Genomic DNA, 144179 nt, shown 5'->3' on the forward strand with positions numbered 1-144179 from the left:
TTTCTCAGGCATGGATCAAATTCAATATTTTACATTTACCATGATAACAGAACTAACAGAGAATAAAGGAAAGGAAAGAGGAAACAATGGCTTCAGGATGTTTAAGAGCTAAAAGTAGAAGCTGTAGATGACATGTCCGTGTTCTGGCTCCAGGGACTTTTCTGGCCCATGATGTCACCTTCTCGTTAAGTGGCTGGATCATCCCACTAGAAGTCTTCATTTTATACATATAAATTCATTGCTTTAGTGAGTTTAATTTAAAACACTTGCATCAGTACTTTCCAAATTTTAAAGTCCTACAAAAATGTTAGTTCCTGTTCCTAATTTGACTTTCTTCTTATTAGATTGATTTATTGGTACTTACTCTCACTCTTAGGTTTTCAACTGCAAAGCATTTTTTTCTGCCTCAGGGCCCAGGCACACACATTGAAGAGCCCTACAGAAATTCTAATATTCACTGGAGGAGCCATAAGGCATGGTGAAGCAACCACTGCCTCCCAGCCACACAGTGGCGCCTTGGCCCCTGAGGTCACATTTCATGAATTCTGAATACAATATTCTTGAGTAACAGGCTAGGCCAGCTCGCACCCATTGCAGTGGTGGTTTGAGGCTTTGGCTTCATTCCCCACCAATGGGCCACAACTCTTGAACAAGAAATAAGCACCTGCCATCAGGTTTTGTCTTGTCTGATGGGCCAGGACACCTGGCTTCTATATTCTTGCTCCTGGGATGAATGGGCTTACTCAGAAATCAGCAAAGACTAACATAATTATTACAACTTGGTTTCAGCTTCATTGTACACAAGTGTGTTACATCTCCAAGACACAAGACAGTTCATACAGTCATAGAGTGGTTTCTATTTGTATTAAATTCAGTACAGCAAACTGTTGTTTAGTCTCTATTCTGTCAAAGGCACTGGTCTGGAATCTACAGGGATAAAAGAAATGCTGACATGTATCTAACATGAAAAACATTTCCTGACTTTAAGGAGCTTGCACTCTATGGAAAATTTTCAGAGCACAGTGATGACTATGACTCTTATATATGTTTCAAAATAAAAAGATCATCAAAAAATAAAAAAACAGGACTGGTCCACCTTAAGATTCTTCAGAGCTTGAAAATTACATGTTGCTTTCTGTATGGTTGACCTCCAAGGCAATCAAAATAGGACATAAAATGCTATCTATGGCTGCTGAGATTTAAATCATTTTTCCAAACTGGGTTTGCCAAGACAAATGGAGGTGTTCTCTGCAGTGAAGAGGGGGTGAATGAGAGGAAGCACTTAACAGTCCCAAGTAATTGCATTTATTTCGGTCTCTGCTTATGAGAGCAAAGCAGTCAAAAGGCAGAAACAGTGATGCTCACCTCATCGTGTCAGGGGATGTTACATTCTTTCTATAAACAATACAGTGCAAAGGTTCAGGGAGAGTGAGAAGTCTGACCTGAAGCAATTTTTCCACCACTTATCATTTTGACAATTACAAGAAATCAAGAGAAGGGATGTTCTTGTCTTATTATTTCTAACCTTAAGGTTCGGGGGAGTTAGCCTTTCTCGAGATTAGGATGCACTAAATACATCCGGAGGAAAGGGTGCAGTACCTTTTCTGAGAACACTGTCCAGATAGGAACTCTCTCCCTTTATTCAAGATATCAGAGGAAGGAGCAGGCGAGGCCAGGAGAGTTCAGCCATCTCGGTTCAGAGTAGCTGCCTCAAGAGGGCTTGATATCGCTTCCACCTGCAACAGGGAAAGAGCCATCCTGGTGACGGAGCTTGGTCTGACCGCAGACCCTCCAATGCAGTCAAGTCCCCACCAGTGGCCCTGGGATCCCAGACAGTTGTAAATAGCCCCTTAGAACTGCCTTCAGTGACTTGTTACTACCAAGTTCAACACGCACTTCCCAGAAGATCCCTAACATGAGGACAAAAAGTACTCCGGAAGCATGTCTTTGGCTGAACTCTAAACATCAGAGAAATAGTTGAAATAGCTCAGAAGAGATAAACATGCTGATCTTGAAGTTTTAACCTATCTCCCGTGCTGTGATTTCTCGAGGCGGTTGCGTGACAATCAGATTTCTCCCGTTTAGAAATCAGTGAGCTCTGGCTGCTTATTTCGGGGTGGCAGACCTTGTGACTGGTATGTGGGCACCTTGATGAGATGCTGCAGCCCGAGCATTTGACGCTGAACAGACAAGCGGCACCCGGTGCATGGGGCCCCACAGTTCGTGTGGCCACTCAAAGTCAGAGGCTGCTGCCCCCACCCCACCCCAGCAGCTCCACCACCCGTCACAGGGCACCACAGTGCCAGAGTCCTCCAGAAAAGGGGTTTCCATCCTCTTCCACCCTTCACTCTCTCTGAGCTGGAAACATTAAGATAAAGCACTTCCATGAGTGTGTGCTATGTACAAAACAGGCTTCTGTAAGGAGGGTGGCTTATACAAGAAATACTGGTACTGCAATAAGAAATAAAGTACTTCGAGATTTTCATATAAACTCAAACTGCATTTAAGAACCAGTTTTCACCCAGCTGGTGTGGCTCCGTGGATTGAGCATCGCCCCATGGACTGAGAGGTCCTGGTTGGATTCCAAGTCAGGGCACATGCCCGGGTTGTGGGCTCGATAACCAGTAGGGGGCGTACAGGAGGCAGCCAATTGATGTTCTCTCCAATTGATGTTTCTATCTCTCTCTCTAAAAAACGAATAAAACATGTTTATAAATAAAATTTTAAAAAAAGAATCTGTTTTCCCTATATCTTTTCCTCGGTGGAGACAGGGGCCAGCTGCTTGCTCTCTGTGGGAGGAAACTCCAGAATTTGCAATTATTGTTCATTGACCTCATAATACCTCTACCTCGCTGATGCCAGTGTACACATATCTGTTCTTCCAGTCCCACTTAGAGGCACTGCTGGCTGTAAGATCCTCGACAAGTCCGTTAACCTCTCTGTGCCTCGGTTGTCCCTCGGGCTGGGGACAGTTACAGAGGGCGATCTCAAGATCCTTGGTAACTCTGCCTTGTTAGGATTCAGTGACTCCAGCAGTCCGTAATGGTCCAATGAGTCGTTTTCAATGCTTTGTTGGAAATTGTTGAGTCACTCTGGGATAGCAATTTTAAGATGAGGTTGGAGTCTAATCATATCTCCTTCAATAAGATTGGCTGAGGAATGTGGATAAGGAATGCAATGCAGTGTGGGTGGGAAAGCGTAATCAGAGCGCAGTGATGGTGTGCCCTCGCCAGCAGACAAGATTAGGCAAATTCCTGACGCCTGATGAATGATCAGCTGGCTTCAGAAATATGACTCTTCCCTGAAGGGCTGCCGATCATCTGTTTGGCAGAAGCCTCAGAGTAGTGACGCCGGTGGTTTGCACAGGCCCGGGTGAGTCAGCACTGACTGGGTACTAACGGGCATGGTAACAGACTGACGAGGTGAACGCTCGGGACTGTTAGGCTGATGAACACCGGGACACCTTCCAGAAGGCTTACTATAGACACCATGAACAAACTGTCCTCCTAACATGTCCTCCTCTACAAAGCCTGAAGGAAGGGCTCCGGGACATCCGGGGGGTGGATCCACCCACCATGGATGGGCTCACAGGCAGCTGCAGGCACCTCCAAGAAAAGGACTCCAGAAATTCCCAAGAGATAAGCAGCTCCAAAGCAGAGAAGGACCACATCTTCAGAGCTTTCTTTTAAAAGTCAGGGCTCAGGTCTAGGGGACTATCCAGTCTGATGAGGAGAACTGTCCTGCACCGGCTCTCGTCCTCCCTGTGCAGGCAGGAGGCACAGTGGGAGAGGGTCCCCTGGGTTGTCTCCGAGGACCTCCTGCTGAGCACAGTGGCAGCACTCAGGGCACAGGAGGACATCCTCCTTTGACCCCACCTGGGGCAGGTTTCCCAGGTTCTCTCCAGCCAGGCTGGGTATCCCCGACACCAGGTGATCTCAGATCTCTTAAGGCAACCGGGGTCAGAGCACTCAAGACCTGGAATGCCCTTGGGTAACCGAGCACATCCGTTCCAATTCCCACATGTGTGAAAAACTTCACTGGAAGAGTTTTTAAATACAAATATTATCATTTATAAAAGGCTGTTCACAACATGTTAAAAAAAATAAACTCAAAGCATGATTCAGATGAGTCTTTTCATTATGCTTAACACCCCTCCCCCATCCCTAGTTCTACTCCCAGAAGTAAAAATTTTTATATAGTTCTGGTTGTAGGTCTGCAACATCAAAGAACTAACCCATACGTGTGGCCTGTGTATCTGGCCTTATCAACTTCAGATAATAGTTTCCCACCATGAAAGGCATGTGATTTAGTACGTTTCCCCACTTCTCAGTGATCCGCATTTTACCTTTTCAATCTTATGAGTTACATTAACATTTTAAGATCTCTAATCTTAAGGTCTCTGACGGTTACAAGCATAACTTTAATATGCATAAATTCTTATATTTTGGTTCATCAGCTTCTAACGCTATCGACCTGCTTCCTATTCTGCAAGATGAGGAAAGTAGTTCGTGGCCTGTAACCTCCGCCCCCACTCTGGCCTCTTCCCAGCTTGTCAGCTGACTCGTAACCTTCGAACTCTGTTCTGAAATTTTAAGTTCGTTTTCTGTACTTTGACTATAGCATGACTTTAAAAATTGAAAACCAATAAGACACATTCATAATATTAAGATTATAGAACTAGTAATTGCAGAATCAAGACCCATAAAGATGGAAATGTGATTTTATGTTACCAAAAATATGCATCCAAAAAATGATTGAAAATGGATTCCCTTTACTTACTCCTTCTATTTTTCTAAACCATATCACATTTCAGTTTGCCCTATCTTATCCTGACTTCTGAATAGTTTTTGCTTCCTTTACTGTAATGGGTAGAATAGACATACACGTTCCTCTTCCCATATCTAAGATCTTTCCGATTAAACACATTTTTTAAATCAACGTTTAATGACCACCGCCTGTCTTCCGTGTTCTAATTTGGGCCAGTTGTTTTCTAGGCCTGCTTCACAGCTGACAACTTGAAATTTCTTTTCATCTTATTCCCGAGGCAGTTGTTATGCTTGTTGGATTACTTTTCCTTCATTACATCTCCAAGTCATACCACGAGGAGTAAATAGGAGAAACTGTCTGAGTCATTAGATACCTTACTTTGCATTAATTCTTGGGTAGCAGGTTGCTGGCTATAAAATTTAGGTTCAAGATAATTTTTTTTTTAAATCTTTATTGTTGAATGTATAATGTATTACAGATGTTCCACATTTTTCCCCCATTGACCCCCTCCTCCCCACGCCCGCCCCCCTCCCGCCTTTTCCCACACTATTGTCTGTGTCCATTGGTTATGCTTATAAGTTCTTTGGTTTATTTCTTCCCACTCCACCCAACCCCTTTCCCTTTGAGGTTTGTCAGTCTAGCAATGAATTTGTACTTCTTAATCCCTTCACCTTTTTCACCCATTCTCCCATCCCCCTCCCATCTGGCAACCAACAAAATGTTCTCTGTATCTATGAGAATGTTTCTGATCTACCTGTTCACTTTGTTTGTAGATTCCATTGTTGATAGATATGTATTCATTGTCATTTTGTTTGTTCATATATTTTATCTTTTTCTTCAAAAAGACCCTTCATTTCATATAATAACGGTTTGGTAGTGATGAACTCCTTTAACTTTTTCTTGTCTGGGAAACTTTATATGGCCATCGATTCTAAATGACACCTTTGCAGGATAGAGTAATCTTGGTTGTAGGTTCTTGCTTTTCATCACTCTAAATGTTTCTTGCCACTCCCTTCTGGCCTGCAAAGTTTCTTTTGAGAAGTCAGCTGGCAGCCTAATGGGAACTCCCTTGTAGGTAACTAGCTGCCTTTCTCTTGCTGCTTTTAAGATTCTCTCTTTGTCTTGAACCTTTTGCATTTTGATGATGATGCGTCTTGGAGTGGGCCTCTTGGTGTTCATCTTGTTTGGGACTCTCTGTGCTTCCTGGACTTGTATGTCTGTTTCCTTCACCAAGTTAGAAAAGTTTTCTGCCATTATTGTTTCAAACAGGTTTTCGATTTCTTGTTCTCTCTCTTCTCCTTCTGGTACCCCCAAGATGCAAATGTTGGCACGCTTGAAGTTGTCCCAGAGGCTCCTTACACTATCCTCATTTTTTTGGATTCTTTTTTCTTTTTGCTGTTCTGATTGGGCGTTTTTTGCTTCCTTATATTCCAAATCGATGGTTTGCTTCTTGGATTTACGTACTCTAGTATTGAAGCTGTGTAAATTATTCTTTATTTCAGTTAATGCCTCCTTCAATTCTGACTGGTCCTTTTTTATGCTCTTGAGGCCCTCACTAAGTTCACTGAGGTTCTCACTGAGTTCATTGAGTATCCTTATAAGCAGTATTTTGAACTCAGCATCTGTTAGGTTGCTTATCTCCATTTCGCTTAGTTCTTTTCTTGGGGTTTTGTTCTGTTCTTTCATTTGGGACCTGTTTCTTTGTCTCCTCATTTTGGCTGCCTCCCTGTGTTTGTTTCAGTGTATTACTTAACGAGTGGTATGGGGCTAGCTGAGACCAGATGCTGCTCATTTGAAAGAATTTAGGAAAACCTGAAGCAGGATCCAAGACAGGCCAATCCTATGGTTAAGCAACTGGCAACAGCTTGGGTGGGCCTGAAAGTTGGGTGGGCCTGAAAGTTGGGTGGGGCGGGGCGGGGCCTCAGGGAGTCAGCAGGGCGGGGCTACCAGTGTGAGCCAGGTTGCTGGAGTCCCAGGTATGGGGACTGTCTGCCGCCCCCGGGAAGGGCTCACCAAAGGAACAAAGGCCTCTGACAGCACGTTTGTCCCGGAGAAAGCCCCCTCTCCAGCCCTTGCTCCAGTGCCAAACAGCTCAGTTCTTCCCTGTGTGTCTCTGGCGCCCCTCGAGCTGCCTCCCCTCCGAGCTTAGAGGGAGAGAGTCCGATAAGTGCGTGCGCGGGCCCTTTAAGGAGCTGCCTGGGGCTCCAGCCGCTTCAGCTTCCCTGAGCCTCAGTTCCCGCTGGTTTTCCAGCCAGAAGTTATGGGGATTCTCTTCCTGGCACTGGAACCCTGAGCGGGGCACCTGGTGTGGGACGGGGACCCCTCAGTCCTCAGGAAGGACCTTCCCAGCCGAGGTGTCCTCCTGATTTTTATCCGCCACACGTGGGTGTGGGACCAGCCCGTCCCCTCCGCCCCTCCTACCAGTCTGGATGTAGCTGCTTTTTTAAATTCCGTAGTTGTAGGTCTTCCATTCAGCTTGATGTCAGGAGGTTTTTGAATGATGGTTGTTCTGTAGTTTAGTTGTAACTTTGATGTGGTTGTGGGAGGACACGATACCGCGTTTACCTACGCCGCCATCTTGACCGGAAGTCCGATAATTTTCCCTGAGAATTTTAAAGTCCTGCTCCAATATCTTCTAGCATCAATATTATTAATGGAAAGTGTAGTGACAATCTTATGCTTTTTTGTTTTTTTGTTTCTTGTTTTCTGCAGGTATCCTGTTCATTCTCTCTACAAGCTTTACACTAGGAATTTTTTCATGTTAATGAACTAGTCCTTGGCACATGGTCAATATTTTCCATCTGAAAATCTTTTTTTTTTTCAGTTCATAAAAATTATCTTTTCTTATTTATTTGATTATTGATCCTTGTTCTATTAGCTACACATTAATAACTTTCTAGATCTATCCTCCATCTCAGCTTCCTCCTTACAGTTTTCCTTTCTGTCATCCTCTATGTTCTGAGTTATTTTCTCAACTTTATCTGCTATATTGCTAATGCAGTTTTCAGCCATATCAATGATTCAAGTCTATTGATTTTAAAAATGTATTCGGGGAACCATGTTCAATATTTCAAGGGCTCTTCCACATCCCTTCCTGTTCCCTTTCATACCAGCCTGTTCTTCGTACGGACGCTGTCCGGTCTCTGGGGAGCACTTCCGTGTTGAGTGCCGGCCTTCTTCCTTCCTTCTGCTTCTCCCACCTTAGCTGCTCTTTCACACATTTCTGTATTTCTCTTTTACCAAATATTTGATGATCCTTGATGGGCCACTCATTTTTTAACAAAATAAAACACATTATATAAGTATTTCCTACTTATGCAATAGTATAGTCAACACCCAAATGCCCGTCATCTAGCTTAGAAACAAGACTTTACAAATATAACTGAAGCTCTTGTGACCATCCCCCCTGATAGTCTCCATTTCAGTTCTGGGCACAGCATGGCAGGGGCCCCGCGGCCCCGCAGCTGCGGAAGGTCTGCTCCAAAGGGACTCTGTCCTGGGGCAGGCACAGATCCTACGATGGCACCTTCAGCTGAGGTGGGGCTTGAGACAGCAGGGGATGGCCTGGGACAAGCAAGGTCTTCGAAGCATACTCACCCACTTGGATGGGCTAGAAAGGAGGAGGAGAGACCCAACTGGGTGCTCAGATGTAACAGCACTGGTTTTAATGGCTGAGAACTGGGATTGTGTTGGCATGAGGAGAACAGCATTTGGTCAAACACGCGTTGGTCGGACTGCCTAGTGAGCCCAGGGGGAGCTTCTGGGGACAAGGAGACACAGAAGCAAGAATGGCATGTAGAACATCCGCCAGCGGGAACCAGCCCTTCACAGTGTAGGATCCAGAGAAGTAAGAGCTGGGCTGGCTCCAAGTCCTCGACAGAAAGTGTCTGGGCAGGAAACAAGTGTGGTGGGAGAGGGGCACCCAGGCACAGGGAGCAAAGAGGTTCCCGTTGCCAGAATGTGGAATCGAGATGTGGTTTAGGTCTGAGAAGTAAGGCTGAGCTTGGCCGGACCAATCACAAGGATGAGGATGAAGATTCTGAGACTGGAGCTGCTGAAACGCCTCCTGCTCATACTCAGAATTGGTCTTGGACTTAATTACTGAAGGTCAAGAGGTCTCCACTGGGGAAGAGAGGAGGTGAGGGAAGGAGAGGGAAAGGAAGGCAGAAGCTAGGAACCAAGGGTGATCCGACACCGTCACTGGACTTCATGGAGGCTTCTATTTTTCAGCATTTGTGGGGTAACCAACATATCCAAAACCTTAAGCAAAATTATAAAGATGAATCTGTCCTCCCTACCCAGGTGCCCTATATACCATGCAACAAATACCCAGAGCTTTGGGAAGACACAGCTCCATTCCTGAAACTCCTTTTGAGCTCCTTCTACATGCCAGGCTCTGTGCTGTGAAATGAGACTTCAGAAGGGATGAACGCCTGCTTGGCCATCGGTGACTCCTGTCCTGTCAGGGAGTCAGACAGGCAAACAGACCGTTTGAGACAGTGTGGACAGGGCTGTGCTGGAGGCGGCCCTGGGTAGCTTGGCTGAGTGGAGTGGAGCAGGAGGGACGAGGAAGGGCGAAGCAGGAGGAGACACTCAACGCGATGTGTCCATGAACATAGTACTTGGCTGCTTCTGGAGCACAATTCAAGGCAAGTGTGAAGTGGTCAGAGGGCATGGCTCTGGAGTCAGAGCCTTGGGTCCAGACCTCCCGCTGCCCCACACCTTTTGTGTGATCTTGAACACACGATTTAATCTCTATAAACCTCAGTTTCTCCTCTGATCACCAGGGGGTCAGAAAAAAAAGCACTTGAAATACCTTTGTTACTTAATATAAGTCCTTACTCCTGAGAGGATGGGAATAAGGAGGAATAAAGGACAATTCAAAATGAAGACACATGCCATACTGATTACTAAAATTGCTTAACATTTATTGCTTCCTTTAGGATTAGTAAATTGTAAGTCTCATTAGATATACCAGTTCTTATAAACACTAAGAACTGGAATTAATTATACTCCAGAGTAGGAACGAATCAAATTCTGCTGGTTCTAAGTTTCCTCTAAAAGTAATAGTTCGTGTTATTTTTCTTTGTGTTTATACAGGTATAGTGCAGATATGTCTAGTGAGAGCTACCATATATTCCTTCTCTGACAAATTGCATGTTGTGTTTATCATTGACATTCACGGTCCCTGTGCATAATGAAGTACAATCAATTAACAATTAGCCATGCTGTTAGCTGATGGGCAGGGAGACCATCTTGACAATATCCCCAAAGGTAAGAGAAGTCATGGTGATTTGTTACTCTTTGGCTTTGTAGATTTTTTTTTTAACTATTCACTTGCAAATAAAAAATATCTGATTATCTGTGAATTTCCAAGAATCCGATCAAATGGTTCTTAAAAATCCTATGAAAACACAACACAGGAGGAGTCTGACAATTGTGCCTTTTTGTGTCTGCCTATTCAGAAGCATTCTCTCCCTGGCTTTCAATAGATAGCATCTCTTCACCAAGCGGGTACAAATATTAACTACCGAGGATAAGCTAGCAATAACCTGCCGAGTCAAGACCTGGATGGAATTTTCATTCATCACATTGGACCACTGATTGTCGGTAGCCAGGCATTGACCATAACAGTTTCTCCACTGTCCACGGTCAGTGCTTAATGGTGATGGTTTTGATTTCAGTGAAGAATTCGTAAGAGTCTTTGGCTCCTTCTCTACCTATTCCAGAACTCTTCATCCCCCCGAAGGGAAGGTTCAGCTCCCTGATGAGCCAGCAGTTGGTCCAGACCAAGCCTGACTGCAACTTCTTAGCCACCCGGTGGACACGCCCCACATTGCTTGACCACACGGTCGCTGCCAGCCCATATTTAACACTGTTGGCTCTTTTAATCACTTCCTCTTCGCTATCAAAGGGGACAACACACGTCACCGGACCAAATATCTCTTCCTTCATGCAGCAGGATTCGTCCTTAATGTCTGTTATCACGGTGGGAGGCATAAAATAGCCTCCCTGATTCCTGGAGGGAAGACTCAACTTATCCACACCCTCACCGCACAGAATTTGGGCCCCTTCAGCACGAGCTTTCTTGATGTAACTTCTGACCTGGGTGGGTAAAAACCATAATTAGCAACATCTTACTATTTGTCTTCACACAAAGCAACAACAAACCCAATATTTTGAAATCATCTAGGAAAGAGGTATGAGGTCATTGCCGAGAAATCGAAGGTTAATTATCTTATCACTCAGCTGCTAAGCCAGAGAGGCAAGTGCTCATCACTTGGATATGCAGCCCTCAGTATGGAAGAGGAACAAGTAATTTACTTAATGTCTAAGTGCCAGTCACTCAGATAAGTGTTTTTCATATATTCTTACCATATTTTCTCAAAAGTCTCTTAGCTATGTATTATTATCCCCTACTTGCTGATGATATAATTGAGCCTCAGAAAGGGTAAGCATTTCATAAAACTAATAAACAGGAAAACTAGAATTCACACTCAAGCATATTCAGTCATTAAATACACAAAAGAATATTTTCTCACTCTTGGAGAGGTGATGCCCACTGCAGAAAGTGTGAGGTTGAATGGTGACAAGATGTAATTAAAGGCCAGGGTGCCCTTCAAATATCTGAGCTTCCGGAACAAATAATTTCTCATTTCTGGTCTCATTACTGATTATATTCAGAAATATATCTAGGTAATATAGTATAGCTAACTATAATGGGAAATAAATTATGTAATAAGCTCACCCAGTGACTCTGAGATAATGGCAGGTATTTATTAATAATGGTTGTAGAAATGACTCATTATAATAATGACATATACATTTATATACGGAAATGTTGTTTAAGTCACAATGCTACATGAATCTACCTCTAAGGGGTGTTATAAGCATAGAAGAAATAAAAAAATAATCCCCAAAACTAACAGTATAGAACGAGAGTCAAGTAGTGCACCAAAGCAGGGTCAATTTGGAAGTGCCTTTGGATTCCTACTTATCATTTATCATCTGAGGATTGTGCCCCAGTATTAAATTAGTACTCCACTGTAGAACTATATTCAATATAGAGATATATATTTGCCATGTAAAACTAAAAAAGGTAATGTTATTTTATTATTTTTGGCTTCAATTCGTAAAACACTTAATAAGCCATGAAGTCAAAGCCTTTTTCAAAGCAGACATCTGGTCCAGCTCTACACCCCCTCTGCTGCAGCTCTTCCCCCACAGGCACGACGATCTCCAAGGTTTCCCAGAAAGCCCTGGGGCCCGTTGGGGGGTAGAGACTCAGATAGGTTTGGACTTCTCTTCCCCTACGCGCTCACTCCTCCTGAAACAACCCACCCACATTAATTCAGAGACGCCAAAGGTGGCCTCCAGGGTGAACAGAGGAAGCCCAGGCAAGGGCCCAGAGACCCCTGGGCGGTGCCGGGACGGCATCACGTCCCAGCCGTGCAGGAGCGCTCCGGCTTCCTGTTATGGTGTCTAAGGGGAATTACATGACTGTCTCTTAGACACTCTCCAGATCATCAAATACAAAGAGAAGTGTCAGTTTCAAATTGTGAATTTAACAAAATATTTAATGCATAAGGTGACTGACTCACACTAAACTGAATTTATTTTCTAAAGTATCACTGGATGATAGAATGATATCTACACTAGCAGTTCAGGAACTAAGATTTTCAGTAAAATCTGAAAAGAAAAAAAAAAAAACCTTGTGACCAGTAATATGCTATAAAATGCAGTGAACTATTATTATAAAACTTATTTGGAGCAGACAATAGTGTTAAGTTGCTTTGCATATAAGATCAGAGCACAGAGAAGCATGGGTTTCGGATCCCAACCGTGTTCAAATTACTCCCTAGTTAAGAGATTTTAAATGCTCTGTGCCTCAGTTTCATCATCTGAAAAATAAGATGAACACTGCCACCTATTCATAGGATTAAATAAAATAAGATACGTGAAATATTCAGCACAATGCCTGAGACATGACAAGTCTTTTGAACACCAGTGGCTGTCGCTGCTGTTGATGAAGGTGATCTGACCCTTACCAGCTGAGAGACTCCGGAGGTCCCCCACTCTGGGTGTCAATTTGCGTAGCTGACAAAGGAGAGAGGACACTGGAGGGTGGATCTGATTGTCTGGTCCTGCGGGGGATGCACTGTGAACCTGTGGGCTTCCTCCAGCCTCCTTGTCAACACTCAACAAGTCCACCTCACCCCTTACATGTGTCTATGGGGAGGCCGGCATGGAGCCAGATTTCCCAGGCAGCCAAGTGGGGAAGGATACAGGAGGGTAAAAAGAAAAACAATAAGCAACTCCCTGAAATAGGCAAGGGAGACTTTCATCCTGAGGACAGAATCACCTGCCATTCACCCTGCAGCCCCTGCAGTCACTAGGAACCTGGGAGGTGACGTGTCCACTTTGGAGTGTGCTGCATCTCTGTGAGTTTCTGGGCCTTTGCGATTACAAACCAAGTTCACGCATTCCACTTGGATTCTTCTGTCCCCGCATCACCATCCACTGTGCCAATCACGCAGAAGCGGGGTGGACACAAAGACCCGGACTCTGAAGAGCTACTTTGACTTGGAGAAGACAGACATGCTGCAGAAGAGGAGAAGGACGCAAAGACGGCTGACAGAGCATCCGTGACACACAGCCCCCAAGCTGTCTGGGACAGGCAGGGAGAGACATCCACTGCCTCCTTGACCCCAGATGGTTTGGCAACTGAACTGAAGAGTCCCAATCTGAAAGGCCAAGAGGAGGGGATGGGGGGACACCGGGCTCTCCCTACATGTCTTAGCCTGGACTCCGACGAGAACCAGCTCACTTGGTGAAAATGGGGAGGGCCTGAGGCAGAAGGTGAGGGGCCTTGGGTGGGCTACCCGGAACCTTCAGGTGGCACACGCCTCTGTCTGTGCACAGGTGCTAAGGGGACACACACCCCACAGGAGGCCTCAGCTCCCACCTGCCCTTGCTACATTCTCAGTCTGCAGCAGGCAAGGTCTCAGGACCCACCGGGACACCCCACGCATGCCTGGGACCAATGTCATTGGACCCCAACCGCCAGCCTAATGAAAGAAGGCAATTTGGATCTTCTCTGTGGAGTCACTCAAAGACATAAAGTTTAAGGTATGTATTTTACTCTAGTAAAATTTTTGGAAATTTTATACTAAAATATTTTGATAGAGCAGCTTGCTAAATCTCTGTGTTTATTTTAGGGGTGATCAAAACTACTGGAAATCACCAAAAACAGAATGAAACAAAAGTTTGATCATTGGGAGGAATATGTTTTTTTCAACTAAAATGTGTTATAATTGAAATTTTTTGGTACCTTTTTTATAAGTTGGTTCCTGAGAAAGAAGAACAGTGTGGGGGAGGGAGTAAGCGGACTGACGGAAAATGTTTCACTTGCCTATTTGAGTAATGCTGTAAAAATCTCTAATGAATTTAGCAAATAAGCTGATCATATTTTTTGAAGTTCTTAGTTGACATTTAAAAAGTTGGATTTGTGTAATATTGATGTGTTGAACACCAATATTTATCCAAAGATTTTTAAGAAACTAGGACTCAGTTGTAAAGCTGCCTGTGACAAAGACTGAAATAACCATTGAAAGGATGCAGAGCTAACGCAGCGTCGCAAGCAAACCTCAAAGGCCTGTACGTATCTTTGTGGACTTTCTATTGATTTAATGATCAGTGATACCAGATGCCTGTGTTGAAGAGTTCAGGGACAGTGGAACCCTCAAGTTTGGGGGTTGTCCTGTAACTAGAACACAGGAAGTAGTATTACCTCAGTCATTTGTCCAACAAATACTATGTGCCTATTATGTTCCAGACACATTTTGGGGGATCTAAGGATCAAGCAGTAAATAAAACTGACCATGGAGCTCGTATTCCAGTCAAAGCAAGATAGTCAGGAAAGGAATAAAGAACATATTGCATGTCAGGTGTAGCAGAGGCAGGAGAACCTACAGCAGTGAAGAGGAGGCGATTCCTGGGGGAGGGACTTCACAGAGGGAGAGCGGGCAGGCGCTCCTTCAGGCGTGGCATTGGATCGAAGGAGAGAGCCAAGCAAATCTGTGAAGAAAGAACATTCCAGGGGGTGTGGGCAGCAAGAGCAAAGGGCAAGACGAAGGAGTGGCCCGATGTGTTCGAGGAAGAACAGAAAGGCCAGTGTGCAGCGGCGGAACGGAGGAGGGGAAGGGTGACAGGTGTCGGGAGACAGTCTCCTGGGTTGTGCTGAAGACGCAGGCTCGACTGTGAGCAAGACGAGGTATGACCATACACAACGTGACTCATCACAGCCGATGCATCAAATAACTGGGACACCAAAGCAAGGTTTAAAAAGGAACTGGGCTCATCTGGAAATATCAGTATGGACCCAGGATCCTCTTAGAAGGACAGCGTGTGAGCTCAGCACAACCAGGTTTTAAGGTGCCTCCTCTTTTTTTCTTTTATTGTAGAAAGTATTACAGATGTCTCCCTCTCTTTTTCCCATTGACACCCTCCTTCCTGCTCCCAAACCCGCCTGCCTTCCCAGCCTAGTGTCCATGTCGATTGGTTGTGTCTATGTTGCATATATGTTCTTTGGTTTATCTTAAGGTGCCTCCTCTTTAATGTCATCGTCATCCTGGGCCATCTGATGGGCACCCACAGGGTCAGATGCTGGCCTTGGTTACTCTTCTCCACTGAAAGGAGCCAGGGCTCAGTAGAAAGAGGTCCTGTGGCCCATGTGGAGAAGAGCAACTCAGGTGGCCAAGGCCACTTGTCAGAGAGCAGAGATGCCCGCACGGGGCCTCGGCGGAGCACAGAAGGGCCGCAGGGCCACTGTGGGCAAGTAGGTCATGCTGAGCAGCAAAAATATCCCGTTAAAGCACACAGAAAAACCAAATGCTTTCATTTGCTTCACTGACATATCTCCCTTCATTGGGCAAATTATGGCCTGCGATAGAAAAACATAGTTTCTCTGCTGACTGGTGGAGAACTCTGGACCTCAGGGGAGTGGGGAATGGCCAAGGGGACTTCAGACTGCACCATACCCCTGAGCCCACCGCCAGGGGCTCTGTGGGTTAAGGTTTGCTCCACAGGAGGCCTTCAGAACATGCTAACGTTGTCTCCACCGGTTCTGCGCGGTGTGGGTGGGCAGGCACGGAGGCCTGGTGTCCAGGACAGCCAGACAAGAGACGACAAAGATGCCTCTTGCCCCTGGTGATTGCTCCTTCCCCCAGGATTCCTCCTTCGTCCACAAGTCTAGGTCCCTCGGGCACTCTGGAGACTGCGCCTGGGCACCTGCAATCGTGCAGGCGAATTCGCCTGGAGGGAACACAGCCACGCTGGCTGGCCTCCCTGTGAGCAAGTGACCAGAGCTTCAGTGAGCCCTTGGAGCTGCCTTAACAGTCATTTCAAAGTCCACTCTCTCTCCTGAACTCCTGCAAGACTACTTCACACCTTGCTCCTCCTCACCTGCACCCTATTCACTGAGAAAACAGACACAATAAGAAGAGACCATCAGCTGCATGGCCTTCCCTCCTATGAGCGCCTGGGCTTCACGACATTGTGAAGGTCAAAGTTAAAATGTGGTGAGTCTGCCAGCCCCAGGCAGTGCCCGCGAGGCCTGCAAACGTGCGCGAAGGCTCTGCCCCCTGGTGCCTGGCCGAGGGAGGCGCATTTCCCTTGGTGGCTCTCAGTGACTGCAGCTGAACACGAGCTCCTTCCAGTACCAAAATCTATGACCTATTGTAAGAGGAGTCACTTCGGATAATAAATTAAAATGAACTTAGAGATCTAAATTCCGTAAGCCACCCAGAGGCCATCAGTGGCTTCTCCCACGTAGGCCACCACTCGTCACTCCACGAAGCAAAGGCCACATGCTCTGGGCGGCGTGTCCCGCACTTAGAGAAGCCATCGGCTGAGAGCCAGGGGCCGCACCCTTTCCCGGGAACAGTGCCTCAGGGGGATTCTTGCCAGCCTCACCCACATCATTTGGCCCTTGTGCTTTGAAAACCGCCTTCCTCCCTCTCCCAGCAGCATCTCCACGCTGACTTCTCAAATGCATCCGTCTCACACAGACGCTGTTTTAAATCGGGACTACATGTGTTTGCTCCTGTCCAACATTTTCAGACTCTGTATACAGAGACGATTTCCCACAGGTTATAACTGTTCAACAATGAGGTCGTGTTGAGCAAGATTTCGGGCGTGGGTGAGAGCCATGCTTTGCACTGAGCTTCTCTCCAACGAGAACGCGTCCCGTGGCCCACTGGCAGAGGCTACTCACTTTCTCCAGATGAGCTTTGCTTATCAGAGCTCCCATGCTGGCCGACGGGTCGGAGGGAAGGCCCACTTTCCACAGCCTGGCAGCTTCTACAAACCTCTTTAGAAATTCACTGTAGATGCTCTTCTGGACGAAGATCCTGCTGGTACAGAGGCAGATTTCCCCCTGCCAGGAATGACACACGGGGAAAGTGACAAGGCTGGAGGACACGCGCCGTCGCGGATAGGTCACGCCGCACTCTGAGCACCTGCACATGTATTTCTGAGCCTCTCTCCAGGAATTTCTCTGAGAGCCTAATTACAATTATAATGATCATGAAAACAATTATTGTAAAGAATGTTTTTCACTCTACTCTCACAAAAACCCTATTGGAAGGCATAATTACTGTCATTTCCATAATTTACTGGTAAAGAAATAAAAGGTTCACAAGATTATGCAAATTACTCAAGTTAGGTTAAATAAAGATACATCTGATTCCACTCATCTTTCCTTCTATGGTAATTCTAGCCCTTTGGCTTAAGTTTTTGTTTTCTGCTAAGTTTTTGTTTGTTTGTTTTAGAGGGAGAGGAAGGGAGAGAGAGAAAGAGAAATATCGATGTGAGAGAGAAGCATCGCTCAGCTGGGTCCTGCTGCCCCCACTGGGGATCGAGCCCATAACCTGGGCGTGTGCCCTGACCAGAATCAAACGGGGACCTGTCAGTCCATGGGACAGTATTCAATCCACTGAGCCACACCAGCCTGGCTGATACAGTTTTTTAAGTACACCCTTTGGAGAAAATCATTCAGCATTTATGCATACCTGCTCCACCCCAGGCACTGTCCTGGGCGCTGAAGCTAATACGCTTCGGGAAGCAGGCTCAGTCGCCCTCTCCGTGTAGCCTGCAGTCTAGGATCTCTGATCCCGTGTTCTCCACCCTTTGGGGTGCTACGGCCTTAAAGACTCTGATGAGAACTATGGACCTCAGGAAAACATCTGTCGCACCGTTTCAGGAGGTGCAAAGTTGCCCTGACGCTCACCAGGACTCTAAGCAAGAAAGCAGCTCTGGACTGGTTCCAGTATTTATCTCTAAGTGTGAGGATGCATTTGGGGTGCTCTGGGGAGCAGAATAAGGTTTACTGGAGGCAGGACATCTAGGCAGCAAGAAGAGCCTGGGGCCAACGCTGTGAAAACGAGATGGAGAAGCTCAGAGTAGCAAAAACCCATCATTTCACCCACGGCTGCCCCCTGACAAAAGCTGTGGCATTCAAGAAAAGGAGCTTGCTGAACAGAAGCTGCGACTCCTCAAGGCCACGAATCAATGTTGGGATTGAACAGATGGTCAATGGAATGACACAAAGGAACGATTCTCCTTTCACTGAACTAGCCCTGGATCGACCTGCTCACTCCTGGCTCTGCACTGAAAAGAAACAGATTCTGCTTGATGGGCCAAAAGAGTTCAAACCAACAAACATGTAAACCAAAAACCCAGGGGACTTACCTGGTTGGCAAAACTAGACCTGACGGTGGTTGGAATACACTCCTCCAGGTTGGCATCCTCAAAGACGATGGCAGGATTCTTGCCCCCCAGCTCCAGGGAGAGCTTCTTGCAGTGGGGAGCACTCAACTGCGTGATCCGCTCGGCTGTGGGCTGGCTCCCAGTGAAGGAGATGACCGGCACCTCCGGGTGGGACACCAGGGCCTCACCTACCCTGGGCCCTGTTCCGAACACAATATTTACCACCCCTGGTGGGACTCCTGGATGGGAAACAGTATCAGTTGCAGTAATTCTTCTCCGTAGGTTGAGGATTTAGGTTGCACAGAGATTCTCCTTGAAAGTCCAGTAGGTGGGAGTGAACTCGCATGGCTATCTCCAGTTTAATAGCACAGCAAAAAGCACACATCACCTCTGCCTAGCATACGCCCTAGGTGGAATTTCATGGGGTGCTTTGCCCCAGAAAACGCAACACTCTACATAATTCATTCCACGACCTGACTAGGCCCGGGGGCTGGGGATGCAGGGATGCTCAGGCAGGTCAAGCCCTGTGCGGGAGGAGAGCCTGCTTCCAGCTGCCACCCCGGAGTCACCATTCAGTGGGAAATGTCAAGTGGAGGAAGCCTGTGGGCATGGACGAAGGGGAGTTCTCGGAAAAGAAACAAGGAAACTAAAACCAAAAATGTCAGTGGAATCTGTTTTGCCACCGAGTAGAGTTCTACCCAAAATAACTTCTCAGATGTCAGTGACCCTAGCAGGGCTGAAGCCTACAAAACATGCAGCCCCAACGCCAATCCTCCCTCAAACCCTAACACCTGGTCACCTGCTTTGTCCAGGAGTTTGCACATCATCCAGGCGGTCACTGAAGTCAGCTCGCTGGGCTTGGCTATCACAGTGTTGCCAGCGGCGATGGCCGGGGCGATCTTCCAGGTCAGCAGGTAGAGCGGCAAGTTCCAGGGACTGATCAGACCAGCTGACAGAGACAGAAGCATCGGGGACAATGGCAGGCCCCTCAGGCAGACCGGCCGCGGGGTTTACTCCACCGAACTCCTTCCTGCTGCATGAGACCTAAGCTCCTTACATTCTAAGCTTTGCTTATTAGCAGCCAACTTCAGGGAGATCATTCTAAAATGTATTACAAACAACTGTATCTTCTAAAACTATAAATCGATACAGTTCACTCTTTTCTTGATGACTTAATAAGTATATTTATGAACAGCAATAGTATAAGTTATGGGGCTAAACTGTTCCATAATGTGATAAGTTTTGAGATTTATGGACTGATGTTTACACGTGTCTAAACCTCTCCCTCTTCATCATTAAACTGTCTAGCTACTTTTTTTTAAAGTTTCTTGGACTGAGGCATAAAATCTCAAGCTTTTTAGAATTATTAATAAAATAAGAGCAAATCGTTTCTGAGACTGCGAAATCCATTTTAGCTCACCAGAAGATTTTTGCATAAAAAATTTTCTCTAGGTTCTCACCTGTATCCTAACCAGATTGGTTTTCTGTATGAGTAACAGAACCAATAACTAGAACGTGTCTCCATGTAATAGTAAAAACTGCCCAGCCTCCCAACCATGAATCACATAAAAATAAAATCTACCTTATAAACAAGTAAATAGAGTCACCTTATTTATAATCTTCCTTTAAGTCTGTGCAATAAAAGAATATGGATATAGTTTATATTACTACATTTCCCATTGAAAAATCTTTTCTTTAGGGGATAACAATATTTTTGCAGCATAATATATCAGCATACTTTGGAGGATGTTTGAATTTTTCATAATGCTTTAAACATACCATTTACGAAGGGCTCAAATAATCGAAGTGGTAAAATGTTCCATTTTCTTCCCCTTTAACTTACATTCTTTAATCCTGTCAAATATGTAACTACTAAAATATGAACAGTTGGGGTTTTTTGGAGAGGAAGCAGTGCCATCTAGTGGATACTATGAGTCATTGCAGATATTTATGAGTCCTTAAAAGGCAGAAAGCAAAGTGAATGTGGTAAGTAGTTCAGTCAAGGCTTATTTACCACACACCTGGCACTGTTCAAAATTTCTACACTTATCAATTTATTTTTCATATAAAATATACATACAAAATTAAACTATTCTCCCAGTTTTTCAGACAAGAATACTGCAGCACACAAAGTTTGTGTAACTTGCCCCACACACATCCAGAAGCCATGCTCTCAACTACACTTTCTGGAAATAGACTTTTTTTTATCACAGTGGGCTGGGGGAGATCCTGGTTTGTGAAATTTTACTCTCATCATCATTCTTTTCCCTGTGATTTCCCAAGGAATAAGTAGGACTTTCACACAAAGAAAATAAATCAGAAATCAACATTTAAGGCCAATTGTATTTCGATCAAAGTAGAAGAAATCAGCTCTTTCCTTTGCCTTAGTCTATGCCTTTAGATCAATTCTGCAGAACTGACTGAGCTTCTCTCTGCAGTCATGGCCCAGGCTTTCACAGAACAGCACCTACCGATGCCCATGGGGGCCCGCACGGTGTAGTGCAGACAGCCCAGGTGGTCCATCTGGGTGCACTCTGACGTGTGGTGCAGGATGGAGGAGGCAAAGAAACGAAAGTTCTCTACAGACCGGGGGATGTCCAGGGTTCTTGCCAGTGTTATGGTTTTCCCTGTAGGAAGTCAACAACAGAAACACAGTCAGGATGTTTCACCACGGATAGTGGAGACAGCATCACACACATACCCCAACCCACACTGAAGTCGTCTCCATTCCTTCCAGCCTGGGATAGACAGTCACTGAATAGACAGTGTTGATGATAAAACCATGAAATAATCGGATAGGAGGTTATACGATGAGGTGGGGGAGTAAATTGAGTCAAATGATCTTTGCTTTGTGGACTGAACAATTCAGAGCTATCATCATGAATTTGCCAGATGCTACCACTTCACCCACACCAGCTCTTTCATTTCAAAATAGCAAGCTTTGTACATGCTATAAGGGGGGGGGGGGGCGCGTGGGTGTAAAGATAGCTGTATTTGCACATCACAAAAAACCACTTTGAGAAAGATGTGATACATACTAAATGCCTGCCCCCCCCCCCGCCACCCCAACACATAGTGGAGTCAGTGAGATGGACACGTGACAGAACAGTGGATGGAAACCTCTGGCTCAGCGTGTATCACGTGCCCTACATACATCCTGGCTCCTGTTGAACAAAAACAGAAACCTAAGCTTACCTAGATTGCTACTTAGTTACCTTTAGTGATGCAGAACACTGCAGTGCCAAGAGCTCCAATAGGAAACATTTTTTTTTTTTTTTGGAACATTTTTTTCTTAAGGGCTCGGAGTCAGGCTGCTTCCTACTCCAGACGGTTGACCGCACGCCTGTGACTTCAACAACCCTGGCTTTTCCTAACAGATACTATTGCAAGGATTTACAGACATTTACTCCATTGCCCTGGCTTCTGGGAAGGAGGTACAAAATGGGGAATTTGTGTCAGAAGTAGAATACTGATTATCTCAGATAGCTTTCTAAGTAACTTCGTTGTGCAACTGTTCTTCAAATTATATTTGCTTTGCAATTCTCCACTTCGAATTGGTGGGAGATCGAATGATTAACCCTAGTTCTTCCTCTCCCCAGTGCTACGCCCGCTGACATTCACATTTGCAGTTCCTTCCACAGAACAGAGTGTATTTATTCCCCTGCCCTTTGAACTTGGGTTCAGCGGTGACTCGCTTTGGCCATGAGAATAATGCAAGCCTCGGCCTTCGGAGGCCTTGGGGGGTTCTGTTCAGTGCCGTCCATTACAGCTAAGAGGCAAGTGATCATCTGACAAACTGGAAGGAGGGGATGAATGGCCTGCATCTGAGTAATGGATCGTCCTTTCCATGAAACATTTAGGAAGAGAGCTGCACTCCACCCCCGGCTCGGCCAGGGAGAGGGACAAGGCCTGGCAGAGACAGCTCTGCGGACGCCGGCTCTCACCTTGGTCCTTGGATTCGGCCTGAGCCAGCTCCTCCAGGGACTGTTCCAGCAAGTCCGCCAGCCGTCGCAGCACGAGCGAGCGTTCCTTTGGGCTGCGGGACGACCAGCCCGGGAAGGCGGCTCTGGCGGCCTCCACCGCAGCCTCGACCTTGGAGGAGCAGATGGGAGAGCGTGGCCGAAAGACTGTTATTGTCCCGAGGGGTTGCATGAATCCAGAATCCACACACACCAATTTTTTTTCTGCCTAATTTCAAACATCCAACACTTCCCAATGCTGACTTACCCACAACGTGGTGTTGCTGTGAGCAGCAAAGCAGGAGCACCACAAAAACAAAACAAAACAAAACAATAACAACAAAGAAAAACGCTCCATTTTGACCCATGTATCCAGAATGTGGCAACCGGATAATTAGAAAAAAGCTATTTGAATTTTAACAGATGGACATTTTCAATCGTTTCAAAACATAGACTTTTTAAAATATCGTATGAGAGAGGAAACTCAGTTGAGATGCACAGAACCTCTAAACTCCTTTTTTAGAGCATGTGAGTTTCCAGGGATTCGCAGTGTTGTACCTGCTGAGTGAAAGCTACCGGCAGTGACCTTGCTGAGCACCTACCGCAAAACTGTCCTGTTCTGCTTCCCTCCCACCCCTGCAAATAACAAAATGTTCCACATTCCTAGTGAGGCATTTTGGAAGACTTCTTCGGCTATCTGGTTGAGCTGACCATACATGTACCACGTCAGGCCCAGGAAAAGGTGCCATATCTCTACAATGCTCCAGGCACAGAAAATAAAAAATAATTGTGACTGAAGACTCAGATATTCTCAATTTCCCATATTAGAATCTCTAAACTCTTAGTCCAGCTCTGACATATCTGACAAAGTCTAAAATTTTGCTCAGAATCATTGTCATCCCATTTGGACTGATTAGTCATGTTGGTCATTTATTGATTAATTTTTATATATAAGGAAATCTGCTAAATGCTTTACACAAATGATTTCATAAAAGTCTGTAACATGAATATCGCTTTGCCCATCTACAGATGAAAACACTGAAGCACAGAGAGCTCAAGTAACTTGCCAAAGATCACGCAGCCAATAATCAGCAGAAGCAGGATTCAAACACAGATCTTCGTGACTGCTAAGACCACAAACTGGCCTGCTATGGCATAACCACGGTCCTTGCTCCCTGCTCCCTGCCTGTTCATCCCCAGCGGAAGAGGCCCCTGTTGGAAAGAAGTGTGTCTGTGGTTGAACAGAGGGCTTGGGCACCCGGTTATGGCGCTAAATCCAAAAGGAATGAGAGTGTGGGGAGGTACGCGAAAGGCCAGGTCATGCAGGCAGAATAAATTTTCAGATCATCTGCTGCCTTTCTCCTCTCCTAGGCAGTGTCTAAGCAATGCCTGTTCTGGAGACAGCAAAGCCACAGGCTAGGTTCCTCCCTCCCCTCTCTCACATGCATGACAACCACAGCCTCTTCCACCACTGGGCCTCAGGCTCGCCCGACATCCTTTCCCTCGGCTCCCACCTCCCGGCAGCCACAGCTTGGTTCCCCTGTCGCCTGACCTGACCATTCAGCTGGAGGAGCTGACACCAGCCCTCTTACCCAAAATCTGACCTCCACTTCTCTCCTGTTTGCCCTACTTGCCAAAGTCAATTTCACATGAGCTGAAGTAAGGTATACAATGATTCTCATCTGAATTAGAAATGTCTGGAAAGATGATGGTTTCACCTCAAAAACCGAGTCTGTAACATGGATCTGCAGACAGGACGAAGGAAGACGCGTGGGCCTCAGTGACGTCCACCACGAGATGCAGCCTCGGGGACCCCCTGTCTCCAGCCCACGGGGGAGGGTTTGTTCCTACAGTAGTCAGTGTAAAAATCTAATCTTTTTGCAGTTGTCAGTGTAAAAATCTAATCTTCCTGCAGTTGTCAATGTAAAAATCTAATCTTTTGATAAGCAGAAAACTCAATTCTGGTCATATTTTCTAAATTGGTTTATGCCATGCATCTTATGTCCATTTAGTACAGCATACATATTAATCTGCTAGGTATTCTGTACTAAATGGACAATATTAGCAAAAGATAACACTTAGAAAGCTTTTACCATATGCCAGACACTAAGGGTGCTGCATAAGTCAGTCTGTTTAATCCTCAGAACACCACTATGAAGTAGATGTGATTATCCCCAGTTCATAGATAAGGAGACTGAGGCACAAGGAGGTTCAGCAGGAGGTCAGGACCATAGATACTAAGTGGTGCAGCTGGTCTTTTAAGCCAGGGTGTCTGACTCCAGTCTGTGCTGCTGGCTGTAATACTATAATGCAAATGCTACCGCGCGCGTGCGTGTGTGAATGTGTGAATGTGTGAGTGTGTGTGTGTGTGAATGTGTGAGTGTGTGTGTGTGAATGTGTGAGTGTGTGTGTGTGAATGTGTGTGAATGTGAGTGTGAATGTGTGTGTGTGAGAGTGTGTGTGTGTGTGTGTGTGTGAGACCACTGATCTAAGCCTAAGCATCAGGGATGAGAGTGTTAGCATACTCTCCGCTGTAAAACACGGACAATCACAGTCTAATTTGTAGGTTATGATTCATATTTGGGACAATTTCTATTAGAGGAGATGAGTGGATGCAAAGTATTTAGCAAAAGCAAAATGAATGGGAACCACCGTGAGCAACGTCAGTGCTCTTTCTGCGAGTGACTGGGGGAAATTGGGCGTGTAGTTTGTATGGTGACCACATATTTCAAGCCAGAAAAAAGGGGGGGGGGTGGCTTATGGGATCAAATAGAATATTTGCAAGGTAGATTGCTAGGAAATCCAAAATACTTAATCTTCTACTAGCTGGTCTAGCCATAACTGAGAAATGCATGAGCACTAGCTGCAAAAATATTTCAACTGAATTTGTCACATTTTTCGTTTTTAACTTCGCTTTGGAAAATACTCTGAGATAAGGAGGATTGGAAAACACAAAGATGGATTTCCCACATCAATCCAAGGTCATTAGAAGCAAACAAAAGTGTGGGTGATGTTTAACCAACATTAGCCAATATTTGCAAACTTTAATCCACAAGGAAGATTCTTTTTAATGCAAGACAGATTTAAAATATTATTAACAATAGAAAAATAATAGTCCTCTCAAAAAACTTGCATATAATATGTATATATTAAGGCTACACTTATTTTTTAAAATAATCTAGTTCTTTGTACCTTAAAAAAATAAATTTATGGGGGATATATGGTGATGGAAAAAATAAAATAAAGAAAAATAAAAATAAAAAATTAGTTAATTAAAATTCATTAGATATTAGATGACTATACATATATTGGCCACATTTATCATCCTAGATATGTTTACATTCTCAGTACAGTAACTGGCAATTGATAAAATATATTTTAAATATTTTATAAAATTCTTCCAATAAAATTAATTCTACATCACTAAAATTTTTTAATATGTGTGATATTAAGTATTTGAATAAGAAAAAGGATGCTGTTAAATTTAACTCTAAAAATATATGGAAATTTGATTTTTAATTTCACCATTGAAGTGGTCAGTTTTATTTTACTAGGTATTTTGAAGAATTGAGGAATAATTAGAGGAAAATCTAAAATAAATGCTGGGTGTTGGTTTTTTTTAATCCTCACCGAGAATATTTTTACATTTATCTTCAGACAGAGTGGGAGGGAGGGGGGGAGAGAGAGAGAGAGAGAGAGACATCTATGTGAGAGAGACACATCCATTGGTTGCCACCCACCCGGTCAAGGAGGGGGGGCAGGGCAGAACCACAACCAAAGCACATGCCCTTGGCGGAAATCAAACCCTGGACTCCCTGGTCTGCAGGCCAATGTTCTACCCGCTGAGCCAAACCAGCCAGGGCAATGCCTGGGTTTTTAAACTTTGTCTTAGTAAAGTTAGAAATCCATGTATATAATGGCAAGTTGAGGCAACACTCTATAGAGAAGAGGGAGCATGTAAAACTGATAATTCTTGCTAATAATACTTTTTACTAAACACCTGTTCAGGAGTGCCTGAGAATTGTGTCCATGTCTTAGGTTGTCTAGATTAGTGATTTGCTTCTACATATAATTAACCTGAGATTTGTTCCATGTATCACAAGTGTCCAGTTACAAAGTAAACCTTTCTAGAACTAAAATCTGCCTTCTGCTAATGTTTAACAAGTCTGCACCTTTCCCCAACCTCCCCCCTCCCCTCACTTCTACTAAATTAGTTACACGCAATCCACCGACATATTAGGACCATTTCTGTCTTTTGCTTCCAGAAAATGAAGTTGCACATAATTCATCGACATACTCAGCCCATATCCGCCTTCTCCAAGTGAGCACTCACCTCTTCTTCCCCACTGTTGGGCACCCTGCAGTACACCTCCCCTGTAGAGGGATCGTAGGAATCTATATACGAGTTACAAGGGAAGAATTTTCCATCTATGAAGTTTTCCAGCATCAAAAGTGTCTTTGTTCCAGCCATAGTAAGAAAACTCCTGCCTTTGCCCTGGAGGCTTGTTCGGTTAGGTTATCCCCACCACTTTTCCCTACTGGAGTTAGCCGCCTCCTCCTCTCCAGCCCGAGTCTTAATTTGCCAATCAGCGAGAGGGGAGGGAGCTGGCACTCAGAGATTCCAGCCTCCAGGCGGAGCGAGGAGAGCTCCCAAGTACTTCAGACCTCCAGCGCATCCTGAGAAACGGGTAACTGTGTCAATTAGTCACCAGCTTATGTGTCCACGGGCCTTTAAAATTCCCAAAAGGCTTCTGTGTGTGTCAGTACTGGGCTCACCCCAAAACGATACATTGCTCAGATGCTGATTGTCAGGCCCTTCTCTATAAAGTAATTGTTAATACCGCCCCAATTTTGTAGAAGAAATCAGCCTTAGAGGCTAATTTGTCCAAGATTGAAGTTAGTAAAAGTAAGCCTTTGTCTCTAAACCGTGTGCTGTTTCCACAATGCATCTTTGCCCTCACTCCACACAGGCGACTGAGAGCTGGTGGTCAGCAGAGGGGCTGGGAGGGGGGAGGGATGGAGCAAAAAAGAAAATCAAAGGAGAGAGAACTCATGGACTTGAACACAGTGTGGTGATTGGGTGGGGGTGGAGGTGGAAGAGGGCATACAGGGGATAAATGGTGATGGAAAAAACAAAGACATAAAAAAGAATACCTATCAAAAAAGAAAAAGGGCTGGCTTCTCTACCTGAGATGCCTGCTCTCTCAACTCCCTCTCCTGAAATGAGGGCTGCAAAGGCAGTGCCCAGCTCCCTGGGTGTGCTACGGAGGTGAAGCTGCAAACAAAAACAGTATGAGATACAACGAGCGAGAAAGTCCTATCTGTGGTGTATGTATCAATCTGTGGTGTATGTGTCAATTTCTACATGTGGTGTATGTATCAATCTGTGGTGTATGTTTCAATTTCTACAAATCCGTAAGAGAAATAAACAACCCAACAGAAAAAATAAGCTCTGGAACCCCCCAAGAAGACAGTTGTTCTGTATCTTTTCTAGGTTTTTTAGGTAAATGTTTAATGACTTTATTTAATATATGTTGATAATAATATTTAATGCTCTACTCTGATTCTACTTATGTATAATGCACATATATTTGTATAGTTTATACATTACATATTTATACATTGCATTATATATTAGTGCATATATATTATATATTTGTGCCACTAATTCTATTTTAGTTGTACCTAATCTGTTTAATCTAAACACAGTATCAGTTTTTAGTTTCATTTATTATATTTTTCATTTTTAAGAGTTACATTTGTTTGATTTTAAACATGTCTGTCATTATTTACATGCTATTCTTGCTTATTCACATTTCCACCTTTTATTGAAATATTAAAGATTTAAATATTTCACCCAGCTATTTTATGTTCTGGAACCAATAATTCCAGTATCCGTAGTACAGGATGGGGCGCTTAGCCTGTTGAAGACATTCTAAACTGAAAGGCGACTCCGTATCTATGGTCTGATCCACATAAGTCTCCAAGAATAGCATTTACCTCACTATCAAATTCTTGAAGGAAACCTGACTTATAACTGTATTCTCTTTGCCTATATGTTCATTCTTTCTACTTTATTATGTTACTCAAGTCCTCCGTAACCTTTGTTTCCATGATCTATAAGGCAGGGCTGTTGAGAATTCTTTAATAATTATATTTATATCCTTCAATTTTTTTATTTCTAGTAAATTTTCATTATGCATTTTAATACTATTTGGTACTTAAGTTTCATTTTTGTGCTCATGGGTGTACCTCTTATCAATATGAAATGGTTCTGTTGATCACTGGTAAGGCTTTTTGTTTGCTTGCTTGCTTGCAATTCTGAGTCCAGTATTAATGGTTAGTCCTGATTTCTGGAGAGGTTGCGTAGTATAGTGAACATGCCTGCCAGTCAGACTCCAATACAAATTCAAATGGCTCTGTAATTGATTTATTGGTTTTTATTAAACTTCATTTTTCTTATCTACAGACTGAGGTTAATAATGCCTGCCTCATATAATTATAATAATGTCATATTAAATGAACTATTGTATGAAAATTACCTGGCACAAGGTAGACACCCAACCCATGGTCATTTTTACTTCCTTGATACTCCTCTTTTTTCTTGCAATCTCTGGTTTTATTATAGGCATATATTTGGAAATAACATACCATTAGCTTTGCAGTTTGAGTCTGTTTAAGAGAAAAATCTAAACGTAATGCTTTTTCTTCCCCTACCTCATGTCCCCATGTTTGAGGTATAATTTGACTTATTTTTTATACTATTAATTTACTTCTACACATTTCAGTGGTTTCAACATGAGAAAAAGGAGCTTCTGAGAACTGAAAGCTGCCTGGCCCTCGAAGCTAGGCCACGGTGTTCTGCAGAACTGAACAGCTCCCAGGCCTCCTATGTCACACAGTCACTGTGACCCTGATGAAGGGAGAATGACCAAGTCATTGTGCAAACCACAGAAATGACTGGGCAACCTCCTCTGTGGCTAATAGTGCACCTGCTGCTGCTTTACCTTGTTCCATTGCTACCTCCTAGATGAAAACTGATACCCAGTTGCAGAATTCCTCCCACCTCCTGACAGCACCCAATCCAGAAGAAACCCTCACTCACTTGAGCCCTCCTCAAAATTAATTACGCATGCTCAAAATCTTTAACGACCCCCCTCCCAACAGCTTCTTTCTAAGAAGCACCAAGGTGTGTGGTCTCTTGCTGCAGTAAGCCTGGATAAAACAATTTTGACTACAATTGTGTCTTGGTGGTCTTTGACTAACGACATCAGCAAATGAGGGGCATCAACATAGGCTTGCTACAGAATTTTCTACCATGATCTCCCCAATCTTAAAGCTTTCAACTACCTCCTTATGATGAGCATTTTAAATCCTACCTCCCTACACCTTTCACCCCTGTCCCAGGACATCTGAGACAGTCTTATCTCAACTATAAACAACGTTGTAGCTGAGGAATGAATGTGTGGGTTATAACACCTCCAACTTCAAGTTCTCTGTGCTGAGCTCCTACATCTTTTGGAATTTAGTGCTGCAGAAAAGACGGGCTAATTTCTTGTTTACCTTGGCGACATTTGGGGGAGTTTGCTTTGTTCTCAGGCTTTGTTTCTATCTTAAAATTTTAAATGTTTTAACAGATAAAGTGGCTGTAATCCCTTTGGGATGTTTTCCATAAAATATGGCGCTCTCTCTTCCTGTGCACTCCTTGGGTCTCAGTTCATTTTCATCTATCTGTATTCTAGGGGTGGCCCCCAAGGACCACTTCATCATCAATTCCCCTTTCTGTAATTATTAACTATTTTCACAGCCTTCAATGAATATTTGAACTTTGCCATTATGATTTAGGTTCCCATGTAGTCACTTCTAACCTCTATTGATTCTTAATTCTGCAACTGTCTCATATACTTAGACTCTATACAGCAATTACTTAAAGAAAACTTTTGTTTCCTGCAGTACACCAGAAAGGTGTTTGCCTCCAAGTGCTGAGAAAACTCCTCTTCATGTACTGCAGACGTTTCCACAGGCCTGCTACTGTATTCTTAAATCATCTTTAAATAAAGAGAAATATTTCCAGCCCAGTGTTGGAAAGTAAGACTGTATCAATTACTCTCAACCACCTCACAGTCCACTTGAGTGCTAGCAGAACCCCTGGAGACAGTGGACTGCAGGTTCCCCTTCTGAAATACAAGCACCCTTGATTGCCCAGGCTCAAGAGGCTCACACCAGTTCAGGAAAGACTCCAATCTGGGGCTGTGGTTCAGAGACAAGAGGACAGATGCAGTTCTAATGTTAGCTTATAACAAGTTTTCTTTTTTCCTTCACTATAAAAATAGCCCCTTCCCACACAGCATTGTAATGAAGATAAAAATGTGTAATTTTCAGATAATACAGATGAAATTAAAACATCCATAATGCTACCACCAGCATTAACGCTTTCATTTACTTAACAATCAGATGCACTAGAGGATTAATTTCTGAACAGGCAGGAGAGAGGTGGTGATTACAGGTTGAGTTACTTGGACTCAAAAGAACCTTTTCTGTTTTTTTATTTTTACTTTATTATTATTTTTTGGTATTGATTTTAGATAGAAAGGAAGGGAGAGGGAGAGAGAGATAGAAACACTGATGAGAGAACATGGACTGGCTGCCCCATGCATGCCGCCCACTGGGGATTTGGCCCACAACCTGGGCATGTGCCCTGACCGGGAATTGAACCGGCAACCTCTGGGTACATGGGTTGATGCTCAACCGCTGAGCCACATAAAATTTTACTTCAGGATTAATGGCTCCCCCTCCTCACCCAGGGTCTTCGGCATTGTCTTTAGGACACATTCCCCGTTTTGCAGTTTATGGGACTGGGAACCGCCCTGGCCGGGCTGTCAGCCCTACGAAGGCCTGAACCCACAGCTACTCCTGTGCACGGAATACGGCGGGTTCACGCTTAGGGGGAAAGGGATGTTGTTCTATTCATGTATTTCTGTGGTTATTTTTTAATTGAATTTATTAGGGTGACATTGGCTATTTTAAGGGAAATTGGAGGATGATGACCCAGTAGTTTTTACTGGGCCTTCTTTTTATTTTTTTAGCTCTATAATCTTGAATAATTCCTATATATCAGGGTCTGTTAGTTTGTATTTTACATGATTAAAAAAAGCTACTAATATTTCCACTGAAAAATCTTGACTATATTACAATGAAAAGATCTTAACTAATGATCACAACTATGTAAAAAAATAAATATGCTCTGGAGAGACAGAAAAGAAATACATCAAAATGTTAGCAGCAGTAATATTTAGACAATGAAACTATGGGTGAATTTTATGTTTCACTCTACTTTTCTATATTTTCAAATATTACATGTTACAGTGGTTAATATTATTAGGGAGCAGCGTATTTATGGGAGAAAAAGACTTTAGAAAAGTTTTCTAAAACACTTCTCACATGATAAATACTGTGATAAATAATAAATGTGTGGGGAAAACACACTCGTTGACCTACAATGTTTTCAGGCCACGTTATCCTATAGCAATTGATCAGCAGAGCCTGAGTCAGAGCACAGACAAAGCCACTGGTGTGAAGAAATGGTGAGACCACAAATAGGAAGAAGTCAAGACAAGAACTTGAAATCAAATGACACAAAATGTGGGTACTAATTAGTATGGACGGAAGTCGCGGGGGGAGGAAATCAGACCAAAACCAAGAGTGGGCATTACTGCGCCTCGTCACTGGGCCCCACTGCCCACCCTGTCCTCCCAGGGTGGGTCCTCTCCATCACCACCTTCGACAGCTGTGGACACAATGTGCGTAAGACTGCACTTCATCGCAATTTAAGGACAAAGAAATACTCATTCATTTCTATTACTGCTACTAATATTTGTTTTATGCTAAATTCCTATTTAAAATCTTTAATTCTATCATGGTCTTACTGCAGAGTAGACATTTCTTGTTTTTGCCGCCGTCCCCAACCCTTTTCCCCTTCCTGATAGCACCCTGAATTCCCAGCTCCCCCCAGAGTTCTCAGCTGTGTATTTTGAGTGATATTCATTTCACTTCCAGCCCAAGGCTGCCCCAAGGAAATAAATTAAACTCAGTTATAGTCAATGATAACGTTTCCAGGGCTTCTGGAAGAAATGCTCTCGGTCTGTCCTTGCCCTGGAGGAGGGTCTGAGTACCTAAGTGTAGACTCTCAGGGGTCTATATGGAGTCTGAAAGCAACACGGACACGAGAGAAGGCCGAGTACAGAGAAGTCCCTGCTGACACTGTGACTGCTCCACTGAGGCCGACTCAAAGCCAGGGCTACTGCTACTTTAAATTAATTTTCTGTCAGATGCATCTGTTAAATTCCTCATGAATATAATATATAAATAAAACACATTCTTACCTTAGCAAGTTCCTACAGTGCTACCTACACAAATACTTCTTAGTAAAGGAATGTGCTATATGGGTGTGTTTACTTTGTGGTCCCTCACCAAGCAGCACATTTATGCTCTGTGCACTTTATCACGGATGAGTCGATTAAGAAAACATGCTGCTGTATGTATATGGTAAGCCTGATCGCACCATCACCCAGTCTTAGAAGTTCGTCATCCGGCCCATCAGATCAGACTTCCAGGCTCAGCTGAGGGCAAAATCTACTCTAAAGCCACCAGTGCCCAGGGGGTAGCCCAGCAATATACTTTGGAGTTTGTTGTTGACACTTGAAGGAAAGCATGGCCCTTACTCACAGGGGACTTACAGTCTATTAGGTATGCAAGGCAAAGATAAAATTATCACGTATGTAGTTCTAAAACAGAATGGGAAAAATAAAGTTAAGTTATGGTTAAAAGTGGTTAAGACTAAATTTAATCTGCTATTAGGAAAGAAAAGCAAGAATTTGTGTGAAACAGTTGGGAAACTTAGGTGGAAAAGATCCCACAAGCACTGGCCAGTGCAGCTCCGGTTGCTGTGTCATCCCATGCACCAAAGGGTCCCCAGTTCGATTCCCAGTCAGGGCACATACCCAGGCTCCAGACTCAATCCAGGTAGTGGGTGGTATAGGAGGTGGCCAAGTGATGTTTCTCTCTCCCTTTCCCTCCTTCTCTCTCTAAAATCAATAAAAACATATTTTAATAAAAGAAAAAAAAAAAGATTCCATAAAACTGCAAAGTCATATTTAGTGATAGTGGTAGAGAACCGCATATACATTTAAGAAACAAAACACACTTTGCTGTTATGCTCAAACTAAGACATTTTATTAGTTAGCTTTATATCTTAAATAGCTTGGGTAACAAAGGAAGAGTTTCCATTAATTCCAACCTAATCTTTCAAAAGTTTACTTGTTGGAGGAAGAACATTCTTATGATCAACACAAAATACCTTTATTATTATAACCTTCAGCAAATCTTTTCTTAGAGTTAATAAAAAAAATTATGCTGGTCAAATATTAACTATCTCAACCACCCAATTTATTTTTCCTTAAAATTTATGCAGGAGAGTTGAAAACCAAGAGAACACTGTAAACATTCTGTGGTTTGGCTGGAAGTAGAGTTCATTTCATGATGATTCAATTCTTTTAGTACATATTTCAGAAAGTTTCCATAAATCTCAGCAAAGTAAATCCATTTCCTAACATTTCAAAGGTAAAGGCTGGTTTTTAAAAACCAGCTTTGCAACTGAAATTGTTCCAGGAGTGGGATCAATGCTTCTTTGCAGCTGATTACAGCTTTAATTTTCTCTCTTATTTAAAAAAATATCAACTGCACACTGTTCCTCTAACTGAAAAACTGGATTCTTTACAGAGCTCAGTTATTTCCTTGCATTTGGAAACATCGGAGAAATTCTGACCCATCATTCTTTTATCTGTAAAGGAGAAAAACACACTTGTTAAAATTTAATCAATCACATTAAAAGAACAAACAACAAAGGCAGATGGCAGAGAAATCATTTTATCAAGACGAATGAATCTTTCTTTTGCCTGCCCTTTGCCCTTCCCTAGGCATACCCTTGCGGACACTGACTGTCATCTCTCCATTTCTCCACGAGACTGGATCCTGTTTGAAAATGCTGGGGCAGAAAGTACTCGAGGGAGAAAAGTGCTCGAGCTGCCAGGAGTCAGTGGAGCGGTGGCACAGACGGCCGGCTTGGCTCCAGAGCCTTTTACACGGCACCCGGACAACTGGATTTTGATACAACCTAAAGCCGTGTTCCATGCATAATGACGTGAGTTTTATGCAGAATATAATTATATAAATGAATTAAATCCCCCTTAAAAATATAATATTCATAAGATTTATATTGATCAGGATAGTGTGGAAGAAAAAAATTACTGAAATTTTCTGGTTCATTTCTGGCTATTTTCTCCAAAACTCAACTGCACCTCACATTACATAATAGGGTAGTTTGAGAAACATTACTAATATGTTAACTGACTTTTGAACAAATCATTTCAAATGCCCTGAAAGCCAGTTATTTAAAGAAAAAATTTTAATGTGGGATCTTCTATTAAATAAAATTATTACCACCAGCCCTGGCTGGTTTGGCGCAGCAGTTACAGCATCGACCCGTGGACCAATGAGTCACGGGTTCGATTCCAGTCAAGGGCATGTACCTCAGTTGCGCTTCATCCCTACTGCTGGTCGGGTCGTGCGGGAGGCAACCAGTCAGTGTGTCTCTCTCACGTCGATGTTTCTCTCTCTCTCCCTCTTTCCCAGTCTATCTGATAATAAGTAGAAAAATATCCTCACATGAGGAATAAAAACAAATCACAAAACAAAAAAATTACTACTCCCAATGCATTTGACTTTTAAAGTCTGTATTCTCATAATTTGAATTGCATACTTAGAGACTTTTCAGTGATTTCCTTTCATTTTGAACGATGTTACTGGTGGAGAACATAGTGTAGAAGTCTCACTGTGGGAAGTTCTTTTTTTTTTTTTCCAATATTTTGTTCAGATAGAGTGAGAGGGAGAGAGAGAGAGAGAGACATCGACGTGAAAGCGACACATCGAGTGGTTGCCACCCACACGACCCAACCAGGGCCGGGGACAAACTGCAACTGAGGTACGTGCCCTTAGCGGGAACCGAACCAGGGTCTCTCTGGACCACAGGCCGATGCTCTAACTGCTGAGCCAAACCAGCCAGGGCTCACTATGGGAAGTTCTAAGATCAAATATTTTCTTCTCATCTTTCTTTTAATTTTTTAAATATGAATCTTAAAATTTATTGTTCTAACACCATAACTGTGTCCTCCTTAAGCTATAAAATCTCAGTAATCATTCTTAAAAAGTAGAAAGAGTTATCATAACCACGGATCCACAGCCAGTCACTTTAAAATACCTCAGTGACTACACCAGCGGCTACCGTGGAACCGCTGTAACGTAGCATGAATCGCCCCAGCTCCTTAAAGTCTTTGTACAGCTCAAGAGCGACTGGTCTTTGCGTTTGTAGCTCCACCAACGCATTCTGGCCTTTAGTCAACAATCTATCAAGGAAAAAAAAAGAGGAACAAATGAATATCCAATAGAGGTGAATAAATGTAATAAACAATTTGAAAAATACATATCTCATACTCAATCAACAAATCAACTTAGTCTTTCAAAAATTTAAAAGGAAAAACAAATTTTCTTAAAATGAAAATATGTCTTTTGAATTTTTCAGGGTTAGTTGGAAAAAAAAACCCAAAAGAATAGAAATTCTAGATTTAAGATTTAAGGACTGTGTGTGTGTGTGTGTGTGTGAGTGTGTGTGTGTACGCACGCATGCGTGTGCATATATACACATATACACACACAGAGAGAGATATGAACTAATATTTCTTTATATACACACACACATACACACACACAGATAGACAGATATGAACTAATATATACATATACACAGATAGATGGATACGAACTAATATTTATATATATACCAAACTTTCAAATGTAATGTGAAGGACGCTATGACTTAAAGTATGCTCAAGGCCCCTCCACCAAAGCCTGTCATTCCCTCAATGAAATCGAGAGATTCAACTATCTAATCAAGAAACTGAGGCGCTTGCTTTAAAAGAGGAATGCAATGCCCTGTGTCTCCCTAGCAAAATTCTGATTAATAAATTGTGTGTTAGGAAGTTATCTTTAAAGAGTATAATCTCCTAGTGCAACATAGAAATAGTGGCTCCTTACCAGAGGTTCAGGAAAAAATCACATAAGATTCCCCCCAGTGTGATGTTTGTAGGAAATGAAGGGGGATAAAGCATGGGCGTGATTATAAACAGGTTCACAAGATAAGTGAGCAAACAAAAATCCCTTTACATGGGCACAACACCCAAACTTACTACAAGTAGTAGAACCCAAAAGCGGACATTTTGACATTGTTCTCTAATTTGATTTTGATGTGCTCTAGAAGGACAGAGGACAGCAATCATAATTCACAGTCTGAGACATCAGTTCAGGGACAGACTGACAGAATAAGCCAAATAATTTTCTAAAAAAGTATTACAAAATTTCCAAATACTGGTTTTGGACAATTTCAGCCCAAAGTCTCACTCCTTGGGAAAGAAAAGATCCAATATATTTATTTATTTATTAATTTTTTTTTTTATCCTCACTCGAGGACATTTTTCCATTTTTTTTTTGTTCAGGTAGAGTGGGAGGGAGAGAGAGAGAGAGAAACATCGATGTGAAAGGAACACATCGAGTGGCTGCCACCCTCACGACCAACCAGGGCCGGGGACAAACTGCAACCGAGGTACGTGCCCTTAGTGGGAACCGAACCCGGGTCTCTCAGGACCGCAGGCCGACGCTCTAACCGCTGAGCCAAACCGGCCAGGGCCCAATATATTTATGATTTGCACTTAATTTCTAGAAAGGTCATTTCCATTCCATACAAAGTAATCAAGTCTACAAAGTGCCTATAATGGAATTAAAGGAAAAAGCCAAATAGTGTTGGTGCAAAATAGGAGAAAAGGACTAAGGTGCAAGTAAGATAACAGGGAAAACTACCATGAGAATATATCAAGACCTAATACCACCGAGCTAGGCCTTTGAAGGGGAAATTCAGGATTAGATCTGATGAGCCAACTTCAAATGGAGAATTCTCCGAATCACTTGTCTGGGTCAAACAACCTGGCTCCTGTCAAAAACATGGTTTATGTGAACCAACTGACTATGCTAGAATCCTGGCTCTGCTATGTGCTAGCTCTGCGACCTTGAACACATTATACAATCTCTCTAAGCCTCAGTTTCCCCATCTGAAAAAGGGAAAGATAAAAGTACCTCTGTCATACAGTTCCTGAGCATATAAACCATGAGAAAGCATTCATAGAGCCTAGAACACAGTAGTCCTCAAGAAATGTTAGCCTTTAGTTATACCTCATTTCTCTGAACATTGTGGCTAACGCTCATGCTAGAAGCTAAAGGCTGAGGTTAAAGTAAAGAACTCTCTTTAAGAGATAAGTCCCCCTTGCTGCACAGCTGATGGAGAAACAGGCATGGGTTAAGAGCAGCGTGAAGATTTTCTCTTCTACTTGCAGCCAACCCATTAACCCACTAACCACCTTTGGCCTCTTGCACAGGTGCAAATGAGGAGGAACACCCAAAGATGGATAAAAGGGTATTTTGGGTGGGATTCCCCATAGAACTGAAGGGAGGAAAACCCCAAAGTTGAAGTAGCCAAGCTGTGGTTCGCCTTTAGTTGAATTAGGGCTAGAAACTCAAGTTTCTCAGGAAGTACATCCTTTGAAAAATCCCAGCCTTGTCCGAGCCAAAGGGCAATGGCCCACACCTAGGTCTAGATATTAATGGCAAGCACAGGGGACCAACGTGATGGCGAGGAGCGCAGCTACGGTTCTAGGTGGACATGGAGCAGAAGGAAAACACTTTGCAGGTGGAAAGAACTAGGAGCTACAGCGTGTGTTCTCCCTGGGTGTAGGTCCCAGCAGAGGGAATGCCTCTCAGTAAGGAGATGACAAGAAAGTTAAGAACACCCAGCTGGCATTTGGAACCAGTGGCTCGGTATGATTCAAATACATCTTTTAAAATGTAGGACTGATTTTTAAAATGCTTTTATCTTTACGTCGCTTGATACATACATACAAATTTATATTTCCATTTTTATTTACAAAAATTCAGACCCCACCACCACCGCCATACAGAACAGAAATTATATGTAGCATTCACAGCTGTGTAGGAGCTTAAATGTTTACTTTTGTGTCTGTTTTAATCTAGCCTTTTAAAAACAAGATTTCTGAAACAAGTAAAAATAGACTTCATTTATCACCCCCAAAAATATTACACAAATAGTCCTGGCCGGTTTGCTCAGCGGTTAGAGCATCGGCCTATGGTCCAGAGAGACCCGGGTTTAGTTCCCACTATGGGCATGTACCTCGGTTGTAGTTTGTCCCTGGCCCTGGTTAGTCGTGTGGGTGGCAACCACTCTATGTGTCCCTTTCACGTCGATGTTTCTCTCTCTCTCTCTCTTCCTCTCGCTCCCTCCCACTCTATCTGTACAAAAAATGGAAAAATGTCCTCAAGTGAGGATAAAAAAAAAAAAAAAAAAAAAAATTACACAAATAAATGACAATGTAAGAAATTTGCTTAAATTGCTTGTTTATTATTTATGCATTAAAACACTTACTTAGGTTTCTTCTTGGTGACCTCGCCTGTGCTTTTGTTTAAGATGCTAATCAATCTTTTAATCACAGCAGGCTCACTCACAGTCTGATAGTGTAACAGCACCTAAAACAAAACATTGTAACACTAAAAATCTGCTTACACAGCATCTCTAGCCTACTATTTGCTCACATTTAATTATAGTAAACGCAGCACTATAGCCGGGAGTCCTTCAGGATCCCCAGTTGCCCCCAAGTCTCAGCACTCTAGTCAGGTTGTTCCTAAACTTACTAGGGGGTAAAGGTCATGGGAGGCAGTTCAAATATCTCCTCCACCACTTACTGTGTAAACCTGACTGAATTACATAACCTTCCTTTTAGGGTGGGGGTGAAAATCAAATAGGATCAGAAATAGAGCCTGGTACAGAAGATGTTCAACAAATGTGAATTGTTTCATCATAAAAATGAGGAAAGGGGAATCATGTGACATTCGACAGGAATTAATGTATTCATTGCTGGATAATGAGAATAAAACATTACAAGGGAGTTTAGACCGGCTTTGAAGTGATAGACCTGAGTTCAAATCCTAACTCCACACTGTCCAGCTGTGCATTTTGGGGCAAGTCCTTTAACAATCCTTTACCCCCAACATCCCCAGGATCCTCATCATGAAAATGAGGAAAACGAGGAGTTAATTTAAAGTGATGCCTAGCCACTTTAAAATAGTAAGCATTCAGTTGATGGCCTTATATATTAGCTATTATTGTTCATGTTTTATATTTAAGAACATTTTATATCAAAAAAGCTAAGCAACTTAATGTTGTTGTGGCGTTATGTGTCTGAGACAAATTTTTGCTGAGGTCAACTGGAGTCAGACCGACTGCTCTCCGTTCAAACAATAAGGACTGAATGCCCACTATGTCTACAGTCTGGGTGAGTGGAAAGATCAAATACCCAGGAAGTGGCAAAGCTATCAAACGATTAATTGGTTTGTAAATACCATTTTATGCTGTTTTCTGAAGAAACACTCACTTCTACTCCAAAGTTTCCTGGCTAAACCAGTTTGCACATTCAGAAAATAGAATTAGGTACAGGGGACTTGTGGCTGTGCATTCTTGGACTTAGAACTTTCTAAAAACAGAGTCACTCAATCAGCACTTTGCTTTTTAGTTCTGTCTGCTTCTCTCTTACCACGGTTATGAAAGCAGCCCAGGACCATCACCTATCATCCGAATTAAAACAGGCTCCCTGGTCTCTCTGCCTCCACGACTGCCCTTGTGTAACCCATGCTTCATATGTCTACCAGGCTGATATTCTAAATACAAATTTAACGGTATATCCTTGCTATTTAAAACCATGGAAACCTGAATTCCACTATAAGGCAGAAGGCCCATCTCAATCTGACCCTGCTAACCTCTCCAACCTCGTCTTTCTCCATCCTCTCTTCCATTCTATGCTCAGACTTATAGGGCTTTCATTCCCTACATGCATCAAGCCCTTTCTAACATCTAGGCTTTCCAGGTACGATGCCCTGTGGGAACACACCTCCCACCCCTGAGCCTTGATTAGCTAACTCCTGCTCCTCCTGGTACCAACAGTGCATCCCTTCCTGCAGGACGCCTCCACCCTAGGCTGAGCTCCACAGCCCTCTGCCCTCTGCCCTATCCTCCCACTACGTCCATCACACCTCACTTGGCTGTAACTGCTAGTTTGAATGTCTGTCATGCCATGCAAATATGAACTCTGTGAGAAAAGAAGTATGAATACCAGTGCCAGACATTTAACTGGCACTCAGTAAATGTGAAATGAACGTAAGAATGAAGGAATAAAGAGCACCTAAAACACATGGAGAAAATCAGTAACATCGGTTTTGGTGGGTTTTTTTTAAAGGCACATCTGAACCTTCATTACTCTACAAAGGAAAATTTGTTTTCTTTTTCAATGATATTTGACCATTAAAAACTGGAAAGAGTCCAGAAAAAATTAACAACCAACTCTTAAGAAGAAAAACAAACCAACAACAACTTCCATGATGCATGGTAAATACAGTGGTTAGAGCCATGTTTGTACATTCAATAGCCGGGTAACAAACAGCACCCATGTAACATAATGTAGGTCTACATAACTGATAAGCATCTCTTTTGCAACAATCAGATAGACAAGCAGAATTCTCCTTTGCTGGTCAGATGTGATTAATTGGTACTGGTCTCTATGGTTTGCCAAATTTGAAAAAACAGAGGCACGTGAACTTCTTAAGCTCCTTCTAACCTTGGTGAGCCATGTGTGAGTTCGGGTAAATTAGCATGAAGAATGGGTTGTGGCACAGGGGGGTAGGTTTTGTCTATCTCCACAGTGTCTTACAGATAGCAGCCCAAAAAAATCCTTGTTGAACACATGAGTGAAAAAATCTACATGTAAATACATGGGAAGTAATTACATACTATCTTAACATTTTAATTCCTATTATATATAACCTAAGTCACCTGTAACTCAAAGTGATCCATAGCATAATGTAAAAGGAAATAAAAAAGTACTGAATTTCAAAGTGAAAAGTGCTGAGTATGAGTTATGGCTTAATCACATATTATACAGATAGTTACAACCTCTCAAGAGTCATCAATTCCTCATCTGTAAATGTGTACGATACTAATACAAGTCCACAAGCCTACAATCTCAAAATCCCAAAACACTGAAAACCTAAGTTTGTCCTAATTCTGTTATAAATGCATTTAAGTAGTAAAATGGGATTTGTATTGAAGTGATGCAATTTATTGACCTTATTTATTTTATTTAGCATTAATATTAATAAGTTGGGGTACAAAAATGTTCAATTAGAGGGTGTTGACCATTCTCTTTTAGGATGTAACACGCATGCATCATATCGCCTTTCTAAAATCTGAACATTTTTTCGCTCTGTAGGGCGCTACCCTGAGGACTTCCAGACAAGGGCTGGGACTCTACTTCATGTGGGTTGTAAGAATCAAACTGTTGCCCTGGCCAGTTTGGCTCAGCAGTTGGAGCGTCAGCCTGCGGACCAGAGAGTTCCAGGTTCAGTTCCCACTAGGCCCTAGCGACTAAGGGCACATACCAAAAAAAAAAAAAAAAAGAATCAAACTGTGTAATAAACTATAATGGGCTACGTAATCTATGTAATCTGTTAGGTAGCAAAATAAGTCAATGGGAAGAGGTAATTTCTGAAAGAAAAATTGAAGAGTTATTTCCCAAAGAAGGCGCTATGAGCTCAAGGCACCATCAAAAGATGAATGAATAAACAAAATGTGGCATTTACATACAATGGAATATTGCTCAGCCTTAAAAATGATTGAATTTCTGATACATGCTACAATATGGACAAACCCTGAAAACATTATGTGAGGTAAAATAAGCCAGAAACAAAAGGGCAAATAGTATTTGATTCTACATATACGAGGTACCTAGAATACTCAAATTCAGATGTAGAATGTGGAACAGTGGTTAGCAGGGGATGGGAGCGGGGATGGGGAGTTAATGGTTAAGGGTACAAAGTTTCAGTGTGAGATAAGGAAAAAGTTCTGGAAATGGACGGTGTTGATGAATGCATAACAATGTGAATGTACTTTATGCCACTAACCTACACACTTAAAAATGGTTAAAACAGTTAGTTTTATGTTATAAATATTATGGCACAATAAAAAAAGTCAAACATGAATTTAATTAAATTCTTCTATTTTTTTCTTCTTAAATATATATAGAGTTTACCATATAAATCAAGGGAAACAAATATACAGGATAGGGCAAAAGTAGGTTTACAGTTGTTCTTTCGAAAAATACAATAATTAATAAATAAACAAGAATAAAATCTGCTTCGTGTACTCACAACTGTAAACCCACTGATGCCACACCCTGTATTTATGTAGCATTAAAAAATTAATTAGCTCCCTAAACAGAAAAATTTTAATTACTTAGGAAGCCTTTGCTTGGTTGAAAAATATATTTTTCAAGTTTTCTTCCCACAGGAAGTGGACAATGACAAAACATGCCTGTTTTTACTGAAACAATTTCATCGTGCATTCGTGAATCGATATACGCAAGGGGAATCTCAGTAGGCAGCACTGAAAAACTTTCAATTCATACTTATTTTTAAGAAAGTACAGTAGACAGGAAAACAGTATTACTATTCAAAGTAACTATTGACCTCTTGACCTCTCTACCTCTCCATTGGCAAAAAGTATTGCTGCATGAGTGAAAACACGCGGTAACCAACCTCTCCAGCTACTCCCCATTGGACATACTGCTTTCTATGAACGAGAGCAATTTGTTCAGAGCAATTAAGTTGCAGTTTCTTGCCTATCAACACATGAATTTTGAATATTTAAAAATTAAATATTTTGAGCAATAACAATTTTTTTGGAGACAAAGTTCTACTTTTTTAACTAATAGGAGAAATGGAATATAATTATACAACTAAAATACTTAAACAGTATTTCATAATTTTATATGATCAAATTTACATAGAATTACAGAAAATCATAAGTAAAGCACATGATTATCTCAAATAAAAGCATGTATATATAAAATGAATTTAAATGAGCTAAATTAATGTATTTCCAACCCCTAAAATACTATCACTAATTTAAGTTTAACAGTCAATTACTATTACTGTCTTACTTTGATTGCAAAGATGCACCAAATGGTGAACTGTTTATATTTTCAAAGGCAAGCCATTTAATTCCACTGAGAACCATTGTTTACTGCCATGCAGATTATGTACTATATAAACTGATAAAGGAAAAAAAAAAGTCTAGTTGGAAAATGCTCCCTTGTTAAGTGGCAAAAGTACCAGTACCTCTAAACAGAGTATGGCCCTGAATATCTGAAAAAAATTACACATAAAACAAGGAATTCAAGCTATGTACAAGTAGCAGTTTTTTCTCTGGATAAGTAACATTACAGCATGAAATCACCCTCTTCCCATAAATGTGTATGTTTCAAATGAAGCTGGTCAATGATAACCTACAAACCAACCTCACAGCACGCAGGGTCTGAAGGTGTTGCTTCAGTACAATTAAGTTTACCCTATGGCAAGCATCCCCAGAACACAACCAAAAATACCAATGCATGGAAAAATACACCGAAATGTAAAGAGCATATATTTATGAATTATGCAATTATAGAACATTCTTATCAACTTTATTTTCTTGTATTTTCCATAACTATATATAATTTTTATAATCAGGAAAACTACAAATAAGCATATTAAAATAAAAAACAGAAAAAGCCAATTTATAATTAGTCAGGTAACCTTTAGAACACAGCAAAAAAGGATCTACTAATTTCCCTGGATGAATTGTATTATTCAGTTTGTATCCTATTGATTATGAAATGTCTACTTAATGCCTCTCTAGAAAACATATATGGGCTCAAGGATCAAAATAAACATGATTTTCAAATTCTAATTTCATGTTTTTCTGGATTTACTCTAACCCAGATGTTAGCTGAAAGTAATAACCACAGATAAAGTGACTTAGAAATTATAAAAACAGTAACAATAAAACATTTTGAAACTTACAGGAAATCCTTTAGTGATAGGAATTTCAATATTAAAGATGAGGATTCGGGCTCTGAAACGGGTACAAGCTTTAATGGGTTCTTTGGGGCCACAAAATATGCAGCCAACACTGTAACAAAAAGAAAGAAGAGACAAATAAAATTGGGGAACAAATAAATATACATCCAATAGGAATACATCTAAAACTATTTACAAAGTAAAATGATCAAGCAAATTAGGGACTTTTCCTAATATTCCCTTCTGGGTCAGTGTCTAGCTTTATATCATTACTAAACTTATATCATTTTCACACATAACAGCTTTCACTCAAACAACAAGTATGTGTGCTGACATGTATTAATTTCTATTTTAAGTAGATTTTGCTTATCATTCTTATACTTCCATACTGCCTAGTTTGGGCCAAATGAGATTCAGAATTAATAATACTCATTCTTTTCATTTCAACTGGTCAAATGCAAAATTTATGTGTTTTGAGGTCCTATATCCAAAGCAATGGTTGCTTTTATTCATTTTCTCACTCACTTAATTTTGATGATATCCATCCCAACCAACGTAAGACTAACATGATCGCCTGCTGCTGCCCAGTCGACAGGTTCATCATGCAGAGTGATTCCTGGAAATGAGTAAGAACGAAAGAATACAGTAAAACACCTCAATATCAAACCATAACAACCCAGAGAGTTTGGCTAATTTGTGCCTCATCAGTCACTACTCATCATTTTCAGTATGAATGGGCTGAGAGTGAGAAGGGTAACTGTGAATGCTGAGGAAGACGCACTTCCTCTACACTCGACTCTTCTGGCAAACCACCCTAAACATAAAGTGACTTGCATTTGTCCATAAAAGGCTTATTTTGGCTTTTTTTAATCAAGAATTTTAAACTCATTTACACAACTGAGTAAATTCATTAAACAGGCCCCATTCAAATATTTCTCTTATATTAATAGGTGCAGGCATAACAATACAGTTCAAATTCTTTTTAAGAACATAAAAGATGAAACTGGGGAAGGGGTCTAGTCTTCAGTTTGACTTCTAATTAGACCACCACCTAAATGATCGCCAGTGTTCCCCGAAGAACCCACAGGCATCAGTGCTCAGTCAGATGTGTTCTTTCACTAATTCCTGTCTCAAAGGAATAGCTTCCCAAAGAGAGCTGCACAGTGAAAACTGGTTATATAAAAGGAAAGAGACTAAAAAGAAAGAGACTAAGAGTATAAATTTTTTAATTTAAGAATGATCCAGCCCAGGCTGGTGTGGTTCAGTGGCTGAACATCGATCCATGCACCTAGAGGTCGCCAGTTCGATTCCCAGTCAGGGCACATGTCCAGGTTGTGGGTCAGATCCCTAGTGGGGGGCATGCAGGAGGCGGCCAATCGATGTTCTCTCTCATGGATGTTTCTATCTCTCTCTCCCTCTCCCTTCCTCTCTCTCTCTCTAAAATCAACAAAGAAAAAAATATTTGTTTTAAAAATTATCTAGATGTTGCTGTATACCTTTATTACCTAGGGATAATCCTGGAGAACAATTGCAAAGGGCAATATTCAGCTACCTTATTCAAAGACTTAAAAGGAATCTCATATTTTATGATTATATGAGGTGAGTTTAAGCTCCTTTCCACTAACTTTAGCTTTGTGATGAAGACAGTATGTAGGCCAACAACTGGGGAACAGTTAGTTCTTCAATGCCATGTTTTAGTAAGTTATAATTTACCTTCATGTAGCATAAACTTAAGCGAGTTTCTTTAAGACTTTTTGAAAATTCAAGGACAGCTTTAAGGACTCTGAGACAACCTACAGTTTTATTCCAACTTTCATTTTTGTGCACATCTGAATTACTCTGAGAAGAGAGACCATAACTTTCATTAAGGTGTCAAAGAGATTTGTGACCCCAAAACTATTAACAATTATGATATTAAGGAATATATGTTAAACTTTCAACTAATTAAATTTAGTTTTTAAATGTAGATTTTAAATGACCATATCTGATTTGGCAGTGAAATGTGGAACTGAAGGCAGGAGCTAGCTACTTAGCATACAATAGAGATTGCCTTTATTTAAGATCAAAGAGCATTCATACCAGAAATTCAATTAACAATATAAAAATATCTAAAGATAATAGATAATCTGATTCTCTCCCCCTACACATGTTACACTGTCCTATATATGATATCTCTCTTCTTAAGGACCTTCTTCACAGGACAGACATCACACCCAAAAAGTTTCTTCTCAACACTCCATGCATTTGCTATATTAATAAAGTAAAAACGTAATGAAGAATTGTCATTTGTTGATTGCAGATTTAGTCACTTCTCTCTTTTAGGACACTACTGGTTAGCGAGCCACAGTAGCACCTAAAGTGTTCAGACAGAAGTGTGCATTAAGCAACTAAGTAAATGAAGCAAAGCAAAGGGGTTAGAAATTGAGAACCGAGAGCTTCCTCACTGGGTTAGAAGCACAGCTCTCAGGAGGAGGGGTGGTGCTCTCCAGGTGCTTTTGATATGGCTTCCCTTTAAGAACCACTGGATTAAAGACAAATGGGTTGAGTTTTTCTGGAAGGGAAATGACAGAAAGGAGGGAGAGTGTGGGACTTTCAGAAGTGACCAAATTGTCACAAAGGAGTCAATCTGTAAGGTCTATGGATAATTTTAAAACCATGGTTCTAGTTAATGTCTACTAATTATTTTTTAAAAAAACTACCTATTCTCAAAAAAACTTAACATAAATTAGTATTTCAAAAGTATTATAACTCTTAATCACTTTAAAAAAACAAAAACAGAGAGATCCCTAAACAAGTCAGAAAGAAAAAGGTAAAATGGAAAAAATTTTGGCTTTCTTCCCCTATTCATCTTTAAATTTTGGTTAAACTCTGTTACCTAAACAGATATTCATTAATTTCTAATAATCTTTAAGAAATCAGCTTTTAAAGTAAGCATATTAATTTTTTAAATGTATATTTAAATTTATAATCTAGTCAGGTACAACTCTGGATATAAATTATATAAATAAGAGTAACAACAAAAGGAGAAGTACTAAAATTTAATATTCCCAGATTATACTTTAGCTTAAAATTGTTACAAATACTATTACTTTATAGTATGAAACAAATCTTGTTTTATATTGAAATAGAGGCTTAGCTGGAATACTTAATCTTAAAGTTAAGTATGAAATGATAAACTTTTAAGCAGAATTGAGAAAAGAATATCATGTACACATGTAAGATCAAATGATTAGAAGGTGAAAATAATTATCACCATCACAAAAGGTCATAGATTATGTGCAAAAGCAATAATTAATGCACTTTAAACTAGCTCACAGTTTCTCTTTTCAACATCAGGATTCTCTGCATTTATATCTTATTTTCTTAGATCTTCCTTTAAAATATATGTTTTGGGATAGAAACATGATCATAGCTGTTAACATATTTCAACAGACTGCAGCAGTCTGCTTTGCCACTGACTATTTAGTGCCTGGTTGGGCTTGGATTTAATTTCTGCTACTGGATACTATTTTAAATCCTATCTGTCAGATGTCTGTCTATACACCTGGTAAATCTTCACCAGACTTCTCAAATCAGCATCAAAAAAAAAAAAAAATATGCTACCCCAGTTAGAATGCTATAGGTACATATATATACACACAGTCACAACAGAAAAAAATCGTTTAATGTTTTCACATTTTTATCTCCAACAGTTAGTATCATTTTGACAGTCAGTTACAATTTCAGTAAGAGGTTATTTACTCTAGAGTTAATAATTACACTACTTATTAAAATCTGCTGTCTCAACTTAAGGGTTGTTTAGCAAAAGAATTTTGCAAAGAAATACCTTTTGCAGTACAAGTTTCATTAGGAGGCATTGCTAGTAGTCGGTCACCGGTCTGGATATAACCAGCTTCAATTTTACCAGTTACACAAAATCCAGATCCTTGATCTGCAAAACACACCCAAAGCCGATAATGATTCACATAGCAATGTTATCTGATGATTAACACTATTAACTCTATTTGGTTCCCTAGTAGTTACATACAATTGTAGTTCAATGAACATCAATGGTCATCTCAGAATTTTTAACATATCTACTAGTAAATATGGCATATCACATTCTACTCTTGATTTTCTTACAAATAAAAATAACCATATTACAAAAAGTAGGATTTCATTTATTTTTCAAATATTTACTGAATGCTTACTAAGTACCAGGCAATCTAGGGATAAAGAGATGAAAATATAATCATCTACCCATATGGAATTTACACCAGTGAAGAGAAATACAAAAACAATTACATTGTCCACAGACAAATGTTATTTATAACGAACACTAGAAACAGAAAGAGGTGCGCAGAAGAATCCGTATTGAGGGGAACATCGCAGTTTAGCTGGGCATCTAGGAGAAGGGCAGAGATTACCAGCCAGCTTGTGCGGAAGAGCTGGGCATCTAGGAGAAGGGCAGAGATTAGCAGCCAGCTTGTGCGGAAGAGCTGGGCATCTAGAAGGGCAGAGATTAGCAGCCAGCTTGTGTGGAAGAGCTAGGCATCTAGGAGAAGGGCAGAGATTACCAGCCAGCTTGTGCGGAAGAGCTGGGCATCTAGGAGAAGGGCAGAGATGAGCAGCCAGCTTGTGCGGAAGAGCAGGGGAAGAAGGAAGGCACTGCTGGGCCAGGAAACTGCATGTGCAAAGGCACAGAGTACAACCGTGTGTGGCATGGGCTAACTCCCATGTCTCGTTTACATGGAATTTACAGGGACCACATGAAATAATGAGGGAAGGCAAGACATGAGCCAACTGAGGTAGGCAAGGGACAATGATAAAGGGGCCTTGTAAAGCATGCGTAGGGCTTGAATTTCATCCTCCGTTAAGTAATGGGAGCCAGTTAAGAACTGTGAACTGAGAAGGGACATGATGGTATTTTTATCTCAGAGAGGAAGGAAGTTTGACTGAAATGCACACACTGACCGTAGAAAGGGAACAAACTCAAGAATTTGGGAAGAAGGTATAACAGACTTAGGGTGATAATATAAGTGGGGAATAATGGCAAAAGGGGGAATTTGGGGATGATAATGCACTAACTGTGAGATAAGAAATTAAACAATAAGGTCCATTCTAGCCTTGGCGAATTTGAAGTGTCCACAAGACACACAGGTGGAGAAGACGCACTCCAGGGGTCATCAATCACACCAGTTCCATGAGAATGGCAGCCTGGGAGCACACTCCCTGTGGGATGCCCAGTAGCAGTTAGCACATGTATCTGGGGAGTGTGAACAGGCTTGGGTCAGAGACACAGGTTTGGGAAGCAACAGGACACAGGAGGGAAATGACTCGTGGATGTCCACACAAAGGGAGTGTGGAGAGTAAGAGGACTGGACTGAAGCGATAGGATACCAGTTAAGAGACAGCGAAAGAGAAGCCCTCAGAGGAGACACAGAGAAGTCAGAGCCAGACAGGAGAGCAGGAGAAGTGGGTCACAGAAACCAAGGGAGGAACGTTTTAAGGCAGATGTGACTACTGGCCTCAGAAGCAATGCCAAACTCAAGTAAGATGGCAGTGAGACAGAACTGAAAAATGTTCCTGACTTGGGCAGCCAAGAGGTCATTTGGTAACCTTGGTGGGAACATACTGAGGGGAGCAGTGTGGGCAGAAGCCAGGAAGTAGCCTGAAGACAGAATGGGAGATGAAAAAGTAGAGTCAGCAAGCATTGTTAATCAAAACAGAAAGTTAAGCATCTTTTGTATTTTAAATAGATAATAGTAGTTTGGAAAGCATTACTATATATACTCTACTACTAGAATGATAAAAGCTAATAACAATAATACTAACAAATTTCAATTTTTTAAAATGATTTTTGTGAGGCACCTTCACTCATTCATTTATTAAACATTTATTAAGCATGTATTAGGTACCAGGCACTGAGCTAGGTCCTGCAGATACAAAAATAGAAAAGACAAGTCTTTTCCCTCAAGGGAGTTCACAATCTAAGTGACATAGACAATTATAATACTGCATAAAAAATGCAATGACAGAGGATACAGAGAACACAGAGCAACACCTTAGGGTATGTGTTTGGTGAACTAGCCAGTTACCAATTTACTGCTTCTCAGTTCCAAATTCACTCTTGACTGCCTGCTCTGTGAATAACAGAGATTTGGGAAATAATTGATATCTTTACTGTACTGACTTTTCTAATACATAAATATGTTATATCCTTCTACTTACTGAGATCTTTTATTCCATTTCCATTTTATAGTTTTTTTGTATAGGGTCTTGTACTTATTCAGTGAGATGTACTCTGAGGTAGTTAATACAATACCTCCTCCAGCAAGGCCTGTACCCCTTCTATCTTAGGGCGCTCTTCTTCAGCCCAAGGGTACCATAGAGCTTCCTTATATCTTATATCACTCTTTTATCATATTAACAATTCTTTATAGCAAAGGTTCCATTTCACCTATGTGTGGTATCTATCTCCTGACTTAACCCAGACTCCTACAGATGTGGAGGAAATTAATAAAGAGAGAAAAGAGCAAAACATGAGTTGACGTTGTGGCAATAAAGACCCTCCTATGTGGGGAAGAAATAGTGAATGATCCAGTTTGGTGGAAGAAGACAGAAACTAAGGGGTTCTAGCGGGAGAAAATCTATGAGGTTAAAAGATAAAGGATAAGGTTTTTTCATACCTGAAAGATAATTATGAGATGGAGAAATGGTGAGTAAATTGAAGATTTTTCTGGGCAGGGGAGTTAAGAACTAGCACTGTGCCCTTTAAGATTAATTTGGCAGTGATCCTCACATTGGCATTAAGAAGGGAGAATCTGAAAGATAATATAATAATTTTGTCCAAGAAAAGAGGTCAAGAGAGAAGGGCAAGGTGGGGGTCATACTGAAAAAGTGCTGCAGAGGTAGCACTTACCTTTGAAAACATCAGATACACATAATCTAAAAGGCTTATCAACACATCTTTGAGGAGGCTTAAAGGAATCTGCAAAAAATGCCAAAAAGCAAGATTTAATTTAAAATTAATTTTTGACTCATGTCCAAAGAGCCCATTACAACCCCATGTCACTTAGAAAACATATTTTTTATAAATATAAAAATTAATAGCAAATTTACTGTCATTAATAGAATACTTTGTACTTTATAAATGTTTTCACATAGTCTGTGAGGTAGGTAGGGTAAGTATGAGACCCATTAATTCAATAAGGAAAAGTGGCATTAGTTTAAATATTACGTGTGATTTCAAAACTGGTAACTTAGCTCCTCTGACTACAAATCCTATGCTTTTGCACACACATCACTGTCTACCATAAAGAACTCTAAACTAATAATTAATATCAAGTTTATAATGAATTAAAATTAGTAAGGCAGTATTCTTACCAATTTGTTCTAATAAACATAGTCCTTTATACCATTTTGTAAGTTCACTCGACTGAGATCTTGTGATTAGATTTTCACCACTGAGACCACTTGTAGGGATAAAAGCGACATCACTTTCCTATTAAAAAAGATTAAATATATGAAACTTCATACAACATTGTTTTTAAATGTACTTTTTAAAAATATGTTTTTATTGTTTTTAGAGAGAAAGGAAGGGGGTGGGGAGAGACAGAGAGAGAGAAACACAGATGTAATAGAGAACACTGATCGGTGCCTCCTGTGTGCAGCCTGACGGGGGGCAGTCTGGGTCTGTGCCCTTACTAGGAAATCAAACCTGCAACCTGTTGATGTACAGGACGATGCTCAACCAACCAAGCCACACTGGTCAGGGTGACAACAATGTATTTTTAAAAAGTAATAGAAATCGCCCTGGCCGGTTTGGCTCTGCAGTTAGAGCATCGGCCTGCGGTCCAGAGAAATCTGGGTTCAGTTCCCGCTAGGGGCACGTGCCTCAGTTGCAGTTTGTCCCCAGCCCTGGTTGGGTCATGCGGGTGGCAGCCACTCAATGTTTCTCTCTCTCTCTATCTTCCTCTCTCTCCCTCCCGCTCTGTCTGAACAAAATACGGAAAAATGTCCTCAGGTGAAGATAAAAAATAAAATAAAAAATAATAGAAATCATAGAACTATAATCCTGAAATTATCTAATGCAACATTTTCAACTGTTCTGATTTTCTGGGAAATTTACAAATATATTTCAAAACATGCAAGCATTGTTACCTAGTAACATAGGTATATTTCACATTTTTTCAGGAGAAATTCCTCTCCACTAGTTTCTACCTTTCTTCATGATCTCCCTAAACCTCTACAATTAATTTAACAGGTGGAAAAAAAGTATTTTACTTATATTAAATCCAAGCCAATTTACAATATATATGCAATTTAAGGTGAAGTAATAAAAAAAACTAAGAATATATACATGATACCAGGGAAATAAAAACGAAAAGAATTAAAGATACTTAACAAGACAAGGACAGCAAAGTATTCGTTTTTTTCTCATAACAATAAAATGAGACTTAAGGAAAGTAACCAAATAAATTTAAAATTATCTTACCTTAAAACCTGCTTGCTTAAGAAAGTGCCCAAGTTTTCCAGTAATCTCTTGAAACCTTTCTTGTTGCCAATTAACCTGATAAAGATCCAATTTATTTTTAAAACTATTCTTCAGACCACACTATATATAAATTTTAAATTTATGCAATAAAATGTAAATAATCAAGACAATAAAATATAAATATAAAATCTATTAAATATGAAATTCTTTAAAATTAAAATTCAGAATATAAGATCTTACTATTAATATGATCTAAAAGTAACTTCTACAACAGAAAGTCTAGAAATAAACACCGGTACACACAAATCTTTGTATATGTTACAAGTGATTTCAAATTTGGAGAGAAAAAGTGAATAATTTATTAAATTGTGCTTGGACCAACTGCTGAAATAAAATAAAGCCAAATAGACTAAAATTGTATATGTAATATGAACTCTAAATAACATTATGTACGCTGTAGTATTTAGGGGTGAGTGTAGCGATGTCTGTAACTTACTTGGAAATTCATATCAAAATAAAATGGATTATGGATGGATATAGGGGAAGACAGACAATGTGATCAAGCATGTAGTAGAATCTTTAGTGGGTATAATAGAGGTGTTTACTTTTAAATTCTTTAAACTTTTATTTATATTTGAAAATGTTCATACTAAAATACTGGGAAAAGATAAAAGGTATATGCAATAATGATATCACAAGAAAACTATAAAAATCTCTTTATACAAAAATTATTATTACTTAGAAATATGCGCAAAATTTTGTCAAGTTTTTGAAAAAGTAGATAGTAAAACAGATTATAACCCAATGTTATAAAAAAAAAGATTATTATCTATAAAAGTAAATTGTATGGATGTACAAAATGAAAAGTATAAAGTTTTTTAGGGGAAGGGAATGTTAGAAATATAGGTTAGTTCAGGTTTTCTTTACACTAAAATGAGGTTTTCTTATAACTAAAAACAATTTTAAGGTATTTTAAATAATTTTGAAAATAAAACATATTTTTGCTTAAAATTACTCATGTATTATTTACTTAATACCAGAATCATGAATTTCTTTTTTCAAATACGGCAAATGCACTAATAAAATACACTTGTCACATATGAAGTCATCAAATATGACAGAATTGGATCTTACTTAGCATCTAAGATGAATTTTCATAAAGCCTTTAATACCTGATCCATTTTATTGACTGCAACTGCAAGCTGTGTTACTCCAAGAGAGCGAACCAAGAGGCCATGTTCTCGTGTTTGTCCCCCAGTCTCAAATCCAGCTTCAAACTCTCCCCTGCTGGCATCTACAACTAACACGGCTACATCCGCCTGAGGAAGAAAACACAATCAAAACTAGAAATGATGTCACAGCATTTTAATTCAAAGGACAGATTATTCCGTTAACTGTGTTGGTCAGATCTGAAAGGCAAACTCTAACCTGCCATCAAACACCAAAGAAAATCAAACAAAAGAATTACCCAGATGGCCCTGGCTGGCTTGGCTCAGAGGTTAGAGTATTGGCCTGCAGACCAAGGAGTTGCGAGTTCGATTCCGGTCCAGGGCACACACCTGGATTGCAGTTCATCCCCGGCCCTGGTCCCCAGTCCTGGTCAGGGTCATGCGGGAGGCAGCGGTCGATGTGTCCCTCTCCCATCAATGTTTCTCTTTGTCTCTCCCTCTCTCTCCCTCCCTCCCTCCCTCCCACTCTATCTGAAGATACATGGAAAAATGTCCTCGGGTGAGGATTAAAAAAAAAAAGAATTACCCAGATGGATTAAAATTTTTAAATTAAGACAGTACTAGCATGCAGCAGGAAATAAAATGACGCAGAATAAAAAATTCTCATATTTGATTACATAACAATTAAAATATCTAGGTAGAGGAAGAAAAACATAAACAGAATTAAAACGTAAGTTAACAGGAACAAATACTAGTAACGTATGAAGTAAAGGTTACAATCATTAGAGAGACATGGCTAAAAAAAAAACATAAATGGCCAAAAAATATTAAAAAATTCAAATTCATTAGAAACCCCCCAAAAAGGACATTAAAAATGCAATATATTCCTCCCGTTGCCCACTTTTACAAGTTACATTGGCAAAGATTTAAGACTAAATGATTCACTCTAAGTCAGAGTGCAATGAGAAGGGCATTCTCACAAGATGTTTCAAGAGCCTGTATATTTTGCTTCCCATCAACTCCACCTCTGGGAACTTACCCTAGAGAAATAACTATGGATCTACAAAGATATTTGTCACAGTATTGCTTATATTAATGAAAAACTGTGAATCAATGAGTTATCGAAAAATATCATATCACATTTACCCTCTTCAGCCACTAAAAAAAGACAAGAACAGGTTTCCTAACCTTTGTGGGCCATTTTGAGAATCAGATGAAAGACATTTCTCTTCTCATACACAATTTACACAAAAAAAGGAGAAAAAAAGCCTTACTGATACTAGTTTTACAGGTTCCCACCACTCTTCGGTGATGCTTCTCTGTGTGATGACACTTGCATCATGGGGATGCAGCCTTTGAAAATTTGCAGTAAACAGTGCGCAACCACAGATGTTCCTCCATTTTCATTCTCATCAATTATTTTCATCAATGCATTGTCAGGACATTTTTAAAGGAACACTCTTTCATTTTTCCCTTTTATAGTTTTTGCTTGTATGTAATTCCTAGTCTCACAGAAATCTGCTTTTCTGTAACCCAGGATACAGTGACCAACTGTGGCATCTCCCTCTTTAGCTATCTCAGAATGTTAGGCGGTAATCACTCTGTCTCAAAGGTCCTCTCACATTCCATCCACATCAAGCTGCCTGGCCTTTTGGTCAGAACAGAGTCCACAACAGCTTTTCTCTTTGTTGTTTCCTCAATGACACTTATGTTTGTGCTCTCCGGTTTTTGAAGAAATTCACATACATTATCATATAATCCTCACCATAATGGGGAATAAAATGGTTATACAGTAGGTACAGAAGAAGAGCACTTTGTAATTTAGAGTATCATCCACATACTTTGGTAGGGCACTTTGCACTATTATTTCTATTTCTTTTTCCTTTTATTCTTACCCAACTATTCCTTCTACTTAACTTCTACTCTTAAGTGCAGCATTCATTTCCATTCCTTCATAACTCATACTGGTGAACTCTATTTCTTTAATGAGATCCAGTTCTTTCGGGCAAGGGTTCTTACTTGAGAGTGCAAACTGGAGCGATCAATGTGAAAACTGGCTCTTTCACTGATGTCACTAGCAGGCATCACACAGACATCAAGTAAACTGTGTAATCTCTCTGGGTATCAGTTTTTCTGGGTATCACTTTACTCACTTCATGAAACACCAGGGGGTAAATACAGTATATATAAAACACCCAACATTGACCTCCAAATCCAAATCCAAATCCAAATTGCAAATCTCTCTAATCAGGTTTGCTGACAACTATCAAATTAAACTTACTCTCTGAAGTTAAAATTGAAATTCACTGAATTTGTATTAAGATACCTCAGGCATAAGTATTCTTCTTAATCCTCTTTCCTATTGCCATTTCCAAAAAAAAAATACTGATTAATTTCTCTACTCTTTTTGTGCAACAGCTTATCTTTGGGAGCTCAAATCCCTACACAATTTCAAGAAAGCCTTTTGAAGCGGCATAAAGCTCCCTCTCCTCATTGTGTATACTGCATATATTCTTACAGCACATTTGTGTTAGCCTTCTGTCTTTATATGTCATACCTTCCTACACGATGATTTCCTTGAAGAGAGGCAGCATATCCTGTATGCTTCTTTGTGTTTCCAAAAGCCTACCACAGTATTCTGCAAACTGGGTAAATGATTCAATATCTATGAGTCTATTTCTTCATTTGTCACACAATGGCACCCAATTAGATAATCTCTAAAATCCTTTCCAACCCTAATTCCATCAGGAATTTGGAGTAAACAATTTTTATGATCATTCTGGTTCTAGGATTCAAAAATATTTTACTATAAATACTTGTTCTGGTGTTTGCCTCTCCCATTAAACTACCAAAGTGTGTTTTGTAGTCCATCATACCCACACTTCCTACCATAGTGCTTAGAACATGGTGGGTATTCAATAAGTATTAATTTGACAAAGAAAAAAAATACATACATACATACATACACATACAGAGACACGTTATATAAGGAAAAAAGAGAAAAATATATTGTATCCTTTGGTAAATACAATGAGAAGTATATTAATTTAACATGGGGATAATTAGTACTTCATAGAATTATAAGGATTAAACTAAATGTAAAAAACTAGTATAGTGTTTGTCTATGTTAGGCACTCAACCAACAGTGATTAATTATAATTTTTCAATCTTCATAATCTCATTCAGTCCATGAACCTGAAATTATGTATCAACTTTCTAAAACAGAATCAAATACTTTCTCACTTATCTTCAAATATATTTTAAATTATTCATATAACATCCTTTTCAGATTGACAAATGCTCATATTAACATTCTTTTTTTTTTTTTAATCCTCACCTGAGTATTCATTTTTTTATTCATTTCTGAGAGAGAGGTGGGGGGGGGAGAGGGTGGAGGGGAGAGAGAGAGAGATGAAAGAGAAACATCGATCAGCTGCCTCCCTTCCGCACCCCAACAGGAGATCGAACCTGAAACCTTTCGGTGTACAGGACAACGCTCCAACCAACAGAGCCACCCGGCCAGTGCTAACACTCCTTTTTAATGGGTGGAAGAACTCAGAAAATGGTCAATTGCTGAAGTCACATTTTTGTCAAGTGACACAGGCACATTTATGAACTCTGTTTCCCAATAAGCAGTTACTTTCATTGTTTTAGGTGCTTTGTTTTTTCAGTAATCCTATAAGAATCATAAGTTTATAAACTATAATTGTTTTTAACCCTATAAAGAATATAAATAAACCAAAGGGGGAAAACTCCCAAGTTTCATTATTTCTGCATAAATTAACTCTTAATAAATATACAGGACTTGAACATAGTTTAAAAAGGCAGATGTTGAAATTGTTACTCCAATGTAATAAATGAAATATATAAGGCTACCTATACCTCATCAAGCATTTTACCATTTACTATAAAGAAACTCATAGTTTTTACACATTGTTTCTTTGTAATATATGAGAAAAGGTTTTATAAAGTACTGCTACAGAGATGATGAAAAGTATTTCTCTGAATTTTTCAAAATTTTTTAAAGTTAAAATTTTAAATATTTTAGAAGTTATAAGCCTAGAATTATAACCCCAGCATCAGGAAATTTTATGTACGCGCAGCGCACTATAGTTAAGGAAATAACTGGTACCTGGGCTGCTCCCGTAATCATATTTGGAATGAAATCCTTATGGCCTGGAGCATCCATTAAGGTAATAACTTTGGTTGTGGTCTCAAACTTTGTCATACCAACATCCATTGTTACTCCCCTTAAAGAAAACATAAAATGGTTAGAATGCCTATATAAATAATCAGTGTTATGGATTAAATTATTTCATAATATGTTAAATGACCATCTAAATTCTTAGGTAATAATGAAAATTTTATTTCTCAAAGTAATTGACTTTAAGCTATCAATTTGGGCTGGAATTTCTAATGCGTCAGAATTATATCCATATAGCTTTAAAACAAAGTTGTAGATGCAGCAAGAATTTAGTTAAAATAATATTTCTCACTTCTTTTTTGTTTTTGTAAGCAATGTAGATTGCAAAGAAAGAAAGATACATGGGGACGTCTCCAAAAAAGGAAATAGTAAATACTGCACATGAGAAAAAGTAAAATGAAGAATGACCACTATCAGGAGGTAGTTTTCCTCATTTTCTTATGTTTATGCTCCACTGATTATAGAAATAAACTTATAAAACTTTCATTTGAAGATTGTTCAGTATGTTACACATTTAGAAAACGGGATATACCAAAGAAGATGCCCCATTTTTAAAAAATTGAGAAAGATGAACAATAGTTTGTTTCAAATCCCATTTCATCCTTCTTGACAAAAGTGTATATTCAGATAATAAGAAAGCTCAGTCAGGAGGGTCTGCAAAGGTACTAAGTCATTCTAGACTTCAGGAATTTAGAAGAGAAATCAGTGGGCAATGAACTAGTTAATTATTCATCTGGTTTGCCCAGTATAATCCAGAGTAATGAATGAGTACTCCTTTTTTACTACCTAGTGTCCCAGCAATTATGATGATACATTACATGTTCATCCTAGCAGTAAGGCAACTGTGGGACTCCTTACTCAGTCATTCTAGTTTAATCTGAAACCACCAGCCATTTGCACTTCTGAAAATGATACTTCATTCTCTTTAATAATCCCCAAATAACTGCTTTTAGATAAGTGATAAGTGGAGACATATTCCAAGCTCCTCCCTAGAATTTTTGACCACAATATACTCTTTTGATCCAGCTCTGCTCTGGATTTGCAAGCCTAAGCATATGAAAATTGTCACTTACTTTCCTAATTTCTGTTTAACACATGAGCAGAACAGAGGATTTACAAATATTTAACATGCTGGGATAAGCAACAAATTATATTTTAAAGTGCTATTAAGGAATGTATAGTAGTGAGTTAAAGCTCCCATTATGTATCTGGAAGCTTCTCTTATCTACAGAATGAAGAAATATTCTAAAAACTGCATCATGCCGAACAACAGAAAACTAGCAGCAGCAAAAATATGACCGACAACCAGCAAGTGTATTATTTTCTAAAAGTACTGATTACTCTAGGAATGAGATTATTGCATCCCTTGCCAGCTCAACTCATATATTAAGTGAATTCAAACAAGTCATTCTAACAAATTAATGTTCTCAATCTGTTTACCTACTTAATAGATGATACAAAGGGGTAAAAAAGGTCATATCCTTTAATAATCTGCATGGTAAACTGACAGATGACAATTATCCAGTCTTCTAATATGACATCATACAAAATTCCACTGCTTTCCAATATAAGTCCATCAAAAAATTTACAACTGTCCTAACTTTTCTTACTAGATTGGAAAACAAGCTTGTGATACTATATGTAGAATAAAGGTGACACCTATTAGGAAAAAAACACTATAATATAAATTCCTACTTATCAGAAGAGCTAAGGAATATCGTGACTTCCTTTATTGAGAATTACCTTATATATTATAATGTAGACTATTCAAGACTCCAAGAAATAATATACATTTTTTAAAAGTATGAAAATCCAAATATGAATACACTCAGAATGAAGACAAGGGAACAGAGAATAATGTTTATTGATGGAGGACTTTCAGAGGACTTCAGAGTCTTTAGAATAATTCTTCTGACACAGCTGATACATCTGCCATTTCACTTAATTATTAAGGTGTTCTCTTTCTTTCCTCACAAAGATGCCATTGCCTGCCCACAGCCCTAACAATTCTAATGTGATATATATTACCATTCTAAAAAGTCTGAGAAAGAAATACTATTCTTTGGCAAGAGGTATATGAGTAGCTGCATTCTACAGTAACAGATACAAAAGCAAATGACTGGAATAAATCTACATGGTAGAAGCTAGATTTAATCACTTGACTTTTGTCTCACAAAATCATAGTACAAAAAGTATAAAAATATATTAAGTCTGGTCATTTGCCTTGACTGGTCATTTTGATTCCAGACAGAAGACAGTTTACTATAAAAAATTACCTTTCCTTTATAATCTGATATAAAATTAAGAGTCTTACTCATAATTTTAATTCAAAATCAAGGCAATTTGACATATACTAAGGGAAGTAACAACAGAAATGTCTCCCATTGAATAATTAGCTAAGTGTATTTACTATTTTTTTTAAAATGTTAATGAACATTCTTTTAAACTATTCTCATAGAATTTGGAAGAGTAAAAATCATACATAGATTCATTGCGTATGCATTAATGAAAACTACAATAAAAGTATTTCCTGAATAATTGAAAGCATTTTGCCATAAATAGTCTAAAATATTTCATGGTATGTTTCACATATATTCAACACATTTTACATACTTAATTAAATAACTATATATCATTTCAAACTGAAAATTTTGAAATATAGTGACTACCTTTCCCTTTCTTCTCCAGTCTCATCCAAGACCCATGCATATGCAAACGAAGCTTTGCCAGCCTTTTTAGACTCCTGTTCATACTTATGCATAGTTCTTTTGTTTACATTACCCAGAAGATAAAGCATATGGCCCATCAGAGTACTTTTCCCAGCATCAACATGACCTAAGGAAAATTGATTCAAGATTAATACCAGGTACATTTTCCAGATGTTGTTCACATTGAGGCATTGCATGAATATGTAATTTAATAGTTCACGGCAGTGTTTAGAGTAATAAATACCAATTTTTACTAAATGATATTTAAAACATCTAAATGAAGGGAAAAGAGCATGTCTTTAGAGAGAAGGGGAATTTCCCTGATTTTTGAAATTGAAATTGTCATCAAGACATGCTATTTTCAAAATGTTTACAAAATGAAAATGTCACAACAAACTCTAATGACCTTGGTAACTTGGCATCACTTCACCCAGGGTGACCAGAAAGCATTGCAAGGCAGTGCCCCCTTGTTTTATGTCCATTACGCTCACAGAGAAACTCAGAGTAGAGTAGTTTCCGTGCTGCAACCAGCAAGTTGTCAGGCTGAAGCAGAGTGGACTGCCAGTCCAGAGGGACAAAGGACATTACCAATGACCACGAGGTTGAGGAGTTGCTTCCCTCCTTGTCGCTTCTCCAGCTCTGCTTTGACATCTATTTGTTGCCTCAGCTTGCTAGACTTTTTCACCGGTGTTTGTGTTGAGCTCTGCTCTTCTGATGCCAGAACGGTATGGGATGGAAGAGCTGGTTTGGAAATGGTCTCTAGAACATCAGCAGGAGCAATGCTGGCATCTTCACTAGGATGTCCTCTTTGAGGTGTGTGAAAACTATGACCATTTTCTTCAGCAGTTACTCTAAAGAAAGCAGAGATAGGAAGAGAGTTAAAACCAACTCGCCTGATGTCCTAACGAGTCAGAAGGGCAGAGGAGTTCTCTCTCCATATTCCTTATACTTGCAAACCAAAAATGACCTCTGCTAAGTGGGTAGAGTCTGTTAAGGGAGAAATGATAAGTAGCTAGACCCAAACCACACAAATACAGACTTGGAAGATCACAAGAGAAAAACAGTCTACCAAAACGACAATAAGAACATATCCTGTAAAATAACTGAAATTCGAAGTCTAAACCCATAACCTTAGCCATGTCATCCTATCAAAATAGATGGCGTAAAAAAGACATTTTTTAAAAATTGACACTAAATGTGTTCCTGGAGATAAATTAGTATTAAAAAATAGTTTTAGCCCAAACTCCTTCTTCTAACAAGAGAGAGGCGTATAATCTCTTTTGCTCAAACTACTTTTAAGGGAGCATATAAATGCCTACATATTCTTAGTACTTTTGGCAAAGGAGCTTTAATTCATTAATTCAAAAAATACTTGATTTACTAAAAACTACAACACATAGTAGGCACTGACACTGAGAAGAAAAGACAACACAGAAATGAGAAAGTTAGCTACTGCTCCCAAAAGCTTAAACCTAGCAAGGGGCTCAGACACACAGAGTAGAAATAAGACCACCTGGCTTAATTTATTCTCTCCTTGACAATGAGGATGCCTCCAAAAGTAAACACTAATTTCAGTTCTTCATCAGCTCTTGACTATTCTCCATAGAAACCCTAGCAGTGTTATCCTGTGGATAGCTTTAAAGAATGTGACCTAACCCTCCACATTGTGGTATGCCTTACATTTCCTTCATTGACGATTTATAAATAGAATTAGGACCAGAACAGGTTAAATTGCAAGTTATTAAGAATGAAACCAATTATATCCCATTTAATGTGGAGTTGGCAGAGAACTACAAAAAAAAAAAATACTTTATAAAAATCACTTAAGATCTCAGTATAATGAAAATGTAAATAATGGAATAGTAAATCTATTTTCTTCTTACCCACTGTACCAAAAAAAAAACAACAGATTCATTTTTTCTTCTCAGGGCATTTGTATATGCTCCTGTACCAAAAAACAAATTCATTCCCTTTCAGGGCATGTTTATATGCTTCACCCTGACCCTTAATCATCTATACCTCAGGAAAGAGACTGTTATATTTGCAACTTTGTTAAACCGTATATCCATTCCCATTTCCCATTTACAAATCTACGCTAGCCCATTTTGGTGTTGATTTTTTAGCAATGCTTAGACTAGTTTCATCTTGATCTACAGAGAAAAAATTTCACCAATGTAAAAAATGCTCCCATTACTTTAACAGGCTAAATTAAGTGAAATCAAACTGATTGCAAACACTTATCTGACTGCCCAGAGCTAGCTCTAAAACCAAAATATGACAACTCTGCATTTAGCGAGTGAAAAAACAAAAAACTACAACTTACAATGAAAGTACTCAACCAGAATGACTACACATAGGCTTTGGTTCTAATCAGACCTGGGAGAAATCACCATCTTTGGCTTCACGTCTTTCTGTTTTTGGTTGCAGAAGCTTCCCACTGCTTACCCTGACACCGGCCTGGGAGACACACAGGCAGAACGGCTGTGGTGGACAAGGGCAGGCAGAGCCTGCAGCTCCGCACAGGAAGGACTTCCCAAGGCACAGGCCTGGCTGACTTCATTTAGACTTCAGTAACACGAAAAGCTTGCTTTTCTCTCACTTTCATAACCTTCCCTTTCAAGAGATCTTAGGTAAACTGAAAATTAATTCACTAAGTTGTATACAGTTTGAGGGAAGTGACCAAAGTAATTAGATAGGCATTCTGGGTAAATTTGTATTTAGTAAAAAAAATTCTGCATATTATGAAATAAAAGTTAATGTTTTAAAACTTTGAACAATTTCTAAGATGAGGTCCAAAAATGACCATTCTGGGTTCAAGGTTGTAATTACTGACTGACATGAAAAATGAATTAAGTTAGTTGAATATTTATTCATGTGATTTCTGATATAATTTTGTAACCTTAATTACAATTATAAAATGACTAGTGTGTTTTGTTTCCAAACCATCTTCGCAAAGTGGGACTAGTCCTACATAAATCTAGAGGCTTAATCTTTCCTCTTGAGTTATTTAAATGACACTAGAAAAGTAATAATTTAGATTTACGAGGTTAACCACAGTACCTGTTCTCTATACAAGGTTCTAACCATTTTTACCTGAATTTTCTAGAGAGGTATTTAGTATCTTTAATACCAGTGAAGAAAAAAGTTTGCTGTTTGAGTTTCTTTTAAGCAATATATTATCCATTTTTATAAGCTGTCCTTGGGAATCACACTATGTAAAAAGCTATGATGCTGAAATTTCAACTCAAAGTATTTCATTGTATTTCTCTATGCTTTCTTTTTTTTTTTTTTTTATCCTTACCCGAGGACATTTTTCCATTTTTTGTTCAGATAGAGTGGGAGGAAGAGAGAGGAAGAGAGAGAGAGAGAGAAACATCGACGTGAAAGGGGCACATCAAGTGGCTGCCGCCTACACAACCCAAACAGGGCCAGGAATAAACTGCAACCGCAGTACATACCCTTCGCGGGAACCAAACCCAAGTCTCTCTGGACCGCAGGCCGACGCTCTAACCGCTGAGCCAAACCAGCCAGGGCTCTCTATGCTTTCTTGACACCAAATCAAAACAGCAGCCTAAGCAGTATCCCTACTATAAATTTCCCAAAAAATCCTATGAAAGTATTTGCTGCAAATACAGTTTGGTCCCTGAGCAATATTAGGCATTTCTAAGTATCTCAATCTGTACCTATAGAACTTTCACATTGTATGACTTCTCCCAATGGGCCACATGAAAATATGAACTCATAGGCTGTCTTTTGTTTTGTTTTGCTTTTACCTTTATATCATTTGCAAGTTTATTTTTAAAATATAATGTATTTCTCCAAGGAATCTGATCAATAAATATTTAAACAACTATCCTATGAGATGATACAATGATGAAGCCTGTAGTCTTCGAAGATTCTGAAAGGCTTTCATTACACTTGTAAAGTATAGAGTTTAGTTTTAAAAAATTATTTATTGGTACTTACTATTTATTTTTATGTCTTGACCATTTACTACCCATTATTTTTATAATTGTTCACATAGATAACTATGCATTTACTCTTAGTATGATGCATTAATTTGGGTTTATTTTCATGCTTCTTTCTAAGACTTCTGAAACCTTTTGCATTAAGATTATAAAATCCTTAGAACAAGAAATTGTGTTTTTTATTTATTGGCCTCTCAATGGAAATAACCACTAATAGGATTAAATGACACTCAAGACATAAGGGTAAAAAAGGCATTTATGATTCTGACAACCCAATCCCAATTCAGAGAGAAAAGACATACGTTAAGCCTTTTGTGACTGAATCAGGATTCAAAGTTATCAAAATTAAAAATTAACTTTTTCATTCATCTAATCATTCAACTAATATATACTGAACACCTACTATTTCCTAGATATGGAGTTCTTTTCCTCACTAAATCTGAAATCTGGAAGTCTTGCTTTTAAAAATAAAAAAAATGAACTAAGTGATGACTCCAAGAGGCATGCTACGTCCATTGACTTAGAAGCATATTGTAAGAAGAATAAAAGTCCATTGAGTTTATATTTCTTAAAGTTAAAAAAATCCTCTATTGTTTATATTTGAGAATAGTGTTTCTTATCTAATTGGCAGAGACATATATATATACATCTAAAAATTTAGGGAATTATCAAAAAACCTAAAACATTTTAAAGAGGTTAAAGGTTAATGTTTCCAACTGTGATGTTGAGCCTCAAGCGACCCACTTCCCTTGTTTATAAAAACTCCTGGGAGAATTCTAGAGTGCTGAGAAAGAACAAATGAGCATTACTAATATATGACTTATTACTATTTTCAGTATATATTTGAAATTTTAGGTATGTTTCATTTTAAATTTTATGTCTTTGTTACACTGATCCATTTTACTCAATATGAAAATCTGAAAGAATTAAAAGATAATAATTAGCAAAAAATTTTTAATTCATGATTTACCAACGACAGAGGTGGTCAAGAGTAGGTTTACAGTGGTGAGTATGTTAACCACAGAGTTCATTTATATATTATTATTTATTAATTACTGCATTATTAAGTTGTATTACAATGGTAAACTTACTTTTTCCAACCTCTGAACATGTAATTCCCAAATGCTATATACCTGCGCCATCTAGTGGCATAAGGAATCCCTACCTCACAGTGTTAGATTTCACAAAATCATGTTTTTTATTATAAATGATTTAGCTATAAATAATTTAATTTATATGAGGAAATGGATAGTGAGATAAATTAAGTAACATACATGGACAAGTCTAGAATTAAGTCTAATTTCTCATCCCCTTCTTATTGTACTATGACATACTGAAGACTGTGATGGTTTAATGTCAGTGATATATTTTCTTATAGTCTAATAGACAAACTAATTCCAAAAAAGGAGAGGGGGAGGGTTATAAGCCTTACCTAGGCACTTCAAATCCCATGGTTTGCTTCTTTCCAGACACAGTCATTTTAGCAACTTTTGGCACAATTTCACATTCACTTCGAGATGACTGGGAATCTAATTTCCCTAATGAAAGAGTAAAATATAAAAGTCTAATTAATTAAAGTTCATTCTAGAAACATATATTATATAAATATATAATGATAATAACATTTCATAGAATTCATGTCCTTATAAACACATATTCTTTTCTCTAAAAATATGTAGTGAAATATTAAAAAGCTAAAAAATATTCTTCTGTCACCCGATTCTGGAAAATCCCCTATATTGGCCCTTTGTTATGTTTAGCCCCCACCAAATCTCTTCCTAATTTTGAATTGACTCTTCAGTTTCAGTATTAAGAGGTTACAAGGTGGTTTCTGCACTGAGCCTTGCTCTGGCAGTATACCCAGACCCTCTCCCCCTCTCCCACCACACCCTTCACAACACTAAAACTGTCTGGTCAGTGAGCAGATGGCTACACTATTTTTAATCCTGTGATACCTATAAACTGATGAGGAAGTTGAGAGTCTACTGAATTGTGCTGAACACTGCATTTATTTTACTTGCACACAACACTAGACTTTGTAAGATATCTACTATCGATAAAGAATATGGGGGAAGAGGTCAATGTAGAAAAAGGGAATTAAGAACATGGAAGAGGATAAATTATGAGCTAGATCAAAGTAAGACAATACATTTAATCCTTTATGAAATTCTTTATAATGTATCTTTATAATTTTAAAGAAGAGTACCATCAGGATTGGGTTCACAGAAAATGGCAGAAATTGCATATGCTACACTGTAAATATATATACAGAGCTCATTTTTATAAATTAGACAAATTAATGTACAGAATTCATTAAAAATGTTTGTTGTTTGCCTACTATATGCCAAGCACTATGCTGGAAATAGTGAAGAAAAATAGACATAACCGTTCTGCTGAGAGAACTTACATTCTAGTGGAGAAAAGGTATCAAGTGATCTTAAAAAAATAAAAGTAAAATCAACATATTGTTAGTGTTATAATCTGTATACAGTGCCATAAAATTAAGTGAAAGAGTACCTGAATTAGAGCACTTCTATAGAAAAGAGTTGAGCAAAGATGCTAAAATGAGTAGGCATTAACCACTTAGAATGAAAGAGCATACTGACTAGGGAGTAGCCTGTAAATCGGCCCTGTGGCAGGAGGCGCAGGAGCTTCGGAGGAAAGGGAGCCTAGTTACATGAGAGGAAGTGGCTGTAGCCAGGCAATGCAGGACCTTAAGGCCATACCAGAGCCCTGGCCGGTTTGGCTCAGCGGTTAGAGCATCGGCCTGCGGTACAGAGAAGGCCATACCAGAGACCCTAATTTGTTCTAAAAGAATTGAAAGCCACCAAAATGATGTATACAAGAGGGAGAGGTCTGGGCTAAAGCATATATTTATGATTTATACGCACTTAATTAGTACTTGAGGCACAGGCAAGAGTGAGATCACCAAGGAGAGGATGTAAAGAGGAGGAGTGGTCCTGGAACAAAGCCTTGGAGTACTGCAGCATTCAAAGGAAAGACAGCAGAGGACAATGAGCCTATAAAAGGTGACAGGGGAAAGCCAGGGGAGGGTAGTGCCAAGGAGGCCAAGGGAAGAGAGTGTGAAGGAGCTGGCATCACCAGTCAAGTGAAATGAGTACTGAAAACAAGCAAACACCTACTGTTCGATGTGAGCCTTTCAGAAAAAGGTCATGGAAGAGTTAACAGGAACCATCTGAGAGAAGTGAGGGAAGAAGAAGCCAGAATGGGTTTAAAAAATATGAGGAATGTGAGAAAAAAGAGGTAGCAGTACATGTCTATGATCTCTTATCCATTATTTCAAAAGCCAAAAACCTCTGAAAAATTGAGGGTGATTTGTTTTGTTTTGTTTAATAACTCTTTTGGAAGCAAAAGGACTGACAGGAGGCCATTCAGAGCCCTTATTTATCCCACTTACAGTGAAAAGCTGTACATTTCAGTGCAGAATAACAATGTGATGACTATAGGGCTCACACCATAGATGGTATGTACATGTTAATGCTTTTCTAAATCCAAAAGATTCTGAATTCTGAATCAAAGCTGATCTCAAAAGACTTTACATAAGAGATTATAGATGTGTGTAAATGACTCTAAAAAAATTTGGCTGGAAAGGGAGGAATGTACTTGATTGCCAGCAAAGGAGGGGAGGAGGGTGGGATCAGCTTATGGAAAAGATAAAAATGAAAGGGGATGTTTGAAAGTACCAGGAAAAGAAAAGATCACTTTAGATATTTTAGAAAGGGATGGGATCCAAAGCACAGGTAGAAACTAAGCTAAGATAGAAGACAGGCTCTCACACTGCAATAGAAGGCAGATTTGTATGTTGAAGAAATAGTATTATCTCCATAACAGCAAGCAGCCAGTTACCTGCTGAGACTGAGGGTGAATGAAGAAAGGTAAGACTGGTGAAGCAAAAAAGTTTTCAACAATCCTTGCACAAAGGACAATGATTTGAACATAAACAAATTAGAATTGCTGGATAATACTGAGAGCCCACTTAAGATTTGTAATAATGGATTTACAATGGAACCAATCTGCCTTTCTATGTGACTTTAGCAAAGTTCGGGTCAGGAACAGGCATAGAAAAGACATTAAATGCTTCATTCAAGGTTAAGTTTGTACCCAATAGGAGTAAGAAAGCAGAATAACAAGGTAGGTTACGGTATTGGCAAAAGTGGCGGGGGGTGGGGGGGGGGGCGGATTATAAATCATAAACTCTAGATTTTTAAAAATAAAACATAAGAGCGCTGATGCACTTGGAGAAAGTAGAGAGGTCCACAGGTGGAGAAAAGGTCATGACGTGAGAAGCACAACCAGGCAGTTGTGGCCAGAGTGAAATAAATGTGTGAATTCGTCATTTTGAAGGAGGGGGCATTAGGTTGCTGATGAGAGGTGAAGGTCACTGAAAATTAGGTAGTCAAGGGTGTCAGACTTGGCATTTTTGCACATCAGTGCACAAGTCAGCTGTGACCATGAAGAGCTTAGGGTGGAGAAGAAATTGTAAGCCAGCTGCCAAAGTCTTCACTGCCATGAGGCTGTTCAGCAGATGACAGCAGTGAGGCCAAACGAAAGGTTGGTTCAGGCAAAAAAAAACTTTAAGGGAGCAGAGATTTAATTTTTTTTAAATGGAGGAATAGCAATGTTGGAAATGGCAGCAAGGGGAACAAAGTTGCCCTTCCAGACCCTGAGGTTTGAGAGTCTATAAATGAGGCAAGGTAAGGAAGTGAAAAAATACTAAGAAAACAGATTGAGAGTTAGAAGGATTTACTTTTCATGAAAAAAGCAGTTCCTAGAGTTATAGCAAATACTGAGAGGAGTGAAAGATGAGTGAGGGTTGTGAGAAAGGAGGAAACTGAGAACAATGTCTTCATGTTTTATGTATGATAAGAAAAAGAGGCATTGTGGATTTGGGCCTTTGCTAAAAGAAGAGGGGAAAAGAACCATAAAGCACAAAAATGTCCCAGTCCAGGCTATACAAGACTAATTCCCACTTCCCATTAAGATTCATTTTAGTACCCTCCAATCATTTTGCATGAGGAAAACTTCTTGACCCACTTACACATTCAGAACATTGAAATACTGTTAATTTTTACTTTAAAAAAAGGTGAGTCATCAAATGACATAAGCCCTGGCTGGTTTGGTTCAGCGGTTAGAGCGTCGGCCTGCGGTCCAGAGAGAGCCGGGTTCGATTCCCGCTAAGGGCATGTACCTCGGTTGCAGTTTGTCCCCGGCCCTGGTTGGGTCGTGTAGGAGGCAGCCACTTCATGTGTCCCTTTCACGTCGATGTTCCTCTCTCTCTCTCTCTCTCCCTCCCATTCTATCTAAACAAAAAATGGAAAAATGTCCTTGGGTGAGGATAAAAAAAAAAAAGACATAAAAAGCCTTTACGCATAAAAAAAAAATCATAGCATGATCCTGTAATATTTCTCTGGATGCAATAAATATATTATTTTTCATTTCTGGTGATTCTTATTTATAGGATATCAAACACAAGATGTAGTATTTCAAACATTTGGTTATGTTAGTCAGTCTTTTTTGAGAGGAAAAACGTATAGTATAATGGATCTGAATACCACCCATTAAAGAGTGAGTCTTAAACCTTTTATTTTAAACTCTTCCTGAATCTAAATGAAAACCTCTGCTTGCACATCCACGATTTACCCTCTTTGGACCCATCCCTTTGGTCTTCAAGCACACTCAGTATTCGACTAATAGCTCTTTGAAGGTAGGAGTGCCTTAAAACTATGTTCACCTAGTTCACAGAACACAACACAGTACTCTGCTGACAACACGCATTCAACAGAGTTTAATGATTAACTCCAAATGGTTTAAACTTTGAAACCATGAGTTGATCTCTATTGCGTTGGCAAATTATCTTAGATCTCTTCTCCAGACAATAACCTCCTCAATTTCTCTGCTTTACCTACTTCTTGCACTTGATATCAGCCACCTCCTAATGTTTAGAGATCTGGGTTCTAGAAAGCCAACCTGGCACTTGCTACAGGCAGTCTCATGTGATCTCTTGCAGGTGCTTTGCATGCTCTTTACCTGTGTGACAGCCGAAAGGGTGGGTTTTTATTCCTGCTTTAGATATGCCAAGGGCTATACAACCTGTAGTACAGCCAGATTTTTTAAGAAAAGAAATGAATCATATGTTGGCTATTATAAATGAGCATATACACACCATTGAGAGACATTTATAAGAGTTATGGAGATGAGTTATAGAGACAATAAGCAAGAGAATTCAAAGTATGTACCTGAGTGATTATGGAAGACTTAAATGAAATGAGATTTAACCTGACCCTGAAAAATGAAGAGGAGACAAAAATAACATGAGAAAAGGCATTTTTAAGTGTCAATGGGGCAAAATTCTGAAAAAGACTGGGCAATGATTAATAAACTTTTATAGTAAGACTATATAATTGAGTCTTAAAAAAAAAAAAGACCTTTATAGACTTATTTTCAAGGATTCTATATTTCTCATCTATTAAGTAAAAAGGTATAAAATAGTAGTAGTATTAAATAGTCTAAATTAAATTAGGAAAGATAATTAGAAATGAGAAAGGACAAATTAAGATTAGATAAAAGGCCCTGGTGGGTGTGGCTCAGCAGTTGGAGCATCAGCCTGCAGACCAGAGAGTCCCGGGTTCGGTTTCCGCTAGGAGCATGTACCAAAAAAAAAAAAAGATTAGGTAAAAAAAAAACTATAGAAACATGTATGTCTTTTCTCCATAAATTATGCTACGATGTCTCATCATTCTATAATCCCTTTACTTTTCCCAAACCACTAATGAGGCATCCCCCAAGCTTCAGTCCTAGGGTACTATTTAAATTCTACAGATACTGTCTACCCTGAAGTAGTCAATTCTAATCAGTCCAGTATGGTCAGAACCCTAAGGCTCTCCCACCAGAAAATCCTAGAACTTGAGCCTTGACCTAGTCACTAAATATTCCAGAGACCGAGTTTATCCACTGCACAATGAGGGCATCACCACCTACGTCATCTGTCTCACAAAGATGTTGTAATACATTATACAGGTGAAAATACTAAATTATTAATCTAAAAATATTCTAAATAAAAATCTTTCTTGTATGGAACTATCTCATCATTACTCAGGGTAATAATATCCTTGCCAAAAAACTCTTAAATAAAAACTAATTGAAGTTTGTGTGTTCAGTATAATTATTTTTAGTTTGACTGAACACTGCTACTCATTAACCTCTCTTTTTAAAGTGATTTTAGGTGATTATAGGATCAACAAATGCTAGAAGCACTTAGTCATAGATACAATAACACAAGGTGTGTCAGACCTTGGCTTGAACCCAGTAATTTTTTTTTTTATTTACTTAAGTGTCATACAAGTAAGTTTAAGGGGTACATTAAAAAAAAAAAGACCTAAAAGTGCAAAATCCAACCAATGAAACTATTTGGTGGGAAAACAAGCCAAGTAGATGTTAAAGTTCATCTGGAAGAGTAAATGTGAGAAATGACCAACAAAATTTTAAATTAAGAATAATGATAGGGGAACTGAACTACAGATGTCAAGGCCTCCTATATGGCTGACATAAACTAACATGGTAATGGCACAACGGCAGCTTGATGAATTAGAACAGAGTATCTACAAATGGACCAAGTAATAGGAATGTATTTTTATTTGTTATATATAGCAGTAACACTCGAGCACATGAAAAAATATACAGGAATATCTGTTATATAAACTCATAAATAGAAATTCAGTATATCAAAGAGATATTTCAGATCAGTGGAAAAGGATGGGTTACCCAACACTATATTGGGAATATTGGCGATTCATTTGAGGAAAGGCTCTATCGTGTCTATGGTATATCATATAAATGTCTTGATTAAATATTTGAATATAAACATGAAAATGATAAAAATATACTTATAATATTCAGGTAAGACTGATGAATCTTATATAAAAGTTTTAAAATTTCTCCCTGGTTAAGAATACCACAAGTGACCATGAAGTATATGGGGAAATCTATACAAGGAGTTAATATATATAATACAAGAGCTCCTATAAACAAGTAAGACAAACTCAGAAAAAGTGAGCAATAAATAGACCAGGTCAAACCACACAACTCAAAGAAAAATGTGGCAGAGAAAAGGGAAGACAGGAATTGGAGGAGGGGTGAGGAGGAGGGAGAGCAGGAGGGAGGACTCAAAAGAGGAGGTAATGGAAGAAGGGGCAGGGAGGAAGAGAGAAGGGGAAGGAATAGGTACAAGTATTTCTACTTTTTATTAGCATCCAGTGCTGCCAAAGGAAGGGGGGAGAAGGGCAGGCCTATCTGACACTGTTGGCTAGAGTACAGCCTGGAATACCTTTGGCAGGGAGAACTCTGTGATAAAATAAAAAATGATTCCTACGTATACTATGGAGAGAAGGGGAGGGCAGGGGAGGGGAGACGAGGGGAGGGGAGGGGATGCGAGGGGAGGGGAGGGGAGGCGAGGGGAGGGGAGGAGCAAAATCATTTCCTGATAGCTCTTTCAATGCTTTGATACATTCCTAAAGAAATGAAGATGAAAACTAAAAGGGAATTATAAATGTGACCTCTTTCAACATGTATTTTTACTAGGTTAAAATAAAAATCATGGTAAAATCTATCCTTCCCTTTTTGGATTCCCTAGAGTAGAATTTCTCAACCTGGACTACTGACATTTTGGGCAGGATACTTCCATGTTGGTAGGGGCTGTCCTATGCATTGCAAGATATTCCGAAGGATCACAGAAATGTCTCTGGACATAGCCAAATCGCCTCCAGCTGAGAACTACTGCTCTACAGAATTATTAGCAAAAGAATTAAATACATATTACAAACCTTACATACACTCACGACCTCAGATACAGACCCAGACCCATCTAAACTTACCCTCTTGCCAACAAAATGGGTAATTCTCAAGTTTTTTGCCATCTACCCAATCTTGAAAGCTCAGTCACTGATTTCTGATTCCTTTCTCTCAAAACCTAATAATAATAATTCTATTAACTTTTCCCTCATAAGTATTTCTCAAATTTGTCCTTTCCCACCTACCTAGGTCAGGCCCTTAGGATCACATGCCAGCAGTGTTACAATATGGTGTCGCTCTGCTTTCTGTCTCTTATCAAACCACGTCCTACCACTGTCACTAGGCTTGTCATCATGTCACTCACCTGGTAAAATATATTCAGTAACCCTGTACAAAAACAAAACAAAACAAAACAAAACAAAAACCTACTTCTATATAGTCCTCTCTCTTCCTTAAGCAGACTGGGATTCTCTGGCATAAACACTCTTGTTTTCTTACATCCGTGGCCTTGGTCCATGCCATTCCATATTGATGCAAATGCCATTATTTTCATGAACATTATTAACAGAAGGAAGCCAGGCTTCTTGATAATGTATGAATTACAGAGGTCAACTGCAGCACTGTATGAACAAAGGCTTTTGGATTCATTCCACAAAGATTTACCAAGCCTGTGAGGTAAAAACACTGAATAAAGTACATGTAAAGTTACTTACACGCTTTTATGGTCCCATAGGAGAGCCCCAATAACCACTACATGTCAAAACCCGCCAATTCGTCAGTGACTCAGGGTCTGGTAAAGTAGGTGGACATGGGTTCTGCTACAGACAGCCTGGGCTGAATCCAGGCTCTGCCACTTACTAGCTGTGAGACTTCAAGGGAATCATTTAACTTCTCTCTGTGCCTAGTTTCCTCACCTATAAAATAACAACAGAACCTACCCAATAGTGAAATAATTAAATGAGTTCATATATGTAAAGTGCTTAGAGCCATGCCTGGTATATGTTAAGCACTCAATGCTTCACACCATGACAGAAAGCTACAAAATCTGTGGGTCTCTGATTTCACCAAAATGTCAACTTCGTTCTCCTTATTTGACACCAGGGACTCTACAGAAACAGATTCTCTCTGGCGATCACATATTAATTCATGACGAAGGCCGGGAAATGCCAACTATGTGACACTGTGTTAGGTACTAAGATAAGCAAACCAAAGTACAAGATGTGATTCTTATCCTCAAGAAACGTAAGTCTAGTGGAGATACCACACAGGCATATTCTTATCATGTGAACTGCTATAATGCAGGCACCGTGAGTGCATATAAAAAGTACTAACCCACCTACACTGAAAAATTAGGCAAGGTTTCCTTCAGAAAATTCCTAATGAACCTTGGGGGGGGGGATTTAAAAAAAGGGGAATCAGGAAACACGACAAAATGCACACTCTTGCCAGCTGACCAGCATGGCTGAGTCACAGGCAGATATTAAGTGGTGAGACATAAGGATAGAAAAGCAGGAAGCTCGCTTAGAGCCATGAACAACATTTAGGCATTTGATTTTGAAATGTAGGCGCCACCAGAAGAATTTGAGCTTTGGAGTATCATACTGTGCTTTTAGAACTTTCTTCTCTGACCATAGTATGAAAAATGGATTGTGGAGGCAAGACTGAAGGAAGAGCAGTCAATAAATTATTGTACTAAGATCTGTAAGAAATGCTGTGTACTGACTGAAGAACAATGGAGAAAGGGATATCTAAAGATATCACAAGGCAGAATTAGGAACACTTGGTACCTCAATATATGAAGGGGGGTGAGAAACAGGACAGTTTACAGATTTTTCTAGCAAAAAAGGAAAAGTGGATGGTTCTGTCATCACCAAATGAAGAATACATTCTGGAGAACTAAGAGGAGCCTGCTGCTCAGGATCTTAACTCTTCTTGGATGGTCCTTTCATAAAATGCAAAATTACAGTAGTCCACACAGGAAATACTTCCTCTTAAATAAATGGGGATTGCCAACAAAGACTCTACTTTTTAAAACAGTGCCTAGATAGTATCTCAGGTCTTTCCATTTTTCAAGTTAAATTATAACATGTTCTTAGCAGTGGGGACACGAAGATGAGTAATCGTCTCTATTCTCAGGTAGCTTTCAGTCTAGATGTGATGGACGTGGAGGTAGACAGGACTGAAAGAACACACAGAGAAGTAAAGTAAGAGAAATGTGCAGGAGACCACAATGCTATGACTGCAGCTAAGTAGATACAAAAGCACAGAAAATGAATAAGAGGTCACAGGCATGGGAGACAATACATGAATAGATCATGGTAATAAATGTTAGAAAGGCCAAAAAAATTAGGTCTATATCTCTAGGACTCTAAATTAGGTATGAATATAAAATACATTGAGCTTGAGATTCTTTCAACACAAACAGAAATTGGATAGAAACTAGATAATCAAGTCTGTAGAGCAGAAAAAAGGAGAGCACCATTAAAACAGGTAAAGCCACCTCAGCCCTAGGAACGGACGAGACAGCCTACAGGAAAGGAAGGGTGAGAAGGCAGCCAATGGAGACACTGACCAAGAGGAAGGCAGGAACTAAGTGCTCGCATTCCAAAGCCTTCACCTGAATTCAGATGCATACAATCGTGCGATGTTGCAGGCTATATTTTTTTAAGAGGTCACTTGGTCCAACCCATTACTTCATAGATGAAATTCAGGTAAACTTCTAAAGATCGCCTGTCCAATCAGGAAACGTTGCTCTTGCTTCCCCAGGCTACTTCCCGCACCACCCTCCTCTCCATTCCGGCTGTAGCTTCTCAGGCCTCATGGAAGTGGTCTTCCCTAGGTGACTGAGCCAGGTTTATTTTGGATCAAGTACCTCTATAAAATGTGAATGCTTTGTCCAGACCATGATTTTGTGATTTTGGTGAGGCTAATAAGCATCCTTTCAGATTCTTCTGATACTAGTGAATAATAAAATCAATAAGTCTCATTTAGTTTAATATTTGCATTTCAAAATCTCCTAAGAATATATAGAGCCTAGCAGTTAAATCATTCTCTGTGTAATAAAGAAAAAGTTTCTAATACAATTTAATTTCCCATGGGAAACCAGAAACTAGGCTAGTAGTATTCCTAATAACAAACACCTGGACACCATCTTTTCACCTTTTGCTTACGCTCATTTTAGGTGGGAAAGGGATATTTAGGAAAGCATGCATCTAGCATAATTCTATTAATTTTTAGGCCACACATAATCTCAAATTCTTGAACATGGTAACTCCAGTCCAAGATGATATGACTTAAAATCAAAAACCTTTATTGTATATCCTCATGTAGCATGTTACTTTCTGTCTGTATTATAAAATATCAATATAAAGAATGTGCCTTACCTCTCCAATTAACTTATGAGCACCAGATGGGAACTTTTGATATTTTCCACAATATCCAATCGAGTGCCTGGCACATATTAGTCACTCAAATATTTGATGACATTATGCAACTTTATAAGTGGAAAAAAGTAGTATATTCTCTAAGCCAGTGATTCTCAGCTTGGGAGATGTTGGATCAAAATAACAAAGATATCCTTGCCTCTCCCCTTTTGAACATCATTATCACTGGCACATACTAATCCTGACAAGAAAGTGTTAAATCTCTCAGGTGCCCTGGGACAGAAAAAGTGATTGAGAATGACTTACCTTGTATGAAACTAATTTTTAGATGAAGTGAGCTTCATGTAAGTTAAATAATTTGTCCAACCCAGTTTAATATTCTTTGCAAATTATACCTACCACTTGTTGACTGGTTTTAAGGTCATAACTAAAAAGATGTTTAAAGATCTGATACAAATCAGGAAATGAGTTTAGATGACCTTTTAAGGATCCTGACCTATAATCCTTTTTGTTAATCCTTACTGGAGGATATTTTTTTCATTGATTTTTAGAAAGTGAGAGGGAGAGAGAGAAACATCGATGAGAGAAAGATTCATTGATTGGTTGCCTCCCCCAGGTGCCCCTAAAGGGCCAGGGATTGGACTTGCAACCCAGGTACATGCCCTTAATTGGGAATTGAACCCACGACCTTTCAGTCCGTGGGCTGACACTCTAACCACTGAACCACACCAGCCTGGGCTCATAATCTTATTGATAAAAATAACTATTTAGCCTATTCAGTGAGAATCTCTCCCCACACACATATGTATCATTAATCACTAAATAACATCAACTGAAATTTTTTGAAAATTTAATACTATCACCTGCATCAAATAGGGTATTACTTAATGAAAACTGTTGTTGAAGAAATAATATTCTTAAATCCAATAAAAAACAACCAACGTTTTGGGTTTTATTCGTGTGAAATCCATAACTAAACATAAGAATCCATAACTGGGGAGATTTTTTAAAGTAAGCTTTTCTACTGGATGGCATTAACTAACTTCAAATTTAAACAGTACCAATAAAGGTATGAAAATACTACTACAGAACACTAGTTTTTGTCTTAAATTTAAAATGCTGTCTATAATCTCTTAATGTTTGAAAAGTATTCTCTGAATCAAACTGGGATCTATAAAATGATTCTGCATTTAAAAATGTGTGTGCAGATTGGCAGATAGGTGAATAGACACAGATATAAACTAAAAAGAGGAAAAATATAGGAAACAAAATGGTATGTATAATAACTATATGTAAAAACCTTAATAACATAAAGAATTTTTTAAAAAATGCGTGCCCTGGCCGGTTTGGCTCAGTGGCTAGAGCATCAGCCCGCGGACCAGAGAGTCCTGTGTTTGGTTCCCGCTAAGAACACGTACTTTGGTTGCAGTTTGTCCCCAGCCCCGGTTGGGATTGTGTGGGTGGCGGTCACTTGATGTGTCTCTCACATAGATATTTCTCTCTCTCTCTCCCTCCCTCCCTGTCTCCCTCCTATTCTATCTAAAGATAAATGCAAAAAAAAAAAAAAAAAAAAAAGTCCTCGGGTGAGGATAAAAGAATAAAAATGCAAGAAAATATGGCAAAACATAAGACTACTGCCTTTGGGTAAGAAAATCATGAATAACTTTTTCCCCTTTTTCTACATTAAGAATATATTACCTTGTCATTGAGGAAAATAGTAATAGGTGACTTGACAGATTTCAAAAGGAGGAAATAATTTTTATGTATTTATATGATTAAGAGGAACATTCCAAATAAATTCACAATAAGCTCTTAATGTAAAACAAATTCACAATTTAAAGTCATTCACATCAAAACACCTTAAGCTTGAAAAACATTTAAGGTTATTTAGAAAAAGAAAAACCCAAGTTTTCCAGCTAAGTTGATCTTTTTGCTATCAATCATACTGTTTCTATAAATGTTTCCATATGCTAGTACACACTGGTACAGGCAAAGAAAAATAAGATTCTCAAAATTTCAAAGAAATCACTGTTAAATTTTCAGTGAAAAATGACTTCAAATACAAAATCATTTCACTGAATCTGACTACACATTTGAATTCTAGTTACCAGATGTATATTCAGAAAGTACACCAACAGGCTACAGAGAATAAACCACTTCCTTCAAATTACAGCTGCACTGTGATTTATTTAGTATGAATTATTTTTCACTTTAAAACACCCTTTATTACATAACTTGTCTCATCAAATCCATCATGCAGCATCTGTCTCCTACAGAAGGAAAAAAACTTTGTACCCCAAAAGGTTCACTGGGATCAGAGTTCAATCTTCTATAAATATAACTGACCAGCATTTTTTTAAATTAATACACTTTGGATGAACAGATTTCAATCTGTATTATTAGATTGGATTATATACCTCAAGGTAGTATATGCACAATTTATAATCTAATGTATGTAAAAAATTTAATTATGATATTATGACCATTCTATATCAATAGAAATTCTTGCTACTTTAGTTAAGGAATCAAGGCAATACTGCATTACTAATAATTTTTCTTTAAATACAGAGAAACCATTTACATCTTGCTTATAAATATTTACTGCTGAGATAAAAGTTTTATTTGTTAGACCAGAAAGAGGGCAGCCTATAAAACAAAGGCTTTTTATCTCTCCCAAAGAGATCTCATCTTTATCCCATCCTTGGAATTATCTACCCTTGACAGTATCTCTCTAACAAATCACATTAATCCTTCATGTCTTAAATTTAGGCATGATGGTATTATGGGCAAAGCGAAGAACATATATTTGAGAAATACCTCCTCAACAATACAAAATAATCTAAATATAATGATCTACTATGTGTCAAGAAATGCTAAAATGACTTAATATATACTTCATTTAGCATCACAACTACCTTAAAAAATAACAACTATTATTATCCTAATTTTTGAAACTATGATACAGTGTGTTAAGTTGCTAAGTGGTTCAGCTGGAATATAAATCCCAGCAGTTTACACAAGGTCCTGTGCTCTTCCAAATTCCTATGGAAACTAGTAGTAAGAAGCAGCAACTTCAAGTCACAAAATCAGAAAAACACTGAATATTTGGACAGAGGAAAGGGTACAGGGGAAATAAAAGTCTCATAGTATACATATAAGCTAAAATAAAAAAAAGTTTACAAGAACACTGCAAATTTTAAGACAGGGTCCAAATAGCAACAAATAATAAATAAAAATGAAACTGTATTCATGAAATTTAAAAGGTATTAAATTTCATCAATAGCCTCATTATTTAGGTGTCATTTACACTGTTATTTTAGTGACTATAATATACACACATATACATACATGCAAAGGCCTAAAACCTAACCCTTATCTCAACCTAGTTCTGAATTTCTTTCCTGAATTCTGCCTTTCAGATTTTTAAGAACATGACCTTAAAGACAGGGAGAGGCTACTATACTTGAATAATCCTAAATATACTTAAGTTTTGGAACAACAATTAAATCTCACACAATCTCTAGACATCATGTTGACTTAATATTTGGGACCAAGAGTCATTCCTAAATGATTTGAGAGTTGTTAATATCCAATATTATTTAATATCCAGAAATAACTCCATAACAATAAATGTAATGAATTTTAAAGCAATTAGTAAAAGGAAGGAAAGGGAAACTAACATTGTTTTAAGGGGCTAGTATATAGTAGATACTGAGTTAAAAGTTATCATAAAACTTTGAAATTAAAAATAATAAAAACCTCTGAAGTAGACATTGTTGCCATTTTGAAGAAACCAAGTCTCAGAGAAATCCAGCAACTTTACCAAGACCATGCAGATAGTAAACAACAGAGCTAAGTTGTAAAACAATATTGGTCTACATGAGAGCTACCATCTCCTTCCACTACATAACACACTGCCTGAGCTGATGCAGCTTTAAAATTCTAATGAAAATCTGGGGGGAAAAATTAAGTTTGATACTTCTCTATACAAAAATAAATTTTAGAGGGAGTAAAAGTCTTAAGTATAAAAAAAATGCATGTAACAATTATCCCAAAAGAAAATGTATAATAGGTATAACCTAGAGGTTGGGGTTTGTTGTTCTTTGAATCTGGTAAATTATAAAAGACACAGTAATATAAAGCTTTTAAATTTTTCTATAGAAAAAGATTTAAATAAAGAAAATAAAAAGGCTTGGAAAAATTGTTTACAATGCAATACTAATAAAAGATGAACATCTATAATATGGAAGAATCTACATTGGGCTGTTAAAAATAGCTCAGTTCAAAGAGAATAGGTAACCCCCAGGGGGATTATGTTTTTTTATAAAATCATGAATGATTTTTTTTAAGCCCAAAAGAGTCAGTAGAAGTTATTTAAGCATTTGAATTCATTAGATTTTGATAAAAATCATTTTTTAAAAAGTATTTTTTATTGAGTTTTTAGAGAGGAAGGGAGAGATAGAAACATCGATGTGAGAAACATCAATCCACTGCCTCCTGCATGCCCTCCACTGAGATCGAGCCCAAAAAGGGAGGTGCATTGACGGGAATCAAACCCAGAATTCTCAGTTCTCAGTCTATGGGACAATGCTCAATCCACTGAGCCACACCAGCCGGGCAACAAAAAGCACTTTTCAACAGGACTTGTTCCTTGGGTGGTAACAGAAGAATATGTATTTGAATTAAGTTCAGTTAGCACTTGTTGAACATTTCCTGTGTGCCAGACACTGTGCTAACTGCATCACATAGGTTATTTTGCTGCTCAAAGAATCTTCTAAGTTAGGTACCATTTGCTCATAAATGGTACTTTAGACATTGCCAACCTATAACAGCATGCATAATGCACAATTTGCAGGGACACATAGGTGATTATCATCACAAATGCCCTCAAAACTGCACAATCCATCTTTGACTCTTATGCACTATATTAACGAATAAAAACTTTAGTATGAATATAAAGTCCTGCAGTGGAATATAATCACCCCTTATAAAATAAGACTATCAATGTTACTATGATGAATTATAAGAAGTAAATTATTACAATCTTTCTGAAGAATAATTTCACAATATATAATAAAACCCTTAAAAATGCCCATATCTTTTTTTCCCAGCAATACTACTCTAGAAATATATTTTATAAAATAATTGAAAAAATGCAAATGTACAAAAATGTTTACTAAAGCATTTTTTATAATAATAAATTTAAAAACTTAAGTTCCTATATAATAAGTGTTTGGTTAAATGAAATACAGTACTAGAAACCTAGATTTATTGCTATACAAAAACGTCTATGGGTGGTTGCATGGGGCTGGGGAAGGGGGAAAACAGAAAGTTGTTGAATGAGGACAGAGTTTCAGTTTTGCCAGTTGAAAAGTCCTGGACACTGGTTGCACAACAATGTGAATATTCATAAGACTGCTACACTACACTTAAAAATTGCTAACATATATGTTATGTGTATTTTACCACAATTAAAAATAAAATTTAACCAAGTTTTAATAAAAATTTTAAGTAGGTCTATAGCACATGATTATGTTAAGAGAGATTTAAAAAGTGAAGTGTAACAAATATTCCCTATAGGTAGAAACATATATATTAAGTATGAAAGAGGAGGGCTTTGATATTAGAAGCATCTTATTCTGAATGTGGGTTCCATTCACTAGTTTTATAGCCTTTAGCAAGATGTTTAGCCATTTTTGAGCTTCAGAGCTTCCAACTGTAAAACTAGGATAAAAATAATCCTTACTCTAAACGATTATTGTGAATATAAATAACAGATATAAAAGTTGAGTACAATATTTGGTTGTGGTTAAGTGTTCACTAATATTGCCTACTATTACTGCTTAAATGCATGAAAATGCTAACAGTTCTAAATTTCTGCATAATGAAATTAGTTATGTTTTTTTTTCCACTGGCTCATTTGAATTTCCTAGTTTTGCTCAACAAACATAAACTCAATAAATATAAAAATATTTATTGAACCTTGTGCTTTAAAAGGTTCACCCTGACACCATGTTTGCAACTATAAAAAAATAAATCACTTAGGATTTTAAATCAAACTGAATTAAGTAAGGAATCAGAAACCACAAACTGAATACAATTAAATAACCTAGAAAAGGACTTCATTTCTTAGGACTGTTTATTTGCAAGTATTTAGAAACTGATACCCATTCTCTATATATGAATGTCAAAGTCTTAATACTAGCAGGAAAAGTACTTCAAGGTAACTTTCAAATACCTCACTAATAATAAAGCTGGTTTTCCTAACAAACAAGCTTTTATGCTGAAGAAACTTATCAAGCCTAGGTGTTGTGGCTCAGTGGCTCAGTGGTCAACCCATGCACCAAGAGGTTGCTGGTTGGATTCTTGGTCAGGGCATATGCCCAGGTTGTGGGCCCAATTCCCAGTGGTGGGCATATAAGAGGCAGCCAACTGATGTTCTCTCTCATCGATGTTCCTCTCTCTCTCCCTCTCTCTCTAAAAATCAATAAAGAAAATTTTTTTTAAAGATACTTATCAAAAAAAAACAAACAGGAAAATAATTATAAAATTTTGTTGCAAGTAATATATAATGAACAGGATTCTAGAGTTCAAAAGAACTCAGTTTGAGTTACAATTTGCCTCTTGTCATATGGAATAAAGTAATTATTTATAGGAGCCTCAGTTTCTTCAATCTACCTCACAGTCTCATAATGACCAAATAAAATATATACAAAGCCTGACACATAGTTTACATTTAACATATTAATTCGCTTTGCTTGAGAGGTAGCAACTCCCAGAACAGATTACTTGAAATATAGCCAATAAAAAGAAACAGGTAACATGTTGAGAGAGAAAACGCCTGGCTATATTTGGTGCTGCTCTTAAATCAGGCTTAGCTCCTGGAGAGCTGCTATTGAGCTGTAGGGAAATGTCTGTGACTTAAATCTACGTCTAAAATGGCTACCATATTTTTCTGATAAAAAGTGAACACATAATAAATGCTAACTAAACTGAATTTTGTCTTTTTCCTCCTTTCTATCCCCTGATAAAATACTAAGTACTCAAAAAATATTAAAAGGATTTATAACTGCCTTGAAATGAAACAAGAAAGTACATACAAATATATGTAATCTGATTATAATTTGTATGATCAAAAAATAATTAAAAGAAAGTTCTGTATTTAACATTCATGCAATTCTTGTATGATTCAGACTATTATGAAGATAAAGTGTTTTGAATCTGTAGCAAATTATTTTTAAATTAAGCAATTAGTGTTTCAGTTTTTCCAGTGTAGGTGTTATACAAAGAGAATCTTAAGACATATCTGAGAACATTCTGAACTAGTTTTTTTCACTTAAATAAACCACTTCCTTTCAAAAGCCCACATAATTTTAAAGCAGAAAGTCAATTGAGTCTCAAGTTTTCTGTAAGTATAAAATTCTTTTAATTGCTTGAACAAAATCAGTGATTGAAATTTTTTCACCAATTTAGTTAAGAAAAATGTATTTAAAAGACATATGCCTACAAGAAAGCATTCATTAGTAAAATGAAAATGAAAAGTAAATTACTAAAAAGTTCATATAGATGTAGAGGTATTCAAAACACCTCATGTAAATTCTTTGTAATACAGACTTTTCAAATTAATCATAGGATTTCCAGGATAAGGATAAAATTTTATAATACATTGGACCTGAGAAAGGAGAAAGAATTTACATCTCCTCCTAAAAACCTAATGTTACTCTCTCTTCCATTTAGTTACTCAGGTAACATCAAAGAAAGAGACACAGAACAACAAACAAGTAGGAAAAAATGATCTTGCTGGAAGTGTTTACAGCTCTGTTGTATGTTTTTTAATTTCTTGCACCTTTTCTAGGGAACAACCTGCCATCAAGACAAAAATATGAGAATCAACATCTGAGTACAGATATAAATAATTTTTTACAGGTATCCAAATAGTAGTATACAGATAAAATACATGAAATTACTACATATACTTCATATAGTACATGAAGTTACTACATATACTACAATATAAAACTAGCAAAACAATGCTACCGAATAACTATCCTCATTATGTAAAATTAGGCTTTATTTTCTGAGTGAAAGTCTGCTAGAATGGAAAGCTAGATGAAATTGAAAGGGAAAGGAAAATGATGCACAATAGGTTTCTAAACAGTATGAGCAAACCAGAATTGTAAAGGCAAACCTTTTCAAAAACAGATCAATTGTGCAGTACAATATCAAAGAATATTTCTCCAAAGCCTCTAACACTAAACTAACAACCAATTCTCTTAATGGTCTGATAAATATAAAAATTTATTGACTATATTTATTTGTGAGGCAATGGAAATAACAATCATAAGAATCGTGTAGAATGTTAAATTTAAATTACACAATTCCTTTGCCATATCTGTAGACTATTTTTTTCTTAATGCTTACTTATTTTAGATCAACTACTTTTCTAAAAGAATTAAAATAAACCCAACATTAGAAAAAGACTCAACAGTGATCCAAAGTTAAACCTCACTTCTCACAATAATGTTCATTTTGTCGAAACTATTTCTTTCAACTTACGTTGACTAATTATAAAATTTTAAACTTATAAGATTTTTCTACAAAGAATATTTCTTAAAAAACTATAATACTATGGCCCGGCCAGTGTGGCTCCGTGGTTGCATGCATCAGAGGTCACCAGTTTGATTACCGGTCAGGGCACATGCCCGGGTTGTAGGCCTGATCCCCAGTGAGGGACACGCAGGAGGCGGTCAATCTATGTTCTCTCTCATCAATGTTTCTATCTCTCTCTTCCTCTTTCTCTCTCTCTAATATCAAGAAAGAAAAAAAAATTTAAAAAACAAACAACTAGAATACTATGTATTTCAAGCTCTGGGTTTTTTCTGGAATACCAAGATTCTATGTTACTTAATTTTATAATTTTTCTTCTTTATTGATTTTTAGAGAGAGAGGGAGAGGGAGAGAGAGAAACATCAATGAGAGAACATCAATTGGCCACCTCCTGCATGACCCCCACTGGGGATTTGGCCCACAACCTGGGCATGTGCCCTGACTGGGAATTGAACCAGCGACCTCTTGGTGCATGGGTCAATGCTCAACCACTGAGCAACACCGACTGGGCTATACCAATGGACTCACTATCAACTTCAAGGTTGTGGGGAGCACAAGGAAAAAGGTAGAGCTAGGATTCCAATCTAATCATTTATTTCTTATAACAGGAAGATCTGACATAGGTGGCAAAATGTAACCTTCTGTTAAAACTAAATGGTAGGCCCCAGGGCCAGTGTTGCTCAGTGGTTAGTGTTGGCCCTCCCACCAAAGGGTCTCCAGTTCAATTCCTGGTCAAGGGCATGTACCTCAGTTTCAGGTTCAATTCCCAGCCCCTGTCCCAGCCAGGGTGTATACGAGAAGCAACCAACTGATGTGTCTCTCTCACATCAATGCCTGTCTCTCTCTCTGTCTAAATCTGTCTCTGTTTCTGTCTCTGTCTCTCTCTCTCTATCTCTCCCCCATCTCTCTCTCCATCCCTCCTTTCCATTGTCTCTAAAAATCAATGAAAAAAATACCCTTGGTAAGGATTTACACACACACACGAAAAAAACCTAAATGGTAGATCCGTGTTATAACATTTTGTTTGAAATTTTATAAATTAACTTTTAAGATAAAGAATTAGAAATGCATTTAAGTGCAATTAACTGTTCCACTCAAAAAGAAAAACAGATTAGGTGTTAAATAAACTCACTAACTAATGATCTAAAACCAGCAGAACTAATTATCAATCTAGGAGCCAATCTTCGGAAGAAAAACAAATAAATTACAAGGTAAGAAATCAAGAGAAGAAAAAAATGCTGGCAAATGGGGAAAGTAGAAAAAAGACAACAATATTAAAAATAAGAATGGAGATTTAACCACAATATAGAAGAATCTAAAAGAATAAGACATTGTTTTATCCCAAAACCGTGCATTTTGGGATACTGATTTTAAGCTGGTTATTAAGAAAGGAACCCAGCCAGTGTGGCTCACTGGATTGAGCATCATCCCACAGACTGAAAGGTTCCCGTCTGATTCCCAGTCAGGGCACATACCTGGGTTGTGGGCTAGATCCCCAGTAGATGGAGGACGTGCAAGAGGCAGCCAATAGATGTTTCTCTCTCACTGTCTTTGGAAATGTTCATGCTATGTGAATTCCCTGGATGCCCATATTATAATTTGATTTTACTCCTGTCAATCTGCTGTATGACTCTGAATTATCAGCCCAGCTAGAACTTAGAATGGGGGAAAAAGTAATTTTTTTCTTACCCCCCACACTACAAATGCTAAACAAATACATCTGTCAACCTGGATAAATGTATGGTTTCCTAAGAAAATTAAAATTTTCAAAACTGACCACAGAATATTGAGAAGGATAAATCCTATCATGAAACAAAGAATTTCAATGCCCTTTAAATTATAAAAAGAAAATCTTTTTAAGTGTTCTATAAAAACATCACAAGAGAAACCAAAACCTGACGAAGAACACACACATAACTGTAAATTAAGTTTATAAATAGATAAAATAATCTTAAGTAAAACATTAGCAATGACAAGAAAACAAACTGACATGCTCTAAATGAAAATCACAGCAGCCAGCGAGCGGCCACTTCTCCCTGGGGACTTTGTGGGCCTATCCCACAATCAGCACTGCTTCACCCTCTCCCACCCCCTTGTCTACAGCGAATGTAAATCCTTCCAGAACTGCTTACACTGTCCTTGTCATCATGCCCCCCCCACCCCCCAGCCACTTGATGTTTGAAAACCCTGCAGAACTCTGGATGATGGATGTGTTGTTTTTCCCAGCAAGCTACACTGCTGGTGGTGTCATGCCCCAAGACAGGTCTTTTTTATTTGCTAGCAATGGCCTAATAAATCCTTTTTTAAAAAAACTTTCAGCCATGGAGTTAAACAGTTTTTGTTTAACAGCAAATAACATGCATCAAATTAAAAGAATAATCCATCATGACCAATTAGAATTGTTCTAATATTACAAGACTACATCAGTATTAGAAAATCTACTGAAATAATAATAATGTTTAATAGTGTAATGTCTAAGGCCTTCTGCATCTATGAAGACAGTATATTTTTTCTCCAAAAATCTTTTGATAACATTAAACATCTCAATAAAAACTACAATTGGATTTTTTTCAGTCACTCAACACTCTGTTTCTAAAGCTCATATGGGAAAAAGAGCCATGTGCAATAACTTGGGAAAACTATTTAAAAAGAGAAAAGACAAGACAGCCTACAAAATATCAAAAACCTAACAATAACAAAAAGCTACAGTAATTAAAACTGTGGTATTGGTATGGAACAAAACAAAGAGTTCCCAGCCCTAATCAATGAGGGTCAGAGGTTAGAATGTTGGCCTGCGCACCAAAGAGTCTTGGGTTTGATTTCTGATTAAGAGCATGTACCTGGGTTACAGGATCAATCCACAGCCCCAGTCGGAACACATGCAGGAGGGCAACTTGTCTCTCTTATATCAATCTCTCTCTCTTTCTCCCCACCCCCCTCCTTACTTACCTTCTAGTCTCTCTAAACTTCAATGGAAGGCCCGGTCGGTGTGGCTCAGTGGTTGAGCATCGACCCATGCACCAAGTGGTCGCCAGTTCAATTCCCAGTTAGAGCACATGCTCAGGCTGTGGGCCCGATCCCCAGTGGCGGGCATGCAGGAGGCGGCCCATCAATATTCTCTCTCATCGATGTTTCTATCTCTCTCCCTCTCCCTTCCTCTCTCTCTAAAATCAATGAAGAAAAATATTTTTTAAATAAATTTAAATTTAAAATATTAATATAAAAATCAATGGAAAAAATATCCTCAGGTGAGGATTAACAACAACAACAACAACAACAAGAGTCCCCAAACAGACAAACAGATAGAGAGGAATTTAGTATGTCAAAGATGGAATTCAAAACCACTTGAAAAAAGAAAAGGAATGTGTGAAAAACACAGTGAAATATCCAGCTATTGGAAAAAGAAAGAGTATCAGTAGAAAAACTAAATTCCCAAAGACTCAAATATTTTAAAAACAAAAAAATGAACCTGTCACACACATTAGAAGAAACAAATAATTTTTTTTCTTTATTGATTTGAGAGAGAGGAAGGGAGAGGGAGAGAGAGATAGAAACATCGATGAGAGAGAACATCGACTGGCTGCCTCCTGCATACCCCCCACTGGGGATTGGGCCCACAATCTGGGCAAGTGCCCTGACTGGGAATCAAGCTGGCGACCTCTTGGTACATGGGTCGACGCTCAACCACCACCACACTGGCTGGGTGAAACAAATAATTTTTAAAAGATTATATTGTAATAGAGTGCAACTTTGAAACAAAATCCATAAAAGACTGATAAATTTAAATATATTAAAATTAACTAGTCACCCTGGCCACAAGGTGGCCAGGTGGTTAGAGCATGGTTTAGCTCAGTGGTGAGAGCATCGGCCTGTGGACTGAAGAGCTGCGGGTTTGATTCTGATCAAGGGCACATACCTCAATTGCAGTTCATCCCTGGCCTTGGTCGGGGTCATGTGGGAGGCAGCCAATCAGTGTGTCTCACATCGATGTTTCTCTCCCCTTACTCTATCTGAATATAAATGGAAAATGTTCCTCAAGTGAGGATTTAAAATAAATAACTTGTCTTCTAATGACCTTGAAAAATGACAGTCATGAAAACATATTTTCCATGCATAACACAAAAGACTAATTTACTTAGTATTTAAATATATAAATTAAATATAAATATATTAAATATGTACATACACACATATACATTCCTAAAAGTCATTATGAAATATAACCAGCAGAAAAATGGGCAAAGATTAGGAATAGATAGTTCCAATAAAAAGAAATACAAATAATTTAAGAATATGATAAAGCAGTCAGCCTCACTCATTAAAGAGATATACATAAATGAAAAAATTTTTTTCTAATGATCAGGTTGGCGTAATACCATTGAATAAGGATATCTGTGAGAATACGAACAGAAACACTCATAAACTTGAAGGAAATCATTACTACGTCTAATAAGAACAATTATCTATCACAAAAGTTCAAAGTATATGCCCTGGCCAGTTTTGCTCAGTGGTTAGAGCATCAGCCCGAGGACCAAAGGCATGTACCTGGGTTGCAGGTTCAATCCCCAGCCCCAGTCAGGGTCATGCAGGAAACAACCAATCAATGTGTACAAGACACATCAATGTTTCTCTCTCTCTCTTTCTCTCTCTCTCTCCTCCCTCCCTCCTGTCCACTCTATCTAAAAATTAATAGAAAAATATCCTCAGGTGAGGATTAACAAAAAACATAATTAAAAAAAATTCAAAGTATATTTCTTGACCTAGAAACTCAATTTCTAGAAATGAAGGAGGTTCATTTTGGGGTCCTTAGCAACAGCAATTATGAACACTTACAGCAACAAAGAACACAAAATGTTTATCAGCAATGCTTTTTTGTTGTTGTTAATCCTCACTGGAGGATATTTTTCCTTTTTTTTTTAAGAGAGAGTGGAAGGAACAGAGGGAGAGAGAGAGAAACACATCTATTGGTTGCCTCCCACATGACCCTGACCATGGCTGGGACTGAACTGGAGGCAAGGTATGTGCCCTTGACTGGAATCAAACCCTCAACTCTGGTCTGTGGGCCAATGCTCTAATTGCTGAGCCAAACCAGTGAGGGCAACAGTGCCTTTTTAATGTACAACTATATTATGGAATTCTACACAACTTTTAAAAACAATGAGATTGATCTCTATATGCTGGTACAGAATATAAGTGATAAAAATATAGAAGTGTCTGGTATCCTCCCATTTGTGTAAAGATATATATGTACATTCACATATGTACCATATGCAAGTCAAGTTTCTAGAAAAATAAAGAAACAATTTGCTTACAGATTTGTTTATAGCTTCTTATGGGAAACAAGACTATGGAACTGTATTAGGAGTGAGACTCACTTTTTACTTTAAATCCTTCCCTACATTTATGTGACATATTTTAAGCTGGGGATACAGCAGTGAACACATCAAATCTTTGCATGTGTAGAAAGTACATGGAGGATGGGCAGCAGTGAGGAGACAAATAATAAACAAAAACAACCATGTACACACACACAATGGCACGTGAGGTAAGTACTGTGAGGAACAACACAGCAGGGTTACAAAGGAAAGGGACTACTTGTAGGAGGAGGTATGACTTTCACATGGGGTGGTATTAAAAGGAATACAGTGAAATACAGGTGCATTTGAGGGTTTCCCTACCACAAGATTGGGAATAAAGTGATATATAAACTACAACCTAAAGCGCAATTAGCTAGGGGGAGAAATTATTTGGGGGGAGGGGCGGGGGTTACAAAGCAGAGAAAATTCAGGTAGGTATTCTTGGGAGGATTTGGTAGGAGGGTACACAAACAGAAATCAGTTCTTTAAAGGTCTTATAAAATAATTTAAAGGGTTTACGTAGGGGAACAGAAAACTAAAGTTATATTTTGGGAAGTAAAGAAAATGTTTTGGAGGAAATAAACTGAAAATGTTAAATGTTTCAGTCAAGGACAGAGAGTAGTGTGTAGAAAAACGTAGAGCAAATCCTCATTATTCAGATTCCAAATTTGCTAATTCACCTACTCGCTAAAATTTAATTGTAACCCCAAAATTACCTGCAGCACGTCGTTCAGCCACTCCCAGACGAGCACAGAGGAACAAAATATTTGATATTCCCAGATGAGGTCACACAAGGTAACAAACACCCTGCCGTGTTTCAGCTCTCATACTGTGCACAGTTGTCCTTTTCATGACCTGTTTAGTGCCACATTTTCTGCACTGTGATTTTTGTTTGTAATTTTGCTGTTTAAATGGTCTCCAAGAGTAGTGCTGAAGCGCTACTCAGTGTTCCCAAGAACAAGGCAGCTGTGATGTGCCTCATGAATACAACATGTGTTAGATAAGCTTTGTTCAGGCAAGAGTTATAGCACCATTGGCCATGAGTTCAACGTTAATGAATCAATAATATCTGAACAATATATACTAAATAAAGTATCTCTTCTTTTGTTGTTAATCATCCTCCAAGGATATTTTTTGCATTGATTTTTTTAGAGAGAGTAGAAGGGAGAGAGAGGGAGAGAGATAGAAAGAGAGAAACATCAATGTCAGAGAGACATAATGATTGCTTGCATCCTGCACGCACCCTGACCAGGGATGGGGATCGAACCTGCAACCCAGGTACGTGTCCTTTCTGGGAATCAAACCCGAGACCCTTTGGTGCATGGGTCCACTCTAACCACTGAGAAACACTGCCCAGAGCTTAAATAAAGTATCTTTACACATATATATAAAATAAGGTTACATATTAAATTGGTTGACAAAAATGTTCTGACCAGAGAATCATAGGAACCTAACCCTGTGTTTCCTGTAGGAGCAATGGTTCAGTATTTGCACACTTCATTCAGTGTTCGCTAATTTATGACTTTATAAAATATAACCACCACAAATGACAATCAACTGTATATGTACACACATATATTTTTAAAGCAGAAAGAATAGGACTGGTAATCAGTTATAAGGAAGTAATTAAAGAAGAGAAATAAAGGATTATGTTAGCTAGGTTTCTTTTAAGCCAACTGAAAGATGGTGGTACTACTAGTAAAGATAGGAAACAGAGGAGGTAGCGGCAGCTTGGATCAGGAAGGCAAAGATATCAGCTTTGAAGAGTGTAATGTTATGTATGCCACACCGTAATACATACAACTATGTGTTTAAGTACTCAGATCCACCACCCTTTCAGAGTTAAGAATCGTATCTTTGTTCATCTTGGTACATCTGCTGCAACTAAATGATGCTTTCCTTTAAGTTGTATAATATAAACCAGGCATGCCAACCTCAAAAATGTGCACTTTATCAATTCTTTTATCTTCCACTGCCATCTTTGCAAGTACATTACTCATTTTCACCATAATCTATAATAGTGTTTCTATGTGAGTCCTAAAAAGTAAAAATGAAAAAATAGGTCCAGAGACATGGAAGCATGGGACAGACAGAGCTCCAAGGGAAGGGGGGCAGGAAGAGATTAATCGAAGATCTTACATGCATATATGCAGTCCATGGACACAGACAATAGAATGGGGAAAGCCTGGGGTGGGGCGGGGCCAGGTGAAGGGGGAAATGGGGAATATCTATAATTACTGTAAACAATAAAAATAAATTTTTTAAAAAGTATATAATTTTATCATTTGAAAGCAATACGTCTAAATGATATAAGAAATTCTGCAAAACCAGGTAATTTGTTTTCTAATGTTTACACCAATATAAAATGGTACCTTCAACATAAATTATTAAAATATCATTCTGAAATATGAAGGTTATATAAAAATTCTAATAGATAAATTGTGGTATATTTTCATATTTAAGAAAACCTCAGAATTATAATTTATTTTGAGGTAGCTTTTACAAAAATGTACAAAAGCACTCAAAAAGTGACAAGTCTTTTTATACCCTAAAAACTAAAAATTACAATATACAACTACATACACTGAGACTTATATAATTAAAAAAGAAAATGAATAAATATAATCATATCAATCCCTATCTAGTCAACATTATCTTTGTTTATATATGTAACATAAAACAATTTCTAGGCTACTACAAAACTTATTTTATAACCAAATATGCACTTGTGTGAACACGAAACAAAAAACCTGATATAGTTCTTTCTGAATATACAATTGTATACTTGTTTATTTGCAATGGTCCACACAGAGATTCAGGGTCAATTTAAAAGGTAAATAATCATATGAGAATCCATTATTTTTCTCCTGTGTTTACTGTAACAGTGCTTCCTTTTACATACAAAGAAAAGCACTGTATTATCTATGGTGTGACAATTAGTTGCATGAAATCCCACTGAATACTAAAAATTAAATATATCAAATACCAGGAATAGCAATTACTAGTTATATGATTAAGAAAAAGGGTGAAGGAGAGTTCAAGAAAGAAGGATTCAAAGTCAAAGGGAGACAAAGAGGTTAGAATGCCAGTTTAGTAACTAGAAAATGGAAAAAAAGGTAAAACAAAATAGGAAGTTAACAGTGTCCTGTACAGAAATGAAACACTAGTTCTTGGCAATCAATGGTAAGAACAATAACCAAAAAAGCCAACCAAAGACTTTAAAATGCAAAAGGACAAAACATCTATGAACATCAGATCTTAAAAAAAAAGAAAGAGTAAAATGGCAATTTTAAATGTCTTTTGTATTTGATATCATTATATCATTTAGAATGTAATAACAATAGTATTTCTATTCCTAAAGTAAAATATTAATGCAATTGATCATAACACAAATAAAAATGGTTCTGCACCTCAAAATTGACATTTGAACTGGAAAGTAAACTAAAAACATTTAACGTATCTGAGCTACCAAGACAGCAGTCAGTCAATAAACAGTAGTTGGTGCAGAATATGCGTTTAGTTCGAATAATCATTATCACCAGGGGTGTATCTATGAACAAGCAGGCACTGGTCTCTTTTACAAGGGCTAATGGCCAAGAGTGGAAGGGGCAGGGGTCTTCTTCATTCCACTCTCTGAATCTCAAGACTGTGACACTTCCTTAGTCAAAGGGGCAAGTACATACCATGTGCATGCCTGACAGACCAGGAGCCATAAAAGTGAAAAAACAGGGAGACATTTAAAAATCATTGCCTTCCTTATCACCCTGTAATATAGAATGCTTCCCGTAATATAATCTCATAAATGATAGTTATAATCCTAATCAGTCAACAAAAGATTTAGTTCACGCTGCAAGATTTACTATGTGATTTAAAATGTATTGTATTTCCACTTGAAAATTGGTTTGTTTAAAAGAAAGTACCACACAGTAGCTTCAATATGGGTTAAATAATTATTTGTGGATTCATGTGCAAAGTGGACCACATATGTAGCATTTACTCTAGCAGGAATTATTGTCAGTTCCAAGCAAACTCTTAGAACACAATTCCCCACTTCGAAGTTGGAGACTGCCTATATATAAATCTACTTGATGAGTCATATACTAAAAGTTCAAAATTACTAAAATGTTTGATCAAGGTCCAAGACTAAAAAATCAAAATCAGCAGCTGAGGTAATTCAAACTTTAAAATTTATCATAAAATATGTGACTTATATCAGTATGATGTGCACTGAAATATGTAATTTAAAAAAAAAAAAAAAAAAAAAAAAACTGACATCAAAAGAAAGAGTTTAATCAAGAACAATGAAGATATAATGCTGGCTTAAGTTTTCCCACCAAAATAGTGAATATAAGAACATCATACACAGCTAAAAAGACTGAAATATCATTCTGCAAATAAACAGAAACTAGAAATAAAAAACAAAAATTATCAAAAGCATAGTGAAGTAACTGCCAAAGAAAAAAAATTTTTTTTCTGGTAGAAGGTCAGCTATTTCATTTTCATTGAGAAATAATATTTAAGATACTATTTCCTGCAAGAAATACTAGTAATATAATATCAGTATATAAAAGACCATAATTTCTACTTAGTTTTCCTTGGTATTCCTGATATTAGAAAATATGAATTATAAATTCAAGTTGGTCAGCTGTTATTGCAAGCATTAGTAATTCCTGTCATTCTACTGATTTCTTTCTCTCAGGCAGTAGTTCTCCAGCAGAAGTAACACATCAAAATCAAATAGGGACTATTTTGAAAATATACATTACCAAATGCCACCACATCTCAAGTGAAGCTACAGTATCTATGTTTTGAACACCCCCACCCTCCCCCCACCCCCCCGTGATTCTGATTGCTAGGCAAAGAACCTGCTTTAAAGGAAGAATTCCATACTTGTCCTACTGACTGGAAGAGCTCTCACTTGGTCTCCCACTGCTGAAACTTAGATTGTAGCACTCAGAGCTGGCAGTAGGAAAGAGAAAAACTCATTTCATTACTTACAGTGAAAAAGTTAAAGAGATGTGATAAAATTATCTATTTAAAGAACATGCAACCATACTTGAAAACTTTTTATATATTTATTTTGAAGTATGCATTTAGGACAAATGGTTTTGAAAATGTATAAAAATAATGTATGTATTAATCCAACTTCAATATTTACATGGTCCCTTAAAAATTTTTCATCAAAAATGTATTTCAACAACCTCCACAGTATTCTTAAAAGTCAGGAATTTAAGATTTTTCTAATAGAAAAATTCTAGTGTTCACCTACAGAAAAATAATGAAATTGAGAATGATACCACTAATATTTTAAAATGTAATCTTTCTGAACTATGCTATGCCACATATAAGAAAAATCTTTATCACTAAACTATAATAATCCTAAGTGGTAACATTAGCATTTCATTTAAGAACAAAGCACAAAAATATTTTATAAAAGAAAATATCCCATTGTAAAAAAGTTTAATGCTTCAAACAAAAATACTGTATCTGAGATCTGATTCCACAATATCAAGTTTTCATATGCAATTTGTAAACATACACCCATTATAGGCTATCAACTTAAAGCCAGTTATCACTAAAAAAGATAGAGTAAAAACGAAATTTCAGTGCAAAAATACGTATCAACTAAACTTATCAACTGACTTAAGACAGTTTTAATATAAAAATCACAACTTAAATCCATAATATAGTCATCCTATAAAGACTTTAAGTCCCTTTAAAATAAAAAGCTCTACAACAGTTATCTAGTTTTCCTTTTTGTTACTATTCTCTAGTAAAAACTTTCTTTTGATTAGCTTTTACAATGTCATCAGGAGATGCAGATTTGAAGTCAAATGGTGTTATTGCTATAATAGGATTTATTTCTTTGTCCTTTATGTCTTGAACTTGCCTACTATAAAGAAAAGTCTTATAAAGTTCAAGGGTGCGTCGCTTGCAGCTTTTCAATGGGTAACGAAGACACAGTGTTGAAGCAAAAGCTGAAGGTCTAGCAGCAAGGGCCTTGGTCCAGGACAGAGAAAATGGTGGCTTCTTAGTCAGACAGCCTTTATGGATTTTCTTATTATCCTTAGTAGAAATGGAATGTTTCCCTAGCTTCGAACTCAGAACTTTAGTTCCAGGTGTTGAAGCAACTGACTGGTCTACTGAGGGTATTGGAACAAAATCTGGGGTTTTTATAAGAACACTAAGGTCAATATTTGAATCTATTTCAGGTGACCTCATTTCAGATAAACTGAGCTGAAAGGATTCTTTCTTAATCTGAGAGTTGTCTATATCAATCGTTTCTGCAATCAAATCAGAAAGTGACAAATTCTCAAAGTCCCTTGTAGGAGAAGTTTTACAAAATGACAAAGATGACAGAGATCCTGTTAATTCTGATGCTCCAGCTGAGGAATGATACCGATTTGCTAGTTGTGACAGGGGAAAAGACCCCAAACTTAGATCTGAGAAACTAGCAGATGGCTTGTTACAAAGATCAGATAAAGTACAGCACTGGTTTGGATTGTTTTCTTTGTGGTCCTGAAACAGTTCAGCTAGGGATGGACTTCCACATTGGGAGAACTGCAAATTGTCATTTTCTAAAATACAATTCTTCACACTTTGTTCAACTGAAGAAACGTTTCCAACTTCAGTCACTTTATGAGCATTTGAATTATCTAGAGCCATATTTTCCAATGAGCTAGTTAGGAGCAAAGGATCACTTAAACTTTCTAAATTGCTTGGTACTGGAATGTTTTGCACATCAGGTACTGAATTATTTTGAATAAATAAAGAGTTATTCGGTGTCATGTTCTTTATCAATAATGATTTTAAATCTGGTATTCCTTTGAACGTAGAATCATCTTTGGAAACACATTCAGATGCATGAGGTCTTAACAAATCAGCATCTAGACTCTTTGAAAGTAAAGTTTCCAGACTATCTGTGGATGATAATCTGACAGATGGCTGACTTTTAAAAGAATCTCTTGGCATATCATCAATTAGTTCAGCTAGTGGCAGCTCTTTTGTTAGCTTATATGATTCTAGTATCTTTTCACTTTTAGGCCTATCAAGTTTCTTTTTTTTATGGAGTAAAAAGTGACTTGGTACAACTGAGGAATTATGATATAATCCACATTTTGCTACTGCACCAGAAAAATCTAATGGATTGCTACTGCAATTCAAATGGTTTGCAGACTCAGGACAAGAGCTTTGAACATTATCAGTTGAAACTTCAGAGAAAGATAATAAGACTCCTTACCTTACAAAAGCCATTAATTTTCAGATGAACAGGTTCACATATGCAGAACACAGTCACAGCAACCAAAAGGAAACATGAAATGAGGCATTTAATTACTAAATGTTTCTTTTGATTATATGAATAAAATGATAGTCATTATTCAATAAAAGTGAACACTCTAAAAATCAACAATAAAAGAATTTTACCTTCCTTTAACTATCTAAAGCAACCTTCATACATTGTTCATTGATATATATAAAAATATAAGTACCAAGTTAATCAATGTTCTAATTTCTACAATTTTATAATGTTAAGGTGTTAACATACTTAAATTATAGTCAGGAATGTCTCAAATTCAAAATGTCTAAAAAAAAAAAAAAACAATGAAAAGAACTAGGTTCATCTTCTGTATTTTTAATGTATTAAAAACAAGCAAAACCACCCTATAATTTAACTTCTACAATGATCTGGGATAAACTATTGCTATAGATGGCATATTACAGACTCACTTTCATGATTTGGTCAGTTAAAAAGTGCAACCCCTCAAAATTAAAAAAAAAAAAATTTTAATGGAAAATAAAAACCACCCTATTTCATGGTAGCAGACTGCACATAACTTTGTTGTGGCAAAAATCTAGTCCTCAGCTAACAGGAAATATCAACCCAGTTAATAATCATCATGCTCCCTCTGACAGATCTCATACCAATTACTATAAAGTTATCTCAGTTTCCCCTTCTTATGTTGACTAAATTCCAAATTTAACCCAAAACTCTACAAACTTAAAATTAAACATCTGGCTATAAAATTCAAGAGTGGTATAATTGTGATGCCTATGATATTTAAATAAAACTAAATTACATTTATAAATACTATAAGCATAAAAGGATTTTTTTTACATTGTTGGGCTATAAATTTCCACCTCCTGACCCACTAGAGTTAAAAAACAACAGTGCCCTGGCCTTTAGAGTGCTTGCCCGCAGACCAAAGGGTCCTGGGTTCAATTCCCAGTCAAAGGCACGTACCTGAGTTGCAGGTTCAACCTGGAGGCAATCAATTGTATCTCTCTCACATTGATATTTCTCTCTCTCTCCTTTCCTATCTTACCCTCTATCTAAAAATCAATGGGAAAATATCCTCAGGTGAGGATTAACAACAACAACAAACAATAGTAATTTGAAAGCTCTCTAGCCCTGGCCAGTTTGGTTCAGCGGTCAGAGCGTAGGCCCACGGACCAGAGTCCCAGGTTCGGTTCCCGCTAAGGGCACATACCTCGGTTGTAGTTTGTCCCCGGCCCCGGTTGGGATCATGTGGGTGGCAGCCACTCGATGTCTCTATCTCACATTATGTTTCTCTCTCTCTTTTCCCCTCTCTCTCCCTCCCACTCTATCTGAAGATAAATGCAAAAATGTCCTCAGGTGAGGATTAAAAAAAAAATTAAAAGCTCTCTAAACTCTTAACAAAAAGCAAAGTGTTTTGTCTTATTTTAAATAGAATTTTATTTCCTCCCATATCCTGTTAGTTATGAAAGCAAGCAAGGAAATTAAAAAATACAAACAAAAAAACCAGGCTTTGACAGAGGGAGCACAGCACTCAGCTTAAAAATTCGCAGACTAGAAAACCAACTGAGTTATTGTAACATGCTCAATTTTCTGCCTATTTTCCATAACAGCTCACACAATTAAAAGCCTCTTTTAAAGCACTAACTGTAAAACAACTAAAAGAGAACAAGTAAAAGCATACCTTTTGCTATCTTTCCTGTAGAGGTTGCTCCCTCACTCCTGACCTTCAAATTCTGCATTTTATCTTGTTCCAGAACCATTGACAAAGCCTTCTGCACATCAAACTTGTTCTTCAAAACTGCTTCAACCAATACGTCACGTGGCACCCCATCTCCCAATACCTCTCTCATGTGATCAAGGCATGAATTAAGACGAGCTAGAACAGACAGCAATAATTAAAAGGTATACTAAATGGTGTCATGCAAGAAACCTCAATCTTCAAACCTGAAAGAAAAATTTGACACTATAACAAGATATTCAATGCTACCTTTTCCTCCACAACTTATTTATAATGATTACATTTTAATCCACAATATACCTATCTTCCTTTATCAAAGGAACAATTTTGTTAATTAAGAAAGCACTATGATAAATGTCTCCTAAATAATACTGACTAATGCTTTGAAAAAAATGTAAATTATAGCCCTGGCTAGTTTGATTCAGCGGTTAGAGCATCGGCCCACAGACCAAAGAGTCTCAGGTTCACTTCTGGTCAAGGGCAGTTAGGTCCCCGGCCGTAGTCAGGGTGGTGCGAGCGGCAACCAATCAATGTGTCTTTCTCACACCGATTTTTCTTTCTCTCTCTCCCCCTCCCACTCTATCTGAAGTGAAGATAAGTGAAAATATATCCTTGGGTGAGGATTTAAAAAAAGTAAATTATACACATTAATATCTATTTTCAGTGATGAAGTTTGCACTGACAATGTTTTACATGTGTACAAAGGGAGGGGTAGGTGTGAAAATATTTCTAACTTCTTAAGTGAACCTAATTAATCACTAATTATATTTCTTAAAATTTCTTAAATACTACTACCTTAAGTTTTCTTTAGGCTAACTTCAGTTTCCTCCAGCCAACTAAAATCACCCTTAATAACTCTTTAAAAATGGGTATGATAACCTAACATTAAAATGTCATAAAAATAAGGAAATCCAGTAGATTAAGATAATGGACATTCATTTTAAAAATAAAAATATTTTAATCTAAAAGTCTAAATCGTTAAGAATTTTTATTTTCTGATGACCATATTAATTACTTATAAAAAGCAATTGCTAATAATATTCCTTAATGATGTAAATTCCATGAAAATTATATCCCTGGATCCTAAAATAGGGCCTGGTAGAGGTCACTGAATACAAATGGATGAACTACCCTAGCCAGTTTGGCTCAGAGGTTAGAGAGTATTGGCCTACAGACTGGAGGATCTTGGGTTTGATTTCGGGCCAAGGGTTGGTACCTAGATTGTAGGTTCGATCCCTGGCCCCATGCAGGAGGCAATCATCAACAGTGTTTCTCTCTTTCCCTCTCTCTCTCCTCCTCCCTCCCTCTCTCCCTCCCAATATAAAAATCAATGGGAAAATATTCTCAGGTGAAGATTAAAAAAAAAGGATGAACATGTTAATTTTATTTGTATAGCACTTGACAGTTTTCAAAATAGTTTATGTATTTTGTAATCCTCACAATAACTCTATAGCCTATATATAATGCAAATTCTAACTAAAAAAATAATAATATGCTTGAAAATCATGGAATTATACCCCACAATGACAACAACTACACTTTCTTTAAAAATACAATCAAACAGTCCAACTAGTGTGACTCAGTGGTTGAGCGTCAACCCATGCACCAAGAGGTCACCGGTTCGATTCCCAGTCAGGACACATGCCCAGGTTGTGGGCCAAATCCCCAGTGGGGAGCATGCAGGAGGCAGCCAATCAATGTTCTCTTTCACTGATGTTTCTGTCTCTCTCCCTCTCCTTTCCCCTCTCTCTAAAATCAATAAAGAAAAAATTTTTTTTAAAAACATGCAATACCTGACTACTTAGTCAAGGACACACAGGTCCCTTTTCCCTTAGATTGTCAAATAAAAAAATGACAACAGCCAAAATAACAATAGATGTCCTATGTGAATGAATCAAAATTATACCTATTCTTTTTGTCAGATCAGCAAAAAATATATTTTTTGGTGTGCTACAGAATTTTAGTAATTAGTTTGTGTGCCATGAGATGTAAAAGGTTGACAATCATAGCTTTAGAGTGTACCCCTTCTACTGGTTAAAAAAAAAAATTGCTATAAAACAGTACGCCATGTTATGCCAGCAGCAGCCTCATACATCTCATTTACTGAGTCTTGATTTAATCTCATGCTTTACATGGTAACATGCTAAAAGATTTGTAAGCTAAGAGCTACAGACATACAACACAGGCTAGGTGTACAGCAGGCTGTTACCATCTAGGTTTGTGTAAGTGCACTCTATGATGTTCATACACCAATGAAATTATCTCAGAATGTAACCCAATGTTTAGTGGCACATGGCTATATTAAAAATAAATTCCTCAAATATTGGGTAATTCTGCTCTGCTTGAATCCAAGATTAATTTTAGGCTAATAATCTATATTTGTAAAATTATACCATACCTATTTCCATAAATACATGGATTATTAAAACTAGAACAGAATACTTAGTATAGCTAGCATCAGGGCTTCTTCTAATTAATTATAGCAACTATTTTCTATACATACACAAGGAATAGAGATATGGAGTCAGCCTGTCTTGATTCGTATCCTAATGCCACTCACTAGCTGGTGCAACTTCAGCCAATTTACTTCTCTGTGTCTCATTTTCCTTACCTCTAATATGAGGACAATAACTGGCCTACCTCATAAAGTTGCTATGAAGATTAAATATATTAATACCTGAAGAACATTTAGAAGAGAACCTGGAAAGCATTTAGTAAAGGTTAGCTATTGTCATTATTATTGTTATCATGCAATTACTTACATATGTCAGATGAGAATGATTACCTTTCATTCTCAAACATATCTTTGAATTTTATACCTTACTAATCATTCTGAGGCTTAGGAAAAAAAGTATAAGACTTCTACTCTATTCCTACTCTCTCATCCCACAAAGACAACTATAACAGTTTCTTCAAACATACAATCAGCCCTAGTTGATGTGGCTCAGTTGGTTGAGCATCATCCTGTGCACTGAAAGGTGCCGGTTTAATTCCTGGTCAGAGCACATATCCAACCCAAGTTGTGGGTTCCATCCCTGGTTGGGATGTGTATGGGAGGCAATGTTTTATTCTCACATCAATGTTTCTCTCTCTCTCTAAAAAAAAAAAAAAAAAATCAATAAAAAAATATATTTTTTAAAAAGTATCTTTACCTAAAATACACACACACACACACAGATACTACTAAAGAGTTTATATACCAGTTCCTCCACAAACTTTTATCCAGATTGTTAAATGTATTTACAGTGGATAAATTTATTTTCCTTCTATATCTGTTGTTTCCTTTTCTGCTTTCTAAGTTTGTGTATTTGTGCTTTCTCTCCATTTTTCTTGGTTAGCAACTGACATATACTCTACTGATTTATTCAATGATCAGCTCTCAGATTCTTACATTTCTTCTTTCTATTTTCAAAGTAATTGTTATCAATTTTCAACTTACAAATATTTATAGAACAAAGTCACACTAGAGAAAGCGCAAATCAGCTCAGCTGTGCTCATCATCAACAGATGGTTTTACTATTAGACCTAGCCATTTTTATTCTGCTTCAATGTTCATCAATCTATGGCTTGAGTGATATGTCTGAAAAATGTCATGTTTAAAATTTAGTTATAAAAGACAAAAGCCTAAATACAAATATCTTTGTTAAAATATTTAAGAGAACTGCCCTGGCCGGTTTGGCTCAGCGGTTAGAGCGTCCCAGAGAGACCGGGTTCGGTTCCCGCTAAGGGCACGTACCTCGGTTTCAGTTTGTCCCCAGCCCTGGTTGGTCGTGCGGGTGGCAGCCACTCGATGTGTCCCTTTCACGTCGATGTTTCTCTCTCTCTCTCTCTTCCTCTCTCTCCCTCCCACTCTATCTGTACAAAAAATGGAAAAATGTCCTCAGGTGAGGATGAAAAAAAAAAAAAAAAATTAAGAAAACTAAAAAGATGCAAACTCAGAACCAATGTCATTACCATTTACCAGTTCTATCTTGACACTTAATTTACATGGATATGACCCATCAGGACACTTGTATAGTGTTATTTTGGACTTAAAATTTTTAAAAATAAAAAATAAATAACAGCCTTTTGGCACCTAATGTTTTGTAAGGAAATGAACTTCTATAATCTAATCATAAGCTCTACATAAGAGCATATGAAACCATAAATATCACTAAAAAAAAAAAAAACAAAAAACAAAAACCACCAAAGTTTCTCTCTTAAGATCAGATGAAAATTTCAATCAAAAATTAGTTACTAAATAATAGCCACACAATCAATTTTCAAATTTACAGTTAACCATATACTCTGCACAAAATATACTTAATAAAATGTAAATTTTCCTTGGAAACATAAGATGCATTTGCACCATTACTACCCACAATCACTATCATGAACAATCACAATAAAACTGGTAAGTTCTGGTATATTAATTATTGGTCATTTTCAGATAAGAAACACAGACTTTTACTATACCTTGATCAAATTCACTTAGTTGATTGTTCAAAAGAGAATTGGAGGATTCTTTCATATCTTCATAATCATATTCTTCCACAGACTCAACAGGTTTGTCACGTCTTGAGTAAATAAACTGAGCAGCTAGAATAAAAAATTATTGCAGAATGCTTTTGTACAGCCATTTCTCATTAACTTTTTCTAACAAAAGTTAAAGTAAAAATTAGTGATTCTGCTCTACTACCTATAGCCATTTATCTACATTCTATAATAATGGATATATAAAAACAAAGACAAAACATATCATACCACAAATCCTTCTCACATGTCCTTACTATTTATTTGCCTCTTATAATCATCTTCCTGCTTTCATTCCCCTGAGCTTACTTTCTCTATAGTTTTCAAAAAACTACCTTTCCTAATATCTCATCCTTGCCTAGTATTTTAATTTTCTTAAAATTTTCTCTTCCTTGGTACAAGTATTCCAAACCTCATATCAAACTAGCTTATTTGCATAATTAAGAAAATACTAAAAACACACTAAGTTTTCAATTTCCAAGAATTACTAATTTGCCTGAACCCAAGAGTTGACCAAAATCATAGTATGAACAACTCATACTTTCAATCATATACTTACACTGTACACCAGTGTCATATGCCCAACTATGACTTTCAGACATCAGTCTCTGCTACTCTGCGCAGTACTGGCACAGTGTTATCACTCAATATGTAATTGGGTATTATGTATTTTATTAAAAGGAGAAAAGAAAAAACATCAAAGTGCCAATATATGCCTGAGTATCACATACAAAATACAAGTGAGCAAAGAAGAAAATCATCATGAATGCCCAAAAGGCGTTGACTCCTCTGCCTCAACTGAATGCCCACTGAACTATAGTCTTGGAGACTATGTTCAATTGTGAAGGAACAAAATTAACGAATAAATTAAGAAGGATAGAAATATCAATACACTATTCTAAAAGCAATGTGTTATTAGAGCTTTTATATTATTTAGCTTTCTGGAAGAGCATGTGACATATAAGTCTATTGCTTAACATTCCCACATTTGACTTTTGTGCATGTTTTCAGGAAGTCACTATCTATGAAAGTAAGGAAAACTAACTACATTCAAAATTTATAGATAATGCATATATAGACAATAGATAATACTATGGCTTATGTGTAAAACCATACTCAGAATGCCATGGCATAAATGCTATCTATTCGCAGTATAAATCAATGATGGTTTTATAGATTAGCAGGAAGGCAAAACAGAAAAAAGTAATGACATATTTTAAAAGCCAAATGAGTAATGTGCAGATAACATGTGGCAGAAGCACAGAAGATTAAGTAATCACTGAAGACCAGAGCAGTTATAACAAGGAGGTAATAACATCAGAAAAATTGAAGAGGTAGAAGACATCTTAGATAAGAACAGAATAAGAGAAATACTGAGCAGTTGAGAGAATTAAATGTATTCTGCTATAATGTACATTTCCTTAATCAAACTAGCTCATACCAAATGATATAGGGATATAATCAAAGTATAATATTCAAGTTGCTTTGGTTTATGAGATTTTCCCCCCCAATATTTCTCTATTTTGCATCACTGCATAATAACAGCAGGTAGAAAGTCCAGTAACACTAACCACAAAATATTATAACTATAACTGTACTGTAATACCAGATAGCCCCACATTCTTCCTCTTGGCTCAGTTTGGCCACATGTCCTGTCATGTCCTGTCTTTGTGTGTGCTTACCGCTTGGCTCTCTAAGATCTGTAAACATTTTGCCTTTGCAACATTACTCATTATTTTTAACTCTTTCTTACACCACTTTTCCATCAGGCTTTCCCCATTTTTATTAAATACGTCCTATGTTTACTGGAATATTTATTAGAAAGTTAACATAGCCCTGGCCAGTGTGGTTCAGTTGGTTGCAGCATCGTCCCATGAACTGGGACAGGACACAGGTTCAATTCCTGGTCAGGGCACATAGCTAGGTTGTAGATTTGATCCTCAGTTGGGGCACATGCAGGAGGCAACTCATCAATGTTATCTCTCTCACATCAATGTTTCTCTCTCTCCCCCCCCCCACCTCCCTTCCTCCCTCTCTAAAATCAATTTTTTAAAAAGGGAGAAAAAAATGTTAATGTATCTTTTTCAAACGTGCAAGAATTTTTATTATGATTACTGTTTTTGTTAGCACTTTATAGGTGAGTGGTCTGTCATGATCCTATTTTTTCCCAGAAGTTCAGCTATTTTTAGCATACCATTTTAAAGACCACAAGGTGGTCATTTTTCAAGAATGCATATATATCCCTATTTCCGCCCCCTCTTGTGCAAGGAGACTATAACACTGCTATTATAAAGTCAGCCTGGCTAAACAGCAGAAGAAACATCCTACTTTATAGATACTCTAAGATGACCACTTTTTTCACATTAAAATCTCAGAGTGTGGGAATGTCTCAATCACATGGCATCTTAGCATTATGTAATACTTAAGACTGATGGTTTATTTTTTTTTTTTTAAGTGGTACATAACATAATGGTTAAGTCTTAAAATCCACATCTTCTTCGAGTTAGTAAAAGGCGGTAGTACTAAAAAATATAAACTGGGCCATTTTGTAGTTGGTAACTTATAAATTACTTTCCTGGTTGAAATAAACTATTCAGTTTAGCTTTTAACAGCAACAAATATACTTTCTCCGACTTTCTCTCATAGCTCTGAGCTGTGAGGAAAAACGTAAGAAAAATAAAAAATTAAGTGATGTAAGAAATCAGATACTTACTCCTCAACAATTTTCACTTAGGAACTATTGACAGAGAAAAGGAAGTTGTCAATGTCTAGGCTTCTACTCTACCTCCTAGGGGCTATTTTTTCTGGGGGGTTTTCCTGCCCCAAACCCCCACGAAAATCAACTCAGAAAGCTATACTGTGGTCACTGTTTTGGAAATATTAATGGTTGGATTTCCAGGGCAGTGGGGAGGGGAGGAGGGTAGTTAGAGGAAGAAAAAATGTCCAAATATTTGAGGTTGAAATGAGAGCCCAAAAGGTATCAAATGTAATAAAAAGAGAGAAAGGCAATGGTAAAAAAAAAAAAGGGGGGGGGGGGTGGTAAATATAAAATGCTATTCCTTTCTAAAAATTTAAATGCTTTCTAAAAAATTGGACACCCTTAGTGGCTTTTAAAATTAAGGCATTTTGACAGACATAAAAGTTCAAAGAATTCAAAACCTGACTCCTGAAATTGCCTAAAATTGTTTCCTAAACACCTTAAAATAAAAATCATACGAAGCATTCATTCAAGATTTGGCTTCCTAGGTCTCTTCCCCTGGGATAGTTGGATTCAGTGGTGCTAGCATGGGGCAGGGAACCTGGATTTCATTTCGGCTGACTGGTAGCACCAGGGAAGGTTAGAAAGCACTCGCCTACCAGTCTTCCCTTTCATCTGGCTCACTGATAGTCCACTTTGTATCACTTCATCATTACCTTCCAAAAATACTACTCCCTTATTCAAAACCCTTTAATAAGCTGACACTACACACCTAAATTAAAAACTATGTTCCACAATTTGGCTCCTAGTTTCTTTCCTAGCCCTATTTCCTACCGCAATTGCATTTATCATGTGGCTCTTCCCAAACACACCTCCCTTAGAGGCTACTGCTTAAGCACCATTGTTTCCTCTGTCTAGTATGCCACTGACGCCCATATTTACCAGTCCCAATCCCACCTCTTCCAGAAGGCTTCCCAGACTCCTTCAGGCACAACTATTTCTTTACCCACCATACTGTTATGTAGCATGCTGTATGAATGGGATTTTTCAGTGACTGCCTTATACTACACTAATTTATAAATGTATTAGACTAGGCTTTTTCTTACATGTGAATTGATGCTCAATAAAGGATATGAGTTGGAATGGAATGAATAAGGATCACTACTGTTAGCATGTAACCACAGAAGGAGACCATTACATGAAGTGGTTCTAATGCCTTGGTGGCAAATAGAAAACTAAAGCAGAGTTAATTCCAGTAAATGCCTCTGGATTAAGAACAACCAATCACGCTCTGGCCAGTTTGGCTCAGCGGTTAGAGCGTCCACCTGCGGTCCGGAGAGACCCGGGTTCGGTTCCCGCTAAGGGCATGTACCTCGATTGCAGTGTGTCCCCGGCCCTGGTTGGTCGTGCGAGTGGCAGCCATTCAATGTGTCCCTTTCACATCGATGTTTCCCTCTCTCTCTCTTCCTCTCTCTCCCTCCCACTCTATCTGTACAAAAAAATGGAAAAATGTCCTTGGGTGAGGATAAAAAAAAAAAAAGAACCACCAATCACAAAAAAACAACTAGGTTCGCTCAGCTGGTGTGGTTCAGTGGTTGAGTGTCGACCCATGCACCAAGAGGTCGCCAGTTTGATTCCCGGTCAGGGCACATGCCCAGGTTGTAGCCCAAATACCCAGTGCGGGGCATGTTGGGGGTGGCCAATTGATGTTCTCTCTCATCGATGTTTCTATCTCTCTCCCTCTCCCTCTAAAATCAATAAAAAGAAAAAGATTTTTAAAAAGCGAACTAGGTTCTCCCAGATAATGTAACCACTTAAGCTATAGACAAGCAAATAACTTCTTTGCTTTACTTTGCATCTTTCTATAAAAACTTAGCCCTTATCTCCTATAATGGAGTGCTCCTAACCACCTGCAGTTTGGCGCTGCCAGATTCAAATTGTCGTTTGCTCAAACTCTTTTTAAAAAAATCTTAATATGCCTCGGTTTATCTTTTTCTAAAAATATTTTTTAATCCTCACCCCAAGGATATGTCTTCATTGATTTTTCGAAAGAGAGGAAGTGGGGGAGAGAGAGCGAAGAATATCAATGTAAGAAACACTGACCGGCTGCCTACACTATGCACCCGACGGGGATTGAACCTGCAACCTAGGTAATGTGCCCTGACTGGGAACGGACCCCGCAACCTTTTGGTGTATGGGGACAACGGTTCAACCAACGAGCCACCCAGCCAGGGCCCTCAGTTTATCTTTTAACACTTCTGATTATATTAGTTAAAACAAAATTCACAACTGTCCAAATAAAGTTTTATATATAGGCTCTTTTTGCTATCTCCAGCTCTTTGATGTCTGTTCAATATTCAATATCAAAATTAATCCTTCTGCCCTGGCTGTAGGTTGTTCTCAGCTGGGGCATGTAAGGAGGGCAGCTGATAGATGTTCTCTCTCACATGTTTCTCTCTTCACTCTGTGTCTCCCCCAGCACCTCCCTTCTCTCTAAAATCAGTATGCATATCCTTGGGTGAGGATTAAAAAAAGAAAGTCAATCTTCCTAAAAGGGAAAAAAGCTATCACAGTCAGAAATCACCCTTTGATCAGGAAAACTGTGCTTAGTAGAGTTTGAAAAATACATTGGCTGATAAATTTTACAAATTTCTACTAACTGATAAAGTCACTCAGTTATCAGAATTCATTAGACCCAGAATATGATCATCTCTTCAATGACATTAGCTGCTTCTTTAAGAAAAGTATCCTTCTAATAGAAGGATATTTTAGATAATAGTTCTAAAACTATTCATTTCATTAAAAATATCTTGGAAAATATAACACTAATAAGAAAAGTTTCTGATATGATATTGCTATGTTATACAGTCAGGCACTGCTTAACAACAGGGATATATTCTAACACACCTAAGCTATAGGGTATACCAACGCCATATATGCGGTCTGTCACTGACTGAAATGTTGTTATGTGGTACATGACTATACATGTTTTGAAAAATTTTAAAAACTCAAAACCACATGCTTTAGTTAAACATACCAGTTTTCACAGAAGAAACTCAAAACCATTTATCTCTTACTTTGATAAAGTCAGTTTACTTCTTGGTGTGTTCAAAAGTAACTCTCAAAGAGTCAGATGGTCCTGGATGTGAACCACAAACAATACACACTTCAAGAGCTGTGAGAGACAAGGGTAAATTCTGACCTCAAGAAAACTAGGCCATAAGTGCAAATCTCAGAAAAACACTCTCAGAATACCTAATCTTGTGTACTCTTAGCTCATTACTCAAGATTAAGCATGATTTATCAAGATAATACTAGATAAATGAATAGGCTAGTCTGTAATATTAAGATATTTTTCAGTAGTCTCTCTCTCTATAAAGGTTTTCACCCCTGTACAAGCCATATTCAACCAACTTCCAACTTCTGTAGACCTTAACGCCTGTACTTGAGCCTATCTCCAAACCCAATGCTGTCACCTTGGTCCTAAAAAATGGTTGTCAAAGCAAGTCTCAGAATACCCTGGAGGATTTGTTAAAACAGTAGCTATACCCCACCCTCAAGAGTTTTTGACTGTGAGTTGGGGCCCAGAATTATTTTTCTAACAAATTCTCAAGTCAAGTGACACTAATGGTACATGGACATTTTGAGAACACTATCTAAAATATCCTCACTTCTTCCAAATCAGTGTAATAGTCTCCTAACTAATCTACCTACAATTACTCATGTACTGCCTTCCATCCAGTATCTACTATGCAGAAGAGATTTTTTTAAACCTATCTAATTATCAAGCTGCATCATCTTCCCAGTTTTATGAACGTGCCATGCTCTCTATTGCACTTAGAATGTGAGTGATCAAGTCAGTGCTACCAGATATCACTGTCACCTAGTCAACTCTGATAATGAATTATAGGAGCCCAAAAGTATTATCCTTAATCTCTATAAAATGGTCTTTTGAACCCCTTATTTAGCTTTAAAATGCACTTAAAACGCTTTAACCAAGATTTGCTTATAATTAAATTAACAGGTTAGTTTTTGTTATTAATTCACTGCTATCTTTAATACATTTTAGCGAATAGGCCATATGTTGAAAAAAACACTGTAGTAACTTTGCCAACATAAATATTACATATCTACAACTATAGTCTACTAGGTAAGACTAGATAAATGAATGAGTTAGTCTACATATTTAAATCCAAGAGTCACCTCTCCTAAACAATGTTCAGGGAATGATTAGCACGAGATCACACGGCACTGAACCTGGTAATTGGTTCTGTTGTCGGGTGACGTGACATTCTGCAAAAGTTTTAATTCTTGGGGGGCCACTGACAGTACTTAGCCGTGCCCCAGCCATGCGCCTCTGTTTACTCAAGGTGACTGGTAAACACATGCATTTACTTGACCTGTTCAGTATAAATTTAAAATTACTGTAATACATATAGAAAACTTTTCTGTGAAGTTAAATTTTTCATGCATACTTAATTTTAATTATACAAACTTGTCTACTAAGTAAAAGCAGATAAACTAGTTAATTTGTCAATTTTTTAATGCACACATTTGGAAAACCTACTTTATTATATAACAAACTTCTGGCTTTAATGGATACCCCCTCACCCAAATTAGACGATTATATTGAGGTTTTACTGTATTAAAGAAAAGGCGAGCTTTGATGAAAGTATTAATCACATGAAACCTTTAAACTTGGGGAAAATAAGTTTTAGGAATTACATTTATGCTGTATCTATATTTAATTGTACCCCTTTTATGGCATGGTAAAATTTAGCAGGCATTTTAACTAATTTTATAGAATAGATAGAAATTTGAAGACAGATGTATTGTTAAGAGAAATTACTGAGAGAAAGGTCTGGATCAAAGATCCAGTCTTTGCTGGAGAGAACACATGAGTGTTATCTTTATACATTGGCAAAGAAGAAAACTTTGGGCAGATTAGACAGAAGATGCAGTTCTGATATGGAATCCTACATGAATCTAAACTCCAAATCACTCTATGGCTCCATCAGAAGTCAAAACACACGAATCGATTTTGTTTACCAAGTTGTTTAACAGTAGATAAACTAAAGTACTGTACAAAGGGAACAACACTTCAATGTTTCTAATATTCAAGATATTCCTGAGAATATATCATTAACTGCCATCTACCTTCATAAGTTTTAGTTTTAGATAAAATTACCATTCTAGTACACTTTAGATTAATTGCATGTTACAAAGAATATTGGAAAAGCCAGTTTTCAGAGTTTCCTTCAAATTGTTTAAAGCTAAATAATGGAATCAAAACTTTCAATTCTATTCACGGGTAAAAAAAATCATTTTATACACCTTTAAAAGTTAACATATATTTATCTTTTAAAAATGTTATATAGCCCTGGCCATTTAGCTCAGTGGTCAGAGCATCAGCCTGCAGTCCAGAGAGACCCTGGTTCGGTTCCCCCTAAGGGCACATACCTCGGTTGCAGTTTGTCCCCAGCCCAGGTTGGGGTCATGCGGGAGGCAGCCACTCGATGTGTTCCTTTCACATCGATGTTTTTCTCTCTTTCTCTCTCCCTCTCTATCTCTCTCTCTCTTTCTCCCTCCCTTCCTCTCTCTCTCTCTCTTCCTTTCTCTCTCTCTTCCTTTCTCTCTCTCTCTCTCTTCCTCTCTTCCTCTTTCTTTCTCTCTCTCTCTTGCTCTCTCTCTCTCTCTCTCTCTTCCCTCCCACTCTACCTGAACAAAAATGGAAAAATGTCCTTGGGTGAGGATAAAAATAAAATAAAATAAAATAATAATGTTATATAATGTTATAGGCTTATGGAACATTCTAGTCATAGAATGACACTAACAATATTTTTGAACAACCAAATAATGAAATCAAATGATTTTTTAAATTTACCTGTTGATGGAGAAATACAATAATCATCCTCTACAGACTGGCCATAGAGATCATCATATTCAAAATCTAAAATAAAAAACACAAGATATAAATTCATTTACAAATTCTTATATTCTTAGTTATTAACAAAAAAGCATCTGAAGTTTTTCCAAAAGAAATTAAATTGTTCATCAAAATTAAAGAAACTTGGAATATCCACTTTTCAAAAAAATTCTAAAAATGTTACCTACAAAGTAGGTATTTACTGACTTTCTATATTTATACACTTATAGAGACATACATGGTTCTTGTTTTTAAGCTAACTGGGTTTTATTGTCATTCCAATTTTTCACCTCATGTGATCAAATAATAATGCCACAGACCACATACTTGAATTGTCTTTCTAGTGTTGACAAATATCTGAAATAAAATCCATCCATTTTTTTCACCAAATGCCCTCTAAAACCAAAGCATTTATTTTTTATACAACTAATGAGCACAGGGTATACAATCAGACCATGAAAGCAGATTTTATTCATGAGAACAAGGTAACCTCTATAAAAACTACCTTATCCTAAACTCCCTTGAAGTCACTCTGCTCGGGCTAATAGGCCTTTTTTCCTACTGACCAGAATGTTTTTAACCAAATTTTCCTACGGCTATTCCTCCTCTTGGTTAAGGTTCCCACTCAAATGTCACCTATTTGCAGATGTCTCCCCTGACCACTCCGGTAGAAAGCAGCAAGCCCCGCCATTCGTACTCTCCAGCACACTCCTCCAGCTGAAAGCCTTCAAAGCACTAACTCTGCCTGTTCCACTCCGTGAGACCATAGCTTCTTCAGGGCAAGACTATGTGCAGCCAACTACCTAGATCATGTTTGGCACTAAATTAATACTTGTTTTATTATAAACTAATGAATCAAACAACTTAAAACTAAAAACCCACAAAAAATATAAGTATCTTTGCATAAAGACATTCATTCGACAAATACTAACACTTGGAACTATGTCAGGAACTATTAGGGACATTTGGGGTACAACAGTAAGCGACAGGCACATTCCAGATCTCCACAAACCTGAAATCTAACAGACAACAGACAAGAAAATGGGTAATTACAAAACCATATGACAAGTGTTTGACATGAGAAATACAGAGCTATTGGAGAACACACATATGAATGACAAAAATAGAATTGGGTATGGGGTGGCTAGGGAAAGATCCCAGAAATATAATATTTAAACCAATTCCAAAGGATAGTTAACCAGTTTTTGTTCAAAGGCTGAGACCAAATGTTTATGGCAAAAAAAAATTAGATAAATGCTATTATTGGACTAATATGTATAATTCAATAAATTAGATCACAATCCCAAGTTAATAATAACTTATTAGCAAATAAATGAAGTGCCAGTCACACACAAAAATATTTTTCGATATAAAAAACAAGAATCTTTTTCATTATATCAGTTTTTCAATACTGAAATTGACCATAAAAGGACCACAATAAAAAGATGGAAGAGAATCCTTTCCTTGGATCTTTATAAAACAGTTCTTTTCCTCAACAAAATTTTGGGAGTACTGACTTCATCCAAGCAATATGGTAGCCATTGGAGTAAATATATGGACTTTGCCTTCCTGGCATTTTTATACTGGTAGCTAAGACAGTTATGCAAAGTACTATCCAAATTACAGAGAACAATGTGAGAGTTAAATAGAGAAAACCATGGGCTTTGGAGCACAGACTCTCTCTAATTAAGTTATATTAGTTTTGAGAATTTTAAAATTATTATTCTGAGAAACAAGGGAAAGCTTAACTGAGAAGACCAGAAATATACTGGACCCTTAAAATGAGTAGAAATTTTAAGCAGGAAAAGGGGATGAAGCCCTGGTCGGTTTGGCTCAGTGGTTAGAGCGTCGACCTGCGGTCCAGGGAGACCTGGATTCGGTTCCCGCTAAGGGCATTTACCTCGGTTGCAGTTTGTCCCCAGGCCTGGTTGGGTCGTGTGGATGGCAGCCACTCGATGTGTCCCTTTCACATCAATGTTTCTCTCTCTCTCTCCCTCCCGCTCTATCTGAATAAAAAATGGAAAAATGTCCTCAGGTGAGGATAAAAAAAAAAAGAAAGAAAAGGGAATGAACCTCCTCTGCTATAGGAAAAGTTTGATTATGATGTCATCAGTTGTTCCAAAGAAACATGACCACCTAACCTGGAGATGCCAAGGTAAGAAGATATTTAGCACTCACTCCCTCAGGCCAAGCACTTCTCCAGGAAGCTTTCCCTCACATGGAAATCCTAATCAAACTCCTCCAATTCCCTCTGAATAAGGTACTCTAACTTACTTAGCTTCCTCCAAACTCTGTGAGTACTTTTTGTAGCATCTCATACTCCAGTCATCTACTACTTGTGTATCTCCCCCTTTAGACTCCCTCAAACATCTCACTATCGGTCCCCAAAGCTTAGAACAGTACACTAAGCATTCAAATAATGAAGACTCAGCACTCAATTAATGTTAGTTGAGGAAATGATATTAAAGAAAACAAATTTATTAAATAAATGAATTACTTTATCAAAGTAATTAGGCCTATTCGTGTCTTTTATAGCATATCTGCAAAAATACCTCCCAGGCTAGAGTAATTCCTAAGTAACTCTGGTCCACATACAATACTGAAAAGGGCCTCCATGCTGAGGTGAATACCAGGTACCTAACATATGCCAGGCTGAATTACAGTCTCCAAATGCAGCAGAGGGTGTAAGCTACCCTCCCCTACGGTCAGAGCATACTGATGCTCTACAATAAGCTGCTGAGAATGCCAATAACAACCATCAACATATTAAGTGTACTACATGTGCTGCACTTTACAAAGTAAACAGGTCTTTATTTCTCTTCTGCACTCAATCATGTTTGTCTGTAATTTTAGTTTATATGATACTTAGCATGACCCATAATTATCCACTGCATACAGATGTTGTGCTTGTCCTAAACTAATTGTAACTTCTTTTAAACTCCTAGAGAACATTCATATACATTTTCTTTTATTCTGTCATTTTCAAAATCAGTAAATCCTTTTCGAAGTCCTCTTTCTTCTATTACTGCTTTTTTCCCATTCCAAAAATGCACTTATATTGAGAATTATCAACCAAGAATTAAGTATGTACCTAAAATAATCTAATCTACTTATTCTTTGGGCCTTTTTAATATGTATCTTTTCTACTGTCCCCTAAATTTCCAATTTAACTTGGAAGTCATAATAAAATTAATCAGCTCAAACCAGATTCTGCACTAAATAATTATGAAAACACAGTTACAACAAAACAAATGAATGTGATCATTAACTCAATCAACCCGTGTTTCACAAATAAGCAACGTTTATGGGCCTTTTTGAAAGGGGGTTGGGAAGTCGGGAAAAGGGGCTAGAAGTGGGCAGTGTGTGCCGGCCTGGGAGGAAACAATGGGAGGGAGAGGTGATAACGCTTACGCGCACAAACACCACCGGGTCCCAACCTCGCCAGGCGTCCTTCCCAGATGACGCCGGGCTGCACCTCCCCTGCCCTAAATAACATCAATTCCTAAGAGCAGAAATCACGACATAAAACAATAGTCTGGCACGCAGAGGGCCTATTATTTTCTCCAACTGAGCTCCCTCTGAATTCCAAGCAGGCACCACCGGCCAGAACTCACAAATCCAAGGGGATGCCAATAAGCTGGGATCCCAGCTGGAACGGAGAAAATGACATCCCGGCATAGGCCCGCCACCTACCTTCATCGTAGTTATAGCCGCGAACATTCCGATGCCGGGCCATGGCGGCGAAGAGGGCGTTTGCCACAGCCGCTTACAAAACACCCGCTCAGAAACCGATAAGGCGCCAACTGCGGCCTGGAGAACACCTAAACGCCATTTTGGCTTCCGGCAGGCCTCTGCGCTGAGCGCCTGCGCACGCCGGACGTCCTGTCTGCCCACTGCGCGACCGCAGCCTTTCAGGGTCACCGGCCTGACTGGGAACGCATGCGCACTCGCGCAGATTGGCGTTCCGTTTTGACGTGGCCCCGCCTACACACAGATTGACTGACGAGTTCCAAAACGACGGAATTCCACTGCTCATTATTTGGCGTTTGGAGCAACTGTTACTAGCGAGAATCCTAGACCTACACCGGCGTTCTAGATTATTTTCCATATTTGGTTTCTGATAATCTAGTGAAAAAGCTGTGCTGAATAAGGGCCACCAACTGTCTTACACAACTTTCATCTTTGAGGCCTACTTATGCCCATAATAAGTACTAACAAACTTATGTATATATATATTTTTTAAGAATTAACCCAAGCTTTGGGGGGGGATACTCTTTTTAAATGGGTATATATGGTTAAATTGAGAATCGGCTACAATAAGTCACCAGGCTTTCATGTTGTTCATGGTTTCATGTATCTGTCCTGCATTAATACCTCTAGTAAACAATTACCTGCCCTTGCCCATAAAAGGATTATCTGCATAATAAAAAAAAAATTATTCACTGAGCATTCATTTAACAAGTAATCCACTGTAACATACTAAGAGTATTAAATATAACTCTTTAGAAATGGCACATCTAAGGTCGCTTAGGGTAATGATGAATGTTGTTGAAGAATAATAAAAATTAACACGAAAATAATTCCTAATTTTAAATGTCTTAAGTGTTTTTTTATTTTACAATTTCAGATAATTTTTGTTATAGTCTGTTCATTAGTAGAATAGAGATAGTAATAGTATATAACTCATAAAGTTGTGAATTATAAATTTATGCAAGATGATTTCACATGAATCTTAGTAGGTGCTTTAAAGTTTCAGATGTTATTGAAATACAAGTGACAACTTCCAACCCACTATAATTCTCAGTTATGAATTTCAGTACAACTCATTGAGGTATAAAGAAGATGAGCTATAAATTGACCATTCAGAAACAGAACTACAGGAACAATAAAGAAAAAGACATTACTTCTGCTTGAGGGATGCTATATAATTTGCCTCTAATTCATTAATAATGCAATCCCTCAAATTCTAAATACTTGAGAGCCTTCTCAAGCAATAAGGCTCCAATAGCAAAGCCTTCACTGATTTCCTCAGAAAGTTTTAGGGATTTTAACCCTTGCCCCAGAATTCTTTAGATGTCTATTTTTTATTGTGGTTTGATGGAAAGTACCATGACTTTGGAGTCACACAAACCTGGATTTCAGTACCTGTTCTGCCACTTTCTGTATGGTAACTTATTTGGGCTCAACTTTTTCATCTGTAAATGGATACAAGAAGGTATGTCTTCTATTTTGTGAAAAGTGAATGAAATGATGGATGTAAAAACAGTAGCTGTTACATGGTAGGTACTATGAGGAAAAATTCTTTACCTGCTTTAGGTCTCTGACGGGGTCTAAGAATTAAACTGACATAAGACAAGTTAACAGGAAAAAAACATACGAGTTTAAAATTTTCCTGATATATGGGAGACTTCACAAGAGAATGAAGACCTGAAGAAGTTACTAGAGCAGAAGACTCTTATACCTCTTAAAGAAGCAATCAATTTATGAAGAATTGACAAGACAATGGGGCTTGGGCTATGGGTAATAAATTACGGGAAAGTGACTAGAAGATATGTGGAATGCGGGGGACAAACTGCTAGAAGATAAGGGTTATTTCAGTAAGTTTGTACAGATCCATTTCAGCATCAATTTCCAATCTTTAGTGAGAAGGACACTCTTTCCTCCTGGTATAGGGAGGGCACCTTTCTCATGGGAAATTTTGTGGCCTGTTATATATAGAAAAGGGCAGATTAGAGAGCTTTTCTTGCATCTGCTGTTTCTCAGTTCCTTCAGCTCAAAATAATATGATATTTGGGGAGGACTTGCCCTGAACTTCTTGAGTACTCAATAAATGCTGGTTCTCCACCATACTAATTGGAAAGCTTCACCTGTGTTTCTCCAACACCCTAATGTCTGGCACTTTGAATGTTTGCTGAATGAATTGCTGAACTAAAAAAGATAAATGTGGTCTCTGGCTATGAAATGTTTAACAAATACCATAAACGACTATACAAATAAGTAATTTTTATATTAATTTGTTTAAAAATTATTAATGAAAGTAATACATCTACATTACTGAAAAGTTTTCACACCTTTATTGAGGAATCCTTGACAAACAATAAACCATACATAAATTGTACAATTTGATATATTCTGACATATGCTGTCACCAGTGAGACCATGAACCCAATTAAGATAATGAACATATCCAGATTCCCAAAAGTTTCCTCAGGACCTTTATAATCTGTCCCTCCTGCTCCTCACTGTCTCCCCATCATGGCAACAACTGGTCACCTTTCATCACTATAGATTAGTTTGTATTTTCTAAAATTTTATAGAGGAAATCATATGATACGTATTATTTTTTATCTGGCTTCATACACACAGTAAAATCATCTTTATATTTATTCATGTAGGTACATCAATCAATATTCATTCTTTTTTTATTGCAGAGGGGAATTCCATTGTATGGATATACCACAATTTATTTTTTATTCACCTCTGGATAGATATTTGGGTTTTCAATTTTAGCTACAACAAATAAGGCAGCTATGATCGTTCCTGTACAACTCTTTGTATGGACACAAGCTTTAACTTATCCTGGGTAAATACCTAAGAGCAGAATGGCTGTGTGACATGATAGGTTATCTTTAGCTTTTTAAGAAACTGCCGAACTGTTTTCCAAAGTGGTAGTAACATTTTTATTCCCACCACCAGGTTAGTTCCATTTTCTCCACTTGGTATGGTCTAAAGATCCTATACTTGTTTGACATTTCTAGATAATTTTTGGTGTAGTGTCTGAATCTTTCTGTCACTTTTTTAATGGGATGTTTGCTTTCTTATTTTTTTTATTTTGGAGAGTTCTTTTTATATTCTGGATGTAATGTCTTTATCTGATATATAATTTGGAAATATTTCTCCCCATTTGTAACTGGTCTTTTCATTTTATAATAGTGTCCTTCAAATATCAGAAGTTTTTAGTTTTGATGAAGTCCAATTTATTAATTTTTTTATATGATGGGATTGTGTTATTGATTTTGTAACTAAGAAATCTTTGCCTAACCCAAGATCACAAAAGTTTTCTTCTTTTTAAAATAAATTTCATAGTGTTGGGTTTTAAATTTAGATTTTTTATCCATTTTCAGCTGATTTTTGTATACAGTATAAGGTTTGACTCAAAGTTCATATATATATATATATATATATTCAAGTGTTCCAATATCACTGTTGAAAAAAGGTCCTTTCTCCATTGAATTGCATCTATGCCAAAAATCAGTTGTCCATATTTCTGATTTCTGGACTCTCCATTCTGTTTCATTGATCTGCTGATTTGCTGACCTAGCTTGACACCAACAGCATGCTGTCATGATTACTGTAGCTTCATAAATCTCAAAATGAGGAAGTGCCAATTCTCCAATTTTGTTCCTTTTCAAAGTTCTTTTAGCTATTTTAGGTCCTTGAAATTTTCATATCAATCTCAAAATGAGGTTATCCGTTAATACAAATATTCCTTCTGGGAGTTTGACTGGTATTTTGTTCAATCTACAGATAATTTGGAGGAAAATCGACATTTAACATTGCTACAAACATGCAGTCTTTCAACACAGGCACATCATGTCTCTCCATTATACATTTTCTTTACTTTCTCAAAATTCTTTCTAGTTTTAAGTGACTGGTCTTGCACTGAAGATTTCATTCTAATTATTCTATATATTTTTTATTCTATTGTAATTTTATTTTAAATTTCAAAGTGAAAGTATATAATTAAACTATTAAAATTAATAAGTTAATTACTAGCATCAATACACCAAAAAAAAATTGTACTTGCATATAACAAGGACAAATAGAAATAAAAGTTAAAAATAGGTTAGCTATGTTAGCATGAAAGTAATTGTCAAATAGTTAGGATAAATATAAAGAATGATGTACAGGCCTAAACCAAAACTAGAAAACATTTCTTAGAGAAATTCACAGTAAATGGAAACATATACCAAGTTTATGGATTGTTAAAGTCACTATTATTTTGTTAAATGAAAGAGATGTCAATTATAATTTAATCTGTATTCAATGTTATCTTAGTCAAATCCTAGTAGTTTCTTTGTTTTTTGTTCTTTTTTTTTAGTGAAAATTGGCAGTCAGATTCTGTAAAGATCCTAGAATAGCTAAGATAATATCAAAAAAGAATCAAGTTGAAGAACTTACACTATCACTAAGACTTGCTTGTATGCAATAGTACGATAGTGTGATATGAATACAAGGATAGACAAGTATAACATTGCAACACTGTGGAGAGTTCAGAATCAGAGCTGCACATATGTGAGCATCCAGTTTACAACTAAGTCACCTATGCAATTCAGGAATGCAGGAGTTGGTCTTGTCAATATATTGTTTGATCACAAATCTAGGGAAAAAAATAGGAAAATATCTGTATGACCATGAAGTGGGCAAAGATTTTTAGTCAGGGCACAGAAAGCACTTACCATGAAAAGAAAGATTCACAAATTGAACTTTAATAAATTAAGAACTTCTATACTAATACAATATTATATATTTGAAAGTTAGAACTTAGAAAGATCTAAGAGAATAGATATCAAAAGTTCTCCCCTGGTTGGTTTGGCTCAGCGGTTAAGTGTTGGAAAACAAAATTTTAACAATGTGTGGTGATGGATGTTAACCAGACTTTCTGTGGTGACCATTTTGCAATATATACAGATATCAAACCATTATGTTGTACACCTGAAACTAATATAATGTCATATTTCAATTATATCTCAATAAAATATTAGGAATGCCTAGTCATCAAAAGACAATATTAAGAACTTCTGAAGGCAAGTTTCAGTCCAGGAGAAGATATATGCAGCACATATATCTCACGAAGAACTCATATGTAGAACATACACACAAGCTTATGCACTCTCTCCAAATTTTACCCAATAAAAAATATTTTTAAATAAGTAAAAGTCCCAAACAGACACATCACAATAAAGAATATCCATATAGGTATCAAGCACTTGAAAAGACCCTCAACATCATTAGTCATAAAAAATGCAGATAAAATAATCATGGGTATACCCCACCAGAATGACTAAAATTAGAAGTATTGGCAATAGTGAGTGATGGCAAGGATGTGTAGCAACTGGAAGTCTCAAGCATGGCTAGTGCATGTGCACATTGGTACAACCATTTTGAAAACCTTTTGGCGGTATGCGTATCCAAAAGTATGTGTGCCCTATAACCCAAAAATGACACTCCTATGTACACACCCAACAAAAAATAATGCTTGTGTATAAGAAAGTTTATAGAAATATTATTCCTAGTAGCCCCCAAATGTAAACAAACCAAATGTTTTCGAATAAATTGTGACATATCCATTTAATGGGAAACCACATAGCATTGAAAAACCACAAAGGAGGTTCTATACATATGTGAATTTTTATTGTGCTGTATTTCTAAGACTTATGCACCTTGCTGTGTATGTTATACTGCAGTTTAAAAAATAAATAAATAAAAAGAAAATGGAAAAAAATCGTCAATGGAATTTTCAATCTTTGATATCCAAAATATATATATGTACATTTTAAGTGTTTCCTATGCCTTCAGAGTGTCCTGTTTTTAAAATATTAATAAAAGCTAAGAACTTTGATATATCTGGGTTAGAATTCATTCAGCAATATTTCCTGAAGTTAAGTCTATTCCTTATTTTCTCTTTTAAACTGAACAGTTACTGATCTACTATTTGGACTTAAATTTAAATTTTTCTGTTCTTGCTCTCAGCAGCTACTTAAACATTCATAAGAGTGTAAGTAAATAAATTATGGTGCTTCTGCACTTAAATACTTTTTTAAAAGAATAAAGGAATTTATCTTAATCATTAGGAAAAGAAGAGTAAGAGGGAGTAAGAATAGCTTCACTGTGACATTAAACACATCATATAAGAAAAGTGTTAGACATGATCTCACTTATTTGTGGAATATAATGAACAAAATAAACTGATGAACAAAATAGACCCAGAGACATAGAAGTAGGATAGAGACTGACAAACCTCAGAAGAGGAGCGGGGGGGATGGGGGGGGATAAACCACAGAACTTATATGCATGTATGCATAACCAATGGACATGGACAACAAAACTGGGGATGGGATGGGGGGGTGGGAAGAAGGGTGTCAATGGGGGAAAAAGGAGAATCATCTGTAATAAATATAAATTAATAAAAAATGAAATGAAATGAAATAATAAAAAAAAAAGAAAAGCGCTAGAGTTTTCTAATTAAATGCCCAGTAACATATGGCCTATACTAAAAGCTATAAAATGACACAGATGTGTAGAAGGATACTTTTGAGGTCCTTTGCAGTTCTGTGATTGTGATTACACATTAATAACAAATCTTTTCATCCTGATTATTATTGCTAAATAGCTGTAAAATCTATAAACAGATGACTTAATTTTCCTGTTGATCTTCTAAATTAGTTCTAGAACTCTCTGACCTAATGATATTCTTACCCTCCTCTATGGAATTTCTCCTGACTTTCTTCACATATTCATTTTTTCTTTCTTCATTTTTAAAAAAAATTTAAGGCAGAAGTTTAACTGAGTGAAAATTGCCAAGATTTGGTGAACAGGTCCTTCATCAAGACAAGGCTTTGCTCCCAAAGGCTTGAGGCTTCCAGGGACTCCGTGTTTGACAGAAGCAGTGATAGCATAACTAAACAAACAGGAAGGTATTCAGGGAAGCTGAAACAGGATCTTCAAAGAAGATTCAGTGAGTGATCTTTAATTTTTCTGTGGCATTATAGAACTTAATGCAGAACATATCAAAAACTTGGAAAGGCAATGGTAAGGTCATGAACTTCAAAAAGCAGAATGATTGTTAAAAACAAAACAAAAATAGAAGTCAAGAATTTTATATTTAGATATGACTACTCGATGGGAAATACCATCAAAGCAGTAACACCTGGGCAAAACATTTTTCTTCCACAGGAGGTCCTTTTAACCACCAAATCCTGGGGTATTCAGCTGTCAAGCACTTTATCTTGAAATATAATAATAAAATAACTATGGTTCAGGAGTTCTTTATAAGATTCACTTTTCAAAGGTTCACCTTGTTCACGTTGTTGCAGTTTAAAATCTTTCAATGGAGCAACATTACTTATGAAGTAATTCCAAACCCTTAGAAAGACATAGAAGTCCGCTGTAAGTTCACTCCTGCCTGATTTCCCATCTTCCCTTCCATCACTCCACTACCCTACCTGAGGCACAGCTCCTACTTCTAGGGTTTCAAGTCCAGCCATGCTCTTCCTTCCCCCAAGACATTTGCATGCTATTCCTTCTGCCTAGCATGATCCTCCGTCTTCATTCCCTCTTATATTCCTCAGGAGAGATACAACAATATCACACATCCATCCAATGATACTTGTTTGACTCAGACAGAATAAGCACCCCGCTCTATGACCTCAAAGTACCCTCTGTTTGTCTCTGCTATAACATATGCTTGTTTCTACCCTTCTCCACCTTCCTAACTAGATATAAATTCCTTAAAAGCAGGACACTTTTTAGTTTATCTTATATCTTCAGCATCCGATATAGTTGCTAGTACAAAATTGGAATAAATGAAATACATTCTGTTGAATGATTGGTGAATACATTTATAACATAAAATAAATATATTTGTAAGGTAGAAGAATCATTAGGATTCTAGAGAAAGAAAGTACAAGAAATGAGAGAGAGAGAGAGAGGGTAAAGTGGAAATAAAGGCTGTGAGTAGAAATATCTAGATTACAAGAGTCTCTTTTTTATATACTCAGAAGAAATGAAACCTATATTTACACACAAACTTGTACATAAAAGGTCATAGTAGAATTATTCATAATATTCAACAAGTAGGAAGAACTGAAATGTCCATTAACTGGTGAATAAATTAAATGTGGTATACCCATAAATTAGAAGATCATTTAACAATAAAAAGGAATGAAGTATCCATAATATGCTGCAACATGGATAAGCCTTGAAAACATTATGCTAAGTGAAAGAAGCCAATCACAAAATAAATACATATTGCCTGATTCTGTTTATATAAAATGCCCAGCATAGGTAAATCTATAGAGGCAGAAAGTAGATTAGTGATTGCATCGGGCCAGGGAAGATGGGACAATGGGGCGGGACTGCTAATGGACAGGGCAGTTCTTTTTGGGTGATGGAAAGGTCTTAAAACCATAATGCTATTCCTGTACATATATTAAACTCTATAAATATACCATAGCTAATTAAAAACTATACACTTTAAATGGGTTAATTGTACAGTGTATTAATTATATATCAATAAAGCTGGGGTGTTTTACCTTAAAAATACTTTAATTGAGATAAACAAGAGAAATGACTCATCATAGAGGCGCCAGCATTCAAAATGAAGTTCAATTCCTTTGTGACTTCTGACCTGAGCAAGAACTATAAAAGGCATTTCAGTGCACCTTCCCACATTCAAAGGAAAATTATGTCTTCTCCTCTTTCCAAAGAGCTGAGACAGAAGTACAATGTTCAATCCATGCCCATCCAAAAGGATGATGAAGTTCAGGTTGTTTGAGGACATTACAAAGGGCAGCAAATTGACAAAGTAGTCCAGGTTTACAGGAAGAAATATGTCATCTATATTGAACAAGTGCAATGGTTGAAAGTTAATGGTACAACTGTTTATGTGGGCATTCACCCCAACATGGTGATTATCACTAGACTAAAGCTGGGCAAAAACCGCAAAAAGATCCTTGAACGTAAAGCCAAATCTCGCGTAAAGGAAAGGAGGAGGGCAAATACAAGGAAGAAACAATTGAGAAGATGCAGGAATAAAGTAATCGTATATACAACTTTTATTAAAAACATAAAATGAAAGAAAAAGAGAGAGAAGTGACTCAAGATGTATTTTGAATATTGACTATTATACAGTTCCTTGTCTTCATGGAGTTTTTGAGAGTTTAGTTGATTTATATATATATATAAATTAAAAATTTATCTTTTCCCAAAATATTCTCCAACTGCAAGTTTTTAAATTCAAAAGTCCCACTCTGCATATTCTCTTATCCTTTGTATTTTCTTCTTCCAACTACAGCAGTCATTCATACTACATTTGTTCTGACTGTATGGAGATCGCCTGTACCTTTAACCCTTTACTTCCCATCAGCCCCACCAAGACCTCTTCTGCTCCTACCAGCTTAGATTTCACATCAACCATTTGGAATCTACCTTAAAATATTCTCAACTTATTTACATTGTGACATTCCTAATGATTACGACTGTCTTCATGCCCAGAGAATATGGCCTAAGTCAACAGAGGCAACTGGAACATACTGGAATCATTACAGATTCCTGGTCTCTAATCCCAACCGAACCTTCAACTCTGCTCCTGACCTTATATTTCTATATTTTATTGAATTTATTGGGGTGATATTGGTTAATAAAATTGTATAGGTTTCAAGTGTAGAATTCTATAATACATAATCTGTGTATTGTATTGTGTGTTCACCACCCCAAGTCAAGTCTCCTCTATCATCATTTATCCTCCCTTTATCTTCTTCTATTTCTCCCCACCCCCATTTCCCTCTAATAATACTATCTAAAGCAATCTATATATTCAATGCAATTCCTATCAAGATACCAATGGCATATTTCAGAGAACTGGAACAAATATTCCAAAAATTTATATGAAACCACAAAGACCCAGAATAGTCACAGCAATCTTGAGAAAAAAGAACAAAACTGGAAGAATCACACTACCTGATATCAAACTATACTACAAGGCCATTATAATCAAAACAGCATAAAAACAGACATATAGGTCAGTGGAACAGAACTGAAAGCCCAGAAATAAACCCATGCCTTTATGTTTTAATATTTGACAAAGGAGGCAAGAACATACAAGGGGATAAAGACAGTCTATTCAAGAAATGGTGTTGGGCCCTGGCCGGTTTGGCTCAGCGGTTAGAGCATCGGCCTGCGGTCCGGAGAGACCCGGGTTCGGTTCCCGCTAAGGGCATGTACCTCTGTTGCAGTTTGTCCCTGGCCCTGGTTGGTTGTGCGGGTGGCGACCACTTGATGTGTCCCTTTCACATCGATGTTTCTCTCTCTCTTCCTCTCTATCTCTCCCACTCTACCTGAACAAAAAATAGAAAAATGTCCTCTGGTGAGGATGATAAGAAATGGTGTTGGAAAAATTAGACAAATACCTTCAAAAAATGAAATTAGACCATCTTCTTACACCATATACAAGAATAAACTCAAAATGGATTAAAAACTTAAATGTAAACACCAATCAGAAAGAATATATGTACCCTCATGTTCGTAGCAGCACTATTTACAATAGCTAAGATCTGGAAACAGCCCAAGTGTCCATCAGTAGATGAATGGATAAAAAAGTTGTGGTACATATACACAATGGAGTACTATGCAGCTGTAAGAAAGAAAGATCTCTTATCCTTTGAGACGATATGGAGGAACCTGAAAAGCATTATCCTAAGCGAAACAAGCCAAGCAGAGAAAGACAAATATCACATGATCTCACTTATTTGTGGAATATAATGAACATAACAGCCTGAGGTATTGGGTAGACCCAGAGACTTGGGGGGTGGTAAGGGGTGGGGAGAGATAAACTACACAACTTATATGCATGTACGCATAACTGATGGACATGGAGAACAAAGCCGGGTATGGAGTGGAGGGGGGATGGGGAGGAGGGTTTCAATGGGGAAAAAAAGGAGAAACATCTGTAGCAAAAATAAATTAATAAAAATTAAAAAAAAAACTTAAATGTAAGACTCAAAGCCATAAAAACTCTAGGAGAAAATATAGGAAGTAAAATCTCAGACATTTCTTATGGTAATATTTTTTTCTAATATATCTTCTCAGGCAAGGGAAACAAAAGAAAATATTTTAAAAATGGGACTATAGCAAACTAAAACATTTTTGCACAGCAAAGGAAACCATCAATGAAATGAAAAGACAATCCACTGAATGGGAGAACATACTGGCCAATTATACATCTGATAAGAAGTTAATATCCAAAATGTATAAAGAACTTATAAAACTCAACACCAAAAAACAAACAAACAAACAATCCAATTAAAAAATAGGCAAAGGACCTGAATATACACTTCTCAAAGAGGTCATACAGATGGCCAATAGATATCTAAAAATATGCTTAACATCACTGATCACAATAAGATATCACCTCACACCTATCAGAATAGCTATCACCAATAAATCAAATACAAGTGTTGGTGAGGATGTGGAGAAAAGAAAACCCTGGTATACTGTTGGTGGGAATGTAGATTGGTGCAGCCACTGTGGAAAGCAGTATGGAGTTACCTCAAAAAATTAAAAATGGAATTACCTTATGACCCAGCAATCCCACATCTGGGAATATATCTGAAGAAACCTGAAGCACTAATTTGAAAGAACATATGCACCACTATGTTCATTATAGCTTTATTTACTATAGGCAAGATTTGGAAGCAGCCCAAATACCCATTAGTAGATAAGAGGATAAGAAGCTGTGGTGCATTTACATCATGGAATACTACTCAGCCATAAAAAAGAGAAGGAAATCTTACCTTTTGCAATAGCATGGATGGACCTGGAAAGTATTATGCTAAGTGAAATAAGCCAGTCAGAGAAAGACAAGTACCATGTGATTTCACTTATATGCGGAATCTAATGAACAAAATAAACTAACAAACAAAATAGAAACAGATAACAGACTGATAGCTGTCAGAGGGGAGGAAGTTGGAGAGCTGGATAAAAAAGGTAAAGGGATTAAGAAAAAGAAACAAAGCTGGGTTAAAACTTGTTTAAAGTCTCTTTGTTAGAGGGAAAGACAATGCAGAGAGACAGTGGTCTTAACCAATTAAGTTAAATATTTCAGTTTTGAAATTTTACAAGAACTTATGAATGAATGTGTGAATGAACTAATAAGGCCTGTCCTAAAACCTAGAAAGAAACCCATGGAAGTTAGGGGTCCTAAAGCTTAATCTTATCAACTTCATGGTAAATTTGCCTGTTTCTCTTTCTTGTATTTGTATAAATTGTTCAAGAAATATTTTTAAGTCTATTATGTGCCTGGCATCATGCATGGAATATTAGGTGGCATCAAGATGATTTTATAGTTTGGGTGAGTTCAGATCACTTTAAACCCACTTTAAAATTTTATTTGTTGGTATCTTCAACACTCTTTAAACATTCATCATGGTGAAATTGAAAGCATCACCCCACTCTTAAGGCAATAAATATTATGGAATGAATTTATATAGAAAAAATGTCTTGTAATTCTTTTAAATGAAGTGGTCATCACACAATAGAAAGAATTTGGATTGATGGGCAAATAAATAAACACATAAGTAAATAAACACTACAAAAATAATCTTGTCTGAGCTCCTTACTATATATATTTCAGGAAACTGAGGTCCTCAGAAATTAAGTTACTTGCTCAAGCATTCATAACTACTAGAGAATGATCAACTTTTGACTGCAGCAAAGAGAAATCATTCATTTAGAATCCATTTTTTAAAATATGTTTTTACTGATTTTAGAGAAAGAGGAAGGGAGAGGGAAAGAGAGAGAAATATTTATCAACTGCCTTCTGCTCGCCCCCTAGGGGATTGAGCCTGAAAGAAACCCGGGCATGGGCCCTAACAAAGAATCAAACTGGGGACCTCTCAGTGCATGTGATGACATTCAGCCAACTGAGCCACACTGGCCAGGGCTTTACTATGCATTTTTAAGTGTCTGCAATGTGGTTTGTTAAAACTGAACACTAGCAAAACCAATGACATTGACTGTATAGAATATCAGTGTTTGGAAGGCAGCTATTATAGGAGCCAATGTTGTGCTTAATGAAGAATTTGGTAATAATTATTATGAGCCAAACAATATTTTTTAGGAAAATACTTAAGATTAGTATATAGTTTCTGCCACATTCTTTTATTGCCTGTCTATTGGACCACAGATTTCGTAGATTATCCCATAATATCCATTAGCAGTTCTGAAAATAATCACACTGAGAAGAGGCCACTTGGTACTGATAATTTTTTATGTAATTTGACCAAAGGTCATTTAGGAAACATTTGACTCTTAATTTTTACTTCTCCCAGGAAAATATTTAATGTGATTAGTTGTTTTCTTCTTCTTCTTTTTTTAACATGGTGACTTGTGATTATAAGATACAATTTAAGTAAGCAAGAGTTACTTTTGACTCTGGTTGAAATATACATAATCACATTGATATGACCAGAAGGTTTTAAGGCCACATTTGCATTTAGATAAATAGAATAGGCACTAGTCCTTTTCCAGCAGAACACTGAGCAACAATTAGTTTTAATGATTTCCCATCACCACTGTGATAGATTATATTTTTCTAAAATGTCCACACCAATATATCTCATCTAACATGTTTTTCTTACTATGTTATGCTGACACTCCTCCATTGAAAGATGAGGGTCACCCTGGCCAGTTTGGCTCAGCGGTTAGAGTGTCAGCCTGTGGACCGGAGAGTCCTAGGTTCGGTTCCCACTAAGGGCACATACCTCGGTTGCAGTTTGGCCCCAGCCCCTGTTGGGGTCGTGTGGGTGGCAACTAGGCGATGTGTCTCTCTCACATCCATGTTTCTCTCTCTCTCTTCCCCTCTCTCTCCCTCCTGCTCTATCTGAACATAAATGCAAATATGTCCTTAGGTGAAGATAAAAAAAAGAAAGATGAGGATGGCAACTAGGCGATGTGTCTCTCTCACATCCATGTTTCTCTCTCTCTCTTCCCCTCTCTCTCCCTCCTGCTCTATCTGAACATAAATGCAAATATGTCCTTAGGTGAAGATAAAAAAAAGAAAGATGAGGATGTAGCCTGGTCAGTGGGCTCAGTAGTTGAGCAATGACCCATGCACCAAGAGGTCGCTGGTTCAATTCCCAGTCAGGGCACTTGCGCAGGTTGTGGGCCGGATCCCCAGTGGGGAACATGCAGGAGGTGGCCAATCGATGTTCTCTCTCATCAGTGTTTCTATCTCTCCCTCTCCCTTTCTCTGTCTCTAAAAATAAATAAAGAAAAAAATTTAAAAAAAAAAAAGAAGAAGAAAGATGAGGGTCTATGTTTTCCTCCTTAGAACTGGGTGGGCCTGTGTAGACCTGTGACTCCAGTGGAAGCAACATGATGTGTCTTCTACGACTGAGCCAAAAAAGATGATAGAGCTTCCTCTTGATCCATTTGGGATGTTCACCCTCAGAACCAGCCATCGTATTGTAAAGAAGTTGACAGATTAACCAGAAAACAAAGAAAATTAGAAAGTCAATACGATGCCATGGGTATTAATGACTGTTAAGACATGTCCAGTATTAAAGGTAGGTCAGGCCTGGGGCTGGTTTGGCTCAGCGGTTAGAGCATCGGCCTGTGGACTGGAGAGTTCCAGGTTCGGTTCCCGCTAAGGGCATGTACCTTGGTTGCAGTTTGTCCTCGGCCCTGGTTGAGGTCATGTGGGTGGCGACCACTCGATGTGTCTCTCTCACATCGATGTTTCTCTCTCTTCCTCCCTCCCTCCCACTCTATCTAAAGATAAATGTGAAAATGTCCTTGGGTGAGGATTAAGAAAAAAAAAAAGGTAGGTCAGGCATCCAGTGACTTTCATATTACAGCAATTTAGGTTGGCAAAAACCGTAATGTGGGCTAAATCCTTCACTATATATTTGTGCTTAATTTATGCCAATGAGATATGTGGTGTACAAGGAGGAGGAAGAAGGTGAGAATTTGGGAGAAACAAATGGAAAGGGAGACATGAGGAGTTTGTATGAAGGTAAAGGGGAGAACTTCCCAAAAGGCTTGCAGACTTTACATGTGTTTTGTTTGTTTGTTTGTTTACAATGTTACTTCTCTATCAAGCAAAAGAGAGTACTTTTCTGGAAAATAGTAAAATATGAACCCTTCATGCATTTGTATTTGTTAAAGATTACACACTATATCAAGAGATAGGTGTTCTAATATACTCACATGCTGGTCAAATTTCAAGTAGAATAATTTTATTCTCCCTGCCTACATCCTCTGCAGTTTAACTGAGAGAAGTCAGACTTCACTTAATTTCCTTAGAAGCTAATAAAACATGTCTGGAGTTGTTCACACTATGTGGTACACTATAATTCTTAGATTTTTAAATGTCCACAAACTCGCCCTGGCCAGTTTGGCTCATCGGTTAGAGTGTCTGCCTGTGGTCCAGAGAGACCCGGGTTCAGTTCCCGCTAAGGGCACGTACCTTGGTTGCAGTTTGTCCCCGGCCCTGGTTGGGTTGTGCAGGTGGCAGCCACTCATTGTGTCCCTTCCACGTCGATGTTTCTCTCTCTCTCTCTCCCCCCTCCCACTCTAGCTAAACAAAAAATGGAAAAGTATCCTCGGGTGAGGATTAAAAATAAATAAATAAATAATAAATGTCCACAAACTCTTTATATTCCTCAAAAGATACTCTTTATATTTAGGTTGTTAACATTTTTCACACCAATAACATTTTGGGTTTTTATTATGTTAATAATATATATTTATGTGTTAGGGAATATACTTTAACACGATTATTTTTATATAGCAAGATGCTGTCTTTCCTAACATGATAGAAAGCAACTTTCAACTTTTCTTGTGTTTTATTTGGTCCTCTTTGGAATGCTTTTTAGGCTTACCATAGAAATATAAGAAAACATCAACTTATGCTTGCGTCTTTACTTCACCTCTCAGTTGTCAGTGTTTCTGAATTCTCCTTTATATTAAGGCAAGACTTAACTTGGCTGCTGGAAAATCCTGGCTTCACAGGAGGGTAGAAAACTGGCCCTAATCCAGTTAACTTTCATGATAACACTCTTTCAGCTTCATTTTGGTGGTTTAATCTGATAACCAGAAAGCAAGGAACTACTTAAAAACATGTCAGCCTACTATCTAGTTTGGTTCACATGTCTAAAGTGTAAAATTCTATCACCCATTGCTGGGATAAATGTCACATCTTGCAAAGACTAATCTTGCTCAACGGATGCACTTTTAAAATGTAAATCTACTTGAAAACCAATCTGATAACAAAGACATGCCTGCAGAGGGATGATTCAGTTGTATCAATGTGCTTGTCGCTCAGACCTCAACCCTCCCCCCAAATAATGTGATGGGGCTGGGTGGGTGTTAAAAACATGCAAAGTCTTGATAATACAAAAACATTAGCCACAAGATGAAAAGAAGAAACTTTTTTTTTTAAACATCCAGGCAAAAGGCAGTCTATGTTTTTTGGACTTTATTATATGAGTGCAAAGAGATAAACTGTCAGTTTGCCTGAAAAATTAGTAAAACTTAAGAAAGGTTTAATTTACTTTGGCCTTTATCATTATTTTAAAGTTAAGTTTATACATATTATCCTGACTCATTCTCAAATGGTATGATTGAAATTGGGAGTGTAACTTCCTTGCTTCAAACATTGTAGTCAATTTTGTATACTAGTAAGGAGGAAGGACTTTCTCAGAGCTATACTTGCAGAAAATATATTCTACCTCGCCAACATTTCCCAGTTTCTTCTATTTTCTTGCTTCAGAATCTGTATTTAGTTATTTGTGAAGATACTGTAATATAATTTTACCTGTAGAAATTATTGGCCAAGTCCAATAGCCTATAACTGAAAGTTATTTTCTATACATTCTTTTAATACTTGAATATGACACTTTAATTTAACCATGTCCAATTTTACTTAAGAAACTGTTCCTCTGAAAGCTAATTAAACAATTAACATATTTAAAAGTTTGCAATGTCCAGCCCCCCAAAGCCACATTTTCCTAATTAATTCAACCCGCCCCTGCCTACCTCAGAAACCAGATCCACATCATAGTCAATAGTCAAACAAGAGTATTATTATTTGATATATTGTTCAGAGTACTCCACTATTCCCAAGGACTTAAATTTAAAAAAAAATTTTTTAATTATACTACATTATGCTCTCTATCCTTACTTTGTAGATGTACAATTAATTACTCTTCATCTGACTTTTCTTACATCTGCTTGATTTTGACTTGATTTTACTATGATACTAGGTAACAGAAAGAGAAGTTCTCTTCCTTCCTTCCTTCCTCCATTCCTTCCTTCCTACTTTCTTTTTCTTCCTTCCTTCTTTCTTGTTACTTAGTCTAGTTAAGAAGTTTGGAATTTAACTAAAGGGCTTGTTTTGTTTTGCTTTTTAATATTTTCTGTTTGGTTGGTGATTGTATACTGGTGCTTATTTGTTTAGTCTAGTTAAAAATTTGATTGTATACACCTGTGAAAGTGTTCATATATTGTTTTATTATTTGTTCATAGAATAACATTTCACCTCTTACATTTTTAAGAATTTTGTTTTAAAAATTCACATATAAACTAATAAAGAGCTTTCCATTCCCATATCCATTTAAAATGCAAACAAAAAATATAAAATAAATTAGCTGCAATGGCTTCTAAATCCATTTTAGAGAAGTGAGCAAATAATACTGAAATTTTATATTTGAAAGTTTTAGATAAAGCTTAAACAGGACAACATCTGATTTTCTCTTTGAAGTCCTAGATTTTTTCTAGTGCCTCAGAGAATCCTCAAATGCTAGCAGTATTTCAAATTTTTCTATTATTGACTGAATAGAACTCAATGTATAATTTTTTTTTAGGGAGAGTGAGGCCTTTGGATTTTAAACCGGGTTTCCTAAAACCCAAATGCCCAAACCTAAAGGTATGAGTGCCTAGTAGTTGGAATCTTGGTCACCAGGAATATCAGTGAGCTTCAGTATTTTGGGAAAAGGGCAAACACATTCACTCATATATTTTTCATTGTGAACACCTACTACATGACAAGCCTTTCTTCAAAAGATGGAGATACAAACTGAAAAATTACAAATAATATAACACTGTGAGGAGGTTGCAGTCTAGAGAAAACAATATTGTCACTGACTATGAACTGTTACCTACCTGGAGGATTCCTTTCCTCCCCTTTCTCTTGACTGCCCTCATTGCATTCCCACTGCCCACTTCCTCCTCCATTCCCTCAGCCCGTTTTCCATCACTGGCTCAGCTCCTATTCCTCCTTCAGGTTTCGACTTAAACCTCACTTTCGGAAAGACATTCTCCAACGCCACAAACTTGGTTAGGTACACCAGCTATAAACTCACAACTTTTATTGCATCTATCTTTAGAAATTAAAAGCAGAAAACATCTTAATTTTTTTCTTTTTGCTATGATATCCCTAATACCTTGCACATTTACAGGCCCATGAAAAGTGCTCAATAAATACTTTTGAATTAACAAATCAATAGATGCAGTTCAATATTCATAAAGAACAAAGTACATTTATTTTAAAATAGGCTGATTATAATAGAAAATAATTTTTTAAAGCAGAAACTCTTGGATGAGATTCAGAAACCTTTGTAGATTCCCATTGATAATACCCATCCCTGGCATAAAATTTTGATTCAGATAAATATGTAACAATTAAATTAAATGTTACTGATTATGGGAAACTAAAGTCACAAATGTTGAAGCTAATTTAATATCATGTATTTACAATATGTTTTATTTGGGGGGAAGCTCTTCTCCCACTTAGTCTCACACATAAGGGACCACAAAAGCCAGCAGCCTCTACGCATTAAGCGTATGTTTTACAATAAAAAGTGATGGGCTAAAACGTCCAAAAAGAAACATTGGAAGCTGTTCTACCAAATTCTAAACATGTGTTTCCCTTAAAACCTTTTAAACTTAAATTAGATGAAGTAAGCCTTTATGGATGCTTTTCATAGTTAGCGTCTTCAGAATTTTTATGAACTTAAACAACATTAAAGTCTAATCATGCTTTGGAGTATACACAAAAAGACATAAAATGCAACAGAACATTTAAAGACATTCTGAAACACTGCCACTCCATATGCCAGAGGGCACATTGCAGTATAATAGTGAATTGTTGGAGCATGGTTTCCCTGTAAGGTTTTTTATACTGTACTAATAATGATATTTAAACAGACAATCTGTTCAAGACTTCTGCAGGCTCAATTATTACACTCTAGTCTAATGTAAGCATAACACATTTATTTCTGTGAACAGCAAGTATTTTTCTGTAGAAAGGAGGTGTTTGTAAGCATTGCCACATGGTTCTTGATGTCTGAGCACAGTAAGGCAGTCATTTTTTTTTTTTATTAGAAAACAAAGGCAATTCACAGGCTAGAGAGAAGTAGTGTTGAGTTTTGTTATTTAAAAATGTTTTAGGATTAAATGGCAGACCGATTTTTAATTTTTGAGGAGACACCATGTTGTTTTCCATAGTGGCCGCATTCCCACCAGCAGTGTACTAGAGTCCCCTTTTCTCCACACTCTCGCCAGCACTTGTTGATGATTTGTTGATGGCAGCCACTCTGGCAGGTGTGAGGTGATACAAGTTGTTATAATTTGCATCTCTCTGATGATTAGTGACGTTGAACATTTTTTCATATGTCTCTTGGTCATTTGTATGTCCTGTTTGGAGAGGTGTCTATTTAGCTCCTCTGCCCATTTTTTAATTGGGTTCTTTGCCTTCCTTTTGTTGAGTTGTATGAACACGCTACATATTTTGGAAATTAGCCCCTTATCTGATGTATCATTGGCAATTTTTCTCTCCCATATAGTGAGTTGCCTTCCCATCTTGATGGTTGTTTCTTTTGCTGTGCAGAAGCTTTTTAGTTTGATGTAGTCCCATGTGTTCATTTTTACCTTTGTTTCTATTGCTTTAGGCATTGTATCAGTGAAAATTCTGCTGCATGTGATGTCTGAAATTTTGTTTCCTGCATTTTCTTCTATGATTTTTATGGATTCGTGAGTCACATTTAAGTCTTTTATTCATTTCGAGTTTATTCTTGTGTATGATGTAAGTTGGTGGTCTAGCTTAATTTTTTTTTTTTTTTTTTGCATGTAGCTGTCCAATTTTCCCAACACCATTTATTGAAGAGGCTGTCTTTGCTCCACTGTATGCTCTTGCCGCCTTTGTCAAATATTAATTGAGCATAATGACTGCCATTTGATCCAGTGATCCCACTTCTAGGAATAGATCCTAAGAAACCTGAAACACAAATCAGAAAGAATATGTGTACCCCAATGTTCATATCAGCACTATTTACAATCGCTAAGATCTGGAAACAGCCCAAGTGTTCATCAATAGATGAGTGGATAAAAAAAGCTGTGGTACATATACACAATGGAATACTATGCAGCTGTAAGAAAGAAAGATCTATTGTCCTTTGAGATGACATGAAGGGAACTGGAGAGTATTATCCTAAGTGAAACAAGCCAATCAGAGAAAGACAAATATCATATGATCTCACTTATTTGTGGAATATAATGAACAAAACAAGCTGAGGAGCAAAATAGACCTGGAGACATGGAAGTGGAGTGCAGACTGACAAACCTCAGAGAGGTGGATATGGGGGGAGGGAAGAGATAAACCACAGAACTTATACGCATGTATGCATAGACAAGGACATAGACAATAAGGGAGGAGGGTGTCAATGGGGGAAAAAAGAAGAAACATCTGTAACAAAAATAAATAAACATTACTAAAAAAATAAAAATGTTTTAGGGATATTTACATTGCTTTAAACTGAAGACACAGAAGATACATGATATGGCATAAAAGTAATTTCTTTTCTACATAATAAAACTCTGTCTTAGAGTTGAAAGTATGCCTTACCACACACACAAACACATATACACATATGTATACATGCACACAGAGTCCCTCAACAAAGGGTAGACATTTTCTAGTTGAGGCATTTAAAAATTTTTTGACCAATCACTTGCTGACCACTGAGTTAATGATTAGGGATTTTATTGGCCACACACAACAAAATATACAGACTCCATGGAATGAGTTTGGAAAGTCACTAAATACACAAACGGCAGTAGAAACCTTGAGTTTCAGGATTTCCACAGTTGCTCCATTATATTATTTGAAATGTCCAATTTTCAACATAAAAATTACAAGACACAAAAAAATTAGGAATGTATGGCTCATATACAGGATAAAAATAGTCAATAAAAACTTTCCCTAAGGAAACACAGACATTGAATTGTCTAGACAAACGTTAAATATTATGAATATGTTTAAAGAACTAAAGGAAACCATGTTAAAGAATGAAGGGGAAGTATGAGGATAATGTGTCATCAAATAAAGAATATCAATAAAAAAGTAGAAATTATAAAAAATGAACCAGGTAGAATTTCTGGAGTTGGAAGTACAATAGCTGAAATGAAAATTTCACTAGAAGGGCTCAATATCAAATTTGAACTAACATAATAAATGAACAGTGGGCTTGAAAATAAATCAATTGAAATTATCCAGCCTAAAGAACAGAGAGGAAAAAAGAGTGAAGAAAAATAAACAGAGACTTAGAGACCTGTAGGAAAACATCAATTGTACCAAGATAAATAGAAGTTCCAGAAGAAAAGGAAATAGAGAAAGGAGAAGGGATATTTAAAGAAGTAATTGTTCAAAACTTTCCAAATCTGATAAAAAAAAAAAACCATTTGCACATTAAAGAAGCTCAAGTAGGATAAACTCAAAGAAATCAAGACCTAGATAAATCATTATCAAACTATCAAAAGACAAAGATAAAAAAGAATCTTGAAAGCACAGAGAAAAGTGACATTTACAAGGGATGCTCAGTAACCACATCTGACTTCTAATCAGAATCCATGAAGTACACAGGCAGTGTAATAACATGTTCAAGGTGAGGAAAGAGCAAGACTTTCAACCAATAATTCTATACCCAACAAAACTTTTCTTCAAAAATAAAGTAGAAATTAAGACATTATAAAATGAACAAAATATAAAAAATACTAAAGGTAGGCCTTCAAACTGAAATGAAAGAACACTGGACAGTAATTCTAATCCAGAAGAAGCAATAAAAGCACCAGTAAAGGAAAATATATAAGTGAATATAAAAGATAGCATATGTGCATTTTTTGTAACTCTTTTCTTCTTCTATTTGATTTAAAATACAGCTGTATATACAACAATCACATGACTGTATCGAGGGATTTATAATATATAAAGATGTAATCTCTAAAACAATAATAGTACAATGGAGGTGGAGAGAACAGAGCTATATTGAAGCAAAGTTTTTGTATACTATTGAAATTAAATCACTCTTAATCCAAAAATAATTTAAAGTTACACGTTAATGATAATCCCCAAGGAAAGCACTAAGAAATTTACACACACATACACACACATGGTAGGGGAAAAGTAGGTTTATAGTTCATATGGAAAATAATACAATAATTAATAAATAATACAATAATTAACTCTGTGTTTCATGTACTCACAATTGTAAACCTACTTTTGCCCCACCCTGTATATACACACAAGGGAATTAAAATGTTACATGAGAATATAGCAATTTAACATAGAAACAGGTAATCATTATTAAATTTTATTCAACTTTTTTGCTTAATGTAGTGATATTGAACTACTACTCCTATTAGTTAAGATGACCACATAATTTATCATCAAAATAGTTTTGAGAGTGACAGAAAACATTACTCATAATTATGTCAAGACAAGTGGTATGTATTGGAACTCTCTCTGTCTAACCAGAACATAAGATTACTCTACTTTTAAGAGAAATGTTTAAATATTTTGAATAATAAATTTAGTTTGTATTGTATCAGTCATTGTTTGGTATTCATATTTGACTACTAACTCCTAGCGCAAATTAGGCATTATGTTTTAATATTCTGATATAATCTGATTATGATAAATTACTTTTAATTATTCAAATATGGCCACTACCATCAAGTAAATATTGTGTTTGGGATTGTATTGGCTCTATACATCAATTTGAGGAGAACTGTTTTATAATTTTCATTCTACAGGTTTTCCATGCATATCATTAAACTTACCCCTAAGAGTTTCATACTTTTCATGCTATTGTAATCTGTATGTTTTCAACTTGTTTATTGCTAATGTAAAAATATAGAGTTTTTTTATATTGACCTTGTATTCTGCAACTTTGATAAATCCCTTTATTAGTTCTAGTAGTTTTTACAGATTTCATTCTACCCTGTCAGATAAGTCTAAAATTTAAAAGTACTAATGTTTACTACTGGTGAGAATGCATAAAAGTTGTATTTGAAAATATGAATTATTAACACTTTTTGGGGAAGCATTTTGATAGCATCTATTAAATTTTCAATTAAAATGTACATATAGCCCTGGCCGGTTTGGCTCAGCGGTTAGAGCGTCCGCCTGCGGTCCGGAGAGACCCGGGTTCGGTTCCTGCTAAGGGCATGTACCTCGGTTGCAGTTTGTCCCCGGCCCTGGTTGGTCATGCAGGTGGCAGCCACTCGATGTGTCCCTTTCACATCGATGTTTCCCTCTCTCTCTCTTCCTCTCTCTCCCTCCCACTCTGTCTGTACAAAAAATGGAAAAATGTCCTCGGATGAGGATTAAAAAAAAAAAATGTACATATAATTTTAGCTCTGCAATCTCACTACTAGGGATCTATTTCATAGCCAGTATAAGGATGTATGTACAATAATGTTGATCGCAGCTCTCATGTGTAATGGCATGAAATGAAATGGATATAACAATAGGTGAGTGTTCAATTGGTGGTATGTCCACCCTTTGTTTAAACTAGTTTGAATGGGTTGCTCAGACTAATAGGAAAAAAGTATCCAGCAAAGGAAGATATAGTACATCATTATATTTCATTTCCAGATCTCATAATATATTTGCTGAAAACTAAAAAAATTTAAAGATCTGTTACTGTCCAGTGGAAACCCCTTACCTCTTTCTGAAGCTTTCTTTGTTCTAAAGCTGTGAGACATGGTTTCCACAGTGTGCAAGTAAGTGTTTGCCCTTTTGAATTTTCATAATGGACATGCAACTATGGTTACTCAATTTTTTATTCAATTGCCAGAAATCTTTCATAATGTATTTAATAGGATTTACTCAAATACAGCAATGTATTTATTTAACCTATTACTACTTTTTTAAACTCTGGTATCTCTCTCTCCTCCATTATTACTTTCTTAAAAACAACAAACAAAAAACAAAGAAAATTTTATTGTAGCAGGTGATGAGATGACCATGATTTCCACATGTCTCCTTGTATCACATTCTTTCATGCATGTTTTTAGTGTTGGGTACAATCTGAAATTATTCATTATATCACTGGGTATCATTTTAAATGTCGATTTTTTTTTCACTCTGTAGACTTTATTTCCTTTGAGGAAACACACACATACTTTACTAATAAAAGTAAAAGTAAAGAAGTGTTATGGTCAGACTGTCTGCAGGGCCCTCCACAGCATATTGTGGTTACCTTCCTAAGGCTTGTCATACGAGAAGACTGATTTATAGCAGATTCTTGGAACAACTACTATCTGGGAGACCTAGCAGAGAGAAAAACTACAAAGACACAAAGAAACTCAAAACATCAGTCACTTTTGCATAGTCATTAACTGCAGAAAAGATTGTGTATGCCCATATAAATAGGTGATTTGAAACATCTCATGAAGAGGGGAGTCAGAAGCAGTGGCAAATCCCTCAAAGGAGGGCTTAGAGAGGGACGCAGCACGAACTGTGAAAACAAGCTGGTTATTTCTTCTTCTATGTTTTAAAATTGTGTCATGATAATAAAACTCCTTTTTATTTTCCTTTTTATCTAATACATTCTTGCCTGAAATGTCCTTATTCTGCTCTTGTGTCCAGTTCTCAGAAATATTCTATTTCCTCTTCTTTTGTTATGAACTAAAGAATTTATATAAGAATAAATTGAAAATTAATGCTAAGTACATTCTTCAGAGAGAAATAATTTCTGCTTCTCAGACTACAAGGTGCTCTTATAAGTACTCAGATTCTTAGAACCATTCATTGAGGTGACCGTCAAGAACCCTTCAGTCCAATCACTGGAGATATTAGCTTGATTCTCGCTGTGAAGAAAATACACAAGAATAATTATTTGAGTGTTTTCATATATTTGATCAGTATATTCAGCTAATTTTAGTAAGTATGATGGTTTAAAATTAATATTTTCTTCAATATTTTGTAGGTTTTATTTCTAGCTGTTCAACCCTTCATCTATTCAGAAGGAAAGTCCCCAATAAGTATTTACTTGAAATCAATATATTTTATCTATGATGTAATAGTCATGAAAACAACTTAATTAGAAGTAGTGCTTATACTACTTAAGTAGGCAAGTAGAGGAAATCATCATTTGGTAAAGAGTGGCAAAAATAAATGAATGAATGAATGAATGAATGAATGATTCTATCTAACCTGTTGAGAATGGAATGTATTGCATTCACAGTTCATGCTGGGTCCTTCTCTAAGCCCTCATTTGAGGCATTTGTCACTGCAAATTTAAAGCATGGTCTCCCAGAAAATATCAAAATTAATGAAAAACCTTGTAAATTTGGTGATGCTGTAATCAACAAAGTAAGTAGGCATAAAGTCACCGTAACCTTCGAGGTGTCTTTTACTAATAAGTATATATAGAAAATATTTCACCAAGAAAACCCTAAGAAAGAACAATAATCTATATTATTGGCTTTGGGTTGTCAAAGCAAAGATTATCCAGGGTAAATAAGAGGTGGAGGATTACAGCATGCTTTTTAAAAAGCAACATTGGTGTATGTCTTTGAGTCAAACTTAGAACTCCCCTTCCCCACAAATAAATAAGCCAGGCTTTTAAATTACTTCCAAATTAAGCTCTTGATTTAGGCCTGGGGGTCCCTAGCCAATTTCAGAAGATCTGCTTTGTCCTCCTTGGGGCCACCAGAAAGCCCCTGAGCAGGGGAGTCTGGGAGAGTGCATGCTGATTTAACATCCTTGGCACATTTCTTGACAGTGTTATCCATGGCGACAGACACAGATGGATGTGTAGTCATAGACTAACTCTAAGGATCACCTGATCGAGATCACCTAATTCAGGGTGATGCTTTAATGTGTTTCTGCGTATGCAATCTACCATACAAAGACAATTTCAACTGCTTTCACTTTGCTTTCCCACAAAGGTACTTCCCTTCATGCATTTTCTCTTTTGTTTATGCAATAATTTCCTCTAGGCTGTCTGGGTTCTAAGTTTATTATGAATTTGATAACGTCTCTCAATTTTGTGTTTCTATATTACGCACCTTGTGTCTCTTACTATTGTTGTGGTTCTACACTTTGGATTTTAAAGCCTCAAAGATAATCACAGTAACTCAGTGTCAGTGGCTCTGTTTAAAATATTCCGTCAGCAGGAACTCGGCAGATAACTTGCACTTGAATATGCCAGGCTCTCATAAACCCTTAACTATCTTTATATTTAAGTGATGTGTTAAAAAACAATGACACTTATTCTTACTTAACTTCAGCCACATTTGTAGGAGGATAAGGAAACTTGTTCTCAACTCATCACTTGAATATTATTGTGGTTACTTGGTTGCTAAAAGTAGGGAGAATTAGTCTGAGATTTGGAAAGAGCAACTAAGTAATTTATTCCAAATTCTTACATACAAGGACTAGGCTGTGCCCACCTCCCAAGAAAAAGACAAACAAGCAAACAAAAATCAGTGAAACAAAAATACTGCTTAGCACAATAGAAAGAGTGCAGGATTTGAGCCACATATGGACACAAATCCCCAGGTAAGTGCATTTTTATTAAGCTATTCAGTATCATTACACTTTGGTTTCCTTATCTATGAAAAGGAGATGATACCTCCTTCAAGGCATTGTTGTGAGAAGTATGGCATAA

The 144179-nt window shown here is 37.6% G+C and overlaps 2 protein-coding genes and 1 pseudogene across 9 annotated transcripts; 1 reads left to right on the plus strand and 2 right to left on the minus strand.

Annotated features, from left to right (window-relative positions):
• Positions 1–10254: 10254 nt before the first annotated feature.
• On the minus strand, positions 10255–27023 carry ALDH8A1 (aldehyde dehydrogenase 8 family member A1). Of its 3 annotated transcripts, XM_036249079.1 has the most exons (7): positions 26827–26964; positions 22479–22626; positions 21006–21161; positions 19334–19483; positions 18517–18773; positions 17042–17203; positions 10420–10872 (listed from the first exon to the last, which is right to left on the minus strand). In XM_036249079.1, the coding sequence occupies exons 1-7, from the start codon at positions 26962–26964 to the stop codon at positions 10420–10422; spliced, it is 1464 nt and encodes a 487-aa protein (XP_036104972.1). The 3 variants fall into 3 exon arrangements, with proteins under 3 accessions (XP_036104973.1, XP_036104974.1, XP_036104972.1); XM_036249080.1 differs by lacking the exon at positions 19334–19483 and having other exon boundaries at positions 10255–10872; positions 26827–26984; XM_036249081.1 differs by lacking the exon at positions 17042–17203 and having other exon boundaries at positions 10393–10872; positions 26827–27023.
• A 6680-nt stretch (positions 27024–33703) lies between these two features.
• HBS1L (HBS1 like translational GTPase) lies at positions 33704–117326 on the minus strand. Of its 6 annotated transcripts, XM_036248066.1 has the most exons (19): positions 117139–117321; positions 113404–113469; positions 104765–104887; positions 100253–100447; positions 74375–74629; positions 66570–66675; positions 61758–62020; positions 61131–61296; positions 58390–58507; positions 54261–54407; positions 53089–53163; positions 51978–52095; positions 51514–51582; positions 48439–48543; positions 45138–45228; positions 44616–44724; positions 39094–39194; positions 35809–35953; positions 33704–34332 (listed from the first exon to the last, which is right to left on the minus strand). In XM_036248066.1, the coding sequence occupies exons 1-19, from the start codon at positions 117179–117181 to the stop codon at positions 34321–34323; spliced, it is 2307 nt and encodes a 768-aa protein (XP_036103959.1). In that variant the 5' UTR covers positions 117182–117321; the 3' UTR covers positions 33704–34320. The 6 variants fall into 6 exon arrangements, with proteins under 6 accessions (XP_036103959.1, XP_036103961.1, XP_036103960.1 ...); XM_036248068.1 differs by lacking the exon at positions 74375–74629 and having other exon boundaries at positions 66570–66666; positions 117139–117319; XM_036248067.1 differs by lacking the exon at positions 74375–74629 and having other exon boundaries at positions 117139–117318.
• An 8498-nt stretch (positions 117327–125824) lies between these two features.
• On the plus strand, positions 125825–126261 carry LOC118621695 (annotated as a pseudogene).
• Positions 126262–144179: the final 17918 nt, after the last annotated feature.

Source organism: Molossus molossus, unplaced genomic scaffold (genome assembly GCF_014108415.1).
Source record: "Molossus molossus isolate mMolMol1 unplaced genomic scaffold, mMolMol1.p scaffold_m16_p_8, whole genome shotgun sequence".
Classification (NCBI taxonomy): domain Eukaryota; kingdom Metazoa; phylum Chordata; class Mammalia; order Chiroptera; family Molossidae; genus Molossus; species Molossus molossus.

What these genes read in the sequence shown, in the direction of transcription:
- ALDH8A1 (XM_036249079.1), bottom strand. Translation starts at nt 26,964, where the DNA reads ATGGCTGGAACAAAGACACTTTTGATGCTGGAAAACTTCATAGATGGA. An exon ending in GCGGGCCCCCATGGGCATCG is followed by an intron (nt 19,484 to 21,005) that starts GTAGGTGCTGTT and finishes TGTCTCTGTCAG; the next exon opens with CTGGTCTGATCAGTCCCTGG. An exon ending in GGTCTAGTTTTGCCAACCAG is followed by an intron (nt 17,204 to 18,516) that starts GTAAGTCCCCTG and finishes CATTCCTGGCAG; the next exon opens with GGGGAAATCTGCCTCTGTAC.
- HBS1L (XM_036248066.1), bottom strand. Translation starts at nt 117,181, where the DNA reads ATGGCCCGGCATCGGAATGTTCGCGGCTATAACTACGATGAAG. An exon ending in TGAAACTTGTACTGCAAAAG is followed by an intron (nt 45,229 to 48,438) that starts GTATTTCTTTGC and finishes ACTCATTTCCAG; the next exon opens with GAATCACTCTGCATGATGAA. An exon ending in GTCACCAAGAAGAAACCTAA is followed by an intron (nt 35,954 to 39,093) that starts GTAAGTGTTTTA and finishes TTTCCTTGATAG; the next exon opens with ATTGTTGACTAAAGGCCAGA.